Source organism: Lissotriton vulgaris, chromosome 2_1 (genome assembly GCF_964263255.1).
Source record: "Lissotriton vulgaris chromosome 2_1, aLisVul1.2, whole genome shotgun sequence".
Lineage (NCBI taxonomy): Eukaryota > Metazoa > Chordata > Amphibia > Caudata > Salamandridae > Lissotriton > Lissotriton vulgaris.
The window spans coordinates 361,548,258-361,692,436 of NC_141687.1; the positions used below are offsets into that span (position 1 = coordinate 361,548,258).

The following is a 144,179-nucleotide window of genomic DNA, read 5'->3' on the forward strand; positions in this document are numbered from 1 at the left end:
CTTTATTATGATCAGGCCTTTTTCTCTGTATCAGGAGAGATTGTGGGTGACTGACCCCTCCCATTAAAAAAAAGTTTTGCTTTGGGTATACAACATGCGTGGTAGTAGGACTGTAAATGTGATCTGAGTACTAGAACTAGTGGAATCCATTTTGGTTGGCCCCTAATTTAGTATGGCACAAGATGGAGGTTAAATGTAGCTTCCCTGAATGGAGGAAAAGGTATGCCTGCATTTTGGTGGCTGGAGGGCTGAGATTCAGACACTGACGTGAGTAAAGTCAGAGGCGGTATTGCCTTTAGAATTCAGTGAGGCCCCCACCCTAACTCCTTGAGCTGGTTCACCCACTCTCATGTCCGCCCTCCTCCCCCCACACACTCCACGCAGACTATACATGCAAAATGTACCCCAATCTCTTCACTCCACCTCACCTTTTTTTATTTTCCTATAGCAATCAGGGCCACCTCTGGCGCTTACCCTTTCCCCATATTTGTCTCCCCCCTCCTCCTACCCCTCTGTGTGTGCCCGCACCACCCCTACACATCCCGCCCCGTCCCGTCCCACTCCATTCCCCTCCCCATTCTCTTCCAGTCTCGCCCCTCCTTCCCACCTTCCCTCTCCCCCCCCCCCCCTCCTCCTCCAGCCACGCTAATACGCAGATCCACAGGCCCTTGGTAACGGGACCCCCTCTTCCCAACTGAGACCCCATCAATAACCACCCTCTCTTGCCCAGCTAGGCACAAGCAAATCCCCCCAGGATTCCAATCTCCTTCCACCATGCAGGAATGCGGCCAGGCGCCACCCGGAAACGTATCACCTACAAGGAGATATTGAAACTCCCGGACCACATTCCGTCAGGTTCCTGGACATTAATAACACCCGGAATAGTATACAAACGCATACCAATGCGCACTAACTCAGAGGTCACACAGCCTTACCGCCTCACACTCGCGCCTTCCCCTCCCCCTCAGGCAGATTCTCCTTGCCCCAGCACCCTCTCAATCTTCTCCCATATATCCCCTATCCTTTCTCGTTACTAGCATACATGTATCCTCCGAGTTACTGTTATATTTGACTATTGTATCTGATTGTAGGATGAAGATTCCTCATGTTGTATATTCTTACCACTCATTAATAAAGAAATACTACACACACACACACAATAATTCAATAAGGGACTTTTTAGAAAAGGGTGATGATTAGTTCCTCCTGAGGGCTGCCATGTGGTATATGTTAGGGGTAGCACTACACTTTCTGTTGTCCACAGTGAGGACATTTCTAGACAGGACATACCCTTTTATCTGTCCCTCTTTACATATTTAGGATGGCTGATGAATAGCTAGCTTCAGAGATCTCAAACTCCATTGTGCCATTGTTTTGGCTTCCCCTCCTTGGAGCCAGCACCATTGCTTACTGGTGTGAGAGTCATCACAAGGGCTGTGCCTACAGAACAGCCAGAAATGAACATTTCAAAGAGAACCAGCCCAAACCGGTTCTGACACCTTGGACAATGGACCCACATACCTTGTCCGGAAGAAGGGTATAAAAGTTTGGGAACCACACCAGATCATTATGTACCAGTTCCTAGTCCTTTTTGACCAAGAAAGGGAGAGTATTGATGGGCTTGTGTGTGACCAGGGCTGGTGTCTGAATAGCAGCCAGTCTTCCAGACATGGGGGCACATCATCTGAAGTCGGCAACATGCTGGAGAAACTGATGTTCTACTTAAGCGCCTAGAAGCCTACCTGCCTGATGAGGGAAGGAAGCAGAGTGTATGGCATTGTGAAAGGAGAGGCTCTATTGACATATATAGATTATGTCAGGCTTTAATGTGCAAATACTTAGCAACAACATTTACATTTGTTAGTACATTACATCGAGACATATTTGACGTTATCCATGTCTGTTTTATAACTGATGACACTACACAATGTATTTCATCCATATGCCCACATCAGCCTTTTTTTACAGTCATTTCAAACCCTGTCAAACACAATAGACTTACACAAACAAACACATGTAAACTTGCTTTGGTGATTATGTTGATGATGCTGGGAGGAGTGGTGCTAGTAGTAGTAGTGATGGTGATGGCAGCAGTGGTGATGATAGTATGATAGTGGTGGGGATGGCGTTTATAATTGTGGTAGTAGATGGCCGTTGTGGTAGTGTTAGTGGATAGTGGTAGAAGTAATAGTGTTAATAGTGGTGTTGGATGCAGTAGTGTTACTGGTGGTAGTGGTAAGGTGGTAGTAGTCTTGAACATAGTGATGGTCATGAGAATGGAATATGTAGGATATAGGGTTTGTCAGTAAAATAATTATTGGTGATCCAACATGCGGCAGGAGAAGTTTCTCTAAAAAGCAGTGCTGGATGCTAACCCACCTCAGGGCCTTGTAAATAACAACAATGGATGGACAGTGAGGATCAAGGACAGTTCTGAGCCTTCACGAACTAGTTACAAGGAGGGTGTGGTAGACAATTTACCGCGAACCACCAGGAGCCATGGTGAGAAAGAAGGCAAGCAGAGACCAGTGTGAGCCACTGTGATGTGTGACAAGGAGGGAGGGCAGAGAAGGTGCCAAGCAGGGCCGGACTAGCCATAGTGGGCCTCGGGCATTTCTCTGGGAGGCTGGGGGCCAGTTTTGCAGCAGTGAGTGCTTTTTTTTGTTACTGGGGGCCGGTTTTACAGCGGTGCTGCAACAGCGGCCCGAGTACCAAAAGCAGCAGAGCTTCAGACTTGCACTGCCTTCCCGTGACTAAAGTTTTTTTTATATATATCCTACGGCGTTGAAAACAATATAAAAAAAATAATGCTCTCTGTATATATTGCATGGATAAGATAAGAGCGGAGTCCCATATTTATCATTTTTTCACGTAGCGCAATGCAGCAAGCCACCTTGCTGCACTGCGCAAAGTGAAAGGGAAAGGAAAAGGGCAGGAATGAGTCATATTTAACATTGCACAGTGCATACCTGTCCATTCCTAGCGTTCAAATCAAATCCCTTTTAATTGCAAAGTAACTGCAATTGTGACTGCCTGTTTAGCAGTCAAATATAGCAATATTATGGGGCAGATTTACAAGCCCCTTGCGCCGCCGGTGCGTCACGTTGCACAACCTACTGCTTGTTATTTACAAGCACACATAAAGCTACCCTGCGTGACTTTACCTGCGCTTGTAAATATCGCCTTTTTTCACGCAACACTTTGCGTATTAGGGGCGTGGCATGGTTGTTGCTGTGAGTGTTCCCACTCAACACCCATGTCCACTGATGCATTTCCAGATTTACTAGCAATCGTAAATCTGGAAATGCGTCAGAATACTACCCCATCCTAAGGGTGGCGTAGCAAGGTGCAAGGAGGAGAAATGTTTTAATTTCTCCTTGTTTTCTTCCTCTTTAAATGCATGCTGCATTCTACAGCACACATTGGAAATGGATATCACATCAATTGATTGTTTTTGTGCAGGAAGAGACACCTTCCTGCACAAAAACAATCTCCCCACGACGCAGGCATCCTTGCACCATGGTGCAAGGGTACCTGCGGCGGCGCATGGCAGCAGTTTGTGCGCAAGGTCAGGGGGAAGCACAGAGATGCAACATATTGTTGTAAATATGTTGCATCCCTGTGCTTCGAAACTAATGCTGCGCAGCAAAATGACTTGCGGCAGCACGCTGAATTACTTTCTTAGAAATCTGCCCCTATGTGTTTAGAGGATTTCTGACAACTTTTGGGCCGAGTGATACTGCACCTTTCTGCACCATTCAAATAATGACCCTGTTTTTTCTGCAAGGTGACTGCACTTGTGGCTACCTGTTTCGTAGTAAAATATACCATAGCTCTTGTATATTAACTTTATTTTTAACGTGCTTTGTTTATTACAACATTTAGAATTTGATTATAATGACCAAATAGATTACTTTGAAAAAAATCAATCAGATAATGCATACAAAGAAAGGTATTTAGGCATGAATAGGAAATGTCACAAACCTAAGACTAAAGCATCTGCTTTACACAACTAAGCAATAAAAACCAAGCATTCCAGCATACTGTTAGAAGCTGTCTGCCTTTGCATTAGAAAGAGATCTTATTGTGACAGTGAATGTGGCTTAAACAGTGTGAACAGCTTTATGCGTGCAGACAGGGGAAGTGAAAAAAAAAGTTCCACACAAAAGCGAATGAACACAGTAATTGATCATTTGGAACTCATAAAAGGCCGCTTTTAATATATTAAAAATAAAAGAGATTTCACAAGTACAGCACAAGCCCTTTGCAGGCCAAACCTAATAAAAAGCAGATGCTTAAAAATTCAACAGCAAGAGTTTTAACTAGTTTTTAAAAAACAGAACACATACGGTTAGGGCAGGAAACCAGGCAGCATAGTTTAACACCAAATTAAAAAATCTTGACTGTGGTCAGACTACCAGGTAGATCCAGGTTAATCTAGTTGCAACTTGAATTACCAAACCGAGGGCACCGTGTTTATTGAAATAAAATGTGGGTGCTGTCTTGCTATGCGGAGGCATCTTGTCGTTGTCATTAAGGGCACAACAGTCCCCTGAACGAACAGCTCATTACTGTGTGGCACGTGCAGTCCTCTGTCTGTGGCACCGCGAGGGGTCGGGGACTCTGTTCGCCAGGCCCCGCCCCCTGCACTGGAGTCCTGATCGCACGTAGCTCTGCGGCAGATTCAGCTTCAGCGGAGCTCGGTCTGGTTCAGCGTCTTCTCTCCATCCGAGCCAGGAGCAGGTGAGAGTCGAGGCTACGGAGAGAGCGCACAGCGAGAACAGACAGGTGAGACACGCCGCCTCTCTCCCGTAACAAACTGTACTCCATTTTGCCATCCTATTCCCGCCTCCCTGTATTCTACCAGCATCTTCCACGACCGATCGCTGTACCCCAACCTACTACTCCCTGCGCGGCACCCCGACACCTCTCACATCACTTGCATACTTGTATCACCTTCCCATACACCTGCTGCTTCCAAGGGCTATATAACCACAATACAAATATATACAACCTCGCTGCCACACCTCGCATCACATGCACCTTCATGATCCACCTCTCTTTAGATACTCTGCTAAACTGTACCACCTCTGTATATATCTCCAGAATATAACCCTGCTGAGTACCACCTCTCATATCAGTTGCATCCTTAAGAACCACCTCTCCATTTTCATTTATCTCGTATGTGCTACCCCAGTACCGCATTTCATGTCACTTTCATCCTTCGGTACCTCCCCTCCATGTATGTTCTGCACCCCCATCATACTCCTGAGTACCACATCTCATATCACTTGCATCCTTGGGAACCTCCTCTCCGTGTATCTCCTACATACCCATCATACTCCGGAGTACCACATATTACATCACTTGCATCCTTGGGTACCTCCTCTCTGTGTATCTCCTACATACTCCAGAGTACCACATATCATATCACTGGCATCCTTGGGTACCTCCTCTCCGTGTATCTCCTGCACCCTCAATATATCTCGCAAGTACCACACATCATATCACTTGCATCCTTCGGTACCTCCCCTCCATGTATGTCCTGCACCCCCATCATACTCCTGAGTACCACATCTCATATCACTTGCATCCTTGGGAACCTCCTCTCCGTGTATCTCCTACATACCCATCATACTCCCGAGTACCACATATTACATCACTGGCATCCTTGTGTACCTCCTCTTTGTGTATCTCCTTCACCCTCAATATATCTCGCGAGTACCACACATCATATCACTTGCATCCTTGGGTACCTCCTCTCCATGTATCTCCTGCACCCTCAATATATCTCGCGAGTACCACACATCATATCACTTGCATCCTTGGGTACCCCCTCTCTGTGTATCTCCTGCACCCTCAATATATCTCGCGAGTACCACATCTCATATCACTTGTATCCTTGGGTACCTCCTCTCTATGTATCTCCTGCATCCCATCATACTCCCGAGTACCACATCTCATATCACTTGCATCCTTAGGGACCTCCTCTCCGTGTCTCTCCTGCACCCTCAATATATCTCGCGAGTACCACATCTCATATCACTTGCATCCTTGGGTACCTCCTCTCCGTGTATCTCCTGCACCCTCAATATATCTTGCGAGTACCACATCTCATATCACTTGCATCCTTGGGTACCTCCTCTCCATGTATCTCCTGCATCCCCATCATACTCCCGAGTACCACATCTCATATCACTTGCATCCTTGGGTACCTCCTCTCCATGTATCTCCTGCATCCCCATCATACTCCCGAGTACCACATCTCATATCACTTGCATCCTTAGGGACCTCCTCTCCGTGTCTCTCCTGCACCCTCAATATATCTCGCGAGTACCACATCTCATATCACTTGCATCCTTGGGTACCTCCTCTCCGTGTATCTCCTGCACCCTCAATATATCTCGCGAGTACCACATCTCATATCACTTGCATCCTTGGGTACCTCCTCTCCATGTATCTCCTGCATCCCCATCATACTCCCGAGTACCACATCTCATATCACTTGCATCCTTGGGTACCTCCTCTCCATGTATCTCCTGCATCCCCATCATACTCCCGAGTACCACATCTCATATCACTTGCATCCTTAGGTACCTCCTCTCCGTGTATCTCCTGCACCCTCAATATATCTTGCGAGTACCACATCTCATATCACTTGCATCCTTGGGTACCTCCTCTCCGTGTATCTCCTGCACCCTCAATATATCTTGCGAGTACCACATCTCATATCACTTGCATCCTTGGGTACCTCCTCTCCATGTATCTCCTGCATCCCCATCATACTCCCGAGTACCACATCTCATATCACTTGCGTCCTTGGGTACCTCCTCTTCGTGTATCTCCTGCACCCTCAATATATCTTGCGAGTACCACATCTCATATCACTTGCATCCTTGGGTACCTCCTCTCCGTGTATCTCCTGCACCCTCAATATATCTTGCGAGTACCACACATCATATCACTTGCATCCTTGGGTACCTCCTCTCCATGTATCTCCTGCATCCGCATCATATTCCCGAGTACCACATCTCATATAACTTGCATCCTTGGGTACCTCCTCTTCGTGTATCTCCTGCACTCTCAATATATCTTGCGAGTATCACATCTCATATCACTTGCATCCTTGGGTACCTCCTCTCCGTGTATCTCCTGCACCCTCAATATATCTCGCGAGTACCACACATCATATCACTTGCATCCTTGTGTACCTCCTCTCCATGTATCTCCTGCATCCCCATCATATTCCCGAGTACCACATCTCATATCACTTGCATCCTTGGGTACCTCCTCTTCGTGTATCTCCTGCACTCTCAATATATCTTGCGAGTATCACATCTCATATCACTTGCATCCTTGGGTACCTCCTCTCCGTGTATCTCCTGCACCCTCAATATATCTCACGAGTACCACACATCATATCACTTGCATCCTTGTGTACCTCCTCTCCATGTATCTCCTACATCCCCATCATACTCCCGAGTACCACATCTCATATAACTTGCATCCTTGGGTATCTCCTCTACGTGTATCTCCTGCACCCTCAATATATCTTGCGAGTACCACATCTCATATCACTTGCATCCTTGGGTACCTCCTCTCCGTGTATCTCCTGCACCCTCAATATATCCTGCGAGTACCACACATCATATCACTTGCATCCTTGGGTACCTCCTCTCAAAGTATCTCCTGCATCCCCATCATATTCCCGAGTACCACATCTCATATCACTTGCATCCTTCGGGACCTCCTCTCCATGTATCTCCTGCACCCTCAATATATCTCGCGAGTACCACACATCATATCACTTGCATCTTTGGGTACCTCCTCTCCATGTATCTCCTGCATCCCCATCACACTCCTGAGTACCACATCTCATATCACTTGCATCCTTGGGTACCTCCTCTCCGTGTATCTCCTGCACCCTCAATATATCTCGCGAGTACCACATCTCATATCACTTGCATCCTTGGGTACCTCCTCTCCATGTATCTCCTGCATCCCCATCATACTCCCGAGTACCACATCTCATATCACTTGCATCCTTGGGTACCTCCTCTCCATGTATCTCCTGCATCCCCATCATACTCCCGAGTACCACATCTCATATCACTTGCATCCTTGGGTACCTCCTCTCCATGTATCTCCTGCATCCCCATCATACTCCCGAGTACCACATCTCATATCTCTTGCATCCTTGGGTACCTCCTCTCCATGTATCTCCTGCACCCTCAATATATCTCGCGAGTACCACACATCATATCACATGCATCCTTGGGTACCTCCTCTCCATGTATCTCCTGCATCCCCATCATACTCCCGAGTACCACATCTCATATCTCTTGCATCCTTGGGTACCTCCTCTCCATGTATCTCCTGCACCCTCAATATATCTCGCGAGTACCACACATCATATCACTTGCATCCTTCGGTACCTCCCCTCCATGTATCTCCTGCATCCCCATCATACTCCTGAGTACCACATCTCATATCACTTGCATGCTTGGGTACCTCCTCTCCGTGTATCTCCTGCACCCTCAGTATATCTCCCGAGTACCACACATCATATCACTTGCATCCTTGGGTACCTCCTCTTCATGTATCTCCTGCATCCCCATCATACTCCCGAGTACCACATCTCATATCACTTGCATCCTTGGGTACCTCCTCTCCGTGTATCTCCTGCACCCTCAATATATCTTGCGAGTACCACATCTAATGTCACTTGCATCCTTGGGTACCTCCTCTCCGTGTATCTCCTGCACCCTCAATATATCTTGCGAGTACCACACATCATATCACTTGCATCCTTGCGTACCTCCTCTCCATGTAACTCCTGCATCCCCATCATATTCCTGAGTACCACATCTCATATCACTTGCATCCTTGGGTACCTCCTCTCAAAGTATCTCCTGCATCCCCATCATATTCCCGAGTACCACATCTCATATCACTTGCATCCTTCGGGACCTCCTCTCCATGTATCTCCTGCACCCTCAATATATCTCGCGAGTACCACACATCATATCACTTGCATCTTTGGGTACCTCCTCTCCATGTATCTCCTGCATCCCCATCACACTCCTGAGTACCACATCTCATATCACTTGCATCCTTGGGTACCTCCTCTCCGTGTATCTCCTGCACCCTCAATATATCTCGCGAGTACCACATCTCATATCACTTGCATCCTTGGGTACCTCCTCTCCATGTATCTCCTGCATCCCCATCATACTCCCGAGTACCACATCTCATATCACTTGCATCCTTGGGTACCTCCTCTCCATGTATCTCCTGCATCCCCATCATACTCCCGAGTACCACATCTCATATCACTTGCATCCTTGGGTACCTCCTCTCCATGTATCTCCTGCATCCCCATCATACTCCCGAGTACCACATCTCATATCTCTTGCATCCTTGGGTACCTCCTCTCCATGTATCTCCTGCACCCTCAATATATCTCGCGAGTACCACACATCATATCACTTGCATCCTTGGGTACCTCCTCTCCATGTATCTCCTGCATCCCCATCATACTCCCGAGTACCACATCTCATATCTCTTGCATCCTTGGGTACCTCCTCTCCATGTATCTCCTGCACCCTCAATATATCTCGCGAGTACCACACATCATATCACTTGCATCCTTCGGTACCTCCCCTCCATGTATCTCCTGCATCCCCATCATACTCCTGAGTACCACATCTCATATCACTTGCATGCTTGGGTACCTCCTCTCCGTGTATCTCCTGCACCCTCAGTATATCTCCCGAGTACCACACATCATATCACTTGCATCCTTGGGTACCTCCTCTTCATGTATCTCCTGCATCCCCATCAAACTCCTGAGTACCACATCTCATATCACTTGCATCCTTGGGTACCTCCTCTCCGTGTATCTCCTTCACCCTCAATATATCTCGCGAGTACCACATCTCATATCACTTGAATGCTTGGGTACCTCCTCTCCGTGTATCTCCTGCACCCTCAATATATCTCGCGAGTTCCACACATCATATCACTTGCATCCTTAGGTACCTCCTCTCCATGTATCTCCTGCATCCCCATCATACTCCTGAGTACCACATCTCATATCACTTGCATCCTTGGCTACCTCCTCTCCAAGTATCTCCTGCATCCCCATCATATTCTCGAGTACCACAAGGTACCCAAGGTGAAGAAAGCCCGTATAGGTGGCCGCCGTTTTTCGGTCAACACGGGAAAAAAATGGAACGCACTCCCCCTGAGCCTCAGAGCAGAACATAACCTCCTGAGATTCAGGAAATCTCTCAAAACCCTACTCTTTCCCTGAGCCATTTTCTCTCCTGACTTTCTCCCCCCTGTGAGTAAGAGGTTCAGCGCTGGGATACCTTCTAGGTGACTACGCGCTTTAGAAAAATCTAAAATAAATAAATAAATAAATAAATAAATATCACTTGCATCCTTCTGGACCTCCTCTCCATGTATCTCCTGCACCCTCAATATATCTCGCGAGTACCACACATCATATCACTTGCATCTTTGGGTACCTCCTCTCCGTGTATCTCCTGCACCCTCAATATATCTTGCGAGTACCACATCTCATATCACTTGCATCCTTGGGTACCTCCTCTCCGTGTATCTCCTGCACCCTCAATATATCTCGCAAGTACCACACATCATATCACTTGCATCCTTGGGTACCTCCTCTTCGTGTATCTCCTTCACCCTCAATATATCTCGTGAGTACCACATCTCATATCACTTGCATCCTTGGGTACCTCCTCTCCATGTATCTCCTGCACCCTCAATATATCTCGCGAGTACCAAACATCATATCACTTGCATCCTTGGGTACCTCCTCTCCATGTATCTCCTGCATCCCCATCATACTCCCGAGTACCACATCACTTGCATCGCCATCTACCACCTCCTCCATGTATCACCTGCTTGCCCGTACACTGCCGCCGGGGCACCTCTCTTATAACATGTCCGCCCCGGCTCAATATGCGCCAGTACCCGCTTGCCCCCCCACAGGCGCGCAACACCCATTGGGCTCACCGGGCTTCAGCCCCCCCCCCGTCGCCTCCTCTGCCCGGGCTAAGATTACACGCACTGAAATGGTGCAAGATAGCATCCGATCGGAGAATGATTTTTTTAATGCTTTCTGAGAGGCCCAGCAGCCTGAGCCAGCCAGCCTCTGCTTCAGTGAGTGACCTCCTGCCCCAACCTCTTGTTTTCCTTTACGGGGCGCCGCGAGGTGAAATCCTTGCCTGAAGGCAGGGATTTCACTTAAGCACTTGATCGCTTGTGAGCATGGGGTGTGAAGTGCACAGCAGGGGGAAAGGGCTGGCCAGTTATGGTGATGCTTTTCCTTTGTAAAGGAATTTCTGCTGGCGTCATAGCCCATGGGGTGCTGTCTGTGCACTTGTATAGATGTGTATTTCATACAAGTGCGCAGACAGCAACCCCTGGGCTATGACGCCAGCAGGAATTAATTTACAAAGGAAAAGCTTCACCTGCACTGGCCATCCCTTTCCCCCTGTTGTCAGGCAGCAGTTTTTTGTGTAAGTTCCAGTAACTTTAATGCATTTTTCAGCACAGCATTACATACTGCCTACATATCTAGGGGCCATATGTATCAAGCCATTTAGCATTCGCAAAGGCCGAAAATCTGCGAATTTCGGCCTTTGCGAATGCTAAATACCTAAATGGTATGTATCAAACATTTTTGCATCAAAATAAGGAATCGCAAAAATTGCTATTCCTTATTTTGCGATTGCACTTAAGGAATTGCAAATTTTGCGATTCCTTAAATGCAATGTATCAGAGAAAAAAAAAAAAAATGCCATTAAGGAATCGCAAATTGCCACCAACTTCCAGTTGGTGGTAAGTTGCGAATTCTTTTAATAATGCTTTTTTCAAACAAACCAAAGGTGCCATATGACGCCCATACATGCCCTTAGGGCATGTATGTGCGCCATATGCCCCCAAATGTCTTTTTCAGGGGTGCAGCAGGGTGTTCTTGAGACACCCCTGCACCCTTGAAAAAATTCCTAATTTGCGATTAGCTAATTGCTAATCGCAAATTGCCCCTTCATTCCTATGGGCCTCCTGGCCCATAGAAATTAATGGGTAATTTGCAATTAGCAATTTGCTAATCGCAAATTAGGAATGGTAAGGAATCGCTATATAAAAGCGATTTTGTTCATACATACCATTTTGCATTTCCAAAATAGCGATTCCTTAAAATTCGCTATTTTGGAAATGCAAATTGGTTTGATGATACATATGGCCCAAATTGAGAATGTCTTCCCATTCATTCCTATAGGCCTCTAGGCCCATAGGAATGAATGGAGAGGGTTTCCGTAATTGTGAATCGCACTTTGCAATTCACAATTATGGAATATGTAGGATTCACAATTTTTTTTGCAAATCCTACATACATCTCGTTTTGCCATTCTCAAATAGCGATTCTCTAAAATTTGCTATTTGAGAATAGCAAAACCAAACTTTCATACATATGCCCCTTGGTTACTGTGAATGTTGTTCTTGACTTACATACATAGAAACGTCAAAGAGGACAGTCCCCTCCAAATATGCAAATGTAGTGTAAGTTTGTAGTGTTCATTTTTTTTGGGGTGCTAGTGGGTAATTTTAGAGTTCAGGGTGGGTGTGGGTTTTAGGGTGCCAGGGAGTAATTTTATGGTTTAGGGTGGGTTACGGGTGGGTTACGGATTGGCGTGCCAGGGGGTAATTTTAGGGTTCTGAGCGGGTATGTGTTTTGGTGTGCCAGGGGTAATTTTAGGGTTCAGGGCAGGTGTGAGTTTTGGGGTGTCAGGGGGCAATTTTAGGGTTCAGGGTGGGTATGGGTTATGGGGTGCCAGGGGGGAATTTATGGTTCAGGGTGGGTATGGGTTATGGGGTGCCGGGGGAATTTATGGTTCAGCATGGGTATGGGTTTTGGGGTGCCAGGGGTAATTTTAGGGTTTAGGGCAGGTGTGGGTTTTGGGATGTCAGGGGGCTATTTTAGGGTTCAGGGTGGGTATGGGGTGCCAGGGGACATTTTAGGGTTCAGCGTGGGTATGTGTTCTGGTGTGCAAGGGGTAATTTTAGGGTTCAGGGCAGGTGTGGGTTTTGGGATGCCAGGGGGCTATTTTAGGGTTTAGGGTGGGTATGGGGTGCCAGGGGACATTTTAGGGTTCAGCGTGGGTATGTGTTTTGGTGTGCCAGGGGTAATTTTAGGGTTCAGGGCAGGTGTGGGTTTTGGGGTGTCAGGGGGAAATTTATGGTTCAGGGTGGGTATAGGTTATGGGGTGCCGGGGGAATTTATGGTTCAGCATGGGTATGGGTTTTGGGGTGCCAGGGGTAATTTTAAGGTTTAGGGCAGGTGTGGGTTTTGGGATGTCAGGGGGCTATTTTAGGGTTCCGGGTGGGTATGGGGTGCCAGGGGACATTTTAGGGTTCAGCGTGGGTATGTGTTTTGGTGTGAAAGGGGTAATTTTAGGGTCCAGGGCAGGTGTGGGTTTTGGGGTGTCAGGGGGCAATTTTAGGGTTCAGGGTGGGAATAGGTTATGGGGTGCCAGCGGGGAATTTATGGTTCAGGGTGGGTATGGGTTTTGGTGTGCCAGGGGTAATTTTAGGGTTCATGGGTATGGGGTTTGGGGTGCCAGGGGTAATTGTAAGGTTCAGGGTGGGTGTGGGTTTTGAGGTGCCATGGGATTAATTTTAGGGTTCAGCGTGGGTATGTGTTTTATAGTGCCAGGGGTAATTTTAGGGTTTAGGGCAGGTGTGGGTTTGGGATGTCAGGGGGCTATTTTAGGGTTCATGGTGGGTATGGGTTATGGGGTGCCAGATGGGAATTTATGGTTCAGCATGGGTATGGGTTTTGGGGTGCCTGGGGTAATTTTAAGGTTCAGGGTGGGTTTGGATTTTGGGGGGCAAGGGGGAATTTATGGTTCAGCATGGGTATGGTTTCTGGGGTGCCAGGGGTAATTTAAGGTTCAGGGCGGGTATGGGTTTTGGGGCTCCAGGGGGGTGATTTTAGAGTTCAGGGTGGTATTGGGTTTTGGGGTGCCAGGGGGTAATTTTAGGGTGTGGGGTGGGTATGGGTTTTGGGGTGCCGGGGAGGGATAATTTTAGGGATAGGATGGGTATGGGTTTTGGGGTGCCAGGGGTAATTACAGATTTCAGGGCGGGTATGGGTTTTAGGGTGTGAAGGGGTTAATTTTAGGGTTCAGCGTGGGTATGTGTTTTGGTGTGCCAGGGGTAATTTTAAGATTCAGGGTGAGTATGGGTTTTGGGGGGCAATGCATCAAACTAACAAAAATGTGTGCTTTAATTGTTGTCCAGTTTCAAATGTAGAATTCACCACATTTTTTTCTCAGCTTGACCTGAGCATTAACCGATCCTGATTATCTGCCATTTTAGCTCCGCCCCATTGATTTACATTAGCCACGCCCCTTCCTCTGCCATGTTAGCCCCCCCCGAAATTAAGACCTAGTTGCGCCCCTGCCCCCCCACCTCGTATCCAACACCCATTACCTACACGACCCCTTTAAAAACGACACTCGGCCCCGCACTGTACGCTACCCGCAGACCTACGCAACGGGCGCAGTCATCTGAGTGCTGATCCAAGGGCAGGGCGTCCCCAGTCCTTCACAGATCACCGTGTGTTTGTGTATTGCAGCCCACTGGAGTCCAGTTGAATTAAGCCGAGGCTGCGGGTGCCAGAATGCACTGATGTGGTAAATTAAAGCTTGTGACTGGCAACAGTGTGCCCATAGGGCATGGAATTCAAAGGGAAATCGATAATATACCACTCAATTAATATGTCCACCACGTACCACCCGCAACTCTCGATCCTTAAAACACTCAAGCAAAGAGCCACCTATAGTCCATATAATATTTTGATATAGTGCTCGACACTTCACTTTTGCTGCTTCTAAGCGCTGTGAATAACAGACGTTACATTTAATGAGTTTGATGGCTCTCAAAACCTGTACATCTACCATCCCCATTAGCACCCATCCCCTATGCCATCTGAAACCCCTATGCACCACCCTCATGTGCATCTTCTATATACCCTCTGTGCCCCATGTACCACCACCTTGGTACCTTCACTCTGATATTGCATCAGAACCCTCACGTAACATATCCTATTATTAATCCACATTCTATCCAAATACCATTGTGCCTTGAACCATTTAACCTTGTTCGAGAGTCAACCAATTGTCGCACGAACGAGGGCGAGACCAGCTTTTAAAAGGGGTGAGCTCATTAAAGTAAATTGACCCTCCCCCCCCCAATAAAATTTAGAGGGTGATACATATTTGCAGAGAGTGTGGCCTAATGGAAGTCTGTGTAGTCATTTTGCTTAACAGGAGGATGTATGTAATTGACAAGAGGGTAACACTCTCAAGGGATGACCTTTATTTGTTCCGAATCAAACCTGCCTGCCGATTGCCCTTATATTCGAGTCCCCATCGGCTATCACCTGCCCTGTTATCCACTCGCTGTCCAACGTTACCTGCCCCTGTAATCAAGCGTCACGTGCCCCCCGGTGACGTAACTCAAAATGTTGCATCCCCAAACAGAATGTGATGAGGCGGCCCCCGAGTCTCCTATATCTCCAGATATGCATTGACTGGGTCCCCCTTGAAGGACTGGGGTGCCACAGGGAACCCTGCCTGCCTAACTATTGCTTAGCTTCAAATGACCGTGCCTCGCGCTGCTCCTGCTCCATGGCGAGTCCACGTATCGACGTCATCATCTTACCCCTATCCAACCGCATTTGTCACCTGTCACAGGCATACTTTGCCTCTGTTTTCCAACCTCCATTTACTGCTGCTAATGGGAAATTTTCGCTTTCAGAAATAAATTACAGAAATGAATAGTTTTTCAGAGAGGGTTGGGTGAGACATTACAAAAGATTAATTGTGGTTACCGGTTACGTCAAAATGTAGTTCAGCGTGCGTTTAGGAATATGATATTTTGACGAAACCCCACCGAGAAGCCCAGGGGCGTAACGCAAAACTAAGCGCCCGCACGTACTCACTCCCCCCACGTTTTCCCGATTCAGCATGCAGTCACAGTGCTATTTCATGGACGTAATTTGGAGGTAAATGACGCCCGTGCTTCCTTTGAAGGTGATTGCCTGTGGGAAGCATCGGAAGTAATTTTTGAGCACCAGCACTTAGTTTTTTCGCAAAATATATTTACCAAGAGCAAGAGCGGGAAAAGCACACAATTCGGAACAACGGAGGAAGGGAAAGACAAAAACAACGCCCCAAAGACAGAAAGCAGGAACCTGTAAGAGTGACATAAAGGGGAAAGTTGCGTCTAACAGTGTATAAAAGAGGCATGGGGCTGTTTAAGACCACGAGTCTTTGTATTTGACACCGCAATGTTTAATCGCACTAGCCACGGGTTTATGAGCATGACAGCGGGACTGGCACTTTTCCTTTCACAAATTAATCTGTCACTGGCAGAATGTGAAGCGGGCCCTTCGCGAGCCTTCCATAGCTCATAGATATTATTAGTTGGCATTCGGCTGAATGGGGCACTCCTGACGTACCAGGTGGGTCTGGAAGGCTGAGGCCACACGGGCTGTCGGGCCTTCGTTGCGGCCCCTGGAGAAGCCTCCACTACAATAAATGGTTCCTGCTCCCCGTCGTCGGTACTGTAGCAAGAGCACCCTGGGCCACACCCGTTCAGCCTGGTACTACTCCTGGTGGCCAGCCGCTCTGGGACCCCCTGCCACCCCCATGAACGACGAACGCAACCATGGCATCATACTGGACTCGTTGCTCACAATGAACCGCCAAATCTACGTTCCTCAGCCTGCTTCTACACACTGAGCCTGATTCAAAAGACCTTCAGAATGACACCCACAGAAACCAGAAAGACTTTCACCTACTCACTCAACACCAGCAGACTCGACTATGGCAATGCACTATACGCCGGTTGCCACTCAGAAACAGCTCAACAAATTACAGAACTTTCAAAACGCCACTGCCAGACTGGTCCGTGACATCCCCCGCAGCAGCGACATCTCGCAACACCTCCGACAACTCCACTGGCTCCTGGTCAACAAGAGAATCACCTTCAAGCTCCTCATACATGCCTACAAAGCTCTCCACACCATAGGGCCAATATACCTGAACCACTACTTTGCATTCCACTTACCCGCCAGACAACTCCGTTCCACCCAAAGCACCCTAGCCTTCGTCCGCAGGATCCACAAGACCAGAACCGAAGGAATTCATTCTCCTACCTCGCCGCCAAGACCTGGATCACCCTGCCCCTCCACCTCAGGCAATCCGCCGCTGACCCAATTTAAGAAGGACCTCAAGACATGCTCTTCGAATGATCCTCCAGACCCAGGAACCCCCTTGCCTTGAGACCAGTCGCAGCCCATGCAGGTAAGATCAGTGGGGCCGGGTGGGGCGGATTTTGACTGACGATGACGAGGGGAAATTAACGAAATAATGAATTTTCCCTCGTCATTGTCTGCGAAATTCTCCTCCCTCACCCATCCCCACCACTCTTATCTGCACGTGTGCGGCTGCTTGAGACCCTCACGTGTGAGTAGTCGTGCTTTATAAACCCCTGATTGAATGAGCATAGACGCTGAAAGAAGGGGTACTGCGGCACCCTGCAAAATAATCATGCTGGATGGAGTTCAGAAGGTGAAGTAGTAATGAAGCAACCTGTAAATTAATTTTTTTTCTTGTAACATTTGCTATGTGTTTAAAGACAGGTCAAATGTCAAGCTATGTCCCACAAATTGCTGGTTATTCTTTTAGCATGGAACATTGTGTTTTCTTTCTCTGATTTTGAAGTAAGAGGATCAGAGGTGGCTGCCTCAGAATGGGGAAGGTGGGGCAGGGCAGTAGGGTGACGCTCCTCATCCTTAGCGGAGGAGCCGCCACTGTGAAGCAAGCTACATGGTAATCTTGCATGGAATTTGAAAGGAAATTCTGTAGGATGTCATTTTTATTATTCTAACACCTAAGAGCATTTAAATACGAATATGTGATATTACATCGCATGGGCGACAACTCATACGATTATAACGCAGTCGTTACAACGACCGCGTTGTTACAACGCAAGCCAATACATCGCAAGTCATTTCTACGACTTGCTGTAGGGGGCGCACTGGATTTAGGAATAGTATACTTTACTATTCCAACTCCAGCATGTGCACCAGTAGGGAAGGTGTTGGAATAGTAAATTATACTATTCCTTAGTTTAGGGCGCCCCCTACAGCAAGTCATAGAAACAACTTTCGATGTAATGGCTTGCGTTGTAACAACGCGGTCGTTGTAACAACAGCTTTGTAATCGCATGCGTTGTAGTGCATGCAATGTAAACAATGTTTCCCTTTAAATACCTGGCAGGTCTTCATGCCAGATCCCCCTGCGTCAGTTCTCCTGTCCTGCTTGCCCTCAGTCCGCTAACCTCTTTTGCCGGTCTACCTGCAGCCCTCTGATTGTGCGTCCTCTGCTCGTTTCTTGCTCTGTTTTGCCTTTTCTGCTAGTTTTCTTCCCTCTGTTTTGCCTTTGTTGCTCATTTTCCTGCACTCTTCTGCTCTGTTTTGCCTTTCTGCTTGTTTTCTGCTCTCTGTTTTGCCTTTCTGCTCGTTTTTCTGTCCTCTGTTTTGCCTTTTTCCGCTTGTTTCCTTTCTCTTTCCGCTGTTTTCCTCCTGCCACACAGCACCCCACCCTCCACCCAGAGCCTACTAAATGGAGGCCGCAGCGCAAACTCATTGAGCATGTCCTTGTGCCATCTTCCCCTGTGACAATTCTCCTGCCCAGCTTGCCCGCAGTCCGCTACCCTCTGCTGCCTGTCTACCTGCTGCCCTCTGTTTGTGCCTCTGCTGCTCATTTCTTGCTCTGCTTTGCCTTTGTGCTCCATTTTTTGCCCTCAGTTTTGCCTTTCCTGCTAATTTTTCTGCCCTCCATTTTGTCTTTTCCGCTCGATTTTCTGTCTTCTGTTTTGCCTTTTTCTGCTCATTTGTCTGCCCTGTTTTGCCTTTCTGCTTGTTTTTGTGCCCTTTGGTTTCTCCTCTTCTGTTTGCCTTTCTGCTCATTTTCTGCTCTCTGTTGTGCCTTTTCTGCTTGTTTTTCTACCGCTTTTCCTTTTTCTGCCCACTGTTTTGTATTTTCTGCATGTTTTTCTGCCCTCGGTTTTGGTCTTTTCTGCCTTTTCTGCTAGTTTTCTGCCCTGTTTGAACTTTTCTGCTTGTTTTTCAGTCCTCTGGTTTGCCCTCTTCTGCTTTGTTTCACATTTCTGCTCGTTTTCTGTCACATTTCTGCTCGTTTTCTGCCGTCAGTTTTGCATTTTCTGCTCTTTTTTCTGCCCTCTGTTTTGCCTTTTCTGCTTGTTTCTTCCCTCTTCCCATTGTTTCTAGCGCACAGATACCCCCATAGGTGACTGTGCCGTGCTCTACAAATGCTGACTGAAATACCTGTAAATTAACTGTACAAATATTTCAGCCTTTAGGAAAGCTCACATGGCCGATTTTTTTAAAATTCCGAAGTGTGCTCGAAACAAAGAATTTCATAGGATCAAAACAAATCAAGACACTTGTCTTCACGATAGGCTAATAAAAAACATTTACTCAAACCTGTTTTCCACACATTATCGTTAATGTGCAATATATTTTTGCATGCAAATTTAGCGGTCATTTCAGTAGAAAATGTGCTGTATTTAAATGAAAGTGTGCTTTCACACTGTGTTTTAGTAATATATATGCGGCAGTGTGCTCAAAAATGCACTGGCTACATACTGCACCCTTCCCACTCACCTGCTGAAAGTTTGTGGCTCATTTGCTCTACTTGTTCTTTGTGTGAGACTAGGACTTTTCACACTACCTAGGATTTTAGTGATGTAACATTGATTGAGGCACCCCACTCTGAAAACTGTTCAAGCACCAACGAGCAAGGGTGCCATGAACCCTAAAGCAAGGAAACAAGCCAAGTGCTCCCCATTGAAGTAGTAAAAGACAGACATAGATGTGGTTAAATGGCCTCTCAAGCCTCTGTACCCCAGCGCCATTGCAGCTTCTGTAATTTACTTTTCCACTCTCCTCCTCTTTGCATGACCCTCCTCACTCCTCCATTCCCCTATCTCAGTCCCCCCATTCTCCCTGGACCGGGAGGCTGCACCGATGAGGAAGCGAGAATATCTGCCTAGTAACACAGCCGGGGACCTTCACCAGCCGTGGGCATTGGGGCGTGTCATAGTCTTTGCAACTCCAGCTGCATTGGGTGAGAATGGCGCAAAATGCTATGCCATGCCGGTTTATAAAGCACATAGCTACCCGGAGGCTTCCCAGCGCTGAGTGAATCAAAAAGTGCAACTTTAATAATCAAGAGCTAGTGTCTAATTAACTAATTAGGGCAGAGCCAAGTTTTCAGCATTTTCTAAATTGGTTCTATTCTTAATTCTTTTGGCATAGAGTCCTATAGTTCGGGGGACAGATAAGAAAATGGCCTGCCCCCTCCCCATACTCTGTTCAGACAACCTTGTGGAAAGTGGACCTTATGAATGGCGTGTTTTAGCCACTCACTGACCCAGGTTTCTTACCTTGGCATGCACATGTAGTTCTAATTGTAGCTTTTTCTTTTGGTAATTTTAGTCCTGCTTGAACGAAGTGGGTAAAAGAAACCTATATGTTCCAGAATTCAAATTGAAAACGAGAACTTGGCATGCTACTCGCTCATGGTATTGGTGTAATATGAAACTAGTCTTATAAGAAGGTCGACCGCCCCCCCTGACAGTCCATCCAGTCGGTATTACACCCTTTTTAGTGTTCTCGTTAGGACTAAAATAAGAAACATATGTAGTGCTGCCTGGTGGTGTTCCGCTTCTTTCTAATCACACACTTTGTTTTGTGTGTACGCATAGATAATGGGTTAATGTGCCTGCTGTGGACATCTGTATTTAAACCTTAAACCATAGATTTGGCCCGGGCACGAGTCCTAAAAAAAGAAGTGGGGGGGGGGGGGGGGGGGAATAACCTAGTTAGGCAGTATGCAAATGACATCGCGGTGCGCGACATCACATCGCGTGACATTACGGCACACAACATCATGGCACACAACATCACGGCGCATGACATCACACATGGCATCACCGGAATTTACATCATAGAAAGTGGCATCACAAACCACGACTTTACAGGAAGTGGCATCACAAGAAGTGGCATCAGATCTAAAGCCCTCACATATATTTTTAGTAGGTCTATCATGTGAGCGTTTGAGCGCATTGCGAGGGTAATAGCACAGTGAGCTATGGAAGATGATATGTGAGTGCTACACCTTGCAATCCTCCAGTTTTTTGTAACACTTCCTGTCCATTCATTTACAAACTTCTGTAATTTATTGTACATGTAATATGCACGTGTTGATGATGTAAAGCGCTCTGACACCCTGCATTGGAATGAGTAGGGCTGTACAAAATAAAAACAGTGGTACTTATTTCAACTTCTCCTCAGGTGTAGTGAGCTCTATATAAATGAAATTTGCTTCGTGTAAATAATGGGAAAGACCAACACATCGGACATTCTTACAGTGCATGCATATATCATAAACAGGGACTGAACAATGTGAAAAGCTGCCACTCTTAAGTATGTGTAAAGTGCTAACAAGCTGTGAGCTTTTGTTTCCCCCCTCCACTTCATTTGAATCAGGGCACAAGTCCTAAAAAAATAAGTGGGGGGACTCTCCAAGTTAGGTGGTGTCACAGGAAGTGACATCATGACAGGAAGTGACATCACAGCAGGAAGTGACATCATGCCAGGAAGTGACATCACAGCAGGAAGTGACATCACATGTGCAGCAGATCTATCATTTGCACATATTGCAAGATTTAACAATTGAAGCTGCTCAAGCAGAAAATGTTTTCCTACGTGTAGATGCAACGGACAAGCAGGTCAGGCAGCAGGCGAGGCCAGGAAAGGAAGTTTCGAGCGGGAGGCAGGTCATGCAACAGGCAAGGCCAGGAAGGGAGGGCGAGACACGTTAATATCCTGATCTGGTCACCTCCAAAAAGGAATGTCGCCAGAGCAGACAAGCCTGAAAAATAGAGGGCATGGAGCACGAGGGCAGGTCTGCGAGTTGCAGACCCACCCATCCAGTGGCGTCTGCTATGACCACTGATTAGTCACAGATCACAGCGTCTACTGATAGGTACTCTGGCAACATTACGAGGTGATGGGGGCAGGTTCACAGACCAAAGCAAGAGCTGCGATAGGTAGCGCTCAAAATAGGTAGGCAAATCAACTTACAAAAGTAGGTGCAGGGGTGTGGTGACCGACAGTCCTAGAAGTTTCTGGATTTAGCTGCAATCACCAGGAAATGCGTGGTTGGTGCGCGCTCTTAGTTATCACGCTTTTGATGAGCAGGGTGGATGACGTTTTCGATGAGAAGGGTGGACTGCGTCCACCCTGTAAAATAATGGGGGTACGCCGTCCACCCTCGTGGGACCCCGACTCCTGCCCTGTTTAGGAGCCACATATTACAGCTCCCATCAGCAGGCCTACCATTCTAGTACTGAGACTTGTACACAGCTCAACCAATGCCACCAGTCTTAATTGTATTTTTCCATTTCTAATACCCACAAAATGTACAGTGTGTATCATGCCAACGCACACCGGTTCTTATTGGTAGTACTCACGTACTGGTCATGTGTGGCCAGTGTGCCTCCTTTCCGGCTAATGACGACTGATATTAAACCAGTGCTGGGACAGAACCCCCACTTCTGTGTCATAAATCTGGTCTACGGCACCCCTTCGTTTACTCAAACCTAGGCTCACATGGACCTCTACAGTCTCGCAACCTGTCTTCGTGGGACATTTCATTTTGACAATATGATACCTGCAAAAGGTGTCTAAAATTAAGACCCTTCACTGTCTGCCATTTACAACTCCATGCCAGGCATGAGGTGCACCAGGGGGAAGACCCTGCTGTGAGAATGTACCGGCGAGGCATCCTACATGCAGTAACGAGGGCGAAGGGGAGTGGACAGGGAAAGTTGGCCTTGATGGGTCTAGGTAGGTGAAGGTCTTTCGTCTGTGATGAGCAGGGGCAGCTATCCACCCAGACACACCATACAGGAAAACTGGACATGGATGTTACAAAAAAATTGTATCTGCAGACCTGGCCTTTTACTGAGTTTAATAATACACGCACTAAACACAAAAAGCAGTTAAACCATATATATATATATATAGTAGATTAGATTCTGAATGAGCGCCATTTTACTCCCTACTTTCGGTACTTTGGAGTAAAATCCTATTTTGACGAGTGAAGAGGTAACTTTAATTTCCTGTGGAAATCGCTTAAGGTGGGTGAAGCTGTCCTTTTAAAAGTCTGTAATTTAATTGTAATCCGTGGTTTCTTCGTAATTTAACATTTCAAACAAGCACACAGAGTTTTACAGCTTAAGGTCTTTTGAAGTTAGACAGGGTGCAGGTGTACAAAAAGCCAGGGTCTCTAGTACTGCCCGGTTACTCACCGGTAATATCCATTACTCCGAGGCCTGGTCTCCCCGTCCCATTCCTTACAAGTGAGCAGCTAGTCTGCTCCACAGAAACCCCTAGCCTAGCTGAGCTATTTGCACTTCCCCCAAGATGACGTCTGCTATGACCACTGATTAGTCACAGATCACAGCGTCTACTGATAGGTACTCTGGCAACATTACGAGGTGATGGGGGCAGGTTCACAGACCAAAGCAAGAGCTGCGATAGGTAGCGCTCAAAATAGGTAGGCAAATCAACTTACAAAAGTAGGTGCAGGGGTGTGGTGACCGACAGTCCTAGAAGTTTCTGGATTTAGCTGCAATCACCAGGAAATGCGTGGTTGGTGCGCGCTCTTAGTTATCACGCTTTTGATGAGCAGGGTGGATGACGTTTTCGATGAGAAGGGTGGACTGCGTCCACCCTGTAAAATAATTGGGGTACGCCGGCCACCCTCGTGGGACCCCGACTCCTGCCCTGTTTAGGAGCCACATATTACAGCTCCCATCAGCAGGCCTACCATTCTAGTACTGAGACTTGTACACAGCTCAACCAATGCCACCAGTCTTAATTGTATTTTTCCATTTCTAATACCCACAAAATGTACAGTGTGCATCATGCCAACGCACACCGGTTCTTATTGGTAGTACTCACGTACTGGTCATGTGTGGCCAGTGTGCCTCCTTTCCGGCTAATGACGACTGATATTAAACCAGTGCTGGGACAGAACCCCCACTTCTGTGTCATAAATCTGGTCTACGGCACCCCTTCGTTTACTCAAACCTAGGCTCACATGGACCTCTACAGTCTCGCGACCTGTCTTCGTGGGACATTTCATTTTGACAATATGATACCTGCAAAAGGTGTCTAAAATTAAGACCCTTCACTGTCTGCCATTTACAACTCCATGCCAGGCATGAGGTGCACCAGGGGGAAGACCCTGCTGTGAGATTGTACCGGCGAGGCATCCCACATGCAGTAACGAGGGCGAAGGGGAGTGGACAGGGAAAGTTGGCCTTGATGGGTCTAGGTAGGTGAAGGTCTTTCTTCTGTGATGAGCAGGGGCAGCTATCCACCCAGACACACCATACAGGAAAACTGGACATGGATGTTACAAAAAAATTGTATCTGCAGACCTGGCCTTTTACTGAGTTTAATAATACACGCACTAAACACAAAAAGCAGTTAAACCATATATATATATATATAGTAGATTAGATTCTGAATGAGCGCCATTTTACTCCCTACATTCGGTACTTTGGAGTAAAATCCTATTTTGACGAGTGAAGAGGTAACTTTAATTTCCTGTGGAAATCTCTTAAGGTGGGTGAAGCTGTCCTTTTAAAAGTCTGTAATTTAATTGTAATCCGTGGTTTCTTCGTAATTTAACATTTCAAACAAGCACACAGAGTTTTACAGCTTAAGGTCTTTTGAAGTTAGACAGGGTGCAGGTGTACAAAAAGCCAGGGTCTCTAGTACTGCCCGGTTACTCACCGGTAATATCCATTACTCCGAGGCCTGGTCTCCCCGTCCCATTCCTTACAAGTGAGCAGCTAGTCTGCTCCACAGAAACCCCTAGCCTAGCTGAGCTGTTTGCACTTCCCCCAAGATGGCGTCACTATCACGTGACAATAAAGGGGGAAGTGCATCATCGCAACATCCTGAGAATACCAAAGAAACCAGAACAAAAAACAGACAATCACCCAAAGAAAACCCAAACCAGGGAGGGAGGGAAAGGCTCAGGAATGGGACGGGGAGACCAGGACTCGGAGTAATGGATATTACTGGTGAGTAACCGGGCATTACCCCCTCGTCCTGTCTCCCCTTCCCATTCCTTACAAGTGAGCCCATACCCAAGCACACAGTGATTGTAAGAAAAGCGCAGACCAAAGAGTTTGAGAAAAAACATGTCCAGTTTTAATCAACAGAAAATAGTACAGATCACAAATCATGTACCGCAGAAAGGACACTAGCCCCAAAAGCAGCAGAGGCCGCCATCCCCAACTGAAGCCGATAATGGGCAACAAACGTATGGGGAGAAGCCCACGTGGCAGCATTGAAAATGTCCCTCAACGAGGCCCCCTTGATCATGGCCCAGGAGTAAGACATGCTCCGAGTCAACCGACCCTGAACAGAAGAAGGCAGAGGACAGTGGGCAGAATTGTAAGCAGAAACCACAGCGCCCCTGACCCAACGAGACATGGTGGACAAAGAAGGCCGAAGTCCCAGCCCCGAGAGGCCATAGGTGACAAATAAGGAGTCAATCTTATAGAAACCAGCCGTACGCTCCAAGTAGATGCGGAGAGCCCTCAGCACATCCAACGAATGGAGGAGCACCTCCTCAGGAGAGGCAGGAGCCGGAAAAAACACCGGGAGAACAATATCCTCCTGACAGTGAAAAGAAGACATCACCCTAGGAAGAAAGAAGTGACTCGGACTGAGAATGACCTTGTCAGTGCAAAAGCGCAAAAAGGGGGGAGAAGCCATCAGAGCCCCAATTTCACCAACCCTCCACCCAGAAGTTATGGCCACCAGGAAAATAACCTTAGCAGAAAGGAATTTCAGGGCCATGGAGTCCAAAGGTTCGAAAGGAGGACCCGTCAAAGCCCGCAGGACCAAGGGAAGATCCCAAGGAGGCACAGGAGAATGAGAGACAGGACGCTGAAGCAAGAAACTCCTCAGAAGGCGAGCCACCAGCAGGGAGACAGAGGACACAGAGGAACCCCGAAAAGCAAGAATGGCAGCCCATTGCGCCCACAGGGAAGAAACCGTAAGCCCCAAGAAGAAATCATCCCGCAAGAAGTCCAACACCCTCACGGCCTCACAGGAGGCAGAAGAGAGACCCCTCCCAAGACACTAGGAGGAGAAATTCTTCCAGTGACGGGCATACGACTTTAAGGTGGAGGGACCGCAGACATACACAACAGTTTCAGCACACAGCCGACGCACCCTACGACCGTACCAACGCCCCCCACCACCACCCTCCGCGCCTGGATCCCGGTCAACACCGAAGACACCATCCGCACGATGAACACCATCCACTCCGGATCTCCAACCTACCCCTGCCCCCACCACGTCTTCAACAAGACCGACTCCGTCATCGCGCCCCATCTACAGGACATCATCAACGCCTCCTTCGACACCGCCACCTTCCCAGAGATCTGGAAGCACGCCAAACTCGGCGCCCTACTGAAGAAACCATCAGCGGACCCCACCGACCTCAAAAACTATCGCCCCATCTCGCTCCTTCCTTTTCCTTCCAAAGTCATCGAGAAGACCGTCAGCAGACAGCTGGCCACCTTCCTCGAGACGAATGGATCCCTCGACCACTCGCAGTCCGGCTTCCGGGCCAACCACAGCACCGAGACCGCCCTCATCGCAGCCACCGACGACATCCGATCCCTGCTCGACAATGGGGAAACAGCGGTCCTCATCCTCCTGGACCTCTCCGCGGCATTCGACGCGGTCTGCCACCGCACCCTAGTGCAGCACCTCAACAACATTGGAATCCAGGAGAAGGCACTGGAGTGGATCATCTCCTTCCTCGCCGGAAGAACACAGAGAGTCCGCCTCCCCCCGTTCAGATCCGAGGCCACTGAAGTCATCTGCGGCGTACCACAAGGATCATCACTCAGCCCCACGCTGTTCAACATCTACATGAGCCCCCTTGCGGCCATCGCACGCCAACACAACCTCAACATCATCTCCTACGCCGACGACACCCAGCTGATCCTCTCCCTCACCAACGATCCTGCCACCGCCAGAACCAACCTACACGAAGGAATGAAAGACGTAGCCGAGTGGATGATGAACTGCCGCCTGAAACTGAACTCAGATAAGATGGAAGTCCTCATCCTGGGATCCTCGCCCTCCGCCTGGGACGACTCCTGGTGGCCCCCTGCCCTGGGCAGCGCACCCAAACCTACAGACCACGCACAAAACCTGGGCTTCATCCTGGACTCCTCCCTCTCCATGACCAGACAAGTCAACGCCGTCTCCTCGTCGTGCTTCAACATCCTACGCATGCTACGTAAGATCTTCCGGTGGATCCCCACCAATACCAGGAAGACGGTCACCCAGTCCCTTGTCACCAGCCGACTGGACTACGGCAACTCCCTCTACGCCGGAACCACAGCCAAACTACACAAAAGACTCCAGCGCATTCAGAACGCCTCAGCACGCCTCATCCTGGACATTCCCCGACTGTCAGGTCCAACGGTCCTCAGGATCTCACGATGCTCTATAGGGTCCACCTCTCGACAGCCCCTGGGTCTGAATGAGCACAGACGCACAGGAATGATCGAGCGAGGGATAATCAGGAAGGTAAGGGAGGGAACAGCGGGGAAGGGAAGCTGAAACGAGAACAAGGCACCATGAGACAAGCACAGACTAAATATGCAGTTCAGTTAGCAGAAACATGTAACCCCACCCTTGTGTGTATTGAATTAATTATACCTGGTAGGATTAAGTGGGAGGCTTTGCCTGGCAATCAAAAGAGGTTGAATAGGATGGTAAGTCTAGAATACAAGAACCTATGGTCAGTATCTTCACTCAGCAACCCTCATAGTACATTACACAATACACAGTACTACATACCAACGTAAATGCAAAATGGGGCTTCAACAGGGGTCAGTATGGAATTTTAGCCTGCCAGGCGAAGCACATAAGCCCCTGTTGTTAGAAAGAAATAAAAGGAGACAACAGTTATTGTCTTTACTCTCGAATTTGTATTGCCCGGTTACTTCACCTGACAATCCACTATGCTGTACACAAGGAATACTATAAAGTTCCTGGGTCCTGAAGCGATAGAGACTCATTAACAAAACACAACCAACTATGTCTTCCGTTTGGTTGTAGAACCACAGCAATAGATGCACCTTGGAGAATATAATGTCTCTATGCAGATAAGTCTCTTTAAACCACTCAGGAACCAGGCAAATGCACGGGGGATATCTGCAAGAACAATAGCCCTGGAAGTCTGAAAGCAGGTGGGACCCAGAGCAAGGAATGGCAGTTCTCAGAAACAGTGTTCCCACGAAAATCAACAAAACAGCTAACACTGTAAAGACTGCCTGGAAACTGGCGTCTCACTAGCCAGTGAAACGCTAGAGCCTCAGCCGAGGACTCCACAGAAATGGGAAGCGCCAGCCGACGCCACCCCTAGACAGAAGCGGAAGGCTTCTCTTGCACTCACCAGCCGGTAAAGTACACTCTCAAAGGATACGCTGGAAACTCTCGATCTTACCAATATCAGGATCGGAACCAGAATCAACGGCGGGCGCTTCTGTTTCCTCGCCGGTAATGTTCTCTGCGCGTGTGACGTCATAACCCGGGCGTCGCGCGCGCAGACACCTGGAAACATGGGAAATGTAGTTTACGTTCAGTTGAGATCGCGTCTCAAGGCAGTGTTCGCGCCTAACCTCCGCCGTGAGACTTAACAGTACATCCCTCTCCCGAAGAACACTGACAGAGACAAGGTTTGGCCGGGCAGCGTTGATGAAACATCCTCACAAACCTGGGGGCATGGACGTTGGATGCAGGTTCCCAAGAATTCTCTTCATTACCGTAACCCTTCCAAGCCACCAAATACCACAATTTGGTGCGGTATATCTTAGAGTCCACAATCCCTCTCACCTCATAGTCTTCTTTGTTATTCACGGCAATCTCAGCAGGTACCAGTTTTCTGTGCATTCTCGTGGGTTTCACCAAAGACACATGGAAGGCAGGATGAATGCGTAAGGAGGATGGCAGAGCCAATTCAACCACCACAGGATTAATGAGTTTGATGATTTTGTACGGGCCTATATATTTGGGATTGAACACACTATACCGCTTAAAGCGTATGTTTTTGGTGGACAACCAGACGTAGTCCCCCAACTTGTATATGGGCCCTGCTTGTCTGTGCTTGTCCTCATAGGCCTTGTACCTCGCTTTGGACTGCTTTAACTGGTTTTCTACATGCTGCCATGACTTGTGTATACTCTGTAGTCTTTCTTGTACCTCAGGGACAGTGGAGGTTGGTGTAGGATGGTGAAATGGCAAGAAATTAGGATGGAAACCATAGGTGCAATAAAACGGAGCTGTCTTTGTGGAACCATGTACTGCACTGTTATAAGCTATTTCAGCTAGCCATAATCTATCTACCCAGTCTTCCTTGGTGACCTCAACATAGCATCTCAGATACTGCTTCAGTGTTTGATTGACCCTTTCAGTCTGCCCATCGGTCTGGGGGTGGAAACTTGTGGAGGTACTAGATGTTATTCCTAAGGCTTTACACCATGTCTTCCAAAACCGAGCTGTGAACTGACTGCCTCTATCTGATATAATCACTCGGGGTAACCCATGTAGCCGTACTATGTTGGTGAGAATAAGTCTGGCTAACCCGCTGGCTGAAGGAACTTGTTTACATGAGATGAAATGAGCCATCTTGGTTAAATAGTCAACTACCACCAGGATTGCAGTGCACCCCTGATCTTTTGGCATACCCACTACAAAATCCATGGAAATGTTTTCCCAAGGCAACTCAGGAGTGGGAAGGGGTTGTAGTAATCCAGCCTGTCTAGAGTGTTGTACCTTCATTTGACTACAGATAGGACACTCAGCCACCCACTCAGCCACGTCCTTCCGAATGTTAGGCCACCAGAACTGTCGTAGAATTCTCTCCAGAGTTTTACTGATTCCATTATGGCCTGCGCACGGCGCACTGTGGCACCACTGGAACACCTGTTTTCTTAAGGAATGGAGTGGCAGCAGCAACTGTCTCTGTCTCATCGGCAGACCCTGGACCATCTTCCAATCGTTGTGTTCACTCAACCATTTCTTCCATGCTTCATTCTGAATGTTTCTATTAACACTTCTGAGGAACATCTGGGTACAGGTGACACCAATCACCTTTTTTGGGTCGATTAAGGATTCCTCCCTTGCGTTGGTTTGTTCTGTCTTGGTGAATTGCCTTGATAAGGCGTCCGCCTTTCTGTTGTCCCTTCCTGGTCGGAATGTGACGATGAAGTCGAAGTCTGCAAAATGCATCATCCAACGCATTTGTCTAGGTGTTAAATGACGTGCAGCAGTCATGTATTGCAGGTTACGATGGTCGGTAAACACAGTTACTACATGTCGTGCTCCCATTAAGTGATGTCTCCATTCCAGGAAGGCAGTTCTTATAGCCAACAGTTCCTTTTCCGCAATCACATAATTCTGCTCTGCAGAATTCAGTGTACGAGAGAGGTAAGCAACAGGATGTAACTGGCCGGTTTCGGAGTGTCGTTGGGACAATACTGCTCCTACAGCCGTGTCAGAAGCATCTGCTTCTACGATAAAAGGTTTACTAGGATCCGCGTGCACCAGCACCGGAGCAGAAACAAAAGCCTTCTTGAGGTCATCGAAACCTTTCTGGGCCTCCTCCGTCCACTCGAAGGGCACCTTCTTTCTCAATAACCTTGTCATTGGGGAGGCCATTGCTGAGAAGTTTTCAATGAATCGACGATAGAAGTACGCGAACCCTATAAAACATTGAATGTCTTTTACAGACTTGGGTATGGGCCAGTTCTTTACCGCTAGGACCTTTCTTTCAGACATTTCCTGACCATGAGGAGTGAGAACCACCCCTAGGAACTCCACCGATGTCGTATTAAATTCACACTTACTGAGCTTGCAGTAGAGTTGATGTTCCAGTAATGTTTTCAGTACAGTCTTTACATGTTCCACATGTTGTTCGGTGCTGTTCGAATAAATCAGGATGTCGTCGATATAAACAACAACGAAACGATCTAAATATCTTTTGAGTACATCGTCTAGAAAAAATTGAAATGCGGCTGGCGCATTACAGAGCCCGAAAGGCATCACCATGTACTCGTAAAGTCCAAAACGAGTCTTGATGGCCGTCTTCCATTCATCACCTGAACGCATCCGAACCAGGTGATATGCCCCCTTGAGATCCAGTCTCGTGAACACAACTGCATCTTTAACTTGTTCTAATAACACATTGATGAGCGGAAGGGGATATTTATTCTTGACCGTTATGGCATTTAGAGCCCTATAGTCCGCACAAGCGCGGAGTTCTCCATTAGCCTTCGGGATGAAGAACAACGGGGAGGCTGCGGGGGATTTGGATTCTCGGATAAAACCTATCTTCAGGAGCTTGTCTAGGTAGTCACGGAGATGTAGGGTTTCCGGTTCAGTAAGTGCATAGACTCGCCCCGCTGGGATCTTAGCACCTGGAATCAAATCTATTTGGCAGTCGTACGACCGGTGTGGGGGTAATGTTTCCGCCTTCTTTTCGCTGAATACCTCCGCTAATTCGCGATATTCAAACGGTAGTTCTACATCTTGTTCAGCTGCGGTAGCGATGTAATGTATACCAGCTAGACCATACGCAGGTCCTGATTTCGCAGGGTGACAGTTTTGCTGACAGTATTCAGACGTGAAGTGTATGGTTTGATTTTCCCAATCTATGGTAGGGTTGTGTCTACGCAACCATGGAAGACCCAAAATCATTCCATACTGAGGTGCATGAATGATATTAAAAGACAGTCTTTCCTGATGTTCAGTAAACATTGTCATACCCAGCTCTCTGGTTTGCAATCGAATAGGACCTGAATCCAACTTTCGGCCATCCACAGCATATACTGCTTCGGGAATCTCCTTTTCTACGAGAGTCAGACCTAACCCTATGGCCTTGGCATGATCCATGAAGCACCCCGTGGCTCCCGAATCCAACATTGCTTTTATTGTTAATACCTTCTTTTGTACTTCCAGCCTCACATCCACGAAAAATTGCAGGCCATCCTGTCTCTCAACTCCGTCCAATGAAGGGATGATGAACGTACTTGAAGGACTCCCTTCCTCCACCTTCAAGCCTTCTCGTTTCCCGACTCCTTTTCAGCTGCCACCACCGACACCTTTTTGTACACTGTTCTTGTTTTGTTTCTGTTAGGGCATTCCCTAATGAAGTGTCCCTTCCTACCGCAATACAAACATAAGCCTTTCTTCCTTCTATATTCCCTTTCCTCCGTAGTTAAAGGAGACCTCACTGCTCCTATTTCCATGGGTTCAGGTGTAGATTGGCTTGCTCCCTCCGACCCCCTGGGATTCTCGTATCTTGGGGGTACCCTATCCTTTCTACGATTGTCACCCTTACGATCACTTAGACGATGATCTAACCTCAGGACTAAGCTGATCATGTCTTCACAGGTACTGGGCTGCGGATCAATCTGGGCCAGGACATCCTTCATTTCCTCGGTGAGGCCATTATAAAAAATGGCATGTCTCTTTTCTTCCGGCCAATCTGTTTCAGCTATAAGCCTTCTAAAATCGTTGAGATAGGTTATCAAATCTCTATTGCCCTGTTTCAGTCCTAGCAACTCCCTGTCTGCTGTTAACGTAGCTGACCTGCGATTGAAAGTTTTTTCAAAATCCGCCCTAAAAGCCTCCCAGTCCCTTAACAAAGGATCATCCCTCTTCACCAATGGTACTGCCCACTGTGCAGCATCCCCTGCTAAATACGAGATGAGATAAGCAACTCTGGAGTGATTGGTATTGAATACCTTGGGCTTGCAGGAAAAATGCAGTAACACCTGTGTAAGGAACACCTGTACCTTGCCACTGTCCCCATGGAAACGTTCTGGAGGGGCTAGGGGGATTGGGGCGGGTACTTCCACTACGACAGAGGAGGTCTGCTGAGTACCAGCACTGAAAGGGTTACGACTTAACCTATCTACTTGAGCCTGCAGGGCAGCTGTCTCTGTCCTGGATGCTTGCAATTCTGTTTGAACCAGCGCCAGGGCTGCTAATATATCATCCATTGTGGACATTGTATCGTGAAATCGGGAGGACTAAAAAGTCTTGGGCCATTGATTCTGTCAGGTCCAACGGTCCTCAGGATCTCACGATGCTCTATAGGGTCCACCTCTCGACAGCCCCTGGGTCTGAATGAGCACAGACGCACAGGAATGATCGAGCGAGGGATAATCAGGAAGGTAAGGGAGGGAACAGCGGGGAAGGGAAGCTGAAACGAGAACAAGGCACCATGAGACAAGCACAGACTAAATATGCAGTTCAGTTAGCAGAAACATGTAACCCCACCCTTGTGTGTATTGAATTAATTATACCTGGTAGGATTAAGTGGGAGGCTTTGCCTGGCAATCAAAAGAGGTTGAATAGGATGGTAAGTCTAGAATACAAGAACCTATGGTCAGTATCTTCACTCAGCAACCCTCATAGTACATTACACAATACACAGTACTACATACCAACGTAAATGCAAAATGGGGCTTCAACAGGGGTCAGTATGGAATTTTAGCCTGCCAGGCGAAGCACATAAGCCCCTGTTGTTAGAAAGAAATAAAAGGAGACAACAGTTATTGTCTTTACTCTCGAATTTGTATTGCCCGGTTACTTCACCTGACAATCCACTATGCTGTACACAAGGAATACTATAAAGTTCCTGGGTCCTGAAGCGATAGAGACTCATTAACAAAACACAACCAACTATGTCTTCCGTTTGGTTGTAGAACCACAGCAATAGATGCACCTTGGAGAATATAATGTCTCTATGCAGATAAGTCTCTTTAAACCACTCAGGAACCAGGCAAATGCACGGGGGATATCTGCAAGAACAATAGCCCTGGAAGTCTGAAAGCAGGTGGGACCCAGAGCAAGGAATGGCAGTTCTCAGAAACAGTGTTCCCACGAAAATCCACAAAACAGCTAACACTGTAAAGACTGCCTGGAAACTGGCGTCTCACTAGCCAGTGAAACGCTAGAGCCTCAGCCGAGGACTCCACAGAAATGGGAAGCGCCAGCCGACGCCACCCCTAGACAGAAGCGGAAGGCTTCTCTTGCACTCACCAGCCGGTAAAGTACACTCTCAAAGGATACGCTGGAAACTCTCGATCTTACCAATATCAGGATCGGAACCAGAATCAACGGCGGGCGCTTCTGTTTCCTCGCCGGTAATGTTCTCTGCGCGTGTGACGTCATAACCCGGGCGTCGCGCGCGCAGACACCTGGAAACATGGGAAATGTAGTTTACGTTCAGTTGAGATCGCGTCTCAAGGCAGTGTTCGCGCCTAACCTCCGCCGTGAGACTTAACACCGACACAGCCACATCTCCGAACACCTGAGAAACCTGCACTGGCTCCCCGTCAGCAAGAGAATCACGTTCCGACTCCTCACCCACGCACACAAAGCTCTCCACAACCAAGGCCCAAGATACCTCAACGACCGCCTGACCTTCTACACTCCCACCCGCCAGCTATGATCGACCAGCCACGCCCTCGCCACCATCCCCCGCATCCGAAGAGGCACAACGGGAGGAAGATCCTTCTCCTACCTGGCTGCCAAGACGTGGAACTCTGTCCCCATCCACCTCCGCCTGACCCAAGACCACCTCTCCTTCAGGAAGCAACTCAAGACCTGGCTGTTCGAGCAGTAGCGGACCCCCCTCCCCCAAGCGCCTTGAGACCCTCCGGGTGAGTAGCGCGCTATACAAATGCTTTGATTGATTGATTGATTGATTGAGGGACGCCGAGAAAGCTGGAGACATTGGGCAACCTCCACCGGGCAAACCCAGACCTGGCAAACTCAACCTCTCAAGTGCCAAACCCCCAGCCGGAGGCGAAGCAGTGAGGCAACCCCAAGAAGAGGAGCCCGCAGGGGGGAGGGAGACAGGGTAAACCTCCAACGAGGGCAAAGGGGGAACCAAGACTGACAAGACCATTCCGGAACCACCAGGAGAACCTCCGCCCGATCCAAACGAATCTTCCGGAGGACTCTCGGAATTAAGGCAAACGGAGGGAAGGCAAACAGCAGACCCCGCGACCATGGAATCGAGAAAGCATCGGTGGCCCATGCCATTGGAGAGGGAACAATGCTGCAAAACCGAGGAAGAAGGGCGGATTCCTCCGAGGCAAAAAGATCCAGCCAAGGAAGGCGGAACCGGAGGACAATCAGATGGAACAGATCCCGGGACGGACAGAGGGACACCGAGGAGGGGAACACCCTGCTCAAAGAATCCGCAGGCCCATTCTCCTTCCCCGGAAGCTAGACCGCCGTCAGGGATGAGACTCGACTCGGCCCAAAGGCTGATCTTCCGGGACAGGAGAAACAGAGCACGACACATGCCCCCCCTGGCGATTCACATAAGCCCGAACCACCTGATTGTCGGTCTGCACAGAGACCGCCCGACCCCGAACGAGAGGAGCGAACCAAAGAAGAGCCAACCAAACCGCCCTCAACTCCTTCACGTTTGAGAACTGGAGAGACTCAAAACCGGACCACCGACCCTGAGCCTTGGAGGCACCCAGAACTGCACCCCACCCCAAAGCACTGGCATCCGTGGATAACACGACCACAGACTGAGGGGGAAGGAGATTTAAACCGCGGGAAAGAGAGTGAGGGGACAACCACCACTGGAGATACGCCCGAATCCCTGGAGTGACAGGGATCAGAGTCTCGTAGTCCAAGGAGGCAGGATTCCAGTGCGACAGGACATGATGCAACAGGGGGTACAGATGCAGCCTGGCCCAAGGAAGGAGATGCAGAGTGGACGCCATCTCCCCCTGACTCCGCAACCAGAGACAGGCAGACACCCGGGACTGGGACAGAAGCCAAGAAAGGTGACGAAACAAAGTCAACTGGCGCTCCTGCGAGAGGAACACCATGCCCAAGTCCATGCGGAAGAGAGCCCCCAGGAACTTCAGGGACTGGGAGGGCACCAGGGAGGACTTCCTGTGGTTGATAAGGAACCCAAAGGAACCCAGCAGAAGACACACCTGGACCACATCCGACAGAGCCTGTGAAAAAGTCATCCAGATATGGAAACACCAGCAGCCCCCTGGAATGAAGAATAGCCTCCGGAGGGGCCAAGAGCTTAGTGAACACTCTGGGCGCCGATGAAAGACCGAATGGGAGCACCCGGAACTGATAGTGTAGGGCCCCCACAGCAAATCGGAGAAAACGCTGGTCTTCCGGATGGACAGGAACGTGCAAATACGCACCCATCAGATCCAGGGACTCCAGGAAGCCCCCCGGCAGGACCAGAGGCAGGATGGACTGGAGAGTCACCATCTTGAACGGACGATGGACAACGAAGCGATTGACCCGCTTCAGATCCAAAATAGGACGAAGATCCGAAGTGCTTTTCTTTGAGACCAGAAAGAGGATTGAATAGCAACCCCTGCCCCTTTCCAGAGGAGGAACCTCCACAATAGCCTTCTTCTCCAACAGGAGCCGCACACCTGCCAATAAAGCATCCCTTCGCAGAGGAAGACGGGGCAGGGAAGTCTGAACAAAACCCGGAGGAGGAGGAGAGGAAAACTCTATCCGACAACCTTCTGACACAGTCTGAACCGCCCAGGCATCTGGAACTGACAACCACTGGGAGTGGAAGGACTGGAGGCGACCACCAACTGGCAAAGGAAGACAGTCATTGAGAAGAGGAAGAAGCGGGGGTGGCAACACTGGCAGCGACCCGGGGCTTGGCACTTCCAGGGGCCCCCCGGCCATGACCCCTGCCACGAAAGGGCTGAGAAGCGCCACGAGCAGGAGGCCCAAAAGCGCAACGATAACCAAACCCACGACCCCGAGAAGGAGGACGGACCAGAGCCACCAGCTTGCAGTACTCCGCCGACTGCTTGACCATTTGACCATATCCTCCAGCTGAGGACCGAACAATTTGGAACCTTCAAAGGCCAACTTAAGGAGGACCGACTTCTGGGAAGACTCCGCCTTCCAGGAATACATCCAAATATGACGACGGGCAGCAATGGAAGCACCAGAAGCAGCCGCCGCCGCAGCCGAATTGTCGAAGGAAAGATCCGACAGGTACCACACCTGTAACTCCATCAAAGACAAAAGAGGCGTGGCATCCTCGCCGTCTTGCAGCAGAACGGACAGGGACTGGAAATCCTAAAGGAGCGACTGAACCATGTGGTTAGAATATGCAGTCGCACGGACAGAAAAATTAGAAGCAGCATAGGTACGCTTCACCGCGCCCTCAACGCGCTTATCCACAGCGTCCGCAGGAAGGGCGTCATCCGAAATGACCAAACCTTGAGAAGAAAGGCCAGCCATCAAATTGTCAACTTTCACTGCCTGAGGGAAATCAGTAGCAAAACCCTCAAGAGGGTAACGCTTGGACAGGAAACGAGGAAAAGCAGACTTGTCCACCTCCTTCCATTTGTGACACAGCACATTGCGTACCGCCCCGTGCAAAGGAAAAGAGTCAGGAGCAGGCGGGACATACTGCGTAAAGAAGTCATCTTCCAAAACAGCAGTCGCAGGAGGAGAGAATCCCAAATTGGAACGTGGGAACATGGGAAAACAGTTCAGCGAGCTCAGCACCCTGAACAAAGTGAACACCTTCATCCTCATCAGGACCAAAGTCATCCTCCGGAGCAGCCTGTGGATCCAAAGAACCACGAGGCACCTTGGGAGGAGGCCCAGCCGCGTCCCTAGCCAGGAAAGCAGCAGCCACAGCCTCATTAATAATGAGGCACAGGGCAAAAAAGCCTTAGAATCCATGCCAGCAGGCAGCCGAGTCCAAACCAAAAACAGGCGGAAGCAAGGACAAAATTCCAGCCAGGAAGGACCCCACATAAAGGACACGAAGTCCCGAGGGCACGAACTCCCATGAGATTAGGGAAAGGGGACCGGCATAAAAAACCTAGCCAGCCGCCAGAATTTGCCCCCAAACGCACCGTGAAACAAGTGCCCCACAACCTCAACATCCAGAAACCCCTGCCTGCTAAAGCAGGGACCCGTGGGAACAGAGAAATACCGAGGAATGGCCACTGAAGCAGGCCCAACATCAAGGTAAATGAGGACAATTGGAAACGGCCGCTAACGTGAACCGCATACACAAAAGCAGACTGCAGGCACAATAATCCAGGCAGCACGGGGGGGGGAGGAAACATACAGTAAGAATCAAAGGGCGGCCGTTAAAGCAGGCCACCGAAAGCATAAAACAAACAACAAGGTACTTACCCCATCATGAGGCAAACTCCGACCAGCACAACCAGGCACCAGGCACCGGGTGCAGAAAAAAAAGAACAGGATGTTGCGATGATGCACTTCCCCCCTTTATTGTCACGTGATAGTGACGCCATCTTGGGGGGAGTGCAAACAGCTCAGCTGGCTAGGGGTTTCTGTGGAGCAGACTAGCTGCTCTCCTGTAAGGAATGGGACGGGGAGACAGGACGAGGCGGTAATGCAGCGTGAGTTAGTGCGTGAGCTGCAGGCATCACAGCTTGGAAACAAAGCTGCCACTGAGTTGTGCCGCCTGCAGCTCATTCGCTCACGTGGATAATTCAGTAAAATGATGCATTTGGCCTAGTCCGTGCCTAGCGCACCTTCACGGGAGTGTGCCTCACACATGTCAGTGTGCCATATTACAAGCACTCTGCTGTCCCCAGTAGATGTGCGGACTGGTCCCCGCACTAGAGAGAGTGTAGCATCAAAAGGCAGGCGGTGAGTTGAAACCGCCAGCCTGGCTTTCAGTTATGAAGACAGAGCGATATGACGAGGAAATGCTGTGCATAACTGCAGGGGATTGGCTGCAGCGGGGCTGGGGATGCACAGAGTGTGAATCACCCCCTGTGTTACACACAGGGCATGGAGCACGAGGGCGGGACTGCCGAGTTGCAGACACACCCATCCAGTGACGTCTGCTATGACCACTGATTGGTTGGTGCGCGCTCTTAGTTATCAGGTTTTTGATGAGTAGGATGGACAGTGTCCACCCTGTAAAATGAGTGGGAGGACGCCGTCCACCCGCGTGTTACCCTGACTCGTGCCCAGATTTGAATCAGGTGTGAGGCTCCTGACTGCTCCCAGCCAAGAGACTTGAACAAAAAGAGGCCTGATAACCCCTCAAACTCGGCCTTTGTTATGGGCTCAGCATAAGAAAGCCCAGTCCCTATTGTTGTTTGTTGCAGATGGAAAACAGACAACGTGCAGGCGCTGATGAAAGTGTCCCAGTGTTTGGAAATGACACCAGGACGGGTTCAGCACATTATTTCGTGGGGCCCATATTCTTGGCAGGGTGGACGGCGTTCACCCTGTGAAAATAGTGGGTGGACGCCGTGGATTTGACTCCAGCAGAGCACCTCTGCTCTGCAAATTTTAAAGTCAGTAAAATGTTTGGTTACGGAGGCCCGCCTTAATGTTTTGCCCTAAGTGACGTCAAAGCTTGTGGGAGCACTGCCATGACCTGAAGCCTTGCGCCCTTCATCACCTGTACTGGAGGGACATGTTGGCGTTGCTTTAAATGTCTGCAAGCGAATCTGGGGTATGTTCCAGAAGGTGAAGAGCGCCGGACATGAAGGTCACTTGAAGAAGAGGGGTGGGAGAGGGAGGAAGGACTCACTAGGATGTGGAGTGCGGCAGAATGGGAAATATGTCTCAGGCACGACCGGCCTTTCTATATCCTCCGACGAAAATAACAAATGTGCCCTCTTTATCCCCCCATGCTCTCTTTCCCTAGAGTTACACTTTAAACTTTTCAAATATGTACCCAGAGTTATTACCCTAATCAGTAATGTGCTGCTGCACTCCTACTTTTGTATGAATGAATACAGTTGCTTTACGTGGGCTTGTAAATATGCAAAGGCACATTGCTCCACTGGAACGTCAAAAAAAACTTTTGAATTTCTGCTGTTTTACTCAAGACTACCTCATGATTGTATCTTGTGTAGAGTATTTTCCTAGTCACCCCCTCTGCCTGTTTTCATTATCTAGTCTATTCCCCAAAAAATCACCATCCCAACATTCCTGTTGTGTTGGTTTCTAAAAATGTCTTGCAACTTGGCAACTCAAATCTACATTTTGTATAGGCCTCTCGTGTTTAGAAATCCTTTTATTCACTGGAAAACTAGTACTCCCTACATATCTCTGACACCTTCGGGTAAAGTTCGCACTATATAAAATCGCATTAAATAAATAAGTTTACACATACAGATTTCCATAATTATATACAATATTAAGATGCACAGATATGCATGTCTTAATTGTCCTTATGTCAGTCGCAGCTGCTACCTGGAAGCGGCAGTGGGGCGGGTGGGGGAGAGGGGCGGGTGGATCGATTACAGAAGAAATCACTTACTTCCCAGCCGGCCGGCTGACCGGCTGCCGCTGCCTCTCCTGCGTCCTCTTACTAGCTTCTTGGGAGAAACAGGAAGTCCCAGGGCTCCCACAGTCCCCGCAGCCAATCACAATGCTGCAATGTAATGCAGCATTGTGATTCGTCTGCATGCCGTGAGAAAGCGCTCACCCATCAGCTGGAGGGTTGGACATTTTCTCCACGCAGGCTGTAATGCAGCATGCATGGAGAACAGGGAAAGTGCGCATGAATGTTTTTGGTGGCCCAAGAGGGCTTGCCAAACAGTCAATGCGCACTTAAGAGTGTTCTACCACTCCTCCCTTGCTCTGCAGCCCTGCCCCAACCCTCATGCAAGCTGCCGCAGCAGGAGGATAGAATAAAATGATAACATTATGTTATTATCATTTTATTTTTTAGGTCTCACCTAGCGACAAAGGGCATGCGCTGCACACTTGCGAGATCTTTTGTCTTCTCTTTACTTTTGGAAGTGGGGTTGGTGAACGCCCTGTCTCCCTCAGGCCCCACCCACCCGGACTGGATATTTTGCTTGCGCACAGCAACAGTCAGTGCAGGCACGAGCAACGGCGACAGTTTGTTAAATTAACTGTGCTTGTAAATTTTTTAAGACAGTTTTCTAGATTCTGCCACAAGGTGGCAGCAAAAGGCAGAGAAGAGTCTCATCCAGCGGCTCTCGCTTTTAAACTATAGCCTTTCGCATCCCCACTGCCAGATAACACACAGACACAAGAGTGCAGTTTGTGTGCAGGGAGAGTAGGAGACTGTGGTCCGCACACGCGTTCATCTTCATTCCACAAATCTCAAAGGAAATGAAAGCGATGGTATGAGGGCCTAGTCCCTCTGTCCTATGGTTGAAACCCATACCCCATGTCATCCATGCCAGAAGGCATCCTAGTTATGACTCCAATGCTTACTGGAGGGGTTTGTGGTGCTCAGGGATACCGAACGACACATTCAAGTCATTGAGTGAGTTTCATGCGGTTGCATGCCACTCCCTCTGCTGTGGAGCAGTGAGTAGAGCTCTACCCGTGCACTGGTTCTGCGGTTTCACACTGCAGGGAGAATTACCAGTCCGTGGTAATCTTGATACACTTGGAGTTTATTTGTAATTTGCATCTGTGAGAAATTTGGTGGCTGTCTGTATGCAATTACAGGCAAATATTATCAGTGCTTCCCTCGATGTCTCGCAGGAACGACGTTACCTCAATGGCCCCCACAGCCTCGTAAAAATCGCCTTTAAATTAGACTCCTGTACCTAGGCGGTGGGCGGGGGAGTTTTTCTGATGTAGTAACTGGTGGGCGTGAAGTCTGCAGTTCCTCTCTTCACTCTTGTCACCACCTTAGCTTTACACCCAAACAAGCATTTGCAATCCAATAGGTCTCGCCTTTACGCGAGTTTGAGCTGTTCGCATTCTAAATTACAATGTCTTTTATTTATGTTTTGGTTTTTAAAACAAATAAAAGGCATTGTCATTTGCAATGCTAGTAGCTTAAACTCTCGCAAATGCGAGACCTATTGCGTTGCAAATGCTTGTTTCTTTCTTTTGCTGCTTCAAGACAGTTGGGCAAAGCTCCTCCGCCTTAGCGGACGAGCCTCCACTGCCTTGTGTGTCCCTTAGGAACTTCATAGCTGCATTGGTTAGGGCTTCCTGTACATGCTTTGCAGTTGCATATTATAGAAAACCTAATTTTATTGATGAATAGAAAGACTTTTCCTCATGAAAAAGCTATACACGAGTATATCTGAAAGAAAAACCATCTTTTTATTTATGACCGAGGCTTCATGCCGTAGAAAGCTACCAATAATACTGTCACATTTAAGTATTTTCCAGTGCCTCATTGAAGTGGATCTATTGTTTGCATCTTCATTATAGGTAGTGATAAATCTTTTTGTTTGCTCTGTTTTAGTGGTCTGGGTTGTAGTAGATTGCAATAACAGTTGATCCCTAGCCTTATTATTCGTCTTTCATGATGCAGCATCCAAAACGTTTATGGAATACCCTCGGTTTCTAAATCTCTGAATTTTGCTCTTTTTACCCCCTTGATATTGATTTTCAGTGCTGCAATTTCGCTTTACCCGTAACAAGTCCCTAGATGGTATGATGTTTTGGAGGTGATAACTGCTTGCGTTAAGGTGCCTTAGCCGTCGGTTTCTTTTTTAAACAGATTGGTCACCAATTTATTGAACTTGTTTTCTATGAAATGTGTGTGTCTTGTAAAGCGCACTGCTACCCAGAGGCGTCCTGGCACTATAGACCCCTGGGGAACCCGTCCTGGCTTTCCCTGTGAGATGTTCCCTCCTGGGTATCTCCAAGGTGAAACCAGGCATCCCCGGCGTTTGTGGGGGGCCGTTGTGGAGATGAGGCAAGCTAATGCCCAGAGTTGCTGGAGTGATCCCTGGTTAGAGTAGGCACTGAGGCGAGAGTTATCAAGTCCGCTGACCCTGGTTCACGACTCTGCCGCGTCGGGAATTGAACCCTGGTCCCGGGCCGTCCTCTGCTTCCGGGTCTGCCGCCTCTAACCAGTGAGCCACACCACTCCGTCTCTAAGTATTCAACTTCAACTCCATTCATTCTCTAGGTAAAAGGCAAATTCAAATCATTGGTTTCCAACCTCTTTATGGATGCTTTAAAAAATCTCAAGTCCCCATTCTAAATTAAAAAAACACAATCCTTTTCATATCTGATCTAAAGGGGAATGTGCTGGGTGAAGAGTTAGTTCTACTCAGTCAAACCTATCTGCTCCTCCCAGCAGCCCACAAACAAATTTGCATAGCTGGGGATGAACAGGTGCCATTGCAGTTTCAGTCAGTTTCCTAAAAGACTTCCTCAAACATGAAAAGTTTTGATGTAAAAAAAGTTCATCTGTAAAAGTATCTCATTTTGTTAAGTAGCTTATTTTCAGAAAATGCGTGCATGCTTCTACTTCCTGGTCATGTAGGATGCTGGCGTACAGCGAATTAACATCCATGGAAAGTATGATAATACCAAGTGTCAGGATACTGAAGAATGGATGCCGACCCTGTGCTTCCCTGCATATCTGACTGCAAGAACTCAATAGAGCAAGGACTACATAAAAGGCTTTGGGGGAAATAAGGAAGAAGACCGCGGGAAGAGGAGAAACACTGGAATGGTCCCACAGACTTCTTTGGACTGGTACTCTCGCTCTGCAGTTGTTCACCACCTATTGTGAGAGGCAGTTATGTTATGTGTGGGCGACAACTGGAGATGCATTATTATTGGAACATGACAAGTTACTTGGTAGTACTCCCCACTGTAGGCTAAGTAAAAGGTCTTTTTCATTGTTGACCTGGAAGTACTATTCTTTGCCTTCTTGAATTGGGAAGTATTCCCAATCTCCATTAGAAACAGATACCCTGATGAAATGGGAAGGATGCTAACATTGCCGGCATTTCTAAAATCACATTATGGGTCTCCACATTCTCTATGCCATTTTCCTATGTCTCTGTAGTCTGATATGCCATGAACACGGTCAGACATCCTTAAACCCTGACGACATGCAATGTTATTATTCTTGGTAAAAAAAATCTGCATCATCTCTACAACATGATGCAAGAGAGGGTACAAATGGAAAAATGAAATAATTCAAATAAGCCGTGTTTTCAAAAGCCCACCGTTCAATGATACAATAGGTGTACCCGGTGTTCCTTGTAGCTTTACGAAGCAGATGGAAACAAGTCACTCTGGGTTGGTCGATTTTTAATAGCTATAATCATCAAATTCCAGGATTCCTTTCTTCTTCCAGATGTCACGACATTATGTAATGGTGTACTTGCATACCCCAATATCAACAGTCCCATAGCAGTCTGAGTGGTACAATGGGGTGTGTGCTTTAGCAGTGTATTGTTCTATTTCCATCAAAACTAAGTCGCCCTATTTATTGGAGGAATTTAATGATTGAGGCATCCACATTTAGTGTTTGTATCACCTTTCTGTGATCTACACTCTGATTTTTAAAAATATATCTATTTTGTATGCCTCAGCTCTACCAATTCTTGTTTTCAAACGTCATGGAATACATCAATAATATTGTGATAATATGACATTATATCTCAGTTTCGGCTTGAAGCCGCTATCACTGGGTACATCAATATCATATCCTATATCTAATAGTAATAATAATAATAATAATAATAATAATAATAATCGCTTTATTGCATGATTAATTAAAACCTACGCAAACAAGTAAAACGTATTCAAGAAAACAACTTCATTAAATAATACTAAAAGAAATTGCGAATGTGCAGGGGTTCCATAAAATTGCAGGGGAATAAAAACTAAACTGCGAGGCAGCCAGTGCAGGGTGTCAGATAAGGCGGAGTAGAACAATTGGCAGAGTTCTAGTCTATGGGGATTCTACCGGTACCGGAATGTAGTTAATCAAAACACATGTTCTCCTGGGTCGTTGGGCCCGTGAAGGAATATATATGTAAATTTTTAGGACGATGAGCTAGCAAACGGCCCTAGATGGCTACAGGAAAGCGTATGGGCCATGCCAGTATATAAAATTGCCGAACAACGTCCTAATGGTCATTGTAGTTTTACTCGTCTTATAAACCGATTGGCGTGTCCTGAGACCAGTGTGTTAAGATCCTTCCAGGCCTTTGCGTTTGCTTCACTCATAAACCGGACAAGGCTGCAGGCAAGGCAGATGTTGCTGCCCTCAAAGCAAGCTTTTACCGCCTCCCTGCACGATCGAACCTGGCTTGAGATCAGGAGCGGCTTTAAAAGCTGTCTTCTTTCCGCTCCCAAGCTGTTGCAGATGCACAGGAGGTGTGCTACGTCTTCATTGGGGTTCTCCACACAATCTACAACGGTTTGAAAAGTCTGTTCGTTTCCACAGTGGGAGGCGGTGCTTTACTGGTAGAATTCCCAGCCTCAAATGCAGGAACATTTCTTTTGTGATTCTCGAAAAACCTGTTCCTAAGTATGATTGGGGCTTTGTCGACAAGTAACTCTGAAGTACAAACCAGCCGTGGGCCCTCCTACTGAGGGCAGCTTTGTCTTCTACAAGAGATGCTATCTTTACTGATTTGTTTACCAGGGACTTGAAACATTTTTGGGATGAGCAGGAATCCCATAGGTCCTGTAGAGCTAGCTGCTTGATTGCTGATTGAAGATAGCTCATAGCTGGACTGTCGTTTTTCATTGTAATTTCCTTCCACAGGTGTGAGTTCAATGTGCCTGGCTCGGCTCTCTTTATTTTAAACCAGCACTTGGCATAGCTCCCCTTCCATGAGATTTGCTGCTTTTGAAGCCCGAACTCTAGCCTTATTTGGGCTGGTGAAGTGAATTGCGGAAGATCGAATATTATTCTCAGCGCCTTGGCGACCACATTGTCCAAGGTGGCCGCGTCTCTTCCTCTCATTGATTCGCTGCCATAAGTGATCGAGGGTAGCAGTCACGCTTGAAGCACTTCTAATAATGGAAGAAGACTAAGGCCAGGTACTTTTTGCTTGATGTTTTTTAATGCGACTGCCAATGCGGTCGCTCTACCTTTTATGGTTACTTTCTGTTTGATAAACGAGCCGTTTCTCTCAAATATTACTCCCAAATAGTTGTACTCCTCAGCTGGCGCCAGCAGACGGTCCCCCATTGATCATTGCAGGTGGCGTTTGTTGGTCCGTTGATTTAATACCATAACTTTGGATTTTTCCAAGTTTATACTCAGCCCGTTCTTGTCGGCGAAGATGCTCGTGGTGTTTATCAAGTGCTGGAGGCCAATTGGAGTACGGCTGATTATTAGCAAGTCGTCTGCGTATAGGAGGTTCGATAGGGTTAGGCCCCCCAGGTTCGGGGTGTGATGGTTGCACTTGTCCAGTTCGGAGGAAAGGTCTGAGACAAAAGCGAGGCATGGGAATAAAGCGTTGTCAATTGCAGGACCCACATTATGGAACAGACTCCCTCTGTCCCTAAGACAGTGTACTGAGCACTTAAAATTCAGAAGGCAACTGAAAACCGTCTTATTTAAAAATGAGATCTAGCATCTGCTCCAATTTACATCTTCTGTTTAGTCGGCACCATAAGCGCAGAGATACTCCATCTGGAGTTGATTCAAGCGCTATAAAAACCAGCAAATAAATAAATAAATAAAAGGTTGAACAGGGTTGGGGCCAAAACACACCCCTACTTCAGGCCTTTGGTGGTTGGTATTCTCCTAGACAGGATGCCTCCCTCTCCAACTTTGATCTGGACCCACGTTTCAGAGTGGAGCAAAATTAGCTGGTTTAGGAGATTTGTGGAAATACCCCACCTTACAAGTTTGGCCCAGAGTATCCCCCTATCTACGCTGTCCAAAGCAGCTTTATAATCAATAAAGCAGACAAATAGCGGCTTGTTGATGTTTTTGGTGGCATCTATCAAGAGAGAAAGAGCGAGAATGTTTGTTGTGGTCCCCATGCCTTCCTGAAAGCCAGTTTGGTTGATGGGAATTAGGGCTTTTTCCTGAGCCCAGACTGTAAGTTCATTTAGTAAAAGCCCTGCAAAGGGCTTCTAATAGGACATTTATTTGTTCATTCTGCCTGGGAGGGAGTAGACTTCACCTCGCTTCTCTGAAGGTGGAGGAGGAAGGCGGATGCACACACAGCGCTATCTCGCACGTAGGCTCGTGCATAAGACCAAATACTCTGTGGCTCCTTCTGCCAATGAGGGAGGAGACTACACCTCCCAGAATGGTTCTGTGAAGGTGGAGGTGGCAGAGGGTAGTAGACCCACAAACAGTGCTATATAGCACATAGGCTTTTCTGCTTCTCAGGATGTGCCCGGGCCAAGAACGGGTGCATCTGTGTGTATCAGCAGCCATAATAGGCTGAGGTGGGCTTTTTCTCTTCATTACCCACCTTGTACTCTTATTACCCTCCTCAGTAATAGGCAAAAGAAATTCTTCAGCCACTCTACCGACAGCAAGGACCATCAGTCTGCTGCTTCAATTGTGAATTCTTTTAACTATGGCTGCTTTAAAGGAAATTGTTTCGGTTGAGAAATGTTTGGGTGCTTCACAGTATGCACCCATTTATTTAAGTGCTTTCTCAAAATGTACTGTAGCAGTGCGGGAGATCTCTCGTCCTGTTAGGACCTCACACAATTGTTGCATTTTATATGACTAGCTCACTACAGTAGAGGCCGTCATGGCTCATGGGTGGGGGTATCGTGGGGAGGAGGTCATATTAAAATAAAAATGTAAAACCTACCTTTCCGCTGGGTCTCTGCTCCTGCTCTCCTGCCTCCGACAGGAACAGGAAGCAGGCTGCCAGACTCCCTCCCACAAGGCAATCACAACGCTGCATACACTGTGATTGGTCTGGAGTGCCCTGACACGGCGTTCAGCCAGGGGCTAGAGGGGTGGGCATGTTTTCCATGCAGGCTGCAAACAGCTGCCTGAAGCTCAACTCTGAAAAGACAGATGTCCTTGTCCTCTGACCCCCCACTCCACATGGGACAACATCTGGTTCCCCACTGCTCTCGGCAACACCCCAACACCCACGGCCCATGCCCGCAACCTAGGCTTCATATTGGACTCCTACCTCACCATGACCCGGCAGATCAACGCCGTCTCTTCCACAAACTTCAACACCCTCTGCATCCTCCGCAAGACTTTCAAATGGATCCCCCCGAATACAGAAAAAAATAACCAGCAGATTGGACTACAGAAACGCCCTCTATGCCGTAATCAATAAATCCCTGCTCCAAAAAGTCCAGACCATCCAGAACACTGTTGCCAGACTTGTTCTCGGCATCCCACGACAAGACCACATCACTCAGCACCTATGAGACCGCCACTGGCTCCCCATCGAGAAGAGAGTGACCTTCAAGCTACTCACTTACGCCTACAAATCCCTCCACAATACCGGACCCTAATACGTCAAAGAAAGAATCTCCTTCTACGCACCCAAGAGAAGCCTCAGCTCCGCCAACCTCGCCCTAGCCTAAATTCCCTGCATCCGCAGAGCCAGAACTGATGGAAGAGCCTGCTCCTACATCGCAGCAAAGACCTGGAACGAACTCCCGCTCAGCAACAGACACTCACCCACTCTGCAAGCCTTCAGGAAAAGCCTCAAGATCTGGCTCTTTGGGTGAAACAGAGCGGCAGGATTCCCGCCCCACTCCACCCCCCATGGTGCCTTGAGACCCTCACAGGTGAGTAGCGTGCTTCACAAATTCCTGATTGATTGATTGAGAAGGGCAAAGTGCGCAGGTCTGGTTTGGGCGACCAGAGAGGGCCGACCAAACAGTCTTTGCGCACTCAGGAGTGGGCAAAACCTCCTCCTCTGCCCTGATCGGAGAAAGAGCAGCCTGCCAACCTGCAAAGCAAATATAAAGTCGTAATAACTAATAGTTATTACCATATTTTGTTTTGGCTTCTCGCACTGCGAGAAAGCAGTGGGGCGACGCTCTTCTGCCAGAGAGGAGGAGCTGCCCCAGACTCACTATTAGGTTGGATGTCCATGCCCAGGGCAGCTGGTGCGCATGGTGATTCCCCCATCTCATGCCCAGAAGAAGAAACCCACCAAATACAGTTTTATATCACCTGGGACGGATAATGTGGTTTATGAAGTGAAAAGTTAAATGCGGGGGCTGTCCGCTCAAGATGGTCTTTATTGTTTTTTTTAAACATATTTTGAGTTGTTGGTTAAAGGTTTGTTTGAGAAAGCTTTTCAGGTGAGACGACGCAGCTAGAGAGCACGAGTCAATATTAAGTGTGAAAAAGCCTGCTTTCATGAAACATGTGCAAACTTATATTAAACAACCCTTGGCACTAAGCCTTACAAATGAGCATTAAACCATGGCCTCACTAGATTCTAAAAAACCTAACCAGCCACCTCCACCTTCTCTACCAAACCCTTCACTTGTCCAAACCGAAAACAACATCTCTTCATTTGTAACTTCACCCATTGGACCATTCCTGTGTATACTCAAACTGTTGCCTTCCTATTACCTTCCAAACGTCCCCTCTCCCCCCTTCTCCCAGTATCTTTCAAATGGGTCTCAACCTGATCAACTTGCCTTGAAAAACTTGTTCAACCAACTGCTACCAGAACAACCTCCTGGTTTTTTGCCCCTAAACACAAACTTTACCAGGTTACCCGCAGCAACTCCCCAAAACACTCTTCAATTGGAGCAGCTACAGTTCCATTCCAAAAATTGACAGATGCACCCCATCATCCCTAAAGAAGTGAACTACCTCATATTTTATATCTGGATGTTCTTCTATAAAAATCTCTTCAGCTTTACAAAACCTCCTCATTTCCCTATCGCACTTCCGCCGTGCCCTGTCAACAGCTCCAGGTTTCGTTGTGCTGCTCCACTCCCTACGCAGGAAAAGCTCTATCCAAACACTTGTTGTCCCTGCCTACATCCTTTTTATTTCCAAGAGATCCTCTTTTGTGCAATTCAATGGAGCCAAACTGTTAATTTCTACAAGATTATTCTCCCCAAAAAGGATACTTAATAAATCTGTGCAACTGGATACTCTCGTCATCAACTCCAACTTTGGCAAGAGCTTGTACCAATGCATCCCGCCTTTTCCAAACCATTTTATTTGCAGTCAGGTTATCAGAACTAAGTTGTTTTGCAAATGTTCATCTTTAGGCTTGTCGTACTTTCTATTTAATGTGTACTTGTAAATCCAGGTTTCTAGGTGCTCGTGCCGAGGACCCGCAATACATCTTGAAACAAACAAAAACATGATGTATCTTACTGTAACGTCCATCCCAATCTCACATACCTCTTATAACAATCAGACCTCAACCTCTGTATGTCTGCCCTGGACGACCTTGCAATTCCCCTTCAGCTGCCATCCCTATATGAATTGAGTGAGTACCAAAATCCCGTCTGGGTAAACCCATTGCAATTAACGCTTTCCACATTACTCCAAGGACTCTGGGTGCTGAAAGTTTACCACCACCTGCATGCCCAAAAACCTTCTCCGGTCTGATCACTCCATTTGAAAACTTCTCCCACCAACACAAATGAATGCATTTTCCCTGTCCTGATTGATCTGTCTTTGACCTGGGTAATCATACCGGAACCCCATTATATGAAACCTGAACATCCTCACCCCTAATACCTTTTTTCCTCTTTGACTTCTCGACCTCTGCCACTCTGAATGCCACAAAAAACAGCCACACCATGATCACCAAGAACAACAAACCCTTTGGCGCATCTATGCACATATGAAGAAGCATCCCGATCATGCCCTTCAAAATGCTCAATGCCACCGGTCTCTGCACATTTACTCTACTTCCACTTTCCTGCGTCCAACCCTCCAGTATCCTTTTCCCCGTCTCCCCAGCAGATAGCTCATATCTTCAATATAGCTTCCCGAATAATGCCACGCCTGTCAAATTACCAGAGATTGTCACCGCCGACAAACCTCTCTCAATTAACAGCATAATGAATTTGACCACATCCTCCCTTCTTCTGTCTTTGCCCTTGCCCGGCTCCAAGCAGCTGAAGCCAAAAACTCTTCCCACGGTAGACCGCAAGCTCTTCTTGTGGTTTCTGATAAACAACCATGGATCAGTTACATCATGCAGCCCCTCCAACTTTCTACAGGTGCCCCGGCATTGCTGTCTTCCGCTCGTCCACCCATGGTGCAAGCCAACAGAATATCTGCACTGTAAATAAGAGAGAGCATATAGGAAGCTGGCTCTGCATATAATATACCAAAGTAAGGGATAACGTGCACAGAGTCCAGTGGATACCAAGAGGTATAGCAATGGCTAAATTAGACAGTCACTAACAGCTCTATTTGTGGTAGTGTGGTTGAGCAGTTAGGCTTATCAGAAGGGTGTGTTAAGCATTTGTTGTACCAACTCAATCAAGGATGATGTCACACATTCAGAGACAGAATCCAGACCAATTGGGTAAGTATAAAAAAGGTATACTTATGGTTTATATATAGTACCAAATAGGACTAGGTACAGGTAGGTAATAAATACTTGAAAAGGCATGACTGTTCAAGGAAATGCAGTTGATTACTTTCGGATTATTTTACAGTAGTGCTCACTTTTCCTCATACATTAGCAGTTCTACATACAACAATTTCTAGACCCAGAATCTAATACTATGAGCCCCTGTGGGAGGAAAAATGGTTATCGAACTCAGAGGTAAGTATTTGAGTTACGAGGTTGAGGTTTCGGGTTTAGAAACAAGGCTCCCCAAGGTCCAGCTGGACACTCAAGTGGAGTACGGGGCCAGCGGCAATGGGGCAGCCAGGTGCAGGGGCCCAATGTTAGACAACGGGCGAAGGGGGCCTTTCGTTGGGGTCTGCTGCCACTTGGGTGTGTGAGCAAAGCTCCTAAGGTTGCGGTCAGCACCACAGGGACCAACGACCATCACAAGACCTGCACTGCCAGCGGCACCGAGGTGGGCGGATGCAGGTGGTAAAACAGACGTTGGGGTCCCTGGGCTTCTCAGTGAAGATCGTCGATTTAAGAAAGCTGCAGGCTCGGTCGGGGGGACTTCTTGGAGTTGACCCATGATTGAGAAGGTGACAGGGGATCTGGCACCGAAGGCCAAAAAGGCGTAGAGGGCTGGAGTGTCTTAGGCATTTGTTTCCTTAGGCTGTGATCGGTCGCAGTTGGCACCAGTCGGACAGATGCGGTCTGACTTCCTGGACCTCTTCGGTCAACGTAACAATTGTCGTACTGCCTTCGGTTGCGGTTGGGGGACCCTTCAAGTAAAGGCTGCAGGTTTAGTTTCAAAGCTTTTGGGAGGTCAGGGGTCACCAGATCCCAACTTAGGATCACCGGGGGATCTCTTTGGAGTATGGGGACACTCGGTCTCAGCCCGTTGCAACCGAGGTGCAGAGTGGTGCATAATCGTGGAGTCCGGATGTTTAAGTCTTTGGTTTGAGCAAATCCAGTGCTCACAGGAGACAGAGTCTGTAGTTGAGTGCAGGGAAGGTCCTCTGGGCTCTGGGGGTCTGCTGCTGGACATGCCAGTTTCTTTGCTGTGGGCAGGTCATGATTGAGACAGGCCGTTAGGGCTGGGGCCAAGTCAGTTGTGGCCTCGGTTTCTTCCTGGATCAGCACAGCTCTTCGTTCCTTCCTCTTTATTTCTCAAATCTGAGGAGGCAAGGTTCAGGGTCACCCCTAAATACAACATTTAGGGGCATTAAAGGGGTGTGTAGGTTGGGACTAATGGGTCCCTTCCTTGGGCTGGGTACGCCCCCTATTCTGCTACCCTCCATTGGGAGGGGGCATTAGCCTCTTCCTAATTGGCTGAGTCCCCTCATCTTCAAGATGGAGGGGACTGATATGTGTTCTTCACCTCGCTTTCCTCACCTGAGGAGTGGGATTGGCAACGGTGGGCACACCTCTCTTCCTAGCTTGGATTTCCCGATGATTCTCTCGCCCAAGAGGAGGTCAGAACCGGTGGGAGCCAGTTGCTGGGGGCAGCAAAAGGCAGGCTCAGAGTCCAAAGGTGGAAAGCATTTGAAGCTTCCCCTTTCATGGGCGGATCCCATCTTGGGGTGGTAGGCATGCCACCTCTGGCAAGAGGACATCTCTAAGATGCCCTCTGAGTGCATTTTACATTAAATCCTTTACTAGCATCAGTGTGGGTTAAATGTGCTGAGAGGGTTGCTACCAAACTTCCCAGTTTTTTAGTAAAGCCATTATGGAGCTGTGGAGTTTGTAGTGACCAACTCCAAGACCATATATTGTTTACTTGCCTTACTACACTTCTGTCTATGAATGGACTTAGACACTGTAGGGGGTACAGAGCTCATGCTTCTATACCCTCACCTTAGGACTAGTGCACCCTTCTAGAGGGGTGACTTGCCTAGGCCTTAGGCAGTGGATTGTAGGCATGGCACACAGGGCTGTGTGCCATATCAACTCCTCACTTGTCTCTGCAGCTAACCCATAGCCTGCTGTGGCAGAGTTGTGTGGTTTAAAGTGCAAGGCCTCTAAGGGTGGCACAATAGGTGTGCAGCCCTCAGAGGCTTTCCTTCGTCACAGTGCCCTTGGTATCCATTGTAACTTTCACAAGGGGTTTGCCTGTGGCTAAGCATGTGCCATTTGTGGATACAAAGGTATAATTTTGGAAAAGAATACAGCCCCTGCATCAGAAAACAGTTCCAAAGTTCATTCAGCTTCCGCATCCATTCCTGCCAAGGGCATGCCATGGAAGTTCTTCACATGTGTCTTTCAAACTCTCAAATCTGCCTTCACTCCTTCAATCAGGCGAACCCTGTGGTGGGGCAGCCAGGTCCCAGACAGAGTCATTCACAGAGGCCCTCACTACTCTGCAAGCAAATTCAGTTGTCTAAGACGGACCGGAATATCCCTAACCTGATCCTTTTCTCTCGCCAGCATCTTGCCCAAAAACTCAGTCAACATCTCTTTCTGGTCCAAAGACAACTGCACTTCTAGACTTTCTAGAATCCAGTTCCACGCCCAAAAATGTTAAAACTTCAGCTGGGCCACCTGTCTTGTCTGGTGCCAATGGCACACCCTGATCCTGCATCAACTCTTTAAACTTGCCCAGTAAAGTGTCACATATAATGAATTATTTTGTCTGCTGCCATCACAAACTGCATAAAAGTACTAAATAGTCTCGAACAGGGCATAGAACAGCTCATAGTCCATGCTTTGTCCACAAAAAAAGGAAACCTGCAAACTGAACCTCCAGCAGTTCGAAATCCAAGGGGTGCACTGGCAACAATCTGAAAGCGGACTTAATGTCACCCTTTGTCACCGGTTTCCCTGGCCCCAGCCTAATGATAAGTGCAATGGTCAAATCAACCAAGGCATAGTGAACCTTACTCAATTACTCCAGAATTAAATCCATTACTAATTGCCCTTCTGGCAATGAATGGAGCCGTATCAGTCATCTCCAGCTTGCATCTTAGGAACCACTCCAATAGGGGAAACAGTCAAATTTGACAAAGGCCAATCTGAAAAGGGGCCTGACAGTCACTCTTGGTGAACCTCCTTTATCAGTTTTGTCCACGCCCATTCCTCATGTCTATGCAATGAACGCAGGTTCTCTACCCAACGCTATTCTCTCAGCCCTTCGTACCTCAACTCGAAACCAGGGGGCATATTTGCTAGAAAATGACACAGCTCGGCGCTGCAGGCCATCTTGCTGTGATGAGTTGCGTCATTAGGAAAGTACAGGGATGCGTCGTATTTACAGCAATACAGCGCATCCCTGTTGACATGTTCTCAGGAAACCCCCGCGCCGCACGGCCACCAGCTGTGTGTGTGCCCCTCGCCCCTCGCTGCTGCTCGCAGTCTCGTTGTGCCATCTGCCTTGCCTAGCTGCCTGCCTCGCTCTTCGTTGCCCCCGCAGTTCCGCCGTATTTTTGTAATATTTTGTTGTACTGTTGTATTTTCATTGCCTTTCTGTTTAACCTTTGTCGTTCTCCCCATGTGCCTTCCCCGCCCTGCTCCCCGACTCATGGTGGCCCCCAGCCCTGGGCACCGCTCCCAAACCAACGGACCACGCACGCAACTTGGGCTTCATCCTGGACTCCTCCCTGTCGATGACCAGACAAGTCAACGCCGTCTCATCCTCCTGCTTCAACACCCTGCGCATGCTCCGCAAGATCTTCAGATGGACCCCCACCGAAACCAGGAATACCGTCACCCAGGTACTCGTCACCAGCCGACTGGACTACGGGAACACCCTCTACGCCGGAACCACAGCCAAACTTCAAAAAAGACTCCAGCGCATACAGAACGCCTCCGCACGACTCATCCTGGACATCCCCCGACACAGCCACATCATCGGACACCTGAGAGACCTGCACTGGCTCCCCGTCAGCAAGGGAATCACGTTCAGACTCCTGACCCACGCACACAAGGCTCTCCACGACCTGGGCCCCAAGTACCTCAACGACCGCATGACCTTCTACACGGCCACCCGCCAGCTACGATCAACCAGCCACGCCCTCGCCACCGTACCACGCATCTGCAGAGCCACCGCCGGAGTCAGATCCTTCTCCTACCTGGCAGCCAAGACCTGGAACTCCCTCCCCACCCACCTTCGGCGAACCCAGGACCATCTCTCCTTCAGGAAACAGCTCAAGACCTGGCTGTTCGAGCAGTAACATACCCCCCCGCCCCCCCAGCGCCTTGAGACCCTCCCGGGTGAGTAGCGCGCTTTATAAATGCTGTGATTGATTGATTGATTGCTTTACTCTATCTCACGCCAATGCCGGCACCCTTGCACCATGATGCAAGGGTGCCTGCATTGCAGGGATGATTGGTTTTGTGCAGAAAGGGACACCTTTCTGTACAAAAACAATTATTGATGGTGTTTCTCCTTCTATGTGTGCTGCAAAATGCAGAATGCAGAATGCAGCACACATAGAAAGAGCAAAAAACAAGGAGAAAAAAAGGTATTACTTCTTGTTGTCTCACTTTAACGCCTCCCCTGGAGAGGTGTTAGAATATGACGCATTCCCAGGTTTACAAAACCGTGTAAATCTGGGAATGCATCAGAATCCATGGGTGTTGCATGGGAACACCCACAGCAAAACCCATCGAACACTCCTTTCATGCAGACTAATACCTGAAACGGGCCATAAATATAAGGCCATGAAAAGCCAAGCAGGGTGGCTGTGCATCACCTTGTAATGGCTCTGCATTGTGCGCCACTGGAGCGTCAAAAAGCGTGACGCTCCGGTAGTGCAGGGGCCTTGTAAATTTGCCCCCAAATTCAAAACCTCCAATGGCCACAAAGTTACCACCCATTGATATACAGTGCCTCGATCTCCCAATTCTAATTGGTGTACAAGCATTTTCCCAGAGTATTCTGTCCTCCCGTTCCTCTGGCACTACTGGGTTGCCGTTGCTCCCCTATGCCACCTTGGGCGCCAACAACCACAGCTTGTGGCCCACAGTACATGACTCTGGCTCTGCATTTGGAGCGTTTGTGCTGGAAGCCGCAAAACTCTCTGAAGCATAAACCTTTATTATATGCCCAGCATGCCTCTGCACCTCCTGCCTGACCCCTGCCAACAGCGCCCACCCTTTCCTGTGGGCTACAGCCCTGAAAGTTGTTGTAAATCAAAGTCCATCCGCAGACGGTGTACGTCGGAGCCTGCCTTGCTGGTGTCATTCTCTGTAAAAACTATTCTTGTCTAGCTGTCCCCAGACCCAATCAGCCTCTGCTGCCTATTTTGCCCTAAATTCTTTGTCATCCCATGACCAACCATCAAAAGTTAACTGTGCCTTCCACTCTATTTATATATTTAAATAAAGCCACACAACATTCAGAGACCTTCTTACAATATACACTGGAGTATTTAAGGAAAGCCGCCATCCAACTGTCTATAATAACAGGGATTCTAAGCCTCCTTGAGAGTCCCTGCTCTTCTTCTTTTGACACCTCCTTTGCTTCACCACTGAAAAGCAGATTAAAAAGTTCAATATACTCCCCTTTCTAAAAGCGCTCCTTTGTTGAGACCATCAAATGTGGTCCCAGAGGGTTAGTAATGTCCACCAAGGGAAGTTTCTAATTTTTAATCTTCTTGATCTCCTTTGTCACTTTGTCCTCCTTCTTCACCTCTGAATCCTTGTCCCTTGATCCCTGCTCTGCATCCTGTGACTGTATCCTTCCCCATCGATGTCAGTCCCTTAACATACTTTCCCCGAGACAACCTCAGTTCCTTATCGTCCCCAATGTAAACTGCGCCCACTCCTAATGTCTCTACAGAGACTGCGTCCCCCTTGTACTTCCCCAGTTTTTTGACTGCTTACTTGACGGCTAGGTCAGAACCCGCCCCCAAGCTTGCTGTCCTGATGCCAGCTTTGTATCTGTCTGGACCGAAAACACTCTTCTGCAAAACACCAACTCCATTGTGCCATGTTAAACACACACGCCCATGACACAAATAATTGGACGCTCTCCACTACTCTTGCTATTGACCCGCCACATCAAGCATTTCTACTTTCTCCTCCTTGTGATCCAGAACCCTATCATTCCTCATGCACACCACCTCAAACCTTCCTTCATAACCCGTACCATGCACATCACTATATCTCACACCACCATTACCAAACTGAGCTTCCTATTGTTCCTGGTAGGACTCCTGCTGTCTGGAGGAGGTCGCATAGCACCTTCCTCCTGTCCGTCCTCCATGGTCCATCAATGTCCTAGAACTGGCTCTAATGACTTTGGTGTGGGTTTTTTGAGCTGCACTGAGCTCTACCAGTGGTGCAGAGCCAACACTTCCGGAACCTTTGACGCCACCTACCTCTCCCACCTGGTCACCAATAAACTTTCCGTGTCTACACTTTCATGCCCCTACACCCTCATCCGCCACCCAAATCAATTTGCAATGGCTGGCTATTGTAAACAAATGAAGGACACTGGTGGGGCTGGAGAGCATTCTGTCCTCTGTACTTTTAGGTTCCTTTAAAATTCTTCTTCCAGAAGTTTCCTCAGGTTTGTTACAGTAGTTTCTTCTTTCTCCCAATTAACACACGCAGGTTCCTCCCTATTCCTCTTTAAATCGTCACCAAACTATTGGAATCAAATGAAGGGTCATCGATCCAGGTGGAGATTATGTAAGATGATTTATTAAGATGATGAAATCAAGAGATGTAATAAAGAGCTCCACCAGGAGCAGCCTACCTGCTGCTCAGCTCATCCTCCAACTGACTCCCATCCAACATTCCACAACATCACCACACACCAACATTCCACACCACAGTGACCCTGGCTGAGCAGCAGATATAACACTGGCCTTTCTCCTTGCTGCCTACCTGCCCGCCAATGTTCATTTGAGTGGGGTGGGTAAATATCTCAAAAAAACGTGGGACCACTAACGCCGCTCATCACTGTTTCCTTCCAAATTCCCTTCTCACCTATCTGGACAACTCTAGTCACTGCCTCTGGCCCGCCCCAATTCATGTTCTGCCTGGACTTAGGGACACTTGCCATATATCTTCCCTCTTCCCCAATCTCCATCGATCCCCCAGAAGCCTTCCTTCCTATGGTGACACCAAATGGCTGTAAGAGAAACTGCGGTAACGGGCCCTTGCACTCCTCTTTCTCCATGGTCCCAGTCTCGAGAGTGCTTCCTCCCACGCAGGTTGAGGCCTGCCTGCGCGGGTAAATAAATCTAGAAGCAGGCCTACATATCATGCTCTCCCACCTCCCCTGCTCCTCGCACCACTTCATGCTGCCTATGCAGTACTGCACTCGCCACGCAATCCCCGCTGCGATGTTCGAGGCTTGGATGAGGTAAGTCTCCGGCTGCCAGGGGAATCAGCCCGCCTTATTCATTGCAGTCATTCTCCTGCGCCTACTACCACTGCTCCTGCTTTGTCGACCGGACGCTTATTTTTCACTAAGGATAGAAGACCATCTTGCGGGCATATCCTCCTCTACCCCTGTCTTTCCTGCTTCTGGCCCCACCCGCTTTATCTTAGGTTTTGGTGGCGACCATGCCGGTACGGCTGCTGCCACCCCCCTTGCTGAGCATCTCAGAGCCGCCCGCCTGTAGACTCATGTCTGAGGGAGGACCCCAGGCGTAATTGAATTGGAACCTCAATTACCTTTTTGTTCTGATCACTTGCCAGCTGTACGAAATTTAGTGAAAATTGGAACTGTCCTGTTGACCGGCGTATTGAACCACTGTAAAACAAAGGAGAGATCAGTTCTAACTGCCCCCTCCTTTGAAGCCTGTAAACCCGCCCCTCTCCTCCACCTCCCCAGCTTGGTCCCCATCGATCGCTGCCACCTGCAGTCCCCTAACTGCACCACCCGCCCAAAAGCCAGCGAAGGGGCAGGGTACAGACAGGGCTCAAACGCCCCTCCTCCCCAGACACACATAATTGAAAACTCAAGAACTATGCTTTACGACCAATGTAAGGCACCTGGACAATATTTTAGTTATGGCACCTCAACCGATAATACACACTGCCGTTCTGGTTACTCGATTCCAATAACGTCGTATTCCAGGTAGTTTCGGATACACCCATTCACATCCTTCTTCCTGATAAGGCCTAGGAGGTTTCATGACTTTTCTAACCTTGAGGCAGCACTCAGACCGAGGCCTTGCTGCCAAGCCTTACCCACCTTGCAGCTCCCACCTTATGCTACCCCCTCTGTCATACTTTTGACAGATATGCCATTGTTATGCCCACACTCAGCTGAGGACCATGTGCAGTTGAAAAACTAAGTTGTGTTCTGCCTCAGTCAGCTTTAAATCTTTTATGGCTGTCTGCACTAATATGAAATTAACATGGTCAGATGTGTGTCTGGGATTGTGTCTGGCCCTAAATTGTGTAACAGGGATTGTATTCTTGTAATTTTTAGACACACTGCATCAGCGGAAACTTACTTTTGATGGTATCTAGACACAACATTAGTATAAATATGCTCCTTCTAGGTAATTTTTTGTGAGCCTTCCTCTTCAACCAATATTTTTCTTTCTTTTTTTTTACGGGGAAGCCACATAACCCCCCTTTTTTTACTGGATGCTTTGTGTCACTTCTACCGCACGTTTTGTAATCCCCACCTTCAATATATTTACCACCCTAGATACACTGGATTTTAACAATTGACTTTCTTTGGCCAAGTTGGGTGATCTTGTTTGGTGTTCAATATTTCTGGACTTGGCCCTCAATGGAGGGTCACTCCCAAACTTTTACCTTCACCCTCCAGCTTTCTGAACCCGTTTTGACTGGCCCGAGGACTCTCTGCACTTTACCACTGCTAATCAGTGCTAATGTGCTTGTGCTTTCTCCTTAAGACATTGCTAAATTGGCTAACACTCAATTGGTACATTTAATGTACTTATAAGGCCCTAGTTTAGTGGTACAACATGGTACCCAGGGCCCGTAAATTAAATGCTGCTAGTGGGTCTACAGCATATGATGTGGCAGCCACTTAAGTAGCCTTTTTAACACGTCTCCGCCATAAATGGCCTACAGGGCTGAATACAGTGTATTTAAAAAGTTGGACATGTGCTTTTAAGTTTACCATGTCCTGGTAGTAAAAACTCTTAAATTAGTTTTTCACTAATGTGAGGTCTACCACTCCCATAGGATAACATTATGTTACATACTTACAAGTAACAAGTGATAACTTTTATTTGGGAGCAGGTAGAAATATTAAGTTTGGTGTCTGAGGATTTGTAATTTAAAACCATCTTTAATGGTTAAGCCAGATTTTAAATCACAATTCTGAAAATGCCACTTTTAGAAAGTTGGCATTTTCTTGTGCTAGCCATTTGATGCATGCAGCCTGTTCTTGGATCACATGACTAGGTATAGTTGGCCTTTGTGTATTCACCCAGACAGCCACACAATAGAGGGACTGGGTGTTGGATGAGAATTCCTAGAAAGATGGGGGGGAAGTTGTGCACAGTCCCATTTGTACTTCAAAAACACTGCCTCAGCACACACAAAGAACTTCACACTAGCCTATTGCGCCCCTAGACATCCTGGGGCCAGGGCATGGAGGCAGCACATTCCACCCACTTCTGTGGCGTAAAACTCCAGAATTTTCTCCCACTACTATTCCGGCACCAGGTATAAAATTAGGAGCCTCAGACCCACTCTTCAGCTCACTTTAGGACCAGTGGAGGACTCGCAGTAGACTGCCCTGCTGCCTGTGGGCTGCTGTGTATTTCAGAGGACTGCCCTGCTGCCTGAAGCCTGCCCTGGGCCCTGAGAGGACTGCCCTGCTGCTTGTAAACCTGCTTTTGTGGTTAATTCCAGGGTTACCAGAGTGACTCTAAGGGCTAGTTGGCTGGCCTCCTGATCAGAATCTCAGTGATATAAAAGGCTCCAACCATCTTGACCCAGCCTAAGTGAGTCCTGACCCTCCAAGTGCTGCCCTTCTAGTCTTGGACCGTTGTAAGTGGTGTTAAGGGTGCCCAGATAACCCAAATCCAAACTTGGGACTTCGAGGATTTTCTGCCAAAAAGTGCTCTGAGAACCGAGAAGAGACTGGGACCTACCAGCTCGCCAATATGCCCAAGGTGCATTGCTGATCGGCCTAACTTCACGCTTGCTCCCACTACATTCTTCTCCGTAACAGCAAATCCTGTTCAGCGGCTCCTCTCTGGAAAGGTATCCGGCCTCCTAGAGCCAGTAGCTTCGCCCGCTGTAGATTTTCAACTTCCATAGAAGAGATTAAGTTCGAACATAGAAACCCTAATGACGGTGCCTCCTCCTCGGACACCACCAGCTGCCTTGCCCAGCTGAACTTGTAAGTCCAAAGGTAAGCTGAGACCAGGCCCAATCCACTTATGTAATCAAACTGCACTCCAACTCGTGGTTGACCATAACTTTTAACCTTGCCCCGGTCTCGGGCGACTAGATGTCCTTGATTGGCACTTTGAGTTTTTAGGAGCTAGATTTTACTAAAAACATTAAAAATACATAACTTTGGGTGTACTGGTTGAACAATTTACTCTATTTTTCTAAATTATGTGGGATATTTCTTGTGTTGTGTTTTCACTTCATTACTGTTTAAGTGCTTCATAAATACTTTACTCATTGCCTCTAAGTCTGACTGTGTTTGTGCTAAGCTACCAGAGGGTGATAACAGGTTTATTTAGGGACTTTTTGCATTCACTCTGACAAGGATTGTGGCTGTTGCTTGAGTAGGGTTTCACTCCACTATCCCCAACCAACAATCCAATTTCTCCTAAAGATGTAGTCACAAATGTTTCCTCAGACCATTTAGATATTATTTCACCTACGGGTAACTTTAACCTTTTATTATGGAACATTGCTGGTCTGCATTCTAAGATTGACAGTCCTGAGTGGATCTTTCTAATCAAGATAGTTGAGGTAATTCGCCTGCAGGAGACCCATGCTACATTTTAATATCATTTAGATGTCTTCACTTCATTAGTAGTCCCAATGTCGCCTGTTCCCTGTGGAAGAGCTAAAGGGGGGTCTTGATCTTCGTTCCTGTTACACTTGATTCTAAAATTGTTTTTTTTACACTGATTCATCTACCTACTAAGTTGTATTGTTAAGAAACATGAATTAATTTGAGATCTTGCTAGTGAATTCCGATGATAATTTTAACAGAAACAACCTCTCTAATACTTATAGGCTGCCTTGCCTATCGTAGGGTTTTAAAAATTCTACTCGTTCTGCATCTTGAAGTTATTCTATAGGTTGATTTCAAGTCAAAAGTATAATTTATCTCATCTGACTTTCTGTGTGGTTTTTCATAATCTTTTGGAGGTTACTTGGGCATTTTCACACAACCGCAAGAGAAACTTTTAACATTCTGATTAGCATTAATAAACTTGTTTATGTGCAAGAGGCTTTCAATAATGATTTTCCTCAGACCCTGAGTTTTACAGGAAGAGGATCTTCTGGTAGCATCGATATTTTATCTATTTCAGGAGATTTAGCACAGTCACTTCAAAATTGTATTATTGCGGGTAATCACTTAAGCTACTATAACACATTGGCTGCTTTATTTAGCTTTTTTTTTACTGCAAAAAGCCACTCCTATTAGCTCACCTTGGAGTCGAATCCATAAAGGACATATATTATAGTCTTAAATGGGATCTCATCAACCCTAATATATTTTTTAATTGATTTGCTGATTCATAAAATGAATGTGGTATATTATTTACTTGTCTGGATGAATATGCAGAGCCCATTCTAATTATTGCCTCTTTTGAAACCGTTTGTGTGCCTGCCAAAGGCTTGCTGACAGTTCCATTTTTAAATAAATGTTCACATCTCTAAAAGTGGTTTGATTATTCATGTCTAGAGGCCCACCAGAATTTACTGAATGTATTAAAAAATCTCCTAGGGATAATGGAGAGACTTTGTTATTTAGGCCCATCTATAAAAGAAAATCACTTTTTAGGCGAAACATTGGCGTAAGGACTGAGGCTTGGGTTAAATTGCAAGCTGTGAGTGCTCTTAAACATTGCAATGCTTTTTAGAAGCTATTTAATTTCCCCTTTAATGCAACTATTTTGTCCCTGGTGGTGTTAATTAACGCCTATGTGTGTCTCTCTCAGTTTAGTCAAACATACTCTGCTCCTAGTATAGTGCATGATTCCAAACTTTCAGTTGTGTTGCCATATACTCCTCCTACTGTATTTACTGTCGAATAATTTTTAAAGCCATCCATAATAGACCAGTGGGAAAACTTCTGGCCCTGATGGGCTTCATAAGGATCTCTTTAAAACAATTGAAGTGCCCCCCCTTACAGACCAGTGTCTTGAATAAGGTCTGTGCGTCTAATTTACCACAGTCTAAGTCTCACTCCATCACTGTCCTCATCTTTAAATAAAGAAACAAAGGTACTCCTAGCTGCTACCGCCCAAGAAACTTATTGAACTCTATTGTAGAGGTGCTGGGAGAGTTCGTATGGACTTTTGGGATTATTTACAATAACATCAATTCAAATACACAGTTTGGTTTTAGGTCTAGAGTGGGTACCATTGAGCAATGTCTTTAACTTTATCTGCTGAATAATAAATATACTGTTGGTAAACAAGGACTATGCATCTTACTTTCATGGATCTGCGTTCAGAGTTTGATTCTATCAGCAGATCAGAGTTATGCTCACTTATGCTTGCAATGGGAGTAGATTGGGCTTTGGTTAATTTTCAGAACTAATTGCATATGAATCACTCTGCCAGGGTGAGATATTGAGGCAAGGATAAATTGCATTAATTTCTTTAATACGAGAGAGGTATCCGACAAGGCTGCGTTTTGGCACTTTTTCTTATTTATGTTGTACACCAATCAATTGAAAATACACTTTGCTGAGTGATGACTAAGATTTGCCAAAAAATGGATATCGACCCATCCCAGTCCTTCTCTATACGGACAATGCTGTTCTTTTGCCTTGATCCACTTGTGGTTTAAAACATATGCTGGACCCATTGGTTGGGTTTTTGGACAAATTAAATTTAAGTACTAACCTCTGAAACCTCTATGGTGATGATTGGTCTACAAACCCGGGCATCTAAACATTTTAGAATATGGGATACAGTAATTAACAAGGTTAACAATGTTTCATACTTCGGGATTCCCTTTAACTCTTCTGGCAGTTATCCTCATCAAGCGGCAACTTTGAGGCAGCAATTTGTTAGATTTGTGGGAAATGCATTTGATTTTACATCCAAATTTGGCTACAAACCAGTGAAACCTATGATCAAGATCTAGAAAAGCAATGGGACTCCACTGCTTGATGTGGGGTGGGGTCTGGGGCTGTGTTGATGTGGCTAACCTTCGAAGCAAAGAGAATAGGTTTTGTAGACATATTCTCTCCTTACCTATATTAGCCACATATTTGTCTGGCTTATCTGGAAGAAGTACATAAAATGTGTCCCTTGCTCCTATGGATATCTATTTGGGTCAAGCCTTAGATGCAGTTTAATAGATCAGTCATTTCTGACTGGCTTTCAATAGATGGTACCTTAAATTGCTATTCCTCTCCCCTAAAAACAATCCGCTACTAATCCAAGAATGCCACAGGAACTTGAATTCACTAGACTGCTCTCTTTCACTTTCAAACGTAAAGCCTCTAGGTGTCACCCTGGACAGAAACATGTCAATGAAGGAGCACATCAACAACTCAGCTAAAGGAGCCCTTCACACTGAAACACCTCCAAAAAATCAAACCTTTGATCCCCACCAATGACCTTAAGCCTTAAGACTGTAGTGCAATCACGTGTCCTCTCTAAACTGGACTATGGCAACGCCATCTTCACTGGAACTTCAAAAAGTCATCTTGCACCCCTGAGAGCCACTCTCAATGTGGCAGCGAGATTCGTCACCTGAATAAATCGGTTTGACCACATATCTCCTGCCCTTAAGAGTCTCAACTGACTTCCCACTGAAGGAAGATGCATCCTCAAAACTGCCTGCATCACAAACAAAGCTTTGCATACAAAAAACCCCATATACCTAGAAACCAAACTCTCTAGAGCTGGTACACACTGAACACTGAGAAGTGCCACCTCACTTCTTCTAATACCCCTTAAGCTGAAAAAGAAATCCACCTATACTTGCGCCTTCTCAGGAAATGCCCCAAGGATATGGCACGCCCTCCCCAAAGATCTCAGGTGCAACTCCTCCCTCTACTGCTTTAAACGAGATCTCAAATCTTTGCTACTCAATAATTGCGTCTACTCTCAAACAAGTTATCTATGTTTCCCAAAGACCTTGTCCCACTCCACAGACTCTTGTTGTAGCCTCCTGATCCAGTCATTCCCACTTTGGCACTAATAGCATCACCTTATTACTGTATTGCATTGTGTAGCGTCATTTCCTTATTGCTGTATTTTTGTAATTTTACTGTATGCTGTCACTATTTTTAATATGTTTTGTTTATAGCTCCTGCTGACCACATTTGACCTACACGCATACTCTCATGTATCTCGAATTATCATTTGCGCACTACTTATACAGCGCTCTGATACCTTACGGTCTAATTAGCGCTATATAAAACTCTATATAGATAAAGATTTCATGGATCAAATTCTTAAAATTCGTGTGCCACAGAATTGGGAAACCAGATTGATTCTCTTTCCCCAATCTACTGTGAAGACAGATAAGGCCTGAGCTAAATCTGTGTATTTTTTTTTACCTATCAACAGAGTATCCTGGAGGATATTGAACTCGCCAACCAAACTGTTCATCCATACATTAAAAGTTGTCACCTTGATTGAGCCGTATTTATGTTGGGTAACCAGCAATCAACACATATTTTTATTGACACATATCTGGGTGGACTCTGTGCATTTTTTGTTAAGTTTTCCTAGTGTTTGTGCTGCTTCGAATCGTTTGCCCCCCTTTCCTTCTGACTTTCAGTCCACTTTGCATTCTGTCTTGTTTTGCGAGTTCGGGCATTATCCCCTGAAACGTTGTTTGGCGCCTCTCCTAAAATCACAGAATTTTGCTCAATGTAGGCCTGTCTTTCTTTGCCTTTAACTGCTGACCAGTAAGGCTGTCTGTTTGTCCAAAAGCAGTTTTTTATCAGAGCCATTAGATCGAAAAACAGAACTTACATTTCGAACTTGTATTCCTGTTTTTTATGTAAGTTTATATAAATAAGATTATGTCTACTGCTCATGAATTATTATTAACTTTGCCTGGTCTGTTCAACCTGTTTTATGATTGTTATTGGTTTTAATGTAACTTGATTTATATGTTTTATTATCTGTATGGTTTTAATTAACTGAATAAAGCTACAGTGTTGATTGATTGTTTCTTTCCTTAATAAGTTAGGCACGGTGATACAACACAAAACACAACACAAACTGTTCCACTGGTACTAAGCGGGGCCTAATTTAGGAAATGACAGACAAGATTATATATCTCGCCTCTGCAAAAAAAAGTACTTTGCAGAACACATTGCTGTAAACAAGGTGCGCAGACCTTATTTGATCAGTATCTAAACTCGACCCAGAAGATAGATTAAAGCAGAAAATCTGCTCTGGTTTCGGGCCCAAATCGTCTTTTGTTTGGGAGTTCAGGGTGGACTGGGAATCCCTGGAGGTGTTGAGGCCAGAATGTACCCTGCTGTGTCGCTGTTCTGGGGAAAGCTGTGTGTGGGGTTGCCTTGGTCGGCAGGGGTAGGTAGTGTCCATGTCTGGGGCCTGTGCAGGAAGTGAAGCATGGAGACTGCAGTGCTCACAGAGGCAGCAGTAGGCTTGGACTGTCCTTTCGATCAATAGTAATATATGAATGCGGTTCCATCAACCAGATAAACCGGGCACTCCTTTACTAAAGGACCATATGAATATTTCTTAATATTTTATTATATTACATCTGAAAAGAAAATATGGGGCTACTGACAAAGGCATTCAAGTGTGTTAAGTAATACTCATAAACACCTTTGAGAACTGGCCCCAAAATGCCAAACCTCCTATTAGTAAAAGTGCAAAGAGGGTGTAATGTTCTAGAAGCTGCATGTGTGCGGGTGAGTTGTCACGTACGCAGCAGTGCGTTAGCGCGACCGTGATACGTCACGGTCGCGTAGGCTTTGAATAAAGAAAGGCGTGGCCACGGAGTTAGTCCGGACCACGCGGAGAGTAACAGCGTGTCCTGAGTCCTTGATTGCGCGCCCCAGCTGCCTGCGATTCGCAGTTAGTTCTAGGACTCTACAGAGGGCCGACTACTATTCATATATGTAAATTCTCTGAAAAATCCCATTTGAGATGTTTCAGGGGGCAATTCACATAGACATTACTAACTCCCATACTCATACTCATACATGCATTTGTGAATCTACCACCACATTTTCAACATTCCATCTATTTCAGTGGTAACAGTAGGCAACTGACAAAGGAGCCGGCCGAAAAGACCAGTGTGGGCTGTGGTTTTTTTGTGCCTGTAATGGCTGATTATAACTCCAAGGCAGGGTGGGTTTTGACTGGTTGGTGCTTGTAAGAGCTGAAGTGGATGAGCACAGCAGTGCAGCTGTAGTACAAGGGAGTCTGCATGAAGGTATGGAGACCAACAGGAAGTATTTATGTCTCCTACCCTCTCTGTGTTGTCCACTCACAAACCCTCTTTGGATTGATTTGCTTTTTAAACGAGCCATTTGACACTAATGTGCACCTAAAGCTCTATGTATGATAGTTGGGAAAGTGAGTTGCTTTTATAGACGTACTTTTTTGCACAGTTGCTATGGCTTCAGTGCATTTTAGGTTTAAGGTATATTAATCTTGCTCAGCCTGCCATCCAGTTGTCTCGTTTGTAATGGGTGCATAAACTGCTGCTGCCTGTGCTTTACCTGCCATGTTTGTTAACAGTGGCGGCTCCTCCACTAAAGCAGAGGAGTGTTGCCCCACTGCTCTTTCAGTCGTCCAAAAAAATAAAGATAAAATGATAATAACAAGACGTTATTATTATTTAATTTGTCCTTGGGTGACTCGAAGTCAGGTAGGGTCGGGGCAGAGCTGAGCTCACCGAAGTGACTAGTGGTTTGCACTCCCTAAATCCGCGTGACTGTTTGACGCCGGCCAAACAGTCATGCACACTTACCATGTTCTCCACATGGCTGTGTTGCACAGCCTGGTGGAGAACATGCCTAGGCTCCCAGGCACTGCCTGAACAGTCAAACAGGGCGCTCAGACCAATCATGACACTGATCATGCAGCGTCGTGATTGGCTGGGAGAGTCCGGAAGCCTGGGTTCTTCCGTTCATGCAGAAGTGCTGAGGGAGGACGGAGGAGAGGCGGCGGCCGAAGGTACTTTTAATTTATTTTTCTCCCGCTACCCCCGTTCCGAGGCAGCTGTCACTGGTTGTTAAGAGAAGCTTCCACTAAAGCTTCCACTGATGCTGCCTGTGCTTTACCTGTCCCGTTTGTTAAGAGAAGCCTCCACTGCTGCTGCCTGTGGCTCAATGATTAGAGCAGCAAACCCTGATGCAGAGGTCTAGCTAGGGACCAGGGTTCAATTCCCCACCTCGGCGGGTCTTGGGCTCAAAATTCCACGGACCTGATAATTCTCGCCTCAGTGCCTATTCCAATCATGGAGTCCCACTTTGCAACTCTGGGCAATAGCTTGCTTAATCTCCACAACGGCCTCCACAATGCTAAGGATGCCTGGCCTCCACCTTGGGGGTGCCCAGGAGTTGGCTCCTCACAGGGAAAGCCAGGATGGGTTCCACAGCGGTATTCGTACAAGCGCCTTGAGACCCTTGCGGGTGAGTAATGCGCTATACACGTATCAATTTACATTTACCTCTCTCGTTTGTTGAGGGAAGCTTGCACTGCTGCTACCTGTCCCATTTGTAATGGATGCTTGGTTATACTACTGCAGCCTCTTCCATACCAGTCTCATTTATGGGGGCTGTTTGCACTGCTACTATTTCTTAAGTTGTACATGCCCCAATTGTGGGTAATGCATGCGCTTCTGTGGCCTATTTACAGCTTTGGTGACGCATGCTGGCACTTCTACTGCCAGGGCAATACCTGTCCTGTTTGAGAGGGAAGCTTGCACTGGTGATCTTTAATGTATGGGAGTGACGCTTGCTCACTCCTTTTATGCATGCCGGCCTCTTGGCATGCACACACAGCTGATACCAAAGAGAAGTGGTGCTGCACTTGCGAAATGGTATTCCTTTCTCTCCCAACAGGTGCATTTCCCTGCTGGTTGTGGCTGGAACAGGCTGCTATGGCATCGAGAATGGAACACATTTTTGGAACAATGAAATTATGTGGGTGAAGACGTGTGCCATGCTATAACCAATGAGCCCTAGTCTGCCTAGAGCGTGCACAGCAGAGCATTAGACTGTGTCGCAGGTGCGCTAGTATGACATGCCATCTCAACTGCATCTTTAGGTATTGGTGGTGTCATTGTATTCTAGGTGCTGCATTCTCTTGAAGTATTATTCCTACCTGAGGAAATCTTTTACTTCATTAGTCATAGCTTAATCCCAGAATACACAATCAGCAACAAAAGAAGCATTTAACGGGAGAGAACATGGCGGCCGTGAGCTGAGCGGTAGCTTGCCTGCACTAGTTATTCTGCTGGTCCTTTGCTTCTAAAGGGGCTATGAAGGCTCCAAAAAACTAGTTTAAATTCACTTGAGCATGGATTTAAAAAAACAACAACTTTTATTAACTATCTAAACAGTGTTTCTACCTGGTATGTGCGTTAAGTCGGTCCTGGATCTCCTCCGTTGCTTCAGCGTGGCTCTCGAATTAAGGCGGGGCCGGGGGCTCACTACGCGCGGTCTGCTCCGAGGTGGGCTCATCCGGAGTGGTTCCGGGAGGATTGAGGGCAGAGGCAGCACTGGAGTCCCAAATGAAGTTGTTGGAGGATAGGATTAATCAGGCTACTGAGCAGGAGCAAGACCTCCAAGAGACACTAATGGTAGAACTAGAGGCGTTAAAGGCCCGGATGGAAAATATAATTCAAACTAGAATTTCAGGTGGGAGGTGAGCAAGCTCGCCGACTTCTAATACGGAGAGGGGGCTGGAAGGTTATTAGCCTGGAAAACTAGAACAGACAGAGTCAAGAATCAAATTAAACAAATAGAAGATGAAGGCTCAAATCTATTAACAAGCAAGGAAGAGGAGATGGGAGAGATCTTCCACGCTTATTTTAAAGAGCTATACAAAGATGAAAGCGACTCTGATCTAACATATATCCAAGGCTGGCTAAACTCCATCGAGCTACCTTCATTGAGTGTAACTCATCAGGAAAGTATGGAGGCAGAAATATCCCATCAAGATGTAAGGAAGGCTCTTCTGGATAGTAGAAAGTGCAAAGCTGCAGGGTTGGATGGCCTCCCTGCGGAACTTTACAAGGATTTGAGCGAGGTAGTTATCCCTATTTTGGTTGAGGTCTTTAATAACATTTTGTTAGAAGGAGCTCAACCTCCCGCCACCTGGAGGGAAGCAAATATCATTCTAATCCTTAAACCAGGTAATCTCTACAAATTGTAGCTCATATAGGCCAATATCCTTGTTAAATTCCGATTATAAAATTTTCTCCAAAATATTGGCAGATAGACTAGGGAATATAGCAGGGGAGCGTTGCATACTGACCAGAAAGGTTTCATTAAGGGTAGGAACCTTTCCGATCCTACATATGATTTCATTGGTGAGATAGATTTTGCATCCACCTTTTCTCTCCCCCTAGCAGCAATGACTTTGGATGCAACCAAAGCTTTTGATAGGGTGGATTGGAAATTCTTGGGGGCAGTTCTGGAAAAGTTGAAATTTGGGCCAAAATTCTGCCGTACCATCTATAGCCTTATCTATAGCGAACCATCAGCCTGACTGGTGCTAAATGGTAAAACCATCAGACCATTCAAAATTGAAAGGGGTACTAGATAGGGCTGCCACCTCTCCCCTCTCCTTTTTGACCTTTATATAGAGCCGTTTGCTCAGTGCCTTAGGGAGGAGCCTGTTATTACACCATTTAAGAGCGGCTCATGGGAGAGGAAGCTAGCCCTGTATGCCGATGACATCCTCATTTTGGCGTCAGATCTGGATTTCTCTTTCCCCCCGAGTGATTGAACTAGCTAGGGATTTCGGCCGGGACTCTGGTTATGAGGTCAATGATAATAAAACTGAGATAATGACTAGGAACTTGCCAGTGTCCCGATACCAAACCAAAAAAGAGTTACGTTACCTAGGAGTAAAGATTGTTCCAGCGATAGACCAAATACCAAAAGTTAATCTTATTAATATTTTGAAGGAATCTCAAGCTCTTATGAAATCTTGGTTACATCCACCATTGTCTGTAATAGTAAACCTTATAAAGATGTCTATCTTGCCGAAAATAACGTTCCTGTTTAATACCATCCCTTTGAACTTTGAGAAAGCACTAATTGATAAAATTCAGAAATCCATTAATTCTTTTGTTTGGGCATCAAAGGCTGTTAGAATATCATGGAAGAAGCAGAGACGTAGGAGGGAGAAAGGAGGTCTGGCTCTTCCGGATATTCAATATTATGCCTGGGCCTTTCAGTTATCGTATTCTATTTATTTAAAAAGTTTTATATAGCGCTGGCTAGACCCGGCGGTATCAGAGCGCTTTACATGAGCATCAGATCATAGTTACAGGTTACATCATTACAAAGGTTACACAGTTCTTAGAGAATGGCAACATAGTTACATGTAAGGTCAAGATAAACAATAAGCACAAATACGTAAGGGGAATAGCAGGCAAGGTGAGAGATTCCGGGGAGGGGGGGTTGGAGCACGGGAAGTAGACAGATAATGAGGGCGGGAAAGGGGAGAGCGGGTGAGAGACACAGCATGGGAAGAGGAGAGGAAGGGTGATGGGGACACAAACCGGTAGACGAGTCAAGGCAACGTCCAAAGTCCAGTAAGGTGTAATCCCAGGGCAGACAAGGGGAGAGATTCAGGGGAGAGAGGATAGGAGCTAGGGAAGAGACAATAAGGAGAGACGAAAAGAAGTCTGCCTAAAGACCGACTGGGTAGGTGACGACCAAGGAGGGAATCCACGGCCCATCTCCTCTATAGCTAAACCAAGTAGCTCCATCGGGCGTCAGACATGCTACTAAAATCCTCCGACTCATCAGGAAGAGGTAAAATGTTTCTGGCCATGTTGGAACAACTGGGGCTTCCTCGAGAAGGCTTATTGTTCAAGTATGGGGACAATTTTTTTTTAAGAAGGTTAGACTGGAAGTCCTGAGTGATATGGCCCAAAATTGGGCCAGGATAAAACAACTAATAGGTCTGGAATATTATACAAGGCTGGCCCCATGTGGGACAGCCCGGGAACCCCCAGTTGCCTAAAGGATCAGTTGGCAGCCCCTTTGAAAACATAGGGAGTAGTATAATGGGGGGACCTTGCGATAGATGAATCTCTATTTCCATGGGCTACGTTAGAACACCGCGTCAGTCCATTGAAGTCCGGGACGTTAAATGATAAGCTGGTGGGCGGTATGTCTAGATTTAAGTATCTGCAGCTATTGAGCTGGTCTCAGAATTTGAAGATTCCATTAGGCCAAGGGAACCTCCTGGAAGATCATCTGGTTAATAAACCAGTAAGCAAGAAAGAAATTTCTTTTTTCTATTTGGCTGTTGAAGAGGCTATTGACGGTGAATTCAAGCTGGCCGAGCAGTTATGGGAGAGGCTATTCCGGATACAGATTGGGAGGACCTCTGCAGTCTTCTTATAATATCCTTTTTTCGGTAGTGAAGCCAGCTTGGTTGAGGAGGAACCACTATTTTACAACACAAAGGCCTTACTTCTCCCCGGCAAGGCACTCTAAAATGTCCAAAGGTCCTCCGGCAAAGTGCAAAAAATGCAATCTGGAAAGCGCTCCGGATATACATATGTTTTGGGCCTGTCCATATCTTGTGGAATTTTGGAGCAAGGTTGGAGATTCGATAACATCAATTCTGGGATATACGATACATATTTCCCTCCAATCTATCATTTTTGGCATCTGGAGTGACATCACTGGCCCTGATAGAGATTTCTTATTCTTTGCAATTCTTTTAGCTAGACGTGAAATCTGTAGGAGATGGGCTGAATCAACACCTCCCACACATTCGGATCGCTGTCTTCTTTATATAAAATCTCTAAAACAAATTTGGCTCGATTAAAAAAATTCTAAGAAGAAGATTATTTGGAACAAGCTGCTAGATTGGACTTCAGTCTGATATGTTGTTCTTTTTCTTTTTTTTTTTTGTATCCTATTATTAAGCCTCAAGGAAGTTCTCAGGCTGTGTCTATGTTTACGACGACTATTGACACTAGCTCCGGTTTACCCCTGAAGAGAGTGTAACCACCCTCCTTCGTAACAACGGGAGGGCAGCAACTAGAATGAAGTGGGTATGCTGCTGGTAGTGTTGAAGGGCGGGATTGACTCTCAGGGGCTACTTCTCCTTTTGGAGTAACAGCGGCAACCTATGGATTTCATGTTAGCTGTGGTTGGAGGCGAATATGGGAAAAAAAGAAGCATTTAACAATGCAATACGTCTCGCATTTGCGAGCGTTTTATGCTATTGGCATTGTTATTTTTAATCCCAATAGCTCACACTCTCGCAAATGCGAGATCACTTTAATGGCGTTCACCCCCTTTCTGTAGACGCTGCTCGCGTATTCAGCTTACAGTGAGCAGCCTCTAAAGAAAGGGCCGCGGGCAATATTAAAGTGAACGTGTGTATGGGGCGCCTTCACCCAAAGTGATTTTTTTTTTCCGAAAGGTTCTGTATCACGGCTGCTAAAGTGAAAGCGGACTGCGCTTTAAAATAAATAAATAAGCTCGGACACTAAAGTGAAAGCCGACCGTCCTGTAAATTAAATATTTAAATATGCACGGCTGCTATAGTTGTATTGTTTTGTATTGTATCATAGACTTGTATAGCGCAGACTGCCACCCTACGAGTGTCCTGGCGCTTCGACTTATCAGGTGACCCAGCAAAACAGAAATCCTATATGCAAAGTGGAAAGCTAGTTAAAGTGGACAGCGCTGTAATTAAAATAAATATATTAGCAAAAGCGTGCTTCGATGACGTGGGTGGAATAGGGGAAGATCATTAAAGGAAATAGTGCTCACCGACTTATAAAGCAGACTGTGTAACAACACAAGTAAAAAGTCCAGTCGGTATGCAAGGATACAAATGCAGACAAGGCGGTCCCTAGGTGGTACTATTAAGCCTATTCACAAATGAAAAGCAACGATTTGCAAGGACAGTAACGGGAACCAATTGAAAAGATGGGCGGAGCTTCTAAGCCATACCTCAATACAGCATGCCTCGCAGCGCATCAGCTGGCAGACTTGACCTAAAAAGGTGAACAGTTAACATTTCAGAAGTGTTGTGTACTGCAAGGCCCCACATGCTGGGCTTTTTTAAAGAAATATCTGATCCATTTGGGTTAGGGTGACCAGATTTTGAAAATCAAAAAACCGGGTCAGGCCTGACATGAAAGTAGGACTAAAACCTTTAGTCTTCTATACCGAGCCTGTGCCGGTGTATGCATAGCCTTGTAAATATGTCCCAATATGTGTAGACACTAGACGTCTACATTTGTGCCTACGGTATATATAAAGGCGCACATTTACAAGGCTACATTTACTTACCATTCTCTTTAGCACGACCTCCACCCTGAGCCCCGCTGCCCTCCTTCCCTCTGCCGACCTGCCCCTGTGCTGCCTGACCGAAACAGATAAGCTACTTACATTTATTCAGTCTTCAGAGGCGCCTGCGAAAGGAGAGCATACTTTTCGAATCCGCTTCGCAGAATTACCTGCTATTTGTCCCCAAAACCGGGCATGTTTTTAAAATTAAGAAAAGTGTCAGAACACCGCGTCAGTCCATTGAAGTCCGGGACTGTCTGGGGAAGTATGGGACGTCGGTCACCCAAATTTGAGCTAGACAGTTGTTTGTGTATTGAGTGGCAAGTGACTATGCAGTAAGTCACAGTCACAGAATTGTATAATTGCAGTGGGCCGGGCTGTTGGTAAATGTTCAGTCAGGGCCTATGTCCAGGTGTCTGTAGACCACCCCTTCACTCTCCGTCACGTAGAGCACAGATATCCACAGGCTGACAGATGGCCCCAGAGGCTTGCCCAGAGATTTGGGTTCTGAGAAGCTCATCTCAACTTGGCTAATCCTCACGCTCTGCACTCGGGAGCCGGAAATGATATTATTGGCCAGGTGAGAGGTCTCTAGCAGAAACGTACTCTCAGGAGGGATATGGAGATTTAGGATACGGTTAGGTGGATGATGAGTGTGCCTGCTCCGACTTGGTCCATTTTCTTCTCTGTATGATGTACCTGTTCAAACATTTGCCTTTAAAAAATAAATAAAGAATAGGTATGTAAAATTTTACTACAAAGTAACTAGTTTCTAGGAGATCAAACAGCAAATATTTTAACTATCCAAAAAAAGGGGTGCTCATTTTATTGCTCTGGAAACAGTGCTTAATTTTAGCCGGAGGTTTCAGGCGCGTCCCACGGGCAGCGCTTTTTTTTTTTCTCAACAGACTGATCCAGAGCAAGTCAGAGAAAACTGCGAAGGGGAAAGAAGGAAGAAGAGAATACCAAAAAAACTGTGGCTAAGGGAGAAAGCAGCGCTTAACAAAGAACCTGCATAAATTATATACAGCAGTAGAGAGTGTCTGGAGGTGGATTAAAGAGGCATGCAGTGAAATCAAAACTACGCAGTCTCTGTAAGTGGTACCCTGACTTTAGACAGGGCTCGCCATTGGTTTCTGAGCAAAACTTTGGGCCTCAGCATTTTCCTTTTACAAATTAAGTATTGCCAGATGTTTAACTTCTGAGCCAGTCCGCCCATGATTCAAGCCTGTAATGTGCAGGTTTCGCATTTATCTACCCTTCAGAGAGTGGTCCATGCTAGCTAAGACCCAGCTCCAACACACGATCTTGTAGAAAGATTAAGTTGAAGAAGGATTATCTCCTTGAGAGGATAATACTCTTCCCAGACACTGTCCTATTTGATAAGTAAAGATGAACAAGAACCACGTGTTTAAAAAAAAATTGAGCATAGAAACAGGGAGGTGACTTGAGTGTACAGAAATATAAATACATCAAAAGATTGCAAATTCAAAACATAATTTGTTTATTTAGTTAGAGTTTTATATATAGCACTAGCTAGACTCTAAGGTATCAGAGCGCTGTACAAGTAGTGTGAATAGGATAATTCGAGATACATGAGAGAATATGTGTAGGTCAAATGTGGTCAGCGGGAGCTTGGAACAAAACATATTAAAAATAATGAGAGCATACAGTCAAAGTAAACAAATACAGCAACAAGGTAATGACTTTACACAATACAGTACAGCAATAAGGTAATCAGTAGACAGTTGTCATCGACAAATACGTTTTCTTCTTAGACTGGGTAGTCATTTTGAAAAGTGAATCCAACTATAATGTGTGTATTTGTATCTGAGACATCGAGGAGAAGAAGTAATATCGGGGACACACTGTCCCAAAAAATTACAGCCTTAAAAAGGGATCGTAAATTATTCTTAGGATGATACATATTCCATTCAGAAGTATTTGAGCTCTTTTAATGTAATTGAAACTTTTTTTATTTGATGGAAACCAATAAAAAGATTTGCGGTCATGTTCTTGGAATTCATAAAAGCAAGTGACAAACCTGCACCATTAAAAAGTGTGGTTATGTTCTCTATGTAGGACTTATTTGCCAGTCTTAACTCATGTGCGAAGACCATTTTCCTTGTGTATTACAAATAAAGATAGTGTTACACCAAAGATATATATATATATATATATATATATATATATATATATATATATATATATATATATATATATATATATATATATATCCTCCGTCCACAAAGAAATTGACAATGACATACACCTTGTGTGTTAGTGCCCATCCACGGTTTTTGGACCGTAATATGTTAGCAAAGTTCAAAAATAAATCCAGGGCACTCCTCACAGTGTGAAATTCTTTAATACCATGATGTCAAGGACATTGTGGAATTGAAGAATTGCACACTGTGAGGCCCTGGCTTTATTTTTTAACTATGCTATAGTTATATATATCCATGAAAAAAACAAAGGTTAAAACAATGTTAAAGGTAGGTGAAATGTTCAGCAACAATATAATGTTTTAGACTCTAAAAACCACAGAAATTCACCAATTAGAGTTATCTCAAGTAACTATAACTCGTGCCCTAAAGTATCTATACCTCGTGCCCCCGCCATGCAGTTTTCTCAACAATAATTCATTGCAAATGTTGCACTGATGTTATCAATGATGTCATAGACGATGTTGTGAATTATGTAATATAATGGGTAATTAGCAGTGGATCCTGAGGGTGCAAGTTATAGTTATCTTAGGGCACGTGTATCACTTGAGGAATATAAAAACTGCTTGAAACAAGGTCCATTATGGTTGATAAAGGGTTATGTTGGACTTGGGCCATTTTCCAGACATTTTTCGCTTTTCACCCCCCCCCTGTTTTAGGATGTCTCCCCCATGGTAGAGAAATGTATAGACCATGTGTGGTGTGAGATGCCATGTTAAATGTAATGCAATGGTGTGCGCACCTGTAATTCCCCCATTGCAAGAATGTACCCTGGTGAGATGTCGCTTTTAAAATGGATGCAATGGCTGTGTGTAATGCCACCTGACTGTGGTGGGTTAGCAGTCTAGATCTTTGGTTCCCAGCCATCCCAGTTTTTGGAGGGAAAGTCTGGCACCCAGGGTGCTCTACTCTTCCCCTTGAGCCAGTTAGAACCAGTTTCCCCAGACGCTTCTAGAAGCTTCTGGCACTGTCTGGTAGGTGGGATGAAGGCCGTATAAGTAGGGGGGCTGTGCCACCATGTGCTCAGTCAGAGCGCGGACTTGAGAGAGAGGGGACCTGCTGCCAGGGGGTGCCGCCACATGGGCCTGTGTGCTGGCCCCAGAGCCCATCTGCACCCCTCCACTATCCACAGGGCCAGTGAGTGCCCGCTGCTGGAGTTCAGGCTGCTGTACAGGAGGAGTGCCACCCTACAGGGGATGATGGTTCCGAGGAGATGCTGTCCTGTACTGATGAGTACCCAGTGACTGCTGACCTGGCCTAGCACTGCCTGCCTGCTCTCCTGCCCTAGCGCCTCGTGAGCGCTACACCTGGGCCCTGGCTGCTCCATAGCACCTGGAAGAGAAGAGCACTTGATCTGACTGTTAAGGAGCACCTTAGACGGCGCCCAGAAAGAGGTGAAGAGCGTGACCTGTTGTCCCCGAGTCTGCTGGTGGGACCTAGCACCTCGTGAGTGCTATATTTGGTGGGCGCTATACTTCAGTTGACTGTCTCCTGCCCTAGCGCCTTGGAAGCGCCATACTCAAAGTGCCAGTGAAGAGGAGCTGAGGCCTACAGTGCTGTATTGAGAGAACTGTGCCCTCTGCGCTGTGCTACTAAAGCGCTGGGATCACCTCAGCGCTGTGTGGCCAAAAAGGAACTGTTTTATTGTGAAGCGCAGCGGGAGCCTACCTCGCATTATCGCCGCCATCGCGGGTGCCCACCCTGCGTGTGTGCCGCCTCTCAATATTAACAATATAGCGGGTGCCTTCCCCGCGTTTTAGTGACCCTTTAGCTGGTGCCTACCCCACAAGTCCCCTGGAAGAGGGGGTGTCCACGACGTGGTGCTGATTGAAGTCAGCGGGAGCCCACCCCGCACTTCACTACTGCCCAAGATCACCGCCGTCGCCGCCGCCTGGGTACCTGTAGGGAGCGCTGTGACCCGAAGCGCTGCCTGCCATGGTCTCCGCCGCCTGGGGGGGCGCCATAAGAAGAAGAAGGGTCGTGGTGCCCAAACTCCCCGCTGCTGGTCCCGGAGTCAAGAGGGGAACTACGCGGGCCCCACCACGGCGAAGGAGAGGGAAGCACCAACGGAGCTCTCCGCTGCGGCCCCCGAAGCATGGGAGGGCTGCAGCAGTAGAGGAAAGGAGCGTGCCTCAAGGCCAACGTCATCGGCCCCATCTGGTGGCAGGCGCGGCCCCATTGGTTCCTGCGGCTGCGCCCACCGGAAGCTGCCAACTGATTGGGTCCTGTGCCCAGTCCCCTATGGAAGCAGCGCAGCCATTGGCAGAGGCTGCCGCGCCCCGCAAGAGCCTTGCACGGATTGGCTGCTGGGCCTGAACGCATCCAGAAGACCCGGGGCCGCCCGGACTTTGCCGAGGGGAACTCCAGGAGAGCAAGACCCCCCGCCATCTGCTCCAGACCCGGATGAGGAGCGGTAGCGTGGCCGATAGCGAGGAAGGCGACCAGGCAGGTGCTGCTGCTGGCGGGGCTCCTGTGTTGAAAAGGGATGCTGCGCGCCTGCTATCCAGCCTGCAGCAGAGAGAAGAAGAGTCCCATGAAGTGTGGGGCTCTAGCGGCCACGTTGGGCCAAAGGGGCCCAGGTCTACCGTGGTGGGGGCGTTGCGGGGCACATTGTCGGTGCCCGCCTCCGGTGGCCTTGTTGACTTTACAGGTGCCCCATCTGGCAGCAGGCACCTGTATTGTAGGGCCAGACCCTCGATAGAGAGCCCTACTTCCAACTGCCATGGACCTCCGTGAGCCCGAGCGGAATCTAAACTGGCCACATAAGTGTTAGCCCCATTTCCTGGGTTCTGGGGACTGTTCACCTCCCGGAGAATGGTTTACGGTATTGCATCTATACCTGCCTAAGAGATGTAACGCTTGGTGGACGTGTAGTAGGAATCGTTCGCATCACTGCCTCCCTATTGTTTTGGCGGTTGCATATTTGAATAGGCGCAATATAAGCCCGGCATAGGATACGTACCTGGGGTGGCACACATGCATCAGGAATGCTGCTGATTGTGGATATACATGCATACAAAGGGTTGCCTTTAATGAATGTGTGCCTACGTTGACCAGGTATATAGGAAATGTTGTCTTTGGCGCACAGACCTAGGGAATGTTACCTGTAGGGACTTTAGATTATCCTGCTTAAAGTTTACCCTTGCCAGAGGACTGTTCCTTTTAGCGTGACCCTACTAGGAAATCCCAAATATGTTTATGTTGTCGCCTGGAATGCCTCATGCCGTTATAGAGAACACGTGAGGGTACTATGATTCTTCCCAAAGGGCATGCCAAATGATAGGGGCCGTTTTTTTTTCCTAGTGCCTGCATCGCAGATGTCATACCTAATGTTAATGGGGGAGTGCAGGCATGCCCCTGATGCCTTCCGCATGAGATTAAGCAGGCTGTATGCCTAAGGGGTTTCATGCCAATGTGTTTATGCTAGTTTTATGCACACTGTGTTCCTGCTTGGTGTTGCATCAAGGCTGGTGATTTAGACCAATGCTAATGTGCTGACTTGCATGCTAATGGGATCTATGCCTGATTCCATCCCTATGGTGAAAGTCATGCTATGAAGTTTTATTGCAGATTTTCCTGCCCAATGCGTTATGTCACTGTGGTTTATGCTTCAGGTTCCTACCTTATGCCAAATGATAATGCTTGATGTCTTCATTGAAGGATTGAGACTGATGGACTTGCCTTTCTCATTTATCCTTTGTCCCTTAGTAATGGCAGGGCCCGATTGGCCCTGCCATGTAATTAATTCCCTTGTATATATTGCCCTGGCGCCAGTTGGTGCAGTATGGTGACTACTGTGATTACTATGGTATGTTTGACACAATACAAAAGTTATTCTTTTCACCTAATCTGGTGTTGTGTCTCTTTTTAGAGTGTGCCTTGCGTGTCGCTGTGTGTACTGCGTGGATGCTTCACACATGTCCTCTGGCGTTTGGCCTGCCCGCTCTGCACCATGCTACCCCATTTCTAACAGCTTTGCAGCCCAAACTTGTTCCAATACCTGTGTCGAGAGCTGTTTGAAGTAAAGCAGAGATACGTAGGTTCCAGATACATAACTTTCCTTATACCAGAGGGATGTATTGTGTTAAAGAGCGCTTGCGGTAGATCTCCCATTGCTGCACCACCAGCGGCCAGGATGCACATCAGCACACCGCTGCTTTGGGTGTATTGTTGAGGTTGTCGAGCACCGCATGAGAATATTCAAGGAGAATGGGGGCGGAGGCAGAATGGGGAGTGCGGCTCTGGGAGCCCGAGTGCTACCCTTGGCGGGGACTTTTGTTCTGTGGCGGCCCTGTCCGTTCTTGGACAATGAGGTTGCTTGGAGCTGGGCTGCATGGCCAGTTATGCCGAGCCGAGGAAAAGTAAGACTGTGTTGGTTTAATATTCAGTGCTTGAACTCAAGCATTCAGCAGAGTGATGCAGTTTCTAAGTGCTACACATGGTATTTGGATTCATGAGTAAAAGCATCTGAAAGGAAGAACGAACATTTAAACAGCACTTATTTTGGACTCGAGATCTAAGTGATGACAAACAGTTTAACATACTTGTTTGTGAAGCTTATTTTGTTGTAATAACAAATATGATTTTAACTGCACGGACTGACTGAAAATGATCTATTTTACATCAGCAGGAATTTCAAGTGATATTTGATTTTACATTCTGCAATTTGACACATTTTTGAAGTATTTTGTCTGTGTTCACGTTACGGGTATCACTATCACTTGAGGAGTATAAAAACTGCTTGAAACAAGGTGCATTATGGCTGATAAAAACTTTATGTTCCAGTACCTATGTCGAGAGCTGTTTGAAAAAAAGAGATATACTTACCTTCCAGATGCAGAACTTTCCTTATACCAGAGGGATGTTTTGTGTTAAAGAGCGCTCCCTTTTCTGCACCAGCAGCGGTCAGGATGCACACCAGCATACGACTGCTTTGGATATATATATATATATATATATATATAATATTATTATGTATATTACCTGCTGAGAGTCGCCCACGTGGTGTCCAGTCCACCATGTGTGCGGATGCTCCGTCGTAGGCTCGGATCCCCAAGTCAATATTCCACAAAACTTCAGTAGACCAAAGAAAGACGGGCACTCCAGGGCCGCACTATAGCATACTTGATATGCAGTTCGATGGCAACACTAACGTGTTTCGGCTCAATTGAGCCTTTCTCAAGGTGGTGAGCCCGACCAACCTTCCACAATAATTACAAGCATGATATACACACACAGAGGAAATCTTTGGCATCAAAGATACACCCAAATGCCGTGATTGTTATTGTTTCATCAAATAATTTTAATTCATTTATATCGTCATATCAGAATTAACCAGCATATTAGTAAAGTGTTTTAATTAGTTTCAGTTTTTCTTATTAATGCTTTCCTATACAGTGCAGTTTTCTGAAAATTCCTAGCTTGTGTGTCTGAAATCTATTTTCTTTAGTTAAAGATTGCATTGTGAATATTATTTTAAATATTCAGAGTATTTAGACGGGATCAGGGATTCAGGCAACATGAGTTGTGTGATTTGTGAAAGTCCAGAAAGCCAGTCTTGGAAATGGAATTTCCATTCTTTTTTATGTAAATGCTTATTGGGACCATGTATTTGGTACCTGTGTACTACTCTGGGTAATAGTTTCTGAAATTATTCAGACCTTGGGTGACAATGTTGTTGGGCCTTGGGGCATGCCAGTCACCACACTCCAGGTAGACTAGCAAGACTCAACCACCATCTCACTGTTTCCCTGCCTTCTCTTTCCCCACCAGGAAGACACCAGAGCTTTCATCATGACTCACCAGTACCCGGCACTCTCTGCGGAGCAGAAGAAGGAACTGGCGGACATTGCTCAGAGCATTGTTGCACCTGGGAAAGGAATCCTTGCCGCTGATGAATCTGTCGGTGAGTCCTGCATGCTTAGATTGAGTAAACAATGGGGATTTATATTGACACTTCTGTATTTCCATGGGGACACAGACATGCAAGTCCTGGTAGAGAGAAGCCTGTTTTTGTTCTTGCAAGGCCCTGCATGATGTTTGTACTTGAGATGGGACACCTGGCTCTGGCTTGCTTAGCTGGTGCTGGGAGGTAGGAGTCTGCATCTAGGGGTCAAGAGTTCTTGGAATTATTTTGTGAAGCAGGACATATGACCACAGAGAAAGCCATGTAACCTTGTGGATTACAGGAAATAGATTCGGTGATGGCTATTCTTTCATGCCCCATTCTTGATTCACACTTAATTCTCTTTGCCATACTATTGTGTTAGAGAGATGCCATTAGGCAATCACACCGGTGCTGTAACATCTACATCCTAGTTTAAAGAATCTCTGTGTTACCTCGAGACCCATGCTGTGCTCCCCTCTGGGGACTTTCTAGGATTATTTGCACACCATATAGTACCTGGAATGTGAGACTTGAGTCCACAGAAAAATCACAATAATCCTGATACTGTACAATGTGTAAAAATGAACAGCAATGTGCATTACTTTGTCTCCCCCATACCAGTTATCTGAGCTGCCCGCTCCTCATTGTTTCAAATACTGCGCCCTTCTCAGTGCAGGTGTCTAGGTTGCTCATGCTATATTGTCCATGGCAGTGATCTGCTGCATTGTTATTATTACAATATCCCTAGCATCAGATACTCGGCAGTAAACCAGTCCACAACCACAATGTCTCAGACACATCATGGCCTACTGTTGTCTATTGACATGGCCTATTGTCCCTGCCACAGCAAGCCCTGTTACGTCTTTATGTACCTTCTATAAGGGCCCTACTAATGCTGCCATACCTAGCACAGAGGATCACTACTGCTGTACTCGCATCAGAGCTACATTACAGCCCACTATACACTGATGTGCAATTCCACCACATCTAAACACAGTTACTACCAGTGGCACTGTCGCAGTGTTTCACAGCCCGCTATGTAGAAAAGACCCTGCTGTAACACCGGCAGGAGAGTCCGCTGTGCAGGTATCCTTTACAGTTACCACTGCTCACTGTGCAGCCAGTACAAAAGGAAGGGGTCCCAGACAAGGAACAAATGATTCAAAATATATCTTGATATACAATTATTTCAAAAAGCAAAGCTATTGAATGCAAAAAAGTTTAATTCAGATTTGCATGTATTGCCTTTCATTGGTTAGAACACATAATACATTTTTTTATATATAAATGACAAATTTTATTTATGTGTGCCCACATTCACAACGGGGAGGGGGTGAAGTGAAGGAAGTGTCAAGGATAGGATAGGGTAAAGGGATAGTCTGATTCATTCAGTGACAGGTATTATTCTCAATTCAGAAAATTAGTACATGTGGTTCCTTTAGCCAAAGGCCACAACATAAGGTTCATAGAGAGTCCAGAAAACAACTGATGCAAACAGCCAAACTCCGCTTCAGCCGCTAAGGTCTTGCTTGGGGTAGGAGTTGGTAGTTGTTGTGTAGTCTACGTTTCGACCCAGATTATAAGTAGGAAAGTGGTCCTTACAGAACGGGTCTTCTTCAGGACAAAGGAGTTGTGGGTGGGCAACCTCCTGGGGGCAGTTAAAAAGAAATCAATTAACACACACCCATCCTGTTGATTATTACAAGGAGGGCGGATTTGAGGAAAAATTTATCAGTTAAAAACGTGTTGTCGAATTGTACATAAGACACAAGAACACATAGTGCGGGATTCAAATACACAAGATCTGCTATTAGCTCACCTATCGCGGAAGGCGAGAGGGACAGGGTCACCAGGGGCTGGAATCTCCCGGGCTAGGTTATAGGTTTTCAACTGAAAATAGCAAGGAAAGGACTTATTATCTCCTATTTGGCTAAAGGTCACTTAAACTTCGGGCTTTAATCAGAAACATACGGGAATCACAAACACCTGTTAGATCGATTCTTATTGATTTGATTGCATAGGGCAAAGATCTCAAGAGTTAAATCGATAGTTCGGAAAACATATCAACGTTGTCTAGTCACAAGTGTTTTGAAAATTATATACCTCCAATACATTTCATGTTGTCAAAAGGCACGTATATTTTATGTGCAATATATAACGTCACTCTGTAACCCAGTTGGACAAACTGGGGTCTACCAATCTCAAAGGATTATCTGGTTTAAATCCTACCTTCTGGTATTCAGTAAGTCCTTATACTCAAGTTGACGGTGGTTGATTCCTGATTAAAAAACGCCTGTATACGGGAGACAAAGTTGGAAAATAGTGCTATTGGTAGCTTACATTTGCACAATTATAAAGGCCTAACTGTACACTAGGTCCAAGGCATACCTCTGAACTCGGGAGGGTTCTCGAGGCGTCTCGCCGGTAGATATTCTTTAATGTTTTATTTCTGCCGCCTTAAAATGAGGAGAAGGCATTTATCATTCAGTCATTGATACACCGTATCTCATACAACTAGCACGGTTTTTCAGATGAGGCTTACCTCTATTACTCAATTCAGTTGTGGACAGGGTGGATCCTATGTATACAGCACACTTTCAGGTGCTTAGATAATTCGTGCTATCAAATTGATGGTATTGGATTCAAATTGTGCCTGTGCATGGGGGACACGGATGAAAAATAATGCTGCCGGTAGTTTGCATTAGCACAGTTATAAAAACCTAGCTGTACATTGAATCAAAGACGTACCTCTGAAATACGGAGGGTTCTCGAGGCGTCTACCCGGTAGGAATTCTTTTATTTCTTATAGCTTCTACCTTAAAATGAGGAGAAGGGCATTTTTAAATTGGTGCCGCATTGCACCACATTCCATTGAACCAATAAGGTTTTGCACATGGGGCTTACCTCCAATGCTCAATTATGTGGAGGAAAAATGGATCCTATGCAATCGGCACATCCTCCTGTAAAACAACAAAGTGCCAGTGGGTTCATATATCCGACCCATGTATACCGCGTTTTCTTGAATCCCAGCAAAAAACGGGACAAACGCTTACCTTCGAAATGTGTTGATTAGACCGGAATCTATCCCGCAAATCGACGTGCTCCAAGCTCTGCCACATACACGGGGCCTCGTTCACTTCCTGGTTAGTTCCAAGGGGTGGAGCATAAGCGCGAGGCCTCAATGGAGGTAGTAAAAAGACTACCCCACCGCTAGTCGCAGTAGTCTAAGTCGATTAAAAAACTTACCAACTATTGTCAAAAAAATAGCCTATTTTTAAGGGCTATCACGGGCATAAATATTTGATTATCAGGAATTAAGTATTGAACCTAAATTTATTCGAACAGGCTCAGAGACGCACAGGGCTGCATAGAAAAGCCTTAATGGGACATTGCTCCTATAGACATTTTTGGGGAAATCATTTATAAGGACTTGGATCAGAAAGAATAATATATATATCACACCAATTGAGCGCATCGCTCCCCTTCTTGTTGAGTAATATTTCGACACACTTTTTTTTATGTTATTCAAATAACATGTAAGAATAGATCTTAGGTGGATACATTAAGTACACACAATTCCTTCATTAATCACCAAGCCAGTTAACACAAATCACATACTCATGACAAAGTAGTAATATATACAGAGGTTATATAGCCAAGCAATATGCATTTATCTCCCATGATATTATACATCCAGGCATTTTCTAAATTTTTCATAGGAAGTACATGTCGTATTAGGAGGGTAGAGTGCACTTATCTCACAGGATAGTGTAACCCATATCCCGATTAACAGTTTGTATTTAATGTCGTGCAAATCTAGGAATAAAACATTTCCCACTAGGAAATAATGTAGATTGTAAAACATATTACCCTGTTGAGAAAATCAAAGATAAGCCAACTGTACAAAACTGTTTTCAGATTCTTTTAAGTAATTTTGATTGTCCAACATGTTACCCTGGAGAAGGAAATCAAAGATTAGCCAACTGTACGAAACTGCTTTCAGATTCATTTAAGCCCTCAGCTACAGAATTGAAAATATGAATCCACTTCAGCTCTCTGACATTTAGAATGCTGGATAAATCCCCACCCCTTGGGACTAGTGTTACATGTTCCAAAACCACCCATTTCAATGTTTCCGGCATGTGGTTTTCTTTTACGCAGTGTTCAACCAGGGGTGCCCCAGGTACCTTACATCTAATTCGGCTGCAGTGTGCGAGGAATCTAGCTTTTACACGCTGCTGGGTCTGACCTACATAAATGAGATCACATGGACAGATTATGCCATAGATCACATTCCTGGTATTACAATTTGTGTGGCTCTTGTGTGTATGTTGATGATTTTTGAAAAGAAAGTCCTTAGATTGGATAGTAGAAGGGCAAGCCTTGCAGTTCCCGCATCTAAAATGTCCAACTACAGATGGTTGTTTCCAGCATGAGGCCAACGTCGGTGCAGATGGGCACTCTAAAAAAGATGATACTACATAGTCTTTTACATTCCTCGCTTTTTTGAAGGCGTACATGGGTACATTTGTAATCTCCAAATCATCTGCAATAAGAGCTCAGTGTTTGTTTATTGTCTTTTTTATAGCATGACTCTTTGTTGAAAAGGTAGTTACGCAAATCATGCGTTCTTCTGATTGACAAATACGTGAGGTAGGTTCCAAGAGTGTTTCACGATGACAGAACCATGCCCTCTTCCTGGAGCGCTTGATTAACCGTTTTGGGTAACCTCTCTCTATCAAACGTTTCATCATTATGTCGGATTGTGCCATATCGTCTTCTTTCCTACTACAGTTCCTCCGAACCCGAAGGAACTGGTCATAGGGCAAGTTATCTCGAAGGCTACGCGGATGGTGACTTGAATATTGCAACAATGAGTTTCGTTCCGCAGGCTTTCTGAATAGAGTGGTATACAGTGTGCCTTCCTCTGCTACTATCGTGATGTCCAGGAAATCAATTTTGTTGTTACTGGCTTGCATCGTAAATTGAATGTCAGGAGATTGCTGATTTAGCCAAGAATGGAAGCGTTCAAGTTCACTATCGTTACCCTTCCAGATCACCAGAACATCATCAATATAACGCATCCATAGTTGTATTTGATGCCGAAATGGGTTGTGATCGCTGAGGACAAAAGTCTTTTCATAAAAAGCCATGAACAAAATTGCCAGGTCCGGGGCAAAGGCTGCCCCCATTGCCACGCCCTTCGTTTGTAAATAGAATACATTTTGAAACATAAAAAAATTCCTCATCATGGCGATCTTCAATAGAAGGATGATGAATGAAGTGGGTACTTGTACCGGGGCTTCCCGACTGTCAAGGGCTACAGTGGCCACCATTAGAGCCTCCTCCTGGGGGATACTCGTATAAAGCGACACAATGTCGCAGGTTACTAATAGTTCCTCATCTGGATTGAATGGTTTCCCATCTACCAAAGTAATGGTGTGTGGTGTCTTTCAAATAGGTAGTAGTTGCCTTCGCTAGAGGTTTTAGGAAAAAGTCCACGTAATGGCATAGAGGCTCAAGGATGGATCCACATCCGGAGACGATAGGTCGTCCTGGGGGGTTATGTATATCCTTGTGCACCTTTGGTAAGGTATAAATGGTTGGTATGCGTGGATGGCTCTGATTAAGGTACTGATATTCATGATCCTTGAGGAAACCTTGTTGAACTCCTTCCTGCGTAACCCTCTGGATCTCAGCCGCCAGGTCTTTTGTTGGGTCGGATGTCACCTTTTTATAGCTGACGCCATCATTTAGTTGACGCCAGATCTCTTCTTTGTATTTCAATACATCCTGGATGATGATGGCACCACCCTTGTCAGCTGGCTTCACCACGGCATTGCAATTGGATTTTAAAGTTTCAAGGGCTGTTCTTTCGGTCTTCCGAATATTGTATTTCACATATGTCTTCTCACTCAGGATCTTCTTGACTTCTCCGGTGATGATGATTTCATATGCCAGTATTCGGTGGCTCATTGTGTTAGTTGGAGGTACAAAAGTGGATGGTACCCTGAATCCGGTTACAGATATATTCTTGGGTGGTGGTCTGTTCTTGAAGAAGAATCATAATCTTATTTTTCTGAAAAATTTGGAGAGTTCCATTAGTGTATTGAAGCAATTGGGGGGTGTTGTTGGGACAAATGACAAGCCCTTGCTCAAAACTCTGAGCTAATCTTCGTTGAATTGTTGGGATGACAGATTGATGACTGGCGTGTCGGTATTGTTTACCACCTGTAGTTCTTGCGCCTGGTTGAGCGTTCGCGGTGTTCCTCCAGTTGGAATCGAACCTGTTTCATCCCGCGACCTCTGCCGCCATCGTTGTTCCACTGCATCGGAGGACCTTGCTGACCATGTCCTGTCCCTCGGTTCCAGTTGTTGCCTCGTCCACGGGGCGGTCTCCATGTCCCTTGCTCTAAAAAAGAATTGGGTTGATATTGGGGACGATATGTATCCTGATAACCGTAGGAGCTACCGGTGCCCGCTTGGTCAGAGTCTTCTCCAGAACTATAAGATGAATCTGAAAATGTGGTGAAACGCCCTCTCGATCTGCCGCCTCTGTAGCCACGATTTGTAAAACGGCCCTGCTGGTCCTGTCGGAAATAGTCGTCGGATAGGTAGGGATAAGTTTTCTTTTTGTCATAGAACTTTAGATCTCTAGCTAATTTTTCAAGCTTCTTCTTGATGGTGATGGTTTCGAAATCCTGGAGGGTAGCGACAAGCTTGGTTAGTGCCTCTTTAGAGTTGGTGAGGGTACTGTCGCCCGAGATGGTTGACTTCAATTCAGATATCTGTTTGGTAAGGGCCAGGACCTGTTCAGCCGCAGTCTCTATCCCCAACACCATCTAATGACGGGAACAATTGTTGGCAACAAAACTGAACCCCTCACGGAATTTCGGAATATCTACAAAGATGGCAGGTTCTACTCTGACTTGTAAGCCTGAAGGTATGATGTTTTGTTGAAGGCACTGTGCGAGAAAATGGCCATGTAATTTAGTGCGAATTAATTTTTTCTCTAACCTTTCTAGCTGGGAGATTTTATCATTAAGAGTGATGTCAATAATAGGTGTACTAGCAGACAAGAAATTGTTGGCCGGATCATGCAATAATTGATCTATGTAATCTTCTGTGTAGGTAAGTATTTCCTTATCTACCATGTTTGTAAATCATAAACAGTTAAGAAAAGTGACAACACGTAGAGACCTCCAAAATGGAGGTGGCGTAACCTCACAGGCGAGCGCCTGTACAGAATACGTTATAGGAAACAGGGTTATACCCACTAGAGTCAAGGGGACCTGGGTAGCTATCAGTACAAAAGGAAGGGGTCCCAGACAAGGAACAAATGATTCAAAATATATCTTGATATACAATTATTTCAAAAAGCAAAGCTATTGAATGCAAACAAGTTTAATTCAGATTTGCATGTATTGCCTTTCATTGGTTAGAACACATAATACATTTTTTTATATATAAATGACAAATTTTATTTATGTGTGCCCACATTCACAACAGGGAGGGGGTGAAGTGTCCCTGTTAATACAGCCTTGCAGCAGTCTCATTACAGCATTACGGTTCTTGACGTCGCACACCCCTCTCGTTTCAGGGAGCATGGCCAAGCGCCTGAACCAGATTGGGGTGGAGAACACGGAAGAGAACCGCCGGCTGTATCGCCAGATCCTCTTCAGCGCGGATGAGCGGATGGAGAACTGCATTGGTGGAGTTATCTTCTTCCATGAAACCATGTACCAGACGGCGGATTGTGGCACCGACTTTGTGCAGATCATCAAAGACAAAGGGATCGTGGTGGGAATCAAGGTAGGGGGGTTTAAGGGCTCAGCAGTTTGCTTTAGGGGGCCCAGATGGAAGACAAACCACAGTGAGGACTGCAGAGTGGTTTGCCGGAAGATGACTGAAGTGTTAGTGGGCCCTGGTGAGGCTTCCATGAGGAGGTGCAGGATCTCAAAGGGGAGGAGAAGGGTGCCATGAGAGAAGAAGCTCATTAGAAGCTACTATAGGTTAGTGGGCCATTGGGGTGTTTGGTCTTCTAGAGGGGGAGATGAGGTATAATTCAAACAACGTTGAGGCTGTGGGCAGGAGGGAGACATGAGGAAGCTGGAGGCTGCTACAGAGAAGTGGAGGGTGTGGGAACTAGTGGAAGACTTCAAAATTGACCGAAAGGGTAGTCTCTGTGGGTGATGTCACCCCGACCTCTGGACAACGATGGAAACATACGTTTTACCTAGCAGCTAAGGAGAAGAGCAGAAGACTTGTGGGAGTCGGAAGGACTCTTATGCTGAAATCCTAAATATACAATGGGGCTAGTCAGTGAAGATTCTGGGGACAAAGAGGGGCAAAGATATTGTAAGGGGCACAGAAAACATCAAGATGTACAGAGAGGCAGAGGTGGTTTTGCCTACAGAGAAACCAAAATATTTCTAAATAGGCAGAGGGCTATAAAAGCTTTGGATAAGGCAGCTGATCTGATTGGCTCTGTCCCAATCCTATGGGCCCTGGCCCATGTAATCAATATTCCTCTACCGTAGTAATGGGATCGTGGGTGAATGATCTCAGTACAGAGATACCAGGCCAGAGTCTATAAGATATAGACCTATTGAGCCCGCGAGGGATCCCAGACCAGTGGCACAGAGGCCCTGAGTTGTGGGCTCACAGGTAACACTTTTTCAGTGATGGAGGAGCTATAGGACTGAGGGCATGGAGGCTGAGAGGCATCTCGCAGTCAGTGAGCAATCACAATATTGCAATGTCGATGAGGCGCCGTGCGAGGCAGTCTTGCCATGTGCTGCTGTGCTTTGGTAAGAGGAGTGTGCTGTGCCTCATGAGGGTGCTCTATCTTTTGTGGTAATGGGATGCAATGTTTAATGGGTGGCTGCATAGTGTCTAGCGGTGTGGCTCGTGACGCACACCGCGCTTGTTGCTCGTGGGCTCCTTCAGCGTCACACCACGACAAGTGTACTTTTCGCTTGTTACAGGCTATCTCATGTCTGGAAGGGTACAATCTCTTGTAGGTGAAGGCTGGCTGGCAATGTAGTGGGTGATTTTGGACAGAAGGCGGCCTACCACGTCCCATGGGGGCGCCCAATGTAAGGCTGCCTTTTGCTAGCACAATGCTGGCTCTTGGTTGCTGGGGAAGGTCTTTCGAGAATGCTCCTCTTATTGCTTAAACTTTATTTCATGTCTTCACAGGTCGATAAAGGTGTCGTCCCTTTGGCAGGAACTGATGGAGAGACGACAACTCAAGGTAGTTAATGTTCTCTCCAACAGGATGATTGGCTCGGGGACAACTGTGACACAAGAGCCTCTATCTCTCTCTCTTTCATGTCTCTCTCTCTCTTTCTCTCTGCCTCTCTCCCTCTCTCTCTCTCCCTCTCTCTCTCTCTCTCTCTCTCTCTCTCGCCCTCTGTCCTTCCAATGGTGTGATTGACTCAATCAGGTAGTCACCCTAGCTCAACCTCATGCCCTGTACAGGTCATATTGAGACTTGCCTTGTAAACTTTCATTTCTCCTGTTTTTGTATTCTGCACAATACTCTCCTTGAAAGGAACATCTTATAATTATGATTGCACTAGAGCCTTGTTTCCTCTTAGCTGATAGGCCTTATCACATAAAGAAGTCAACAAATAAATGAGGAGTCTGTTTCTCGGCAGGGTTTCTGGATGTTTATAGAGAATAGGGTAATTTCACATTTTAAATGGACAGTTCAACTTCTGCTTTGAAGCCAGGCAACCATACATTTCATAAATAGTGCATATAATTTCCATTTGTGCCTGGAATACAAACCGAACCTGCAACCCTGCAATCCTCTCAGTTATCTATGGCAGCCTTAGGCGTTTACCAAAGTGCAGTGATGCTAGTACAGCACAATACGTTCATAAGGACGAGAAGTGAAAATCACATACACTATGTTTATTTGCAATACTGGTACAATTTGTACAGATAACTCTCTAGGTGAGCCTGGGATGTTGTGTATGAACAACAGATGTTCTCCTGATTGACATGATGAAGAACCAATGGCACCCGCTCTGCTCCTAGTTGGCAAGCAGGCCAAAGCAGCGCACTCTTGCTGCTCTGCATCCTATGCTCCTTTTAAAATGTTTATTTTCTCTGTATCTTCTTTGTCCCAGTTCATCATCTCCCTCTCTTTCCCTAACCATGATCAACCCTCTTCTTCCCTAACCATCATCTACCCTTTCCTCCCTTCCCACAATGTCCCCTCTCTTTTCTAACCACCCTCCACCCTCTCCTCCCCAACATCACATCCCTCCTCCCATGACCAATTTCCATACTTTTTTGGTAGTTTCTGCAGTTTGTTTGACAGACATTTATCATAGTCTAGACTTTTAATTTCCCTTTCCGCTCTCATTTTTCTATTCTTTCCTATCTCATCTCCTCCCCAAGCCTCTCACTCCCAGTCTCCCCTCCCCCTCCTTTTCTCTCCCCTTACATTTTAACACATTTCATTAATCACACCAATTTTAGAGATTAGGATGTTATAGTATTTTTCGAACCTGAAACTGTTGTGCATCGATTTAGATTCTGAATGAATGTCCCGATTCATGCCCTTATATAGGTACAATTCACATTGCTATTACATAGGCATAGAAATCCAGTCCTTATTTAGGCATAGCCCATGCTACCCAAATACAGGCATGGCTACTTCCATCCGTTCATCTATGTCACAACGATTTCTTGGAAAACCAGACTCTTAAGCTGAAGGGACTTCCCCTTGCCTGGATATTGATTTCTCCAAGAACTCATTAATATGCATGAACAACTATTTCGTAGGGGTTCATTCATGACGTTCATATCCCTGACTTTTACGTCAATACTGGCATTCCTAAACACCTTCAAGGTATAAATATGCCTTCACTTGCTATAGCAAAGCACGGTGTGGTTTGGTGAAGTTCGACTACCTACTTGCACAACGCAGCTCGCTACAGCAAGTGCCGAAGGAAGCCAACTCTCCAGCTGACGCACTGACAAGATGCTGACATACTCCTGCTGAGAATCCAGCTCCAATGTTTCTGACTCCCCTTGCGGGGTGTTTAGAAATCGAGTCCCGTGAAAGAGATACCGACTTCTCTCATTCTAAGGTATGGAGCTGATTAGAACCTAGAGAAACCTTTGGCAATTCTTGGCAGAACTAAAACTTATGCTAAACAGCACCTACTTCTTCCCTGGTACTAGACCTAGGTTAGGTACATTGGGGTAGGCGTATTTTAGAAGCACCAGTTAAGCATTTTAGCCTGTGTTATTTATGTATGTATTTTTATATGTCATAGCAACAGACAATGCTATTACAGTATTATTTTATATTACTGTTTGGGCTGTACGCATTATACTTTGCATTCTGTCTAACGATTGTAGCAGTTCATATCTCTTGCATGAGAAACAAGACTGTTCAATAAACCCTTTTATTGAAACGCCCGTCTCACTATTTCTGTGCAACTCTGTAGAAACGAAGCATGCACGATTGACTGAGTAAAATAGTTATCTATTGTTTCCACGACTCTGAAGATATTGTTCCTGTCCTAGGGGAAACAAAGTTGTCATGTTTATGTCGTTGTCAGATACTAATCCCTTCTTGTTTACTCGAGAAAGTTTCTAGTAACCTCTGAGTTAGCTGGCACACACACAATTAAGTTTACTATACTCGATAGAGACATACTGACCTCAGTCCTATGTCAAATCTATAGTGTATATTATTCTAATGCACAGAACCTATTGGGAATATAGGAATGACACTACAAAACTTAATGAACAGGATGCTTTCTGCAGGACACCTGTCCTCGAAGCACCTTTGCCTATGTCATGAAAAGCTTGTTATCGTTAAACACATTTCAGTGATAACCTTTTGGAATGGAAAGGTATTTGCAAAGCGCATGGCTACCATAAGGCCTCCCAGCGCTTTTCTGCCACCCTTTGCTTTTGCTGCTCCTTTGGGTTTAAAGTTTCCTGTTGCACCCAGTGCTCACTGTGCCTTTGATTCTCTCCTAGGTTTGGACGGCCTCGCTGAGCGGTGTGCCCAGTACAAGAAGGATGGAGCAGACTTTGCAAAGTGGCGCTGCGTTCTGAAGATCAGTGACAACACTCCTTCAAATCTGGCCATTATTGAAAATGCCAATGTTCTTGCCCGCTACGCCAGCATCTGCCAACAGGTGAGGCCTTCGGATACCCAGTGCCATAACCTCCAGAGCATCCAGTGCCCCTGCGCCCTACTCGTCAAGGAGAGGATAGGATCCTGTGTTCTCGCTTGCAAGAATGAGGCTGTAGGGTGCATAGAGAGGCTTCTTTATTTACACCTAGATAGATGCACAAGGTACAAAAGCCCCATCCCGAGCCGGTGACTTGCCAGCTGCGCCTTTGCACAGTGCTATAGACCTGTGCTTAAATGTGTGGAGAGAAGGTGAGAACGCGGAATGCCACCCCATACACAGTGTGTGGAGTTGGACAGGTGAGGTCTGCTAGATGCTTTTTTTGCCCTGCAAGCCATTTCATGCTGCGTTTTCTGTGCCGAGCTGGTACTCAATTTGTTCTTGATGTAGAAGAGTATTGGGGCAATCATTGACTGGTTTGTTCTTGGTCTAGAACGGCATTGTGCCCATCGTGGAACCAGAAATCTTGCCCGACGGGGACCATGATCTGAAGCGATGCCAGTATGTGACAGAGAAGGTGAGTCTTATGTGCCTGAAACAAGCCAGCCCAGCAGAGATCCCTTGGAGCAGAGGCCTACTTGAGACACAGCACAGGTTAGGAGGCAGGTAGGATGCCACGCATCTTTTAGACAGAGATCTCCAACCTTGGGCAGAGTTGCCTTCCTTAGAGTTAGACGTATCCTGAGACATTTGTGAGATGCTGGGACACATGGCCCAACATTTCTACTTTGCAGGGATGTTTGTATTTTCATACCTGCTAGTCTTTTCCAGGTGGATGATGGAGGACTGGGGAAGCCCAGTGGGAGATCAGCAAGGGCACCCCCTACATTCTCAACCCCTCTGTCCCTCATGCAGAGGTGTGTTACTATGGCTCATGGAAGGTACAGTGAATGTTTAAGATGGCTGTACCAGGTGCCTCCACAGCAGAGGAGAAGCATCATATATTTTGACAAGCAGAGAAAGAATAGTCTTCTCACACACCAATGAGCATCTATATGTAGTGAATATGGGAAATAGAAGAGGGCTTTAAAAGGTTCTTTCAGCTGCGTTGTAAAATAGCAATATTCTGACAGAGTTGCATGTATATCTTCATTTGATAGAATACTAATGTGCCCAGGAAAAACATATATTAAAGGCGAAAGAGGGGTCTCAGTCTTATGGAGGCATCTTGTAAGATCTTTCACCAGAAGGGACGAGATAAAGGGGGGAGTGTGCCTCTCCCAGATCAAAGAAGAAAGATTGGCTTAATTAAGGGGCGAGCTAACGTGGGGAAGAATGTGGAGAGCCACCCGGCTTGTAACGATGATGGATTCAATCCAGGTCTGTGACTGGGGGTGAGTGCCTGAAAAGTTGCAGCACTCCGTCCATCATCACCTTGTGTTTGCTATAATCAAGCGTCGGCTGCACTGAGGTTTAGGCAACACCCACTCTCTCTGTATGGAGATGTAGAAGTATGTGAGATCTGAAATATATTCAGGCCTCAGCATAAACTGGGATAAGTCCACCATATTCCCCTTACACAAAGTACTGCCCCACATCATATGGAATTCCCATTTGCATGGGATACTGAAATCATCAAATATCTGGGCATTTGGATACACAGGGACCCGGAGGCAGTGGCCCGCATGTACGGACGAGCAATTGTGAAACTGATGGACCAACTTACCAGGTGGATACGGCTTCCGCTGTCACTGGCTGACCATATAGCGATAATGAAAATGTCTGTCTTGCCCTGGTTTTTATATATGTTTGTGAATATACCTATTGTAATGTACAGTGCGGTTTTTAAGACCCTCAAAACATGTATGATGACACTGGCTTTGGCTGGCAAGCAGTCTAGAGGAAGCTGGGATATACTGACACAGCCATATCAGAGGGACGGGTTTGGCGCCCCGGATATGCAATTATATTACCTTTGTGCACAAGCACAGATTGCACATTATTGGTACTTTCCAAAGCGCTATCTGTCGCACTCGGCGGTAGAAGCTGATGATGCCCACCCTAGTCCCCTCATAGCCATTTTACTACATACATGGTCTGAGATCACTCGGCTAGAGATCAATACCTCGAAGGCCTGGCATGGGTTAAGTGCTAGAACAGGCAGACCCTCTATCTATGCACGGCTATGCCCCTGGCTGTTCATCCAAATATCTGTCACACACGAATCCAGGGCAATGGAAATATTGAAGGCAGCAGGGGTGACCACATTGGGAGACCTATATACTGATGGACAGTTCTTGGCGCTAGCGGCACTCACTGCTACACAGCTGTGTACTGCTCTACTAGTGTGTTAGATACCTATGCGGAAGAACTACCTATTGCATCTAAACTCAAGGATATATGGACACTGGTGACAGCAAATTTATTTTTACGTCAATTGTTTCAAAATAAATAAAATGGTAGCTGATCCCTGGAGGTCACTCCCAGAGTGTGCCAGCCGCCAGTGGGTTGTAATTGTGTGGAACTAATGGGGTGGCTCAGGTGGGCCCTCTCACACTGGTAACTACTGGTCCACAGGAGTGAGACAGGCCACATATATGTCTGTGCGGAAGTGAGTGGCCACAAGCATGTATTTTTTGTATATGATCAATTACATTAATCCAATAAAAAGGATAATCCCATCTTCCTGCCGAGCGATGATGAGTGGGACTGGTTGCTTGCCAAGATGTGGGTGAGGAGCTCCAATTTTTCCACCCACCAGGCTCTTTCCCACTTCCTGCATACGCATGTCTTTGCAGAGGTGTTCTGCATTTCTACGTTGAGGCAGCTCCCCGTGGCTCATCCTCTATACAAGCTCCTGATCCCCCACCATCGCTACACTTTGCAAATTAATGCTCTTGCCAGAGAACGCCTTATTGGAACCGGAGGAACCTTCGATCAGAGCACGGCAATAGGAGTAGCAGGTCTTGCTGAGCTTATATCAAGAGACATGCAGGCCGTGTCCTACACTTCCATTTGCATTGCAGACAACCTCAAATCCCGTGAGGTTGAGTCTGTGCCCAACTTTTACTACAGAGATGATGGGTTGAAGATCTGGTCTGGATTACGTTGTTTAGGACCGGCACTGCATCTGCAAAATGCAACGTTCCAAAAACTGAATTAACTCAGAAATAGTCCAGAGGCTCCATCTAGTGGTCATGATAAGAAATGTCTGTTTATTAAAAGTCCTGCATCGTGGTAGACCATAATTCGACTCCATCTACATTCGTGGTTTGATAAGACATTTACATTTACATCCACTCTGTTGTGTGCTGGCAGCAGGGCTTTAAGTGGGATAAAAAAAACTGGGGGTGCTTTAAAAGGGGCGTAGCAAATCCAATTAGGCGTATGGCCTAAATCATGAGAACTAGCATTGTGTGCTGCCTCAAAATAATGGTGCAATTGTTGACGCACAGTTTGACTAGCCTTAGAGGGTACGGTTCACCTTCCTCAAGACTGTATTGTTTACAGCATTGTAACATAAGGACTATTTTTTGTCTCTGCATCGACTACAACCAACTTAAATAACAACAAATCAAATAGGCTAAAATATGTCACCAAAAAAAATAAATGGGAGAGCTAGGACCTTGTGTGGGCCGTCCTTGTCCCTTGGTAAATATTGATAAACAACTGGAACGGACTTGTCTAGCGGTATGTCCGGCACTGCAGTGCCTGGCACTGCAATGGTTTTCAGGATGAACCCTCACACACCAACGAGGGTTAGTTCTTAGTGCTAACATTTCTTTGCTGGAGTAGGTTTAAAGGGGGAACAGGCCTGAGTCGAGGGCGGAATGACAAGGGTCCCTGGCTCCTGGACACGTCAGGGTGCGGACGGGCGCAGATGGGCTTGCCTTTGGCGTGCCCTTCGGCGTGCCCATTGCGCTCGTCCGCTGCGCGTCTGGAGGGGCATCCGTTTTTGTAGAGAGGAGTTGGGCCACTATGACGCCAACTCCCACTCGACCGGAAGTGAGTCTGGTCAGGTCTCCCTCAACGTGAAAGAGGAGATCTTGCGGTGTACTGGGGAGAATTGCTCTCAGTAAAGAATGCAGGTAACCTTATTGAATTTCATTTATTAAAACTTGTGAATCAGTTTTAAAAACGTATATGTGCAAATAAGCAGAATAGTTTAAAATCACTCAAGATCCATTTCTAAACTCGTAAATCATTTAGTGACACATACAGAGACACACATACGTAGGCACACATACAGAGACACACACAGACAGAGACATGCAGAAAATAAAATAAAAAACAATGCCGGGGCAGAGATGCGCTCTCGAGAGGAAGCCTTTGTGTTGCTGGGGTATTCAGGGATCTGTGACTTAAAACCCCCACAAAGTTGAAGTGTGTATTTATTGCTGTCGTGTGATATGCTAAAACGCACAGAAAAATAACGAAATAATGCATACAATCTTTGTACTTGCCAGTGGTGCACGCGCACCACAGAGGAGTGGGGGAGGGAGCATGGCAGCAGCAGCGAGGCGAATGCCACCATTGGGAAGGGGTGTTTCAAAGGCGGGACATTATCCTTTCTTTGCCCAAATGCGTGTCGTTTATAAAAAAAGCACGCGCAAGCCAATGCCCGATGGTGAAAGCAAAACCACATGCACGAGCGTGTGGGTAGCTTTGTAAACCCCGTTCAAGAGGTCTCGCGCTGCGTGAGCAGTGCTGCGCACTGGAACGCTAGGCGCGAGACCTAAAAAATGCCTGTGCTCAGCACCGATGAGACCCAGCCCACTTAAAGCCCTGGCTGGCAGCTGTGCAAGATCAAATGCTCTGAACCTGGCACAGCTGTCATATTTCGACTGAAGCAGATCTACACAATTACAGCAACTAGAAATAGTAATACATTACCAGTGTGGAGAACCAGAAAGCAGCAAAGATGAAGGGGAAAAAAAACTGTTGCACAAGCCAGATATGCTAATAGAAACTAACACCGCTCCATGCTAAGGTAAGACTTCCACAGAGGCTTCCATGACAGAATCTCATAAAACAAATCGAATCCTTTGCTTCTGGAGGTTCAACCTTCTGTGTCAGAGCTGCGATGGGAAATGACGTCATTACAAGACAAAATACACTATCTGGAAAGCCATGCTAAAGATTCTGAAAGGTAGTCGCATTGCAGCAAAATCCCTATTGTAGGACTGCTTGAAAATATAGAGGCCAACAACATGGTGGCTTCATAGAAAACTGGAAACCCCAAACATTAGCTATACCAGGCCTCACACATTTCGTCTCCTTTGAAATGGAACTTCGAGTCCTGCACTGACTTCCAGGCACAGTCCCTAGACCTGTTGTTGCAAACTTTTTCCACTATAAGGACAGAGACATTATCCTGCAGGAAGTTAGGAAAACAGTCTCTAGCATTTCCGGAATGTCACTTTCCTCTTTTGTTTAGCAAGGGCAGCCACGTCGCCAGCAAATAAATACATGTTGTTAATTGAATGACTCAAGTTACTCTGGCTTTTCAAACCCTTCAACATATGACAGAATCTTCAGGTCGTCTGTTTGGGCATTATTACCTGCTTTGCAGTCAGGAGTAAATGTGTCACTATCTTGGCTTTAGTTGAGTACAAATGGTAAAAACGACTTCATGGAGCCCCCACACGTATATGTTCAGGCTTTATCCTCACCCATATTTCAACATTTTTGTCTACCTCCACTAGCCCTTCTGCTTCAGTTCACAACTGTGCCATTGGTGCACCACCAGAGAACATCAGCCAGTGTGCTCTTGTCCCACATCTCTCTAGCATGGGGAGAACATCACGGTTGAAGGTGTGGCCCTTCTGAGACAGATCAATGATGAAAGATCTGCAGAGAGGCACTTTCAGAGCGAATATGCACTTCTTGCCTACCGTTTGCGGAATGGGGAATTACACCGACATCAGTGGTCTGCAAGCCCTGCCCAGGACTGCGGCTACATGATACGCATGCCTGTTACATTCTGAATATGTTATTCTGTTCCCCAGTCGGAGATATGAAAATAAAAGAGCACCAGTTAGAGGTAATCAGCAAATCTTATATGCTGCAGGTCAGATGGGGAAGGCAAAAATCATGCATGGTCTTCCTAAATTAGGCAAAAAAAGATGTTTGCTGCGATTTCTAAAGTTCGTCTGTCTGACGCAGCTGGAACGGACACTAAACTTCCTCTGCCTCTGGGAGTCTAAGGGCCATATGTATCATCAACCTGATTTGCGATTCTGAAATAGCGATTTTTTAGGAATCCCTATTTCAGAATCGCAAATAGGGATGTATGTACAAATTCGCATTTTTTTTGCGAATTCTTAGTATTCCTTAATTGCGATTCGCAAATTGCGAATCGCAATTAAGGAATACTTTCCCATTCATTTTTATGGGCCAGGAGGCCCATAGGAATGAATGGGAAGCTATTCTCAATTTGCGATTCGCAATTTGAGAATCACAAATTGAGAATAATTTCAAGGGTGCAGGGGTGTCCAAAGGACACCCTGTTGCACCCCTGAAATAAGCATGGGTGCACATGTGGCGCACATACATGGCCTATGGGCATGTATGTGCGTCACATGGCACTTTGAAAAACGCAAAAATCTGCATTTTTCAAGGAATTCGCAAATTACCACCAACTTGAAGTTGATGGTAATTTGCGGTACCTTAAGGACAATTTGCATTTTTTTTGCTTCATACATTGCAAAATAAGGAATCGCAAATTTTGAGATTCCTTGTTTTGCACCAGATTTTCCTTAATACATACCATTTGGCAAAATCGCATTCGCAAACGCCGAAATTCTGCGAATTATGGCGTTTGCAAATGCGAATTTGCTTGATACATATGGCCCTTAGACTGTCAATTCACAGCAGAACTGTGAACCTTCCACGTCGCACAGTGTACTCCTTGCAATGTTTAGGAACCATGCCATGCTTACCAAGCTACTGCAAACCATAAAACATAAATAAATGGATACATGTAAAATATCCTCTCGAATAATGAGCCTACCAGAAAAACCGATTAAAACTCTAAATATGTCATTCTTATTCCATGGCAGTGAAGTCTGGAGCTAAACAACTACCAAAGTATTCAGATTAGGATGAACTACCTGTAAAAACAAACATTGCACCTATAGTTCTGCAAAAGTGCACTGTAAACTCTCCAAACCACTGGTGTTAGGACAGAACTAAGAAATTTCCTTTTACTAGTAAGCATTTGGAAATTAACAGTTGTGTTGTTGAAACCTATTCACAAACAAACTGCAGCACCAGGCACTCATTTAAAGATGGCACACAAAAATAAACCTCAGGATTTGTTTACTTTTGGGGGGGGGGGTGAGTACCAATATGAGAGCAGCAGAGCACTCTCTACAGAATTCCCGAGAATGTGTGCCCAGGTGTGCTGGCTGTAGGTGCATGGCTGTTACACAAGCACAAGAATATGCAGTGGCACATACAGAGCAGCGGGTCGGCTGTTTGGAGGGTCAAAGGGGAGATGGCACTTGAGTTCTATTCTGAAGATTAGCTAGTGAGGAGCAAGCCGAGGTTTAGGGTTGGAGGGGCATTCAAGTTAATTTGTTTATACTGAATCTCCACTTTCATCAGATGTGTGATGTGGTTGTAACCTGGGAGTCATTATTCAACATTGAAGTCTGCGGTGTTGGTGTGATTAGCTTTGTAGATAATGCAAATGGATCTGTACTTGACATTTGTCAGGAAGGGGAGCCAGTGAAGATCTATGAGGCTGAATAATACCAGTTATGTTTTTTTACACTATAATGCAGAGCCATATTGTGCAAACTTCTAAACTCAATGTGACTCTTCATGATCGGTAATCTGACATTAGAAAGGACAGAAACCACAATTGCAGATAGATACCAGAGAAAACCTACTATCCTCCCTGGGGCAGGTTTCTCCAAAATATCCTTGACTTGTCTGAAGCCTACCACATGGTGGACTAGAAAACACACCTGGAATGACAGCAGATCTGGTCCAGGATCTCGGGAATGGTCGCCTATTGCTGTTATTCCTTCTTGTCAAACTGAAGGAGAACATCAAACGTGGTTCCTTATAATACGCGAAAACCAACATGTGGAGTCCTATGGGGCTCTCCTCTGGCTCCCCCACTATCCACCCTGTAAGTTGAACTGCGAACCCAAAGGATTGCTCAACTCGAGACACTATTTGTCATATATGCAGATGATAGTCAACTGCGTAGCCGAGGGAGCGTTCAAAAAGGTAGATTGCCAAAAAAACATAACCGCCTAGCAAAACCACCTTCATCAGTGGATGAAGGAGAGCTAACTGTGCAGCAAAGGGTCAAAAACTGATATCCTCAGAGTGGGAGGTCCTCTTGACAACAGCTTTCCCTTTGACACTATCATGAAGAAATATGTGACGCAACAAGCTCTGCCAAAGAAGTTAAAAACATCACAGTATGGTCTGATGCGAATCTTGCTTTTCATCATGATATTACTGAGTTTCCAAAATGATGAGTCTGCATTTCATGCTGCAGAGAAGGACTCTTTGACTTCTACAGCTTGCTCACCAAATCGAGCTGCCCAGAGCCGTGGTACCAGGGGTCCGCATCTCCAGTGACGGTTCCTTAATTATACCCTGAAGTTCAGCCCAAGATGCAGTAATGCAAATCTGCTTGTTGGGATCGCAGTTAAAGGAAAGAGCCATGGCCGGAAGTCAGTATGGGTGATGGGAGCCCAAATCTGCAACACTGCGCACAAATTGAAGAATGTATGCAATCTCGCAACTTTAAAGAAAAACAACTTTCAAACTAGGACCTTCAAAGAAGCCCTCCCACTCATCCAGGACACAACCGGGATCACCCTACCCGACCTTCTAAGGAGGGACAGGGGCCTGTTAGTGTGCAGGTTGAACTCCGCTGCAGATTGGGTCAGTCAGTCAGGATATCTTTATTTCGACTTATTACAAGTCATACAAAGAAAACATAAACGATAAACAGTAAGACATAACATAGGATACATATGCCCATACATACATAGCCCAGCATATTCATAAAAACATTAAAACTACCAATAAAAAGTTAAATACTATGCACATGTTAAGACATTTTAAAAATTACTAAGGCGAGTTTTGACCGGCAACTTTTGCCCTTGCTGCGGCAACTAGAAAATTCGCAATGCAAAAGGTGGTACGGGGGTTTGGCAAAAGCTGTAAATAGAGCAAGGCAGGACGGACCTGAATAAAGCCTGCTTCTTTCAGGACAGGGAGTAGATATTTTTTCCTCTGCTCCTGGAAGAAGCTACAGAACATGACGAAATGCAGTGTGTCCTGCACCGAAAAGTCGTCGCATCTGCAAGGTGGGGCTTCGTCTGGCTTCTGCCATCCCTTATATGAACCAAGATAATAATGTATCTGGTTAAACCTGAACTTGGTTAGCAGAAACCTGTGATATGGAACGGTTACAAAAATAAGATAGGATGCAATGGAAGGGGCGCTAACCAAAAGGTCATGAGACCTAACTGATGGCTTCAGTAGTTCTATATCCTCGCGCTGCGCTTCCTTCCTATTCATAAAGACCTTCTTAATGTAACCTATGTCTTCCACCCTGATTTTATCTGGGCTTAAAAAGAGCTCAGGGCGGCCCAGGTCGGTAAAGGATTTAATTAGATATGACAACCATGGGATACTACTATGCTTATCTAATGATAAAACATCCTTCAAGATTGTATGGTTTAATGGGAGGTCTTCGTTTAACCATAGTTTCAACCATAGAGTCAGGGGTGCTAAGTTCAGTAGGTCGGACAAGTATGGTAGGCCCACCTCTTGATGGATTGAGTATGTTGGGGTGCACTGAGGGACAGATAAAAGAGATCTAATAAATCTGTTTTCCGCTCTCTAAATGGGGTCAAGATTGACATAGCCCCACAGAGGCGAACCATAAAGTGCAATGGCCACTGGCTTACTCTTATAGATCTTTAAAAGGGCTTCCATAGGCCGAGCACCCAACTTGCCTGCAAATCCGAGGATTGCTGAGGAGGATCTGACTACCGCCAGCTTTTTAGCTTTTATCTGTGGTCCCCATGTACCCTTTTGATCAAATAAGACACCCAAGTATGGGAATGTTGTTACCATTGAGACGGGGTCCCCACTGCAGAAAAAAGATTTGTGCCTTTTTTTTGTACATTCACGCCCCATTACCATGGTATGAGATTTTAACACATTCACCTTCAAGTCCAAATTGTTCATAAAACTGCCAAAAGCGTCCAAAAGAGTCTGAAGGCCAACACCAGTTCGAGCAATCAGCACGGCGTCGTCTGCGTACAGGAGAGCCGGAATTTGCACATCCCCTGCACGTGGAACGTCCGCTTTCAGGCTGCGCAAATGTGCCCCCAAGCCGTTGATGTAAATGGTAAAAAGCGTCGGGGCTAGGATGCAGCCTTGGCGAACCCCCTTTAAAGATTTAAATAATGAGGTGCATCTGCCGTTATTTGACACTCGGACTGCTGCGAAGAGTTCCTGATGCATGGTGGCCATGAAGGAGACCAGGGCTTCTTCGATGCCCAACTCTAACAGAATCGCCCACAATTTTGATCTATTAACAAGATCGAACGCTGATGACAGGTCCATAAAGGCAAGAAACACAGACCCCTCCTTGGCTACGGTATACTTAGAGATAAGAAGATGCAAGTTAGTACATTGTTCGATGGTACCCTTTCTTTCTCTAAAACCGTATTGCAAGTCAGATAGGCCTCCACAGTCCTCGATGTTTTCCCTCAATCTGGCTAGCAGAACTCTGCCCAAGATTTTTATAGTTGAATCCAGTAGGGATATGGGCCTGTAGAAGGCGGGGTCATCCCTGCTCCCTTTGTTTTTGAAAATAGGGACAATCGTAGATATGGCCCATGTAGCTGGCGCCGAGTTACCGTTCACTGCGTTAAACAAGTTTGTCATAACCTCGGCCCATAGCTTAGGAGAGAACATGAAGAAGTCAGCCGGGACCCCATCCGGACCAGGTGCCTTGTGTTTAGTTGTATCCAGGAGTGCTTTTTCGACTTCTTGCGGGTTGAAGATAATGGGTTGTACATTGTTAATAGTCATCTGGACCCTTTTACTGCCGTCGTCATCATCTCCCCCATAAACATTTTTGAAGAAGGCAAGCCATGTTTCGTCATCGATTACACAGTCCATAGGTGCGTTGTTATCTTCTGCAAAAAGTGGTTGCCTTAAAATCTCCCAGAATCTCCTGCTATCCTTTAATACAGCCACGGAGAGGAGATTGTCCCAGGTTTCGCGTTTGATTGCGTCTTTGCGATTTTTTATGGTCACTTTGTAAGTCTTCCTTTTCCTGGAGATTTCGGCTCTATCCTTAGGTACAGATTTTAGTGCCGCTAACAGTTCTCTATGTGCTTTCGAGCACTCGTGATCAAACCAGCGCTTTTGGCCTTGTTCTCCCGGGGTGGTTTTTACCAGGAGTTCCTTGGAGACCTGTGTACAGATTGCCTCATATGCTTCAACTATGGTATGCCCTTGTGTGTCCGGGTTTCTACAAAGATCAACTTGGACTTTAATTTTGGGAAAACATTTATTATAGAAATCGGCCGGTATCACTTTGGCCCACTTCACTCGTCTGTTTTGATCAGTGGTCCTCAAAGGGTGTGCCGCTTTTTCCGTTGCTGGGGGTGCCCCCATGTAGGCGCCCCAGGCCACTTCTAAGAGGACCGGGTTGTGGTCGCTGAAGTGGGTTGGTACAGTGACATAGGACATAGTCGATCTTAAGATTCCCCGGGTTACAAAGATATAGTCGATCACTGTGCCATATAGAGTGCCGGTGAAAGTTGGAGTTCTTAGGGCACAGTCGGGTTCAATCAAATCAAAGTTGGCCAAAAGTTCCTCCAACTCCTGTCCCTCTGCAGAATGTTCAAAATGAGGGCCCTGTATTGCTGTGTCTTCCGCATCCTTTGCATCACTACCCTTGCAGGCTAATTCACACAAATGAATATTAAAATCGCCTAATAAAATTAACTCATAAACAAAATTATTATCCTGAAGTACTATATTTAAGATAGTGTCTAGGCTTGCGATATTACGGCCATTATAATCGCTATTCCTAGAGTTATAAAAGTTTACATATAAAGACTTACACTCTTTGCTTATCACCCTCTCTATCATTAGGATATTGTCTGATTCAGAGCTTATCTGCCTATAACTACCTTTTAGGGCCAGTGAGAACAGAATCGCCAAGCCCCCCTTGGCTCTACCCGCTCTACTCGGAACTGCAGGGTTAGTAAAACTAGTGTACCCATCCCACCAAAGGTTATTCGATGTGTCCCAGGTTTCTTGCAGGGCAATTATATGATACTTAGAAATAAAGCTTAGCCATGCATGATCCTGGCGTTTGGCGTTTAAGCCCGCCACATTCCAACTCATTATCTTACAGTGGTTAGTGGGAGGTCTTAGGTCTACTGGCGCATTTTCGTCCGCGCAATCGGCTATTGTTTGTTGCAATACCTGGCCGCCCCCTGTAGGTAATGGATCGGGCTCCTCAGCCTGTTTTTGGACTGATTCTAATTCGAGTCAGTCGCAGGAATTTAGGTCAGACAAGGGGGCAAATCTATTGCCGGTGCCGAATCCCCACACAAGAGGAGTGGCTGCCTGAGCCTGTCCAAATGGAGCTAGGTTCCACGGAGGTTGTGGAGTTATTGGGTGTACCGGAAACTGATCGTTTCCCCACCAATGTGTAGGCCTTAGACCCCTGGTGTTATATTCGAAGTCCCTTATACCAGAACCCCAAGCATTCCCTCTTGTCTCTTGTCCCAAAGTTGCCCTGATATTTAAATCATGTGGGCGATAGGATCTACCTGGCTCCCTATATGCTGCTAATTGAGACCACTCATTGTGGTGTCGGAGTCTAGGGCCCCCTCCCCATCTATCAACGTTGGAAGGTCTTTTATAGGTTGGAGGTTTAGGTAAAGTGGTAAACCTATTTTTATCAAAAAAGAACTTGAGAGTAAGAGGAATTATGGAGCCACTACGTCGTTGAGGCGGGTAGATATTGTTTAAAATGTCTGGGAGGACCTCAGCGTTGGCAAAATTTAAGATGACACAATCCCCTTGGAACTTTTTGGGCTTGTTGCCAATCCATGGGACCCTCCTCGACATAACAATGTCACCTGCCAGCTTATCATAGCCCTGATCTGTCATACACATGTTGTTAGTTAACCAGTATAACGCTTTGTCTTTTAAGTCTTGGTTGGACTCTGCTTTGCCTTGCGATAAGACAGGGACATTGGCCAGCACCAAGACAACCGGCGAAGCCTCCAAGATAAATTGGGCAGAAGTGTCCACTTGGAATTCTTCCGCTATAGCAGCAGATGCGCTAATGCTAGGGGCTGAATTGTCTGCAGCCTGACCCTCTGTAAGTAATGGTGGTAGAGGTAGAGGTAGTGAGGATAATGGGGGCGGGGGTGACTGCCCTTGCTGTATGGTATGCGGGCTGCTCTCATTAGTATTGGCTTCTGCGTTTATGGGTATTAAATTTGTGACGAGGGAAGATAAATTTCCGACCTCGTCTGCCAACTTACTATGTGCCTCTCCCAGTTTTTTCACCTCAGATGATAATTTGTCCAGTTTCCCTAACATTGGTTTGATGATGGTCCTGATTTTTATATCAATCATATCCTGGATTCTATTAAATAGGTCCTCATCGGTAGCGCTTCTTAACTCACTGTCAGTGACAGAATCGGGCTGTTTCCTTGCCCGAATCTGGGGTGGTGTAGCGACCTTCTTCCTACTGGGATGTTTACCCCCGCGTTTCGCAGTGGATTTCCGACAAGCTCTGACAGCCCTTGTGGCAATTGGCGGTGAGTGAAGTGCTCCTTCCGTGGCGTCTGTCTGTTGGTTTGGATCGCTGATGATGTTATCTGATAGGTTGATCAGAACTTGTGTATCTGATTGGGGGTAAGAGTCTGCTTTATCCTCGGGGTCCAGATCTTGGGGAATTAGTATTTCTGGAGACCCTGAAGAATTGTCTGGCAGTAGTTCGGATGACTCGGGAATAAAAGCGCTTGTTGATGGACTCACTAACGGCATAATGGGTGATTGACTCAGCCCCAAGGATTGCCTGCGCTTATTGTTGATATCATTAACTACTTGCACAAGATAAGAATCCAGAGTGTTCACAGATTCCACTGGGACCGGAACCCGTTTTTTCCCCATACTTAGAATAGTAGCAAATGAAGACGCTAAAGTCCCTACGTCAACAAACACCAAGTAGGGTGTGCAGCAGGAGAGGATAACAATAGCGTGGTAGTAACACTCAGTAAAGACCAGCAAGTCACAAAGGGGTACAGTACCTTAGTTTGCGGAGAATGATGTTAGGGGGGAGGCCTAGCCTGGCCTTTTCGTGCCTCTGAGGGCCACAGAGGGCCCGCCCTTTGCCCGGGCTTAGCCCCGGGCGTCCCGCTCGCGTCCCGCGAGGCGGGGCTGACGTTCTATTTGAGCGCCTCCTGGCGCCAAACGCTGTAGTTTTCCCCCGCTAGGGCTGCTGGGAGTTGTGGTCTTCAAGGGCCCGCCCACGCTCCGCTCGGCGGCCCCACTCCACGATGGTTGAGGGAGTTAGGCGGCGGGAGGCGGGCAGGCAGAGAGCCCTGGCGCTTCGTGGCGATTTCCAGCAAGGTAGGGTCACGTTCAAAGAGCTGGCCGAGTGCGTGCCGGTTTTGCAATAGGTTCTGAAACCTCTTCCTTCATGGCCAGACTATCTGCAACATCAGGTACCGTTTTCTCCAAGCAAGGAGGCAAAGTTTTGATGGCCTTCCGCTCATTGCCCGAGAGCAAGAAGTGGCCACCGCTACAAGTCAATGCTGTACAAAACAAACATAGTTACCATACAATAGACTTGGGTATTGTTATGGTAACGATCAGTCGGTGTGGGTTGCACTTTTGATTACACATAAGTGTAGTAGGCATCTAGTAGGATGCTGAGCTCACATAGGTGGCAGTTGTGTAGTCCTGGTGTTGATTGAGCAGCTCTCCAACACCTGGTGTATGTTTGTCTTTGACATTAAACGAGTGACTGCCAGTCCCAGAGTTTGAAAACAGTATATTCTTTTCTGTTTCACATCTGTAACCCCTTCCCACCCCCCCCCCCCCCCAATCGAGTATTTGCAGAAAAATCACCCCAAGCATCTGGCATCAGTTTCATCAGTAAATCAGTGAGCACAAAGTAAACTTATCACACAACTGTTCTTGCGGGCCAACCCTCAACCCATCGTCCCCTCCACTCCTTTTCTCTAGTCACTCCATTAATGTGATCCTTGAACAGGAGTTGCCAAGTTGCTGGTCTTGCGTTACAGAGTGGGTGGGAAACACATCACATGATTGTATTCCTAGAAGATTTAAGTGAGGAAAGCGATTTTGCCAGCGTGAGAAACAGAAGTAGCACCATGTCTTTACAGTCGGTTTGAGTTTCAGAGAGGCAGAGAGAGCAAGAAAGAGTGTGTGAATGCTACAAAATACAAAGCCTCATCTCTAGAAGGAAAGAGAAAACAAGACCGGGAACAAGAGAGAAAGTCAGCAAAGGATGAAGGGTGCATGAAAAGAAATAGAAACAACAGGGCAAGACAGAGGAGGCATCTATGAAGTGTAGACGATTAGAAAGGCCAAGGCGGCTGTCTTTTCTACACCAAAGGGGTTTGTGAAAGGCTGTATGCAGGGCCTGTTTACTTTTATGAGTCTTTAGGTCCAACAAGCTTCTGAATGATATTTTTGCTGGTTACAGGTCTTAGCTGCGGTGTACAAAGCTCTGAGTGACCATCACATCTACCTGGAAGGCACCCTATTGAAGCCCAACATGGTGACTGCAGGCCATGCCTGCTCTATAAAGTACAGTCCGGAGGAGGTAGCCATGGCTACGGTGACTGCTTTGCGGCGCACTGTACCTCCTGCAGTTCCAGGTATGAGCTGCAGTGCTTCGTGGCCCTGGCATCACTCATGTGTGCTGTGACCCCCACCCCCTAATAAGCACTCCACCCTGCACCACACTCTGGCCAGCTGTGCACTACATTGCTCGGCACCCTCCAGAATCTCTTGTACTCTCTCTGGACATACTGTTCCCTTGCTTTTCAAAGTACCCACCATGACCTACTATACCCTGTGCCACCACACTTACATACTGCGAATTACTGTGCCTCGCCATCTCATTAAGGTACCACAGCGCACCATGCCACATACTGCGCGGGTACACACTGGTATGCACCATGCTCCAGAATCCTTCATGTGCCGTAACGCGCCATGCTATCTGCAGTCGCAGGCGCATGCGCTGATGCACCATGCCCCTGCCGGTCATGGTACACAGGGCAACTCTTCAAGCTCTCCACTGTTCCCTGTGTGCAAAGCGATGCCCCACGTGCTCCTCCATCAAAAGTGTGTGCTGCAACAAAGCATGATTCCCACCATCCAAGGAGGGAACTGTGATGCGTCACACAAAGGCCGTACTCCCCACGGGGATTGTACTGGACCCTAATCCTCTCAGGTACAAACTGTGACATCATATTCCCCACCTGGCCATCAAAGTTAAACACTGCACTGCACCCTCCAATCTTGCCTCTTGTCAACCACAATCATTGGTTTACGCTACAGTACTCAACGATGTCTCACGTCTGCACTGCTCCATCCCTTTTCACAGTGTATGTGCAGTGCCTCCCTCATCCCTTGTGTGCATTCTGACATCTGTGCCCCTTATATCCCTGGTATGCACTGACTTGCGCCAAACCCCTCTAGTCGCTGGAACTCTCTGCAGTGTACGATATCCTCACCATGTCATATATGTTCTGTAACATAACCTTGCCTGCCTTAGGTTCACACTGCAAGGTACCATGGGGCATATTTACAAGTCCCTTGCGCCACTGAAGTGTCACTTTTTTTTACTCTCCAGTGGCACAGTGCGGTGGCCCATGTTTACAAGACCATGCAAAGCCACCATGTGTGGCTTTTCATGACCTTGTAAATATGGCCATCTTCACGCATTACTCTGTGTGAAAGAGGCATTCTACGGATGTTGCTGTGGGTGTCCCGATGCAACACCCATGGATTCTGACGCATTCCCAGATTTACAAGGTTTCATAAACCTGGGAATGCGTCAGATTTTTATGCCTCTCCAGGGTAGGCATAAAAGTGGCGCACTGAGAAGAAATACCTTAATTTCTCATCATGTATTACTCTTTCTGTGTGTGCAGCATTCTGCAGAACACATAGACGGAGGAAAATGCCATTAATTATTGGTTTTGTGCAGGAAGGTATGCCTTCATTGTCCTTGCACCCCAGTTTCATTTTAATAATTTGTCTTTTCCAGGTGTTACTTTCCTTTCTGGGGGTCAGAGTGAGGAGGAAGCCTCAATCAACCTTAATGCCATCAACAACTGCCCACTAGCCAGGCCTTGGGCGCTCACCTTCTCCTATGGACGGGCCCTTCAAGCTTCAGCCCTCAACGCGTGGCGTGGCGAAAAGGAAAACGAGAATGCGGCCACTGAGGCGTTCCTCAAACGAGCTGAGGTAATAGTGTTTGTAGAGGAAGTGTCGCTGCTGGCTGAAGTGTTAGTGGGGACAGTGCCTTGCGGCAGCATGCAGGATGAGTGAATGTAAAGATCAACAAGCATTGGCATAGCCAATAGGTCTCGCCTTTGGGACCTTACAAGTGTTTAGCCATGCAACAGTTGATGTTGTTGCACCAAGGATATTGTGCTGGATAACTAAACACTTATAAGGTCTCAAAGGCGAGACCTATTGGCTATGCCAATGCTTGTTATTTGTTCTAATTCCTTCAGTGCTATCCTAGTTAGGTAATATCTGTGATAAATGTTCATAAACAATACATATTTAACATTTTAAATAATTCCACATCGCTGTCGGTCAAATAGACAATAATGTGTATCGTATGTGGAAAGTCCAAAATAGTGCAACCATAAACCGTGTTAGTGCGCCTGGATGCCCACTGTGATGTGTACTGTACAGAACATGCAAGAATGTAACGATTCAAATACTTTAATATCGGCACACATATTTTCCACTGCAACTGTATACTGGCACGTCTCTGTGTCTTTCTGTTTTTTATTTTAAGAATGCTGTTCCAAAAGCACCCTTTAAAAAAAGAAAAAGCAGACTATGGAAGATGGGTAATTTGGCATGCGAATGAGTAATTCACACTTAATGAACTCAGTTCAGTATAGATTAACACTGTAAAGAATTGGACAAAAGCATGAGGACTTGCGTGTAAAATGTGGGTCCGATTTGGCACAGGTCCAGAAACAGGCTCAATTGATATTGGAATTTGATTCCAGAATCAATTATTTTGCCAGGTGAGGTCTACATTAAATACAATCCCAGGAATGGCTTAACTGCTCAGGCCGCTTCACGGTATTGTACAAAGACATGACTCCCTCTGCCATTCTTCCCCGGCCCTCTGGGTGGTAAGGATACCCACCTGCTCACCTGCTGGTTGAGGTCGACGCCCGTCTGCAGCTGCCAGGGCAAGAAGAAAGCCTGCCCCTCGCAGGCGGCCAGGTGCACAGGGGACTGTCCCAGAACATCCCCGGCAGAGTTCACGGCGCTGCCCATCTCCATCAGGCTGCAGGGGCTGTCGAGCTGAGGAGAGAAGGCAGTTAGACACGAGCAGACAGTACACCCTGCTCTGATCCCGGGCGCACTGCTCTCCGGCACGGAGCACTTACTTCATCACCGTTAGTTAATACAGCGCGATATGCTGGGTTACAGTGGCACCACGAGTTAGAAAATGCATATGACGACTATCCCCGCACAATGTTCTTTGATACCCTTCTGCGCCCACACACGCCTCGCAGACAAAGCCTCATAACCCTTTACATTACGAAACAGGATTACAAAGATGTTAAAGAACGCAACTCGCTGACGAGTGGAAGGACCACCATCCCTCAACTTGCGTGCAGCCATTTTTGGGGCCCCTGCAGAGCACCCTTCCAAAACGCCAAATGCTTCCATTGGATTAGCGTGCCACCCTCTAAAAACAGACCACCCACAGTAAATGGGTCTTCAGTCAATGTGGAAAGTTAACGGGGCGAGGGGTGATACATTTTATATTCGAGTGCTTATGCGCAGGGTTGTTAGCATGTAACATGATAAAAATTAATGAGTAACTATGCCAAGGACACACTTCCATATGGCACGAAGAGTGCACTGAAAACATTCTTAGATCGGGGCTGCAGGACTGTCCATACCACGCTCCCACCACTTGATATGTATTAGTGGAATTAAACGCAATTTTAAAACAAGCGAGCGCGCCTCGTGCTGAAAGTTAAAAAAACAACAAGTTTGAGATGCAGGGGAGAGAGGAGGGGGCCTGCGCCTGTTTCCCTTGAGGGAGTGAGCAGGAACCATCTGTTAATTACAAACAGATAGTTTCAAAGCTCGCAAAAAAGGAAATCGATTACTAAAGGTCTCCAATGCATCGCATGCACGCTGTGTTGGCGAGACCTAAAAATTACACCTCAGTGACTCTAAATCCAACATACTACTGTATGTGAAAAAGAAGAAGGCCGTCAGGTGGGAAATTGCAGCTATGCCATGCACTCCCTGATCTGTTTGGATTGTTTACTTGGTCCGTTTTGCAGGCTCTCACCCATCTCTTTCTTTCTCTCTTTTTCAGGTTAATGGTATGGCAGCCCTAGGCCAGTACGACCACAGCGGATTGGACTCTGATGCGGCCAGTCAATCCCTCTATGTGGAAAATCATGCTTACTGAGCAACTGCAGTATGGCCTGCCACCCCACTGTCAATTTGCCCCCCATTCCTGCTGCACCTGCCATTCCTCTGCTTCCCAATGTAGTTAGGACAGCCCCTGGCCTAGGAAAACCTCCCTGCGAACAGTACTTCCTAGAAACGTCATGTCTTAAACTTCTTTAACTTGACTTTGTTCTAGAGCTTGGAGTTAGGTAGGGTAGAGTCAATCTTTGTGTGGTTTGGTAGGTTCCTGGGACATGAATCAATCCATGTTGATTGTTGAGGGTGTGTGCTACTAATTAACATCTCGTCTAAGAGGGAACCTTTGTAGGTTTTTGATTGTTCACGTTTTTCTGTTGCCTTGGAAACTAACAGTGGCTTGAGAGAGAGAAAATGAGTGAGAAAGAGACCGAGACCTCTGTGTATTGTGTAGCTCAATTTGATGCCCTGTTACCAAACATAACTTCTGGAACATGGGAGGGATCGGTGGGGGAGAAACCAAGAGGCTCCAGGACAGGTTGTCTGCATCTATCTCTCTCTCTCTCCTCTGGTTAGCAAATAATGCAGTAGATCCTTTTAGCTCAGCAGAACACTAGATGCAAGAATGCACTTTAAAAACAATAATATTGTCACAAACCCAGTTTTCATTCTATATACGATGCTGCTATTTAGAGAATATTACAAGTCCATATTTTCTCAAGTAAATTGTCATTTATTACCTTTTCCCCTTCTAAACGCCCTCTGTTTTTTGCACTTGGATTCGTATTATTATTTCCTGTGACTATCTGTACTAGAACTTTGCTATTCACATTGTGTCTATACCCCACAACTTTGTCTTAAGTTTGCAAAGTATTTTCAAATAGTTTCATGAAGGCAACTCTTAGGCTCTGTGATTCAGATAAATTGGAGTAGGAGAGATCCACAGAAACACAAAGAACACCTGGTCCATTTCAGACTCCCCATGGCGGAACTGGTGTTGACTAAGCATGGGCTGAAAATTCGTTCCGCTAGTGGAATTTGTGGATTTTTGGCAATTTCGCGAATCGTGCAAAATTGCCAAGCAATTCGCAGGTTCGCAAATTTTTTTTGCGTGCTCGCGCTTCAAAAATACAATCTCGCGCACGCTGCATGGACTTACCTTGATTCTGAGTTTGCCGAGTTGTTTTCCTCCCGCGAACAAGATGGCCACGCCCAAAAACGACGGCATGGATAAGTTCGCGGTAGCCGCTCTGAAAAATACCCTGCGAACACGCAAAAATAAAAAAATCCGCAAGTTCGCACAAATTCGCGGATTTTGCGGACAGCGAATTCGCTTTCGCATGTATTCGTGTACAGCGAATTCGCAAATTTCGCCCATACTTAATGTTGACCTCGTCTCCGAGGTCCTGACTGCCAGTGGAAGTCTGACCAAGGTAATACATACACACTAAACACTTTAAAATATCTTGAATGTTTATTTTACTTGAAATTAAAAGATGATTGTGAGCAAGACTCTCTATGCTCCAGTATTAATTCCTCAGATCCAAGGTAGGGCTGATAAAACTGAATCTTCTCAATGACAAAAAATGCTTCAGTAGTTTACAGATTGTCTAAAGCATAAAACACTTTTTACTGTAACCTAATCAAGTTCATTTTTTCCGCAATGATCTCTGCTTTCATTAACTGACCATGCAGGCCTTTCTGGTTTATTCACAAGTTAGTTTGATTACTTAGGGCCTTGTTCAATGTTTGTTGGATGGGATACTCCGTCGTAAATGTGATGGATGTCCCGTCCACAATACTAAAAGTGCATTATAGCCTACGACACTTGTAATACGGCAGACTAGGGTATCTGTTCCGTTTTGACAGAGTAAGCTGTTCACCTGACTCTAACTAATGCCCTTAATATTGTAGTCTGGTTATTTGATGCAGTCATCACACTATATGTTTAATACTTCTTACAGTATTTTATGGTTTTAGTGCTTCAGTGTGTTTTCTTGTGCACGCAAGAAAGATGTTTGTAATCTCTTTGAGTATAATTGTAATGTCTCTGCCACCGCAAATGAGGAAGGAGTTTACAACCCTTGCAAGTCCAGCCTCAAGAGTTCATCAGTACTCACAGTGTAAGTTTTACCATGATACAGTTTTCTTAGCATAAACATTGTTCTCCGCATTCTTTTCACCAGTTGCTAAATGCAGCGCTTCCCTCATATTTCTGCGAAGGGCGGAAGCAGCTTACCACAGACAGGAAACAGGAGAGTCCCCATGATCTAAAACCTGGCCTGAAGTCATTTTGGCGCAAGAAGGGAAACACTGTAGCAGCAATGCTTACAGAGGTGGCCACACACATAAGGCCCACTATCAAGGAACCACCTGAAAATACATCTGTAGCATCTTTAAGACTGATGTCCAGCGAGGCCCATGAACTAAAAGCTCTTACATTTATTCAGCATATGAACATTTCCAACTAGATCTGTAAAACCAACACAATGTCCACATGTTTCCACAATCTTGGTGCACATTTTAAGAATTCTTTTTGAAAAACCCCATAAACCATATCCAACTTATGGCGCTACCTTCGAGAACCATGACACTCTTCAGTGTAAACCGAGGCACATAGTGAGTGCAAGCAGAGTTATACTTGATGATCAGAACCATAGAAAACCTCATTATCAACAGTTCACATGCCTTATAGAAAACGAGTTTGCTATGTCAGAACTTTCTGGTATTCTAAGGCCCATGCACTTGTATGCTATTTATTGTGATTGTTTCACTTTGAGGTCAGCCAGAGTACTATGTTTCATTTTCAGTTCATTTTTAGGGTCTATGACGTTTAGTTAATCTAGGCCTAAAAAGGACACACTGTCTCCAAGGCCTCAGAGTTTGGGCCATGGGGTTCCAACAATGTTTTGGGCTCTCCATCTAGGGGCAGCTCCAACATCAATAGGGGCTTATTTACATGGGGAAAAAGTGACGTTCCGGCGGCGCAAGAGGCTTGTAAATAAGTATTTGCGAAGGCCTTATCTCATGGACCACATGTTTAAAGTGTCCATGAGCAGAAAGCAATCAGGACTAAGCTAAAGTTTACCCAGCATCACCAAAGCACAAACAGAACTGAAATATTATTCTCCAAAAGCTCCAGTTAACTGAAATTGCTGCTCCCCTGCCCCTCCGACAAGGATAAATAAACAAAGCTTTGCTTTTTTAGAACATATTTTTATTAGGCTTTGTAGCTAGTATAATATCAGTCGATCTTTGCACAGTTACGTAAGTGAAAGACTAAGATGACAAGAAAGATTCATATCCATTTGTCTAAGAGAGGATGCAAGTTTTGTAAACAGCACACTCGTCAAGTGTCATAGCATCAATACAAACTACTTAAAACAAGGAACACGTGGGAAAGGATGAGCTAGGAGATCGGCCCCCAGTGACGACTTCTTACTTAGTACCGGAAAGGGATATGGAAAGGGATAACAGAAACAAATAAACATGGCACTCTCCTATGGTCTCGCGATTGAAATAAAAAGACGAGCTGGCGACATTGGTCTTGGAACATGGAAGAAGACGAGGACTCGATGGTAACTAGGAACCAAGGAAGACCCATCCGCAGAAAAACTAGTGGGGCAGGCTGGGAGTGTCAGGGGTCTCGATCCTAAACCCACGAACAGAAGGATCGGGAGGGGTCACAGCTCGAGCCTCACGCCGAACAATTCTTTCAAAAGCCTCTAGACCCATAGCTGATGGGCTTTCCATGTTAGCATTGCACAAAAGTAACTGGCTTTCTGTCAAAGACAAAACGGAACCACACAAAGAACATAAATGGAAACAACACGGTTTGTTTCTCACCTCTGCGGGCTAAAGAGGGTCTCCAGTTTTTTTTTATTATTTTCACAATATCATGCTGTCAGTCTTTAAGGCACAAACTGTTGGTGCCAATTCCAAAGAGTTAAAGGAACCAAAAAAGTGATTCATGTGGTGTCAGTTTAAAGTTGTTTAGCCCATTCCTGGAATCCTTTTCAAAATCCTATTACATACCATCTGAATACAAATCGACCACAACTGAAAGAATGAAAACACTCAACCAACAGTTTGCTTAGTTACAAAAACTTAGGAAATTATACTTTTTCACTACCCATTTGTGCTCTTCTACTCTGCAGCACTGGGGACTTCACCTTGAGATCTCAGTAGTTGGTAAGTTAACTGATAGGGTTGAACATCCATTGCAGAAATCTGTATGCAACTTACAGGACACAGGCTAGAACGTTTGCGAGGCCCACTCCGCTTTTCATCCCTCTGAGTTGTAATGAATGAGTGCCATTGAGTTCAATTGCAACACGTGAAATTAATCGTTCTCAGGACACCCCAGGGTTTCAAGCACTGTATGACATACAACGACGTTAAAGTGGTGTTGCATGATTCTCAAGGGCTGACGGGTTGCTGTAGCTATGATTGGGTGTTGCCATTTATTCGGAAGATTTAGCAGAAACACCTGTGTGGCCCCTCCTTCTCCCCATCAAAGCACAGTGGCACATTCTCTGGCTATGTAACATGTCTAAATGAGAAGCACAGGAGCAAGCGTGTTAGGGGAACAAGTGACTGCTGCTGTATGTGTATGTGTGTGTGTGTGTGTGTATCATAAAAGTGCTGGTCTTTCTGTATGCACCTAATGAGCCATATAGTACACAAATAAATCATGTAGCGAGAATACTACCTGTGTTTGTGTTTCTGTTGCAGGTTATGGGTTCACAATCAGGAAATGAGGTTCCTTGTGTTGCTGGTTGAAGGCCATAAGAGGTGGATGTGAGATTGCTCTCTGGGCCACAGGCACCCTACTCCTTAGTACTAAGAATGATGGGATGCTCTTTCTGGGGATGGAGGTTTGGGAAAGGGATCAGTGACATAGTAGATGGATGCAAACTTCAGTAATGGTTCATGGGTAGCCTACAGGTAGCACACTGGCTTTTTGAACGGTGGCCACCCTTGTCTACTGTGTGTGAAGTTCAGAAGTCGTTTTAAAATATTCTGCAACGGTGACATACCTTTCTTTAATTGTCCTCGATTAAGATTTTTATGTACTTTTGTTGCATCTGCACATCGTTTAAGCCCATGTGTAGACGCGAGTGGGCAGCGGATATACTTCAGAGCAAAGCTTTATGTTATAAAACAAATTTTGTTTAACATACAAAATAGAGTGCAATTCATAATCAATTGTTACATAAAACTCCAATACCACACCATATGTTAATGTAAAATACATCAAGACAATTGAACACAAGCAACCAATATTACCTATCTGCATGGTGTGTGTTTGTTACTGCATCACATTTGTGTAAACTACTGTGACCTATTTACATGTGAAGTCCACGCCTAACCCCCTAGACCAGAATGCCGGGGGCTAGCCCATCTCAGAAACCAGGCTTCGTAATGCATGCTGTGAGAATTGTCTGTCACCAATGCATATACCTATCTCTGTATTATTCATAAAATGTATGTAAAATAACATGACACCAGTGACAGGACTACATTATTACTGCATAATTTGGTGTATGTAACATAATGAGACTAGGACATAATCCCTCTGACATAGATACACCTGACTTACTATATACTAATGTATAATATTCAGAAGAATTCAGCAACAATGGGGTGAATCTTTTATAGAGTGAGAATCACATGAAAGTCCTAGTTCGTCTGACGTATGATACTTAGTGTTTAACCACTTCACTGCTACCCCCCGCCCCCTCTCGCCCCCCCCCCCCACCAAGTGCAAAGCCTTTTTTAGATATTTTGGGTAGGCCTGCGCTTAAATCTTCAGCATTTACCCTTTTTTTCCCAACATCCTTCGGAATTCTAAAGGCACCCAGGGTTAATAGATTCCCCGGAAGGGAACAGAGAAAATAGTTAAAACATAGCTACATTTTCTTTTTTGGGGGCAAAATGAGAAAAAGATGCTGTGCAAGAAAGTATGTTTTTTTAAACTAAAAATGGCATCAACAAAAGTTTTGCTAAGTTAGGATCACCATTCCCAGCTTTCTCGAACTAGAGTTGTATCAAAAATGTATTTTTTTACCACCGTTTTTCTATTTTTAGGTCTCGGCTAGCGTAGGATGCGCACATGCGCAGTCTTGCTGGCGAGATTCAATGTCTCTGAGTAGCAAGGTCAAGCCCCGCCCCTCTTCTCCGTTGACTGGCCTCCTAAACGGCGGCCAGCCATTGGAGAAGAGGTCCCAGTGACGACATTCTCTCGATCTAAGCCCCGTCCTTTTTGGATTGGGGGGTGTGTTTTTTAGTTTCTTTCTCCCCTCTTCTCCATTAGCTGGAATGTAAACAACACGCCAGTTGTTTACATTCCAGCCAATGGAGAAGAGGGGAGAAAGAAAAACGCCCCCCAGTCTGAAAAGGACGGGCTTAAAGACAAATGGCGAGCGCTTGTTCAAGTGTTGCATGGATCACTGTGAGGGCGAGAAGAGTAGAGCGCGGAGTTCAGACAGAGAGCCACCAGAAGAGTGGGGAGATATTTCAGTGGAAGTTTTAAGCATGAGACAGGAGGGAGATGTGAGCAGCGGGAGTAAGGCGACCAGGTGTCGTGAGGAGCTGTGCTGGATGGGATCATGGCTGCCCAGGGCGCCTTCCATCCAGGCACCCGGTGGCGGGGGCTAGACCTGGGTGGATGTGCAATACCGGGCTTATGCGATTGTGGGACAATGCTACCCTGCTGCATGGCGGACCGACAGGGGTGGAGGTCAGCATGTTTTCCCGCAGCAGGGCAGGCGGGTCGCTGGTGCTGGCAACTGCCCTTGGCCCGCACGGTTCCGCAGCTTAGGACCGGCCCTCGGGGCCAATCAAAATCTTAACGACTCCCCCCACCGCCCCCCCCGGGGCCGGAGGTAGGCACGCTGGCCCGGAGCCTGGACCAGCGTGCTGCTGATGGTGGTAAATGCATGGCGCCACAGCGCTGGCCTCATCTTAATGTTTCGGGTCCCTTCCGCTTCTGCCACCAGCATCGTAATCAAGGGTCTGGGAGGCCAGTGCGATTGCAGGCATATCGTTCCGACCATGGAGACAGCCGCCTAATTTCAGATGTGCTCGATTGCGGCGTTGTGTCACAGGACATGGCACGCCCCCCCAGCGGGCGTTTGGTGAGGCAGGAAAATTCTTCTTGCGGCCAGAGCTGCTGTTTTAGAGGTAGAGAAAGAGATCCGATTCCCTGCATCACCACACACACCCTGTGATCCTGGGCAAGTCAGGTAATCTCATTCTGACCAAAACACGCATGTGTCCAGATATAATATGGTTGGTGCTGTCGAGAAGCGCTCTACCTTCGAGTTGGGTTCGCCCTGTATACTGCTGGAAAATAAAGTTCTGGTCAGACAAGCTTTCAGCCTTCATCATCGGGGCAGCGCCGCTCCAGGGGGGAAGGGGGAAGGGGCCAGGGTCTAAGCACACTGCTGACTTCTTCCGGACCCCCCTCAATCCGAGGGTCGCCTTGCATCATAGGGCATATTCAGCGCGCTTGGCGCAGCGAGGAATGCCAGCGGGCAATGTACGATGTGGGAGCGGGCATGGTTTGCGCCAGACATGGGCAGTCTGTCGTTTACATGGTAAACACGAGGAGTGTAGGCCATGGGGGATATTATCATGGGATGTCACAATGGGGAATATGAACACAGGACACTAAGATATGATAGATGGGGAAAGGTGGGAGCAGTGAGACAATAGCGCATCACCATAGACAGCTGACGGGCTGTTAGTAGGAGAGTAGGCTGTACGAGTGCCGTTAATGGGCATGAGCCAGGAGAGACATGTGACCACTCGAGTTTTCAGCCTGGAGTTGGCTTGAGCTCAATAATCAGGAAACAGGTAATCAGTTGGAGATTATTTAGAGGGTTTGTAACACGTTGCATGTCACGTTTTTGCTACATAATAGCACTTGCTACACACTATTCCGATGTGCTCATTGGCTGTGGTGTTTTAACTGTTCTACGTCCATTGGTGGGTGTAACCAACACCAAGCCGGCTGAACCTTTGCTGTTGGATAACGTCAGGAATACGCAGCAGTAAACTATGGGCCGGTCTGAAAACAGATCTCGGCGTTCTGTTGCCTCTGTTTGTGGGTGGGTTAGGCAAGGGAGGAAGGAGAGGTATACGAAAGTAATCGTTTGTGGCTGCGGAGTTGCCTTCGGGTAGTCCGATTGAGAAATTAGTGGTACTGACAACTGGCCGTCGAGGCGGATGTCTACTAGTGCCTGACCAGGAACAGAAAAGCATTAATTATAGAAAACATTTACTGTATACGATCCTCTTCGAACGAATGAAGCAAACGGTTTCTAGGGGATTTGGGCATTTTAATTTCTCCGACATCTGCGGAGCTCTCAAAATATTCCTTATCCAACATCGAGTTGCAAATGTACAAGTGAGAGACGTACGAATATACTACCCTAATCGGTATCGTCGAGTCATTTATAAATAAAGATAGTTTAATAATGTTCAGTAGAGGTGGGCGAGCCAACGCATTAGCAGGGAGAGAAGAACCCGTACATGAGCCGAGCCTTTACAAATAGTTGGCATGTAAATCATCCAACAAACACTATGTAAGAATATGAAAACATGTATATTTATTTAACATGCAGGCGCATGGCAACTTAGTACATCATCATTGTATTGCTGCATTAAGAGGTCTTTACTAAAAGTGATCATTTTTAAACACAAACACTCCTTATGTAATGTAACTGGTTCTATTGTAAAGCGCTCTGACACCTTTAGGTAAAGTCCGTGCAATATATAAACGCATAAATAAATTCCTGCCAGAGGCGCTACTAGACCCCAAATTATGGTGGGGGTGGGGGCTTACGACTCCCAACCAGGGCTGGCTCGAGCACTGTGGAGGCCGTTATGGGATTACCTAGCATGTTATCTATGCTCAGTCACAGAAAGAGCAGCACAGTGTTAAGCTTTTGTACTTCTTGTAATGGAATGAACACGGTGAGGTGTATTCCCTGTCCTGCAGGAGGCGATCAGTTACAAGGCTGCTGCTTTGTGAGCCCTTGTCATTTGTAACCTCACTATTAAATCATTGCTTTTGAGTCTACATTACTTTTCCTTCATTTATGACACATAATATTAATAGCCAAACTGCAAGTCTCATAATAGTGTGCTAGGACACCTGCGAAAATGGAATTAACATAAGGAGGGCCGCTAGTAGTCAAGGCATGTCATGTGTAACTCCACCATTTATTTCTTGCATTTTAGCCTAAATTACTTTGCTTGCTTTTTTAAAACTTATGTCATTATGCAAGTCCTAAAATAACAGTGTGCTAGGAAACCCACTAAACATTATGTTTGGGGCTGCATTATGTGGCCGATTAATGCTGTCAGATGTCCATGTAGATGTAAAATTATGAAAGAGAGGGCTTGAGACTTATATCGGTGCTTGTTCTAAGAGGCAGTCTATTTTTCCTAATTTTTGTTGTTTCAGCTCACTTGCAGTTTGGGGGAGAAACTGGGGTGAAATCCATATTTGATCCCAGAAAGCTATACAAGTTTAAGTAGAAAAGAATTCTGAATTCAGTAGTGGGTCGTTACTCCTGATAGACACTTCTAATCATGGGGAAATATAGGGTTTGTAGGTTCTCCAAAAACACGCAGTACACAGTGCAACAACTGAGCTGCATCTCATAATACCTTTTCATTGTGTACTGACTAGATAGCAATTCATATGGTAAAATATAATGAAAAAATTGGGTATGAAGGAAACCTATCTATTTTTTATATGTACACAAGATACTGAGTTTAGAAACAGTGGTTATTTGTACCCCTCTGAATTTGTGATTATCCATACTATCATGTATTTCATAGGATATTTTGCAAAATTTTTCCTTTCTTACACAATGGCTTACATTTGGAAGCCACACATGCAGAGAAATCCAATTGTTAGTAGCAATCCTACCAACCCAGACATTTCTGAAAACTATACTCCTGGAGAAGCCCATGATCGTTTAACTTGAATGGACTAACCCTTGAAACCCTCAAACTTTGGCTAAAAACACAAATGTTCTCACATTTCTATGAGGGAATGTTTTGGAATCTGCAATGATCCACACATTTCCTAGCACCAAGTGTTCCCACACGTCTCCTGATAAAAACGCTACCCCATTTGTGTGGCTGGGCCTAGTGCCCACGGAAGGAATTGATCAAACGAGGGACAATGCTAGTCAAGTGGTGGAACGCAGGGTAGTAGGAATTTTGTAGATCCCTGCAGATTCTGAAGGTTTCAGATGCTCAAATGCAAGGAAAATGTGTGATTCTAGGTAACGTTTGGGGTTTGCATGGCACTATGGGTATGAAAATGTGGAATCCATGCAAGGCATGCCACTCTGGACTCCTCTAGGTGTCTAGTTCTAAAAATTGTCTGGGTTTCGGAGCTTTCCTTAGGTTGCCACCGAGCCTGGGCTCAAATACCACAGCTACCCAACTGGCATTTGTCTCCACAATGTATTTTGGGGCTTTTGTGTTGCAGACACTTGGCCAAGCTGCGCAAGTGAGGTAGCGTTTTCAGTGGGAAAAGTGTGGGAAATCTAGGTGGTTAGACTTTGTGGAACACTGCAGATTCCCAAAGTTTATGTCACAAAAATGTGAGGTCAATTAGTGATTTTTGGCAAAGTTTGAGGTTTACAGGGCATTGTGGGTAAGATAACATTGTGGGATCCATTCAAGGCACATCACATTGGATTCCCTTTGGTATCTAGTTTTCAGTAGTGTCTGGGTTTGGTAGGTTTCTCCAGGTCGCAGCCAACCCGCACCTATTAGGCATAAAAAGTATGACAATATTGGGATATAATTCTACTCTGATGTCTAATAGACTTTCTTCTACCGGGGGCATATTAAGGTCATCCCATTCAATCATGGCAATCTATCTACCCCCAGGGGGGGGCAGAAACTCCGACTGTAGTGGTGGTATGGTCCGATCCCAGGGTTGGCTTCATCCATCCTTTTGTTTCTTTTGGTGCCATTTTGAAATCTATGGTGTCTAGTGGTCTTTCTACCCTGCTGGCGGCAAATGCAAATTGGGGCGAAACCCCTCTTTGCATAACTGGGGGACAGACAGACTAGTTTGCCTCTTTTCTGCTGTGGGTATGGCACAATACCCGGGTGGGACACCTGAACACCTTAATTCTGTTTTGGCCAAATACAAAATCCCTGGTTTAGTAGGTTTTCTAAAATCAAGGGATACGATATGGGGCAACCACCGTAATTGGGACAAACCTCCTATCTGCCCCCCCCCTCCCCGAGTCCACTAAAACTGCATTACCCCTTCTGGGGTGGTGTGTATGGCCCGATGTCAGGGTAAGCTGCCTCAATCCTTTCCTTTATTTCTGCATCATTTTACTATTCTTGGCATCTAGAAAGCGTTCTGCCCACCCAAAGGCAAATTTGGGGCAAACCTCCCTTCTTTCTCCAAGGAGGTGGTGGGGGGCACATCCTGGTTGGGACACCTACACCCCTTTGTTTTGGCCAAATGTAAAACCCCTGGAGTCTAGTGGGATTTCTAGCCCCACCAACACCCGGGGTGGGAGGGAGAGTAGGGGCAATGTTTCTGATTGTATCAAACCTCCTGTTTGCCCCCAGGGACCAGAAAGACTTGCCTCTTCTGTATTGTTGGAGTGGCCCACTGCCATAGTGGGTCAGCGCCATCATTTTCTTTGTTTGCCGCCATTTTGAAATCCCTGGTGTCTAGTGGGCTTTCTACACCTTCATGGGCAAATTGGGGCAACCCCCCATCTCTGCAATAGTTTGCACCTTTTGAGGTGGGGTCCTTAGCCCAATGAAAGGTGGGACACCCATACCCCTTTGATTTGCTTAAATGTAAAATCCGTGGTTTCTAGTGGGCTTTCTGACCCTGGGGGAGACAAAACCCTCCTCTGCTTCCCCAGGGGTGCCGATTGTATTGCTTTATTTATTTATTTATTCATGCAATTTTATATAGCGCGGACTTTACCCGAAGGCGTCAGAGCGCTTTACAATAGGAACAGAAATTAACAAACTGGGCCTGGGTAAAGACTGCAATGCCCTCTCTTGGGGGCAGGGTTATGGGGGGATGTTAACAGTGTGGAAAAATGAAATGCCCAAATAACTGGAGATGAAGAAGGGGTTATCGCGGGATATGAAGACATTGCATGAATTTTTGCCTAACATCTGCAATAATTTTATACTGCTCTGCCAGACACAGATGATATAGGCCTTATTGCTTTTATCAGGGAACTCAGGATCCCCAGGTGATCCACGCTGGATGGAGACATATTAGAGGTAAAAGATAAAGGTATAAGAGATTGTAGAAGCAATCATTCAACTTCAAAGTGGAAAGGCCCCTTGCCCTATTAGCCTACCAGTTGTGTTTGAGATTGTCAAGTAATTTAGCAAAACATACATTATATATGTTTCAGAGAGCCAGAAGAGAGAGGCACTTGTCACTTAACCTCTGAATGGCCTCTGTTATATTGGTTCACAAGCATTGGAAGATGAAAAACAATTGCTTTTTTTACAGACTGATTTTGGTTTGAACCGTAGACACAAATCTACTTGCAAGAATATTAGCTAATCAGTTGAACAGAATAATTGTGAATTGGTTTCACCCAGGATTAGTCAGAGTCTACACCCAATAAAATCACAATATTAAACCTGAGACGACTAAATGGCTGCTTGAAATATACAAGAAAAGTGTCAGATCCAGCATTGTCTTATCCTTGGATGGTGCCATGGTGTTCAACTATGTTGATGTGCCCTATAAGGTTATTGTGTTGGCCAAAGGTGGTCCAAGTAATTTTGTTTAACATGGATTCAACGACTTTATACAGAACCATTGGTGAGGGTGAGGATAAATGGCATCTTGTCAGATACCTTTGACTTGGGAAAGGGCACTCTCTAGGGTTGCCCTCTATTGCTGCTGTTTTTTGCTACGGACCTGAAACTTCAAACTTGCCGGATAAAGAAATACCTCTTGCTCAGAAGGCTTATATGGGGGAGCACACAGGATCAAAGGATATTAATATATGCAAACGATATTCCGTTATACATTTCAGATCCCAAACTGTCCTGAGATAGGTCCTATACATTCTTGAGTCGTTTGTTAAATACTCCGGTTTCAAGATAAACTCGGCTAAGTCAGTATAAAATGGTCCCTACAATGTGTTTTCCATTGCTCCTTCAGGACAGAAAATGTTTGATTCAGGTGCCTAGGTATGTACGTGTTGAAGGATAGAGAGTATTTAGTAAACTCAATCTGTTCAAGATGCTGACAACTTCTGAGGAGGAGTTTCAGCACTGTAGGTCTCTCCCACTTTCCATACTGGTATTAGTGATGCTATATGAGATAACAGTCTTTTCTGATCTATATATTCCACAGGGGTGTGGAATTTATTAAAATATCTACTTGTCCATGGGGCAGGTTGCTTCATAAATCTACTTGTTCTGCAACAAAATCCACTTGTCCCTTTGGTGCCATGTAGTGCTGCCACAAATTATGGCAGCAATCTCATTATATAAGAGCTCTTATATAGCCTCTCTGATGAGGCCAGGGCGGATGTATGACGGTACAACGCCTACCGTCACAATGCATCCCTTTACCACGCATCCCTTACAACGGAAGTCGTTACCACGACTTGCGTTGGGGGTGCGGATTTCGAATAGTATAATTTACTATTCTAACACCAGTCCCCGTGGACCCTAGGGAAGGTGTTGGGATAGTAAATTTACTATTTTTAATCCTTTAGCGCCCTCCAGCGCAAGTCGTGGTAACGACTTGCGTTGTAAGGGATGCGTGGTAAAGGTACTGCGTTGTAAAAACTTCGTGGTAAACGATGTTTACCTGCCAGGGCATATACCATAATAGTGTTTGAATACTAGTAATCATTTTATGTTGCCATGTTTCCGCAGATCTACATACTGGGACTGAATATGGTTGTAAGCAGTAGTTCCAGGGTTACAATGCCCTCTTGAGTCTGTGCAAACCTACTAACTTGCATGTTTTTAAGGGTTTTCAACAAATCTTCTCTAATCTTTCCCATACTGAGAAATGTTGGAAATTTACCCCTGAGAGTGGCAGACGTAAACCCTCTTTCAGAGTTGGGAAAAAAGTAGTTGGAGGTAAAATTAACTTTCAAACATCCAGGTTTTCACATCAGCAAATCTACACATGCATATTTGCTCATGCTAAAATGCAGTTCACAAATATTTTGTAGAAGTACAATTTCTTTCCCTACTAATGTATATTCTTGTGAATTCACGAAAGCCATATACCAAAGGTGCACTTTTGAGACTTTCATTAATAATTGGGCACCTAATTTGGTCTGGTGTTAACCATGACCTTTTGTGTTTATTAAAATTCCCTTCTCTCTCTGAATCGGCTGGCTTCACTGTGAGTGACATCATTCTGCTCTTTTACAAGGAGCATATCAGTACACAAAGTAGTTTTGTTCAGTGCCAATAACTAATGTGGCCGTGTGTGCTTTTTTGAGACCCAAAATATTTTCAGGGTACTTTCAAGAATAGCACTAAGAACTCTTAGTAAGTGTGTATATGACATAAGATTTATATGCTAAATGTACAGAACTACTATTGGGCATCTCAACTGGTAATTGTAAACAAATGAGTATTTGCATCCCAACAAGAGGCATCTCTGAAAGTAAACCTACATATGTTAGGACCCGAGGGATTCTCAAAAACCTTGTGTGCGAAAAATAGTCTTGCAAGATGGTGAAGACATGGCATATCATTACAGGCAGGCTAGAATGGAAGACCGTTGTTACAAACTCCCTTCCCCTTCAACCCCATATGGAGGTGCAATAATGCCACGTTACTTACAGGTAATCTTAATTACTCTGAGTCCTAGTTTTTCTAGCCACAGTAAAGACACAATGAGCTTTAGCTTCCCACAGAAACTCCATAGGTTAAAGTCAGCCTCCCATCCCTCCAATATGGCTGACTCTGTCATCCACTAATGACATAAAAAGAAAGGCACCCCAATATATATCATCCTGTAGTCACAGGATAAGTAGGGGCCCATGACAGTGAGTACAGTTTTAAACACCTGTATAATTGCCGAATTACATTTATTTTAAAGGGGCAACTATACGGTATTAAAAGTACAGGAACTGTGAAAATCGGGGCATATTATTACCCCCTCACGGACTGCCGGCGGGACAGTTCTTGCAACATGCTTCCATAATCAAGGCATACACACAACAATGGGGAAATATTACAGAGGAACCACCCACACACCAGCTAATACAATGCCTACACGTAATGGGAAACGGCTCACACGTGGTACACTGGTTAACTCAAGCACTGTAATCGCATACACAACATACCCTACAGCCATTGCGTGACAAATGGGCAGTTGACAGAGGGAAAGAATGGACGGACAAGGAATGGGCGATGGTAATAACGAGCCCCAAAAACATCCCACGCAACGCACGCTTCAAACGGATACAATTTTACATATTGCATAGAGCATACCTCTCACCAGATAAAATTAACCAGTACTTCCCGGGCGCGACGGTGGGTTGCCCGAGATGCACACTGACAGGTGCGGACCTGCTACACATGTTGTGGCAATGTCCGCGGATTCAAACATACTGTCGGACGGTGCTGCCGTTACTCGAGCGAAGCACAGCCATGCCAATACCGCACACATGGGAGGCATGTCTGCTGGGCCTTTACAAGAGGACCAAACTAAATAAAGTCCCTTCCCGCTTTTGGGACCTAGGCCTGCTCACAGCCAAGAGACTCATCACCAAACATTGGAAACGTGCGGAACCACCCCTAACAGAACACTGGCGCTCCTCCCTGGATAACTGGGCGAGAGCAGAGAGCATTACCCTTCACAATGAAGAAACCGCAGGACTGCGGAAGTTCCCAATTGCGACTCTATGGGCCGAAACGCTGAGCTCCTTCCATAGAGAATGCCAGACGCGGGGAGTTCCCTCGAACGACACCCCCCCTGACGTGAACACGACGCAGCAAACAGAATAGACAATGAGGGCCATAACCCGAAGACCCCAATATTGACGAACACAAATCACCAGATCGAGATACCATAAGACCTGCTGGTGGCACTTCTACCTAACCTGCACGACGGCACCCTACCCCCCTCACACACAACATGTACTGTCCTCTGAATGGTGTGCCAACCTCCCAGGAATAGACGAGCAGTCATGAGCAACATACGACGACACCTCCACGCTCCCACCACATTGATACGTTCCCACCACGACACACGATTCACATTTCCAAGTTGACTAACCCCTCCCCCTCCTTCTCCCCCCACATCCTTTTCTCCCATCACCAATTGCATCCCCACTCATCCTTCTCCTTGAGCTTCCCACCCCCTCCGCTTCTCCTCCCACGGTCAAGAATTACCCCATCATTTCCCAGCCGACCTTTTGACCACATTAGCGGACAAACTTGGACCACAGGGGTATATGATGCGGCCGTTACACCCGACCGCCGCAACACGGCGTTCGATGCACACAGGACCACCAGGGAGGGAGAGATACACACTGACACACCAGCCATGGCGATGACTGCAATTGACAATCGGGTTCAGAACCAAGATGAGGCGACGACAGACCTTCATGCCCGCCCTGACACAAACGAGTGGCGCGTTAGTCCCAGTTCCTGGCCCCGCGGCTGCCGCTGCAAAGATACATAACACCGTGACACTAGAAAAGAGACACGCGATACCGGATTGGTCCCCCCGGTGACCGCGACCCAGTGCCAGCCTAAGAGACAGAGACTACAATACATCGCACGTTGCCAGACTATTGGGACTAAGCAGATGCCATTACAGCTAGATAACATGTGACATGAACCTGATATTGTACAAAATGTGCTATAACACCGTATTTTGTGAACTGCCCCGCGAAAATAACACACACTGTTATGATGTGAGTCAACGAATGATGCACAGTTCATGTTTTTTTTTCTTCTGTGAAAACAATAAAATATATATTTAAAAAAAAAAATTATTACCCCCTCACCGTAATGGCTAATTTTGTCGACATGTTTCTGCTTTCTTGGCGCAAAGGGTCCGCTGCATTCATCAGGACAAAGAAATAAGTTGGGCTCCGTTCTTACCAAAACCTAACCTAACCTAACTCCAGAGAAGAAGAGCAGACACAGCTAGGTGCAAGGCGAGAGACGCACCTTGATAAAAGTTTGACTAAAGGGGTCTCTCCTCCACTCTCCTCCCATGGGGCGTGTAGGAAACAATCATAGGGCTTAATGAAAATCTTCTTCGATAGTGTGACACAGGTCAACCTACCAACTGGTAACGTCTCACTGATATTTTGGTAAGAACGGAGCCCAACTTATTTCTTTGTCCTGATGAATGCCGCTGACCCTTTGGGCCAAGAAGGCAGAATAAACCCCCCTCCTCAGTAAAGGATTCATTGGTTAGTACAATGCTTCCAGGCAGCTAAGGAGTTGCTTTACAGGTTTAATCTACATGCATATGCTACATTTACATTTTCTAATTGCTTCATCTCTTGAATGTTATAGCTACTTATTAAGAAGGCTTACAAGAATTAGGAAACCCAGAGAAAAAACAATGAAACACTTCACGCAAGGGACTTTCAGACACCAGGAATCCATTGCCCATCCAGTAGAAAGCACAAGTCTAACCTGGCGAAAAACACACAGACACAATGACATATATACTGAAAGCATAGAATACCTGTCTAGATAGAGAAGCAGCTTCTAAAAGGATGCAGTAGACTTCAGGTGCTGCATGTGAAGGAATTCTGGTTCTGGATACAAAATGTATCTGTCTAGGATAGAGGGGGCATGTCCAGAAAAGGGTTTAACATCCTAAAATTTTAGGTGATTGAAGTACAGGGGGCACAATGTCTACAGGTTCAGGGACATAGAGTTCCCGTCAAGAAAAAATATATATCCTTGCAAAGGGAGTACGGGACAGAGGAAGTACAAGGGAAATGAACAGGTAAAATCAGAATAAAATATTCTAGTGGAGAGGAGATCCTATGGGATGGATGTATGTCAATGTAAAGAGACTACCCGAACACCTACACCAAATCCTGACTTACTGTCGTAACCGATGGGATGGTCCCTGCTCCGTTTCTGCTTTGACGCTGACAGCCAACGCTGGAAGCAGGACCAAACAGTGACAACGGACTGTCTATTGCCTCCTCAGGAAAGACCAGAAACGGTCCAACAAACGGACCAATCAGGAGGCGGGTGCAGAGATACAACCAAATGCCTAACCCCATGAGGAAGAGAAAAGGAGAGGAAGGACGCCGAAAGGGGGACGCTACAGGTGCAGCGAGCGTGAAGGGGGGATTTAAAATTTCCTAACATTCGTGCCAAGAATTTTCAATTCTATTAAGGACAGGAGGCGAGGATTATGTTTGTCTCTATTTCTTTACTGAAAACACAGCAGCCAATCAGAACACAGTAAAGAAAACGAAAAACTACATTACCCATAAACCCTGGGTAACCATAGAGTACATAAACAGTATATAAAGAGTCATAGAGGTCACAACTTCCTCTTTCTTTGTCCAGAACCAGTCAGGAAAGATCAAACGGTAACTCCAGCAATCCATTAAGGACGTCCCACATAGAAGTCATCATCCAGTTGTAGAGACGAAGGAACCTCCCATAGCCACAGGAACAACAACAGACCAACAAATAGGAGAAATTCGCAGCACACTTCATTTAAGGTCGGAGCCTGGAAGAAGTAAAAACATCGCCGTAAAAGCCATTCCAAAAGGAATAAGCACAAAGGTCAAAACAGGGCGGGAAACAAGTCATATAATAATCAACATAATGGCACAGCAGTAATGCAGAAAATCAACGCAATATAAAGACTGTAATGGGATAATACTCGCCTCCTGTGCTTAATAGAATTGAAAATTCTTGGCACGAATGTTAGCAAATTTTAAATTCTATGTCAGGACGGAGGCTCGGATTATGCTTGTTCAAAGCTTAGCCACCACAACAGAAGCAACATCAACAATAGGTTTGAAATAAAACGTTTTAAATACAGATTCCAAAGACCAATCAGCGGCCTTCATGATATCCTGGAGGCCGACCCCCAAGGAAAAAGCCTTAGAAGCCATGGCTCTCCGAGCGGAGTGGGCCCCAAAGTCGGAAACGTCAATGCCCGCCTCCAACATGAGCCAGCGCACCCAACGTGCCAAGGTAGCGGGAGAGACAGGCTTAAAAGGCTTCTGTAAATCTATAAGCAGTTGACCGTGCAAATCATGTCGAAAAGGTGCAGTACTCACCTCGTAATCCCTAATGCATTGCACCACACAAAGCTTCGGATTTTGTGGAAAAGAAGGATAAGACACAGAAGACGTGTTACACTTAGTACAGCGAGATATGGCAAATAAAACACCCTCCGGAGAGAACGTGTGCCCGACAAGATCCAGAGCACTAACATCCGACACACGCTTGCAGGACAACAGGCATAGCAACATAGTCAGCTTGGCAGACAATTGCTTATGAGAGAGCAAGGCCAGGAATTCAAGAAACGCAAAACCACGGAGACATCCCATAAGGCGACATACTTAGGACAAGGAGGTTTTATCATCCGAATGCCTCTGAGTAATTTGGAAGCCAAAGAATGTTCCCCGATAGGTTTATTATCCACAGGAACATGGCCAGCAGAAATTGTAGAACGAAAGTTATTTACCGTTCTGTATGCCAAACCAGAAGAAGCAAGAGAAGCGAGAAAATTCAGAACTAAAGTGAAATCTGCAGAAGAGGGATCCACTGACCGTTGTGTACACCAATGACACCATCGTTTCCAAGCTGACGCAGAACGTTTGTGTGTGTTGGGGGCCCAAGCTTCACCAATAAATCGGGCAGTGCCTGAAGAAAGGCCTGAGACTTGCCAGCGTCCCCCGAAATCCGCCTCTCCACAAGACGGAGATGCCCCGAAAGAATGAGGAGATGAGGCTCCAGCAGAGGGTCCAGCAACAGGTTCCACCTGTTGGGGAGAAGGAGCGGCGGGGAGCAACTCATCTCCAGAAGAACTGGAAACCACGCCTGAGCCCTCCAAAGAGGAGTGATGAGAATGATCTCCGAAAGAAAACGCCTCGTGGGGGCCAGAACTTTGGGAATCATCATGAAGGGAGGAAACGCATAGCATAGGAGAGGAGGCCAAGACTGGAGGAATGCATCCGTGGCAAGAGCCTCCGGATCTGGATGCCAACTGTAAAACAGGGGAAGCTGTCTGTTCAGGCGAGAGGCAAAGAGGTCCATCTGACATTGTCCCCAAGTCCGGGACAATGTGCGAAACACCCGAGGGTGAAGCGGCCAATCGCTGTAATCCCGCAGATGGCGAGAGTTCCAATCCGCTATACGATTGTCACGACCAGGAAGGTACTCGGCAATAATCGTGATCTGGCGTTGCAGACAAAGATGCCAAAAGTCCTTCACAATCGCCGACAGGAGTTTGGACTTGGTGCCCCTGAGCTTGTTGACATACCTCACTGCTGAGTTATTGTCCATGCGGAGGAGAATGCAACAGTTCGACGCCTGAGGAGAAAGACGACGGATCGCGAAAGACCCCGCAAGAAGCTCTGGACAATTGATGTGGAGGGATAACTCCTCCTGGGAACAACGGCCCCCCGTCGTCAGAGAACCGCACCGGGCTCCCCAACCCCAAAGACTCGCATCCGACTCGATAACCACGTCTGGAGTCTTCCCGAACAGCGCACGCCCGTTCAAGACTCCTTGTGGTCCAGCCACCACAACATTTCCCAGCGAGCATCCTCCGAAAGAGGAATGAGATCGGAGTAACGTAGTCCCTTCTGAAGATGCCTGATCTTGAGGCGCTGAAGAGCGCGATAGTGTAAGGGACCCGGGAAAATGGCTTGGATTGAAGAGGATTACAGACCCACAATCCGAGCCACTGACCGCAAAGAGACCACTTGTTTGGACAAGACCATGCGCAACTCCCGTTTGATTGCTCTGATCTTCTGACCGGGAAGAAGGAGCTGGCAGGCCACCGAATCGATGCGGAACCCGAGAAAGTCCATCGTCTACGAGGGCTGAAAGTCTGACTTCAGAGGATTCACAAGAAATCCCAGAGACTGTAAGAGTTCTATGGACCATTGAAAATGATGTTGCAAAAGAAGAGGGCACTGAGCCATCAAAAGAATGTCGTCGAGGTAGATAATCAACGGGACTCCACGGGCTCGCAAAGATTCCATCACTGGACGCATGAGCTTCGTGAAGCACCACTGAGCGGAAAAAAGACCGAAAGGGAGGACAGTATACTCAAACCATTTCCCCAGCCACTGAAACTGAAGGAAGCGACGGTGAGGAACATAGATCGGAACAGACAGATATGCGTCCTTCAGGTCTAGACGGACCATCCAGTCCCCCTCCTGAAGTAGATGTCGAAGAAAATGGATACCCTCCATCTTGAAAGGACTGTACACAACCCCGCCATTGACGTCTTTGAGGTTGAGGACCAGACAGGAACCTCCCCCTTTTTTCTCCACTAGAAAAATGTTGCTGACGAAGCCGTCGGGATGACGGGAAGAAGGAATGATGGCCCCTTTCGCCAGAAGAGATTCGATTTCCTCGGAGATGAAGTCCTGATCTAGTTGGGAAAAAACATGGGGTAGTGGAAGGCGGTGTTGGAGAGGGAGTTCGTAAAACTCTATTTTGAAGGGGGCGGAGCTAGCCGGCGTCCATGTAAGACGCGCGAGCGCGGAGCTCCCTGCCGATATCCCGCCAAACTCCTGCAAATAATCCTAAATCGACCCTGCCGGCACTGAAACCTGTGGGGGACTCTCAGGCGACCCCTCGGTGGGACGGCGGCCCCTTTGTCCGGCGGAGAACGGACGCGGTGCGACTTTGTGCCGCAGTACACGGAGCGCCGAAGACCCAGGCCGCGATCCCCAGCCTAGCCTAGAGAGCAGCCCGGGTTGCGTCGCAGTGCGTGCGGCGTGCGTGCCCGAGGCGGACCCGACCACCCACAGAGACTCCTGGTCGGCGGTTGCGCTCGCACCCGGCGCTGAGACGCTGCGAAGAGGACAGCCCCCTGTCCGGAGGCGACGAGCGGAGGAGGCTGCCAGAGGGTGCACGGAGCCCACATTGCCTGTGGGGAGGCCCTAGGGAGAATCGCTAAGTTGACGGCGAGAGGCACTGTCCGCCGACTCCCAGCATCTAGCACCACAGGGAGGAAGGATCTCGAAGTAGCGGTGAGCGCCCTGATCCCAAGCACTGAGACACTTTGCCCACCGTCTGGGCGACCAGACAATACGGGGTACTGCCCAGCGCCACGTTCCGCGGAACGTTTGAATCGACATTCTGGTGCAGGGAGCCGCCATCTTGGGCGCCGGTCCCGCGACGAATCACCCTAACCGGGGGAGACCCACGATCCTGCGCCCACTGCTGACCCGGATCACAAATCCCGAGTGGTGGTCTCCACACGTCTGTCCCTGTCAGATACATGTCCACTAGAGCCACCATGGGGAAAGGAGACAAGTCGCAGCCCAAGCTATCATTCGACCAGAGGAAGGCGAAAGGGGCCGAGGGGACAACACAAACTTCCCCTCTACGCCCTATGACGTCCGAGACCTCCCTATGTTCTGAAATACGGGACATGCTGGGGACGATGGAGAAAGGTCTGCAAGTCAGCATGACAGAGATTAGCACCAAAATCGACGCGCTGACGTACCGGATGGACCGCATGTCCGAGAGGGTGGACAAACATGCGGAGCGGCTGGACATGGCAGAGAGACGGCTCACAGAGGCGGAAGAGGCTCAAACGGAGTGGGATAAGGACCGCAGACAGTTTAGTCGGCTGCTCCAGGTTATCCAAGATAAGACAGAAGATTTGGAGGCACGCTCGAGGCGCTCCAACCTACGCATTACGGGCGTAGCGGAATCCACTAGCACCGGTAAAATGGAGCTGTTCGTGGAGAAACTCCTACGGGCCCTGTTAGGGGAAGATGTCTTCTCCCCTATGTTTATTGTTGAACGGGCCCACCGCACTCTGGGGCCGAAACCACAACCTGGCCTCCCACCACGGCCGATCGTAGCAAAGCTGCTTAATTATCGGGACAGAGACTTGGCACTGCGGCTAGCCAGGGAAAAGGGGAAACTACAGTTCGAAGGCATGAGCATCTCCCTATTCCCGGACTTCACGGCGAGAGTGCAAGAGGAAAGGAAGCGCTTTGCCCCCTACAAGAAACAGCTGAAGGACCTGGGGCTCGACTACGCCATGCTGTACCCTGCGAGGCTTCGCATCAACAGGCAAGGTCACTCACATTTTTTTACCGACCCAGCGGATCTTAAGAAATCCTTAAAGGAATGGGAGAAGGACAACCGCAACAATCAGGGAAGTAGGCGAGAGGACCCAGACGCCTCCTCCCACTTGAGTGACCAGGAGTAGCCAAGCGCGTGAGGGACGCTGCTGACCTGTTGGCACTGGACGGCGCAAAGACTTACACACAGCCGGTGTGGACCCAGCGAGATATGTCTTTTGGGTGAGATCTACCTGTTTACTTCTGGACTGGTTGGGTAACACCGTGGATTGGGTGGGGGGCTGCTCCACTTGCCGAGGGAGATCGGGGGTAAGCCCCTCTGCATGAGAGACTGGTATTGAGGAACTGAAAAGACTAGAGCTGGCAGGGCTCATTACTTTTGGGCGGGGGGCGGGACGGGAGCACGCGGGAGGTTACTAGTTCTGGTTTCCCAGCTGAGCCGTTTGCTGGCTAGATCCCTCTGCCCCTGCGCTTTTGGCTTCTGGCTCCCTCGGGAGCTATTTGGGGTTCTGTACAGTTCATAGTTGAGCACGGGGGATGTTGGGTGGTGATGATTCCTGTCTGACCGGGTTGGGGATGGTCGGCTGTGGGCGGGAGGGAGGCGTTTCTTTGTCTGTTCGTGCATTATTGCTGTCATGCTGTTTGGGGTTCGGGGTTTGCCGGGTGGGGGGTTTGTTTTTGCCGACTACTGCACTGTGTCTGTCACACTGCCTGCTCTGCGACATTCTACTTTCTAATCTGCTATGTCTAATGCTGACTCACTGAGTGCGGAGAGCTCTCCGAGCTCTTTGCGATTGCTGTCCTGGAACGTGAGGGGGCTCAACGACTTCCGCAAACTCAGAAAGGTCCTGGCCTATTTGCAACGCCATCACATTGACCTTGCTTTATTGCAGGAGACACATTTGCCGCCTTCCAGCCCTATGTTGCAGGTGAGGGGCCTTGGCCCCGCTTGTGTCGCTGCGGGGTTCACAACGCATGCTAGGGGGGTGCTCACATGGGCCAATCCCAAATCCCGACTGACGCTGACCCGAGTGGCAGGGGACCCGGAGGGGAGGTTTGTGGTTGCACGTTGTGTTGGAAAAGATCATGATCTCCTGCTGGTGAATGTGTATGGCCCCAACTACGACTCCCCGGAGTTTTACTCTTCGCTTGCGGACAGCTGCAGGCAGTTTGTGGGCTCTAGAATGCTGTGGGGAGGGGATTTTAATCTAGTGCTGAACCCGGCCCTTGACAGATCTGCGGGCCCCCCTAGGTCCCCTGCGCCCTCCGCGTCCCTCCTTTTGTCGGAATGTGTGAAACTTGATTTACTTGATGTGTGGCGGCATAGACACTCGGGGCGGGGTGGGTTCACTCACTACTCGGCCTACCACAACATTCACACATGCATTGATTACTGGCTTGCTTCCCGCAGTTTGCTCGACATGGTTAAGGGTTGCACGGTTCTCCCGCGCACGCTGTCTGATCACTCGCCCTTGCTCCTGTTGCTAGTGGCTCCTCCCAAGAGGATCCCCCCCTTCACGTGGAGGTTCCCCCCATACTCCCTCTTAGATGAGGTCTTCAGAGGGGAACTCGCCGAAGACATAGAGACCTATTTCGCGACCAATGTGGGCTCAGTGGACAGCGTTCAGGTTCTCTGGGACGCATTTAAGGTTTACATCAGGGGGATGACTATGGCGAAGCACTCAGGGGTGCTCAAAGCCATCAGACGACGCCTACAGTTGCTCGAGACGCAGCTAGCGAATCTGGAGGGTCGGGCGGTGGACTCGGGGGACACAGCTGATGCGGTCGAGCGCAAAACCTTACTAGATGAATTTCAGGAGGAGGCGGACAGGGAAATTCAACATATGGGCAAATACGCGACGGCGCGGGCGTATGGGGAACGGGAGCGGCCTGGCGCCCTCCTAGCTAAACTTATGCGCAACAGTAGACCCCCATTGGTTATCGAGGAGTTGGTGACGGCTGCTGGGGCGGTGGTTACTGAGGAGCAAGATATCTTGGCGGAATTTCACGCCTACTACACTGCCCTTTACTCCTCGAGGGACGCACATCTCAAGGATGAAATCGACGACTATTTGGGCCACCTTCAGATGCCCTTCCTGGCTGACTGGCAAAGGGAGTTTCTCATGGCCCCCATCCAGAAGGAGGAGATAACGGAAGCACTGGAGTGCATGAAGTCCGGCAGCGCTCCTGGTGCGGATGGTCTCACGGTATCATTCTATAAAACCTTCAAGGCGCAACTGGTCCCATATCTGATGCTCTTGTTCGATGATATTTGCCAGCAGGGCAGCATGTCGAAATCCATGAGAGAGGCGCTGCTTATCACCATCCCTAAACCTGGCAAACCCCTTGACCAATGTGGCTCCTACCGGCCGCTATCACTGATAAATGTGGACGCGAAACTGTATGCTAAAGTTCTTGCGACTCGCCTGTCGCTGCTGGTCCCGGATCTGGTTGCCCCAGAGCAGGCTGGGTTTGTTCCCTCACGCAATCTCACGTATAATATCCGCACGGTCCTAGGCACGATCCAGCATGTCAAACACGAAAGCAAAGCGGTGGCCATCTTCTTAGATATGGAGAAGGCCTTCGATTCGGTCGAGTGGCCGTTCATGCTGAAGGTCCTTCGTAAATTCGGCCTCGGGGAGCCGTTTTTGCAAATGCTGGGAGCCCTTTACTACAAACCCACTGCGAGATTGAGGATGGGTAACCTGGTCACTGCTCCCATCGAAATTGGGAGGGGCACGCGTCAAGGTTGTCCCCTCTCTCCGTTGCTGTATGCCATGGTAGCGGAGCCTCTCGCCTGCGCTATGCGAGAGTACCACCGGTTTGAGGGGATCAACTTCCCGACGTACCAAATTGGTATCTCCACGTATGCGGATGACACTCTACTATATGTCCGAGACCCGGAGACCAACCTCTCTGCGGTGCTGCGGGAGGTGGTGAGGTTTGGGGCTCTTTCGGGCCTCCGCGTCAACTGGTCTAAATCAGTAGCACTGCCCCTGACACCGGTGACGCTCCCTTTTGCCTCGGAGTACCCCTTGCAATGGACCACGGACTCCATTCGCTACTTGGGGATACGCATTCATACAGACCCGGAGGTTCTGGTCCGCGAGAATTACGGAGTGGCCTACACCAAACTGATGGATGACGTCGAGGTGTGGTCTAGGCTCCCGCTTTCACTCATGGGCAGGATTGCACTCATGAAGATGGTGGTGCTCCCCAGGTTCCTTTTTCTATTCGTGAATATACCAGTAGTCCTTTCCAAAGCCTTTTTCCGGCAACTTACACAGACCCTTGTCCGCCTGGCGTGGGGAGGCAAACAACCGCGGGTGCAGTGGCAAACGCTCACCCTTCCGTACGAACAGGGAGGCCTTGGGGCTCCAGATCTGGAACGATACTACAGGCTCGCACAGGGTGCCCACCTTCATACGTGGATTCATGGGGACCCAGACATCCCTCGTGTGAAATTGGAGCGGCTCTTTGCAGACCCCGTCCCGCTTCCGGCGACAGTATGCTATCCGCCTGATAGAAGGGTCGGCAATCTGGACTCCATAGCTGCCACGAATCATGCTTGGCATGCTCTGGTCGGCCCCCGTGAGTGCTCCCTGCTGTATTCACCTTTGCTCCGTGTAGAATGGGCGGCCTGGTTGGCTCCACTAACGGAGAAGGGTGTCCTGAAGGCGCTACGTGACCTAGGCATTGTTACCATGGGGGACCTCTTTTCAGAGGGCACTCTGAAAACGCTGCAGCACGTCCTGCAGTCCTGTCCCAGGGCGACGCTGCTGCAAAGCTTCCAATATCACAGGGTCCGTAGAGCGGCTCTTGCTGTTTTGGGCCCGGACCTTGCTGAACCACCGGTAGTGCCGGAACTCACCTATGTCATCAAAACCCCCTCAGCTCGCAAATTGATCACGGCTCTTAGGTCACTGGGTGATGGTCAACGGCAGTGTCCCCCCTCCAAGGCCCGTTTGGCCTGGCAGACTGACCTCCAATCTCCCATCTCAGACGACATGTGGCGTTATTGTGCCACTAATACTAGGAAGATCTCACTCAACGGCAGGCACCGTCTGGTGCATTTTAAATTCCTACAGCGTGTCTACTACACGCCTGAGAGGTTACACAGGTATGGCCTTCGAGACTCAGCGGAGTGTGAGCGCTGCCACTTTCACACAGCAGACTTTCTCCATATGGCCTGGACTTGTCCTGCCATACACAAATACTGGGTAGAAGTCTTTGCTGACCTCAGTACTATCCTCGGTGAGGTGATCTTGCCCGACCCGGCGCTCGCCTTACTTGGTTTCTCAAAACCCCTTCCTGTGGCTCTGCGACGACTCACAGACATGGCATTGCTCATGGCGAAACGGCTGTTAGCATTATGCTGGATGCGGGGGCCGGTCCCTACCAAAAAAAGATGGGAAACAGACCTGCTTTACTGTTGCACGCAATCGGAGGTGTATAGTGAACTCCTACCGCCAAAGAGTAGACCCAAAAACTTTTGGGGTATGTTTCGGGCGTTCCAGAGTGCGAAGGAGGGTGATGAATCGGACCCAGAGAGTGTGGAGCTTGATGTGCTACAGGAAGATGGGGCTGCAGCAGCTGTGCTTGAGGAGTATGACAGTTGAAGGCCCTCACGTTGTGTCAGGGTGGTGGTTCTCGCCTGACGTTTGAGGTGTTTGTGTTGGATGTGACTTGTGACGGCTGTACTGACTTGTGGTGACCGCTGTCCCCCTCTTAGAGCGTCATCTCGCCTTCGTGGGCGTCTGTTTATCCCCCCTTAGCCTAGCTGAGGGGTTCATGGTAGTAGTGTAGGGTGGGAGGTGGGTGGTAGACACGGGTTTAGGTAGTCTGGCTAGTTCTTCTTTGGGGGAGGGTGGGTTTGTTCTGGTCCGGGTCTGGGTTTCTACGCAGTCCTTCCCGGATGGCTATTTCGATCCTGCCACTTTGACACGCCATGTTGCACCTGGATCTGACTCTGTTGGCATTGCGGTGCTTGCATCCTGCTTACAAGTTATAGTTGTCCAACGGTAGCTGATATGTTCTGTTGCCTCTACACACTTGTTCCACACCTGCAAGCTTGCCGCCAGGCCCTCGGGCTGTTGGTTGTTACGGCTGTGTCATTTACTTTTACCCAGGGGTTTGAAGGGTGTGTTTTCTTCCCTTTTCCATTTCTGATGCCGCCGGCCTCCGGGTTGTAGGCGATGTTGGCTGTGTATGTGACTTGGGGTTGTAATAAAGTATAAATTTAATAAAAAAAAAAAACTCTATTTTGAAGCCTTGCACCGTCTCCAACACCCAGGCATCGCTGGAGATTAGCCGCCAATTGTGGAGAAAATACTTCAGTCTGCCCCCTAAAACAACCTCGGAAGCCAGAATCAAGCTCACCTGAGTTGGAGGAATCCGGACGTCCTCCTTGAGCACCTCCGTAACTGCCCTTGTTGTAGTGGCCTCTGCCTTTGCGCGAAGGATAGAACCTGGATTTGCCAGAACCATAGTTGTCTTGTCCGCTTCCTCTCTGGAACTGACCACCTCGTTGGGTAGGTTGATTACCTCCCCGGGCCGGACGAACGTCCCCTTCGTCCGGCCCGTCCAAAAACCGGACGGAAGGCTCGACGCAGATTGGACTGCGCTCTATCAAGGCCACTGAACGTCGCTACAAAGTTAGTCAATTCCTTGAGAAAGGGAGGACCAAAGAGAAAACCTTGCGCCATGGAACCTGATTCTGAAGGGGCGAGATCCGTCAATTTAGGGTCTAACTTCATTAGAATGGAGCGACGACGCTCGCAGGACAGGGCACAATTGGCATTGCCCAGAATGCAGATGGCCCTCTGA

General features: G+C 46.8%; 1 protein-coding gene across 1 annotated transcript; it reads left to right on the plus strand.

The window, feature by feature from the left end:
- Positions 1 to 4,651: 4,651 nt before the first annotated feature.
- ALDOC (aldolase, fructose-bisphosphate C) lies at positions 4,652 to 119,760 on the plus strand. The gene is made up of 9 exons (XM_086955160.1): positions 4,652 to 4,788; positions 83,122 to 83,254; positions 90,837 to 91,048; positions 92,438 to 92,492; positions 95,249 to 95,409; positions 95,840 to 95,923; positions 111,104 to 111,278; positions 112,676 to 112,875; positions 115,001 to 119,760. The coding sequence occupies exons 2-9, from the start codon at positions 83,143 to 83,145 to the stop codon at positions 115,094 to 115,096; spliced, it is 1,095 nt and encodes a 364-aa protein (XP_086811286.1). The 5' UTR covers positions 4,652 to 4,788; positions 83,122 to 83,142; the 3' UTR covers positions 115,097 to 119,760.
- Positions 119,761 to 144,179: the final 24,419 nt, after the last annotated feature.

Bases quoted from the DNA above. Each gene is read 5' to 3' on its own strand.
- ALDOC (XM_086955160.1), top strand. From the start codon at position 83,143: ATGACTCACCAGTACCCGGCACTCTCTGCGGAGCAGAAGAAGGAACTG. The intron at 83,255-90,836 runs GTGAGTCCTGCA...CTCTCGTTTCAG, and splicing joins TGCCGCTGATGAATCTGTCG to GGAGCATGGCCAAGCGCCTG. The intron at 92,493-95,248 runs GTAGTTAATGTT...ATTCTCTCCTAG, and splicing joins TGGAGAGACGACAACTCAAG to GTTTGGACGGCCTCGCTGAG.